Source organism: Limanda limanda, chromosome 1 (assembly GCF_963576545.1).
Source record: "Limanda limanda chromosome 1, fLimLim1.1, whole genome shotgun sequence".
NCBI lineage: Eukaryota > Metazoa > Chordata > Actinopteri > Pleuronectiformes > Pleuronectidae > Limanda > Limanda limanda.
Genome location: NC_083636.1, coordinates 3164186 through 3304822, shown reverse-complemented (window position 1 = coordinate 3304822; position 140637 = coordinate 3164186). Strand labels below are relative to the sequence as shown.

The window sequence follows — 140637 nt, the reverse complement described above, 5'->3', positions numbered from 1 at the left end:
AGTTGGATCATGGATCTCGACGTGGGGGTTGAGGTCCAACGAGAGGTCACACACATTCCACGAGCGGCTGCCAGATAACGAGGAGGAATAAAACATGCAAGATCTTTTAAACTACATTATTAATATTACGCTCAGCTTCGGAACATATGTACGAGAAGTTGAACAAATGAGGATCAGTGGTTCGACGTCAGGATTCAGTCTCTGCTCTGGATCTGGTGCTGTGACGTTTCCTTCCTCTCGTGTGTTATTCAGGGGTTTTTTCTGTGAGTGTTAAAATTCTGAAAAGTTAAAAAGCCCAAAGTCTGAGGTAATGACATCATCGAGTTACGTTTACATGACGCACAGCGAGCAGCTTGTTGGACACGCCCCCTACAGAGCAGGTGAAGCCAGAGCGACGTGTTTTCTGAGCATGTGAACATCTTAAAGTAATAACTCTAAATAAGATTATCAACCTGAAAATGTCTCCTTCCACATCAGGTGGTGGATTTGTTCAAGACACCTGTGCAACATTCCTTCTCACTCACACCGATCGAAACACATTTGAGAATAAGTTTTGGATCCTATTTTCATATTTTCGGTTTCTACTCTTGAAGATTTGGAATCACTTCCCCAAACACGTAGGAGTGAAAGTAATAAAAAAGCTGCTGCAGTGTTTCCATCCTCTTAAATCTAAACCCATCGTGTTAATGTGGTTAAATCATTTGAGAATTTGACCTCCCACATTTTTTCTCTGTGGCCATAACTCGACGTCTTCTCGAGAAAACAAAAGTGCACAAAATGTTACAGAAAGTTTCGTTTCCCTTCCTCTGACCAGAGATCAGCTGTTTGGACCTGAACCTCAGCTCTGTGGTCTGGAGACATTTTCCATCTCTGTCATGTTTCTGACGTTCAAACCACCCGGACTGAAGCTCTGGAGAAACACTCTTTACTTTAGTTTTTTAATAGTTTTTCTGACTTTGTGAACCTTGGGAATATTCTCTGTTTTCACAGCAGACACATATTCACTTGTAATGCTAATTACAAGTGAATATGTGGTGAATCACATGATTTATAATTTATTTATAATTTGATTTGATTTGATAGGAGATTAAAAAAGCTGTTTTTAATTTGAAGTTAGTCTTTTTTTTAATTGGTTTTATTAATTGTATTGTTTCATATTTTCTTTTTCTAGAAATATGAATATTCTTGTTGATTTCTTCTGAAATATATTTTTTTTTCATTATTATTATTTATGCATCCACTTTATGATTTTTTGGGGGGTGAAAGGTTTCACTTGGCACCTAAAGGCTCCATATGAATACGGATTCTACGGATTTAAGATTGATTCCTAAGTGATATATAGTATTTTTTTAAGTGAATCAATCTCAAAATTTAAACACTGATTTAATTATGCGAATCCAGTTTCCTGCAAAACCTTTTACCCAGAATGCATCAGTCTGTCCAAACGGCCCCATAGAGAGACATTCATTACACGTTTTGTATTTATCGATGCAGCTAATGTGGTCTCAGTCATAATTAGTCATTTCTGACGGAGGACAAGTCGCGGTGGGTCGAGCGCTCGGACGCCGCTGAGCCTTCACTCACATTCCTGCTTCATCCTGTCATGTTGCCGTGTTTGTCCAACTAATACGATTGAGCTCGTGTGCACCGGGCCTCAGTCCTGACTGGCATCTCAACTGATACACACACCAACACATGGAATTTACCATTTTCCATTGTATTCAGCCCCTGGAAGTCGTTTTCAGACAGTTGGAAGGACTGAAACCCCCCAGAAACCAGAGAGGATGCTGGGTAGTAGGGATGGGGATTCAGTTACAAATCGCGATTCTTGTGAATGATTTTAATTTTAGCACAAGAATCGAAACATACCCAAGCACTAGCTTTGCATCGCCTACATGCAAACAACAATAGCCTCCTTTTTGTTTAATTCAAAGTTTATATTTTAAGTAAAATTTTATCCATTCTATTTAATTTATCTTTTATTTATTGTTTAAAAGTAGCCTAAGTGGCTTACATTTCTTAATCTGTCAGTTTGTGTGCAGTTGACAGGAGCTATACAATAATAGGGCACATTTTTATTTATTTTCTCTATTGGCTGCCCGGCAGTCATTAAGTTAATGTTAATATTTGAAATAAAACTTGTAAAGCTCTAAGTGAATTTGACTGTGTTGTATTTGAACGTATAATTCAACATTTTTCCATGGTCCAGTATTTAAAAAAAAAGATAACCAAAAGAAAACGCAGGAAATCGTAATATCGAATCGCAATACTTACAGAATCGCAATACATATCGGGATAGTATCGTATCGGGAGGTGCCTGCCGATTCCAGTCCCCACTCCCGTCCCTATTCACGTCCCGACTCCAGTTTCCAGTCCCTACTCAGAAACCAGAGAGGATGCTGGGTAGTGGCGTCCGACTCGCTAGAGTCAGATGCAAAGCGTGTTTTCTACACTTGGAGCTTCCAGCAGCGGAGAGAAGAAGAAGAAACAGGGATGTGGGTATAAAGCTTTTTGAAATATTACTCTAAGTGGAATGAATTCCTGCCTGCTGAGCTCCTGGACTTCACAGGTGTTACTGTGAAAATACCATCTGGCTCATTAATTGGAAGCTTTTCCAGACGATTACTGATACTACCCCCCCCCGAAGCGCGGCCCACTCTCTGCGCACGCACGTCGAGTTTCACAAATAAGACGCCACCGGGCCTGACCATCGATTCTCAACAGTTCAAGGTGGTTTACACACGTTCAAGAGAACTCACCGGAGGAAGAGAAGAGGAAAACGTCCGGGCAGAGAAACAAATTAAAGTGCTCGGACTTCCCAGACAGTGAACAACTATTATTTTAATTAAGTTCACGTCCACAAAGGTCTCGCCGCTCTCGCTGGAAATGAGTTTTTTATGCACCGTAAAAACTAATCGACACAAAAACACAACGATGTTATTTTTGGAACATGAAAATTAGGCGGCAGATAATTGAAAACGCTAAAGGTGATATTCAGACACGTTGAGGAAGTGTGACGTCGTCAGTTTCCTTGTGTAGAAGCTTTAACTCTTCGTTGCTCAGAACTCGTTTTACTTTCTAAGTATGAATTATGATTCATAATTCAAGTTTTCTGCACGTGAAGTTCAGCTGAAGGATTCTTTAGTTTCACTTCAGTCCTGAACTTGGAACTTGGTCGCTGAGAGAGTTCTGCCCTCGGCCCCTGACACTCGGGGGGGGCATTGGTTCCCTGCACCTCTCACCCCATCACTTAACCCTGACCCCCCCCCTGAACAGACACACACTGTTGTGATTTTTTTTCACATAGTTTACAAAATGGATCCATGTCTGTGTTGTTTTCGGGATAAAAGAAGAAGCTGTGAACATTCTTAGGATCCATAAATCTTCCATAACTTCAGTAGAAGAATCAGCTGTGACTCATGAACTTCAGGAGTTCACACTTTTGAAAACATAAATCAATTCAAACTTTTTCGAAAAAAGTGACATAAGCTGACAAATTGTTCGTTTTACGATGAATAAGGCTTCATTCATACTGAAGCTTTTGGGTTAAAACATTTTAAACAATCACCATCTGCTTTTGTGCAGTGCAGGATGTGACGCACACGCAAATCAGATGTGTGTCTGTCGTCTGTTTGAGGTTGTGTTTGTAGGATCAGCAGTTTTGGGCTTGGGAGAAAACAGGAAGATTCTGATACAAAGCTCCACCCAGAGTTTTTCAAAATAAAACAGCTGCATTTTACAACTTCCCAGTTCAAAACTGGCACATTTTATTTTCTTTAACTTTGTTGATGCAGCCTCAAGAAAAGAAGCTGAGATATTGGTAATTTCGCAACTTTACAGTTCAAAGCTCAAGTTTTCTATTACACACTTTATTAAATTTTTTTATAAAACCACCACAACCACCACATTTACATCTGGTGAAACTACTGTTATTTTTGACTAGTTGTTCTTCGCGGTTTCCACAAAATATCTGAGGCAAATATCTGGTTTCCACTCCGAGCATCACTCAGAGGAAACTGTCGGGTCCCAGATAAAATCTCACTTCCTCTCTCAGATCAGATTCAGGGTTTTTTGGAGCCTTGTTGAGAAAATGACTGATAGAAAGTGGACGGAGCGTTCGGCTAATCGATGAGATCAATCCTCCAGATCCCAGATCATCATCGTCTCGGTCCTGCACCATGAGCGATGGTCACGCCGGTGATTGGATTCACTCGGAGACACAACAGGGACACAAACAATGAGACGGTAACACACAACGGTTACACACAGTGAGCGGTGGCTTTAGACAAACTGGTATTTATCCTGAGAGGTGAAGTGAAGCAGGCGGCGCTTCAGAGGCGTTTTATTGAATTTGTCAGGCTGCTTCCTTCCCTGCACCCCCAAACCTTTCCTCTGTCTGTTCTATCCATCACACACACACACACACACACACACACACACACACACACACACACACACACGCAGGCACACACACAAACAAACTCAAAATGATGGGTCTCTCCCTGCACCCCAGGGCTCGCTCGACCCCTGCACCAGATTAAATCTGACACTTGACAGGAGGGAGAAAATACTGTGGGTGAGGACCAGAGGGGGGGGGGGGGGGGGGGGGTGAGGATGGGGGGGTGAGGGAGGTGAGCTGGACGGTGCGTTTTTGGAGTGACAGACTAATTAGGGCTTTCCTGCTTGAAGCTTTATTTTCATATTTACTCCAGAGCATCAGAGGAGGCCTGAACGGCACTGAGAGGAAAGCAGCTTGGATTACTACGTACACACACACACACACACACACACACACACACACACACACACACACACACACACACACACACACACACACACACACACACACAGTGAAGACCTGCAAAGATAAGATTGACACTTGTGTTTTAAACCAAGACAACTGGAGATGATCAAACTGGCAAAGAATGGCGCCCTCTGCTGGTGGAGATGGAAGAGGAACATCATCAGTGATCCAGAGGTGATGACCATATTAAGCAAATATTTATTATTATTTTGGGAATCCTCTGAACATATATGAATGATAAAATGCAAAGATTGTAAAGTAAATTTGTGTACAGCTGCTGCTATTTAGCCTCAAATCACTAATTCTTTGCTCACTCAATGTTGTCGGTTCTTAGTTTCTGATTTCTCTCTCTTTTGTGTGTCGCAAATTCAACACAAACACCAGGATGTGTTTGTTTTGGACTATTTTCAGGTGTGGATTGACACACACATGTTGTTCTTTAGTGAGTATTAGCAGCAGAGGGGTGTGGTGTGTGTGGGATTAACGTGAGATCAGTGGCGGTGGAGGATCGTGTTGCTCACTGTTGTGTTGTTTGGTGTCATTCTGTGGTGTGTGTTAACAATCAGAGGAATATAGAACATGCGCTCATCATAAACACAGTGTTTTTGTGGATTATTAGCTCCAGGGAGGAGGTTGTGTTGTCATTGCTTTGTTTGTTTGTCAGGAGGATTACGCAAAAGATTTCTATGATATTTTTAGAAGTATTGTTTTTGTCACTTCCCTCTGAAAGGCCTTAAAGGGAGGAGCTCGAGAATGTGTCCAGTCATGTTGAGATTTGTGAATCTATAGAAATAGAATTTAAACATTTTGAATTTGGCAAATACACAAAACTGAAGACACAACGTCCTTCACAGAAGAAACAACGTTGTCTTGATGTTTCCTTCACTTCCTCTTCCTGTCCCACTGACCATTAAAGGTCGTCTGACTCTTACTCGCCTCTTGCTCACAAACCCTCGACAACCTATGAGTTTGTATTTCTTTCTAATTACAGGAAACTGTGCAGTAGCTCTATATGTTTGATAGATCGCTCTTGTCACCTCACCCCCCCGGTGCAGTTGTAAAAGCTCTGCAGGCAGTCGCCCCCCCGCCAGGATTTAATTTCCACATTTCTTTGAACGTGGACGTGAGGACACATTGAAAATATTCGTCCGTGCACGCTGACGCACACGCAGATGTAACACAATCCCACACGGAGGCAAAAGAACAACACGCATCACACGAGACGGTATATCACTCCACAACCACGCTGTGTATTGTGTGTGTTGTGTGTATTGTGTGTACTGTACGTGATGCAGTGTAGCTGCAGCTGGGGAGGAAGCGGTGGTGAGTGACCGACAGTGCAGAGCTGAGATGAGGTCATTTGAATAGTATATCACACAGAAAGTACCCCCCCCCCCCCCCCCCCCCGGGTGGGCACGAGCAGACGGAGGTGGTATCGCAGGAAGATTGAATGTACGACATGTTACTCGACCGTGAATCATGAGACGTCCACTTCCTGTGTTGTAGTTTGTGACGGATCTCTCCCCGAGGAGAGAATCACGGCCTCCGACAGTTCAGCTTTTCTCCGGTGATTTCCTGCCTCTGGAAATTAGGCCTCGATGAGTCCGTTTATCATCTCGATACAAGCGTCATGTTCTCTATTTATAGATCCAGGGCCGGAGGAGGAGGAGGAGGACAACGAGAGCCAATGCTGCCAACAACAATAATAACAGCAACAACAACAACAACTGCAATCGTATACTTAGATCATCGTGATATCATTAGAGAAGATTAGAAAGTTAGAAAACAAGAGACATCGACCTTTGTCTTGATCGAAACATAATTTCTTCTTGTGTCTAAAACTGTATTTATCTGTATTTATTTTAATCGTTTCATTTCCCTCACAAATACATTATTAATGAAGACTCAAATAAATCAAGAATAAAAACTCTGACGCAGCAACAAGTACGTGAGTAAGTCGGAGCTAGGCCTGGGCGATAAAACGATAAAGATAATTATCGCAAAAATAACTTTTCCTCCATAGAAATATAAGACATGTGGATAGAACTCGTTCATTCATGTTTTAACAGACAACACAAACAGCCAATGAGAATGAGAGTAGGGCTGAGCCAATCACGTGGTCCTTTTTAGAGGAAAATGACAAGAAACCATCTTTTAGAAAAATTAATTTAATGTCTACGTAGACTTGGAGGAGGCCATGTTTGTGAGCCATACTGCAGCCAGCCACCAGGGGGCGATCAAACTGCTTCGGCTTCACTTGTCATGCAAAGCACATGAACCAAGACGAATTTGAAACATTTCCACCTGATGCTGGCAACAGAGAAACATTTAAATGGGTGTGAGTGGGAGATTCCACCAGCAGGTGGTGCTAAATGAAAAGTCAGGGGATTATCAAAGTCTCTGGAATTGATCCTCGGGGGGGGGCAGCTGTTCAATTTCCTCCAAATTCAATAATTAATCGAGACGATTCGGTCCAGACGAAACATTTCTGCTGCACCAGACCAAACAGTGGCTCCTCTGACAGAGTGAGGGGGGGGGGGGGCGACCCTGCAGCCGCGATGCTCAGCACGTACAGAACAGGAACACGTGTGATAACATCTACAAAGCCGGCACTTTTATTTATTTCTCCTAACATGACACCGCTGTTATGAATTATGCAGAAGGGCCATAAACACTGTGGGAGAACCGGGTGTTTGGAGTCCTGGTGATAAACCCGGTGGAGGAAAGAACATTACTCACACACGTATGATTTCCTCAAACGCCGACCTGGGGAAATGTGACGTGAATCTCTCGAGCTTTTCTCTCTCTCTCGAGCTGCTTTATGGTTAATGATGAGATTTCTCAGGCGCTCAAATTATACATTGCTTCAGTTAAACAAGGGTTTTTTCTTTCTCTCAGGGAACATGTTTCACGAGGAATCATTAAAATCCCGCGACAAACTCTCCGGAGAGGTGAACACCGGTAGCGTGAAACACGGCCGTGCTAGTTTGACTCTTTGTGGAGCTAACACTTAGCGTGATGTTTATTTGACAAGGCCGTCACTCCAGCAGGAACCTCGGCTCCAACCTGTAAACACACGTCACCTGCAGTTTAAACAACGTCTCAACTCCAGCTCCTTTTTTTTAATCTGAGAACAAACCTTCCATTTCATTCCCCCTCAGTGGATCCATAAAACAGCAGGGGAAGAGTTTATTTTGAAAAGGACAAGTAGGGAAACATCTTTGAAAGGACTCTGACCTTCGGCCTCTTGTTGACTTTAGATTAAACGAGGTGGCATCTAAACGCCTCGGAGACCAGCGGCGCTGCGTCAGAATGTCGGTGGGAAAATGTGAAGCGGGAAGTGAGAAGTGATGAGGGGTCGCGGCCGGGTCACGACACCAGGCGTGGGGTCGAGTGAGTGAGCGGACCCCCGGGGGTCTCTGCTCATAAATGAACCTCCTCCACCAAACTATATATTTTGTGTGAGCACCTCAACACTTCTGTTCCATAACACGTTCATCCATCCAGCTTGTGGACGTCTGAGAAGGAGAAACGTCACCGAGAGGAAATGCTGGAAAATCCCGAGACCAGACGATGTTGAAGCTGGAAGTTGAGTTATGATATCTAAGAAATATTACATTTGTTTTATATTATCTCTCCGGCTGAGCGAGACTCAAAGTTAAGTTCATAAAGATTCAGATGAAGTTCACATTCATAGTTCATCATTTAGAATAAGAGTCTCGCTCATATCTTCATAAATAACGTTCACATTAATAAGCAACATATTGAAGTTATGTCTTAACGCTGATGTTTTATCACTATTAGTTTAGTTTTCGTCCATAACTCTCGTAAAGCCACTTAATCCAATATCTGTATCTCACCATGAAGCAACTCCAAGGTGCATTACCGCCCCCTAGTGGTGAACTTCTTCTCTCAGTTTACTGGTGACCTCTCTGACTTTGCTCTGCTTCTCCTTATTAGATTAAAATGTGGCACAGATGATGTTCCGATGTTTTGCAATGCACTGATAGAGGTTTCTGCTACAGCTGTGTGATTTCAAAACAGAAAATCATTTTTAAAAATTGGGCGTCTATCAAAACTTTATTTTTTTACGATGCTGTAAAACGTGATTCGTTCAGTTTACTGTTCCCCAAAAAGATGATCAGGTTCATGAACAGTGATCATTAAAAGTGTTCATGTACACCGCTGACCTCAGAGGTATTGGAACTCAAGGGGGTCCCACAAGGTTCGGTTCTGGGACCACTTTTATTAACCATATACATATACACACATAAACAGGCCTGGCTGCAATATTCCAAATTCCACACCCACCAATAACAAAACTTTTAACTAACAGTTTTGGCAACCTCGACAGTTTCTCTATGAATATAATAAAAAACTTAAAATCACTGTGAAATGACTATAGATTGTGAATCAGTAATATCTGAACATTCACAGCAACAATACCGTGATCATTTTGTTCACTATAATCCCTAAATACAGAATTTGAAAACTGTTTCATCTCTAGCAGATGTAAAGCTTTAAATAACACATTATTAGATAAGAACAAAATTATCCTTCGTAAATGCTCCTGTGGGTTCGAAGGTCGGAGCCAAATAAACACAAGTTATTAAAGTTGAAACACATGAACAGAATTTAAACTAATGAAATGTTTGATGGTTTCCACTGAGCAGAGACAATAACACGTTAGCATGAAATATATATATCGGGATAAGTCGTGTGTTTAGCGTGAAAGTCTGTAAGTCATCAGTCCGGCTCCATTTCAACTGATACTGGTCGACTCGGTTTGATTCCACATCAACAACACCCCGTCCCTTCTGTCCTGATACGAGCTGTGATCTTCTTCTTCTTTGCCCCCCCCGACATGTTATTCCCTCTCTCTTGGTATTTCCCCTCCTCAGTATCTGTGTCGCCTCTTCCTGCCGTGAACTAACTCAAAACATGTCCGCCTGTGATCCAGCACCGGGCCAAACCGTTATTTATTCATTAAACAGGGCGTGCGTTCTGGCTGGGGAGCAGAAACCCGGCGGTTCCTGGTCGGGATCCGGTGTCGGGTCGTCCCGAGACTCTGGAGGAGAAGCTCCAGGTCACCGGGAGAGAGAGAGGGAGGAATTCAGGAGAGGAAAAAATAATGTGTCCATGCGAATGTCAGTCAAGTGTGTCAGCTGATGAGAAAACATGTTTTTCTGTTAAGTCCAGACATAATAAACATGATTAAAGGCCCATAAACAGTCTGAGGACGACGGGTGGAGAGAGATGAGAAAAACTTGAGTCTAACTTTAGAACTTTTGGAAATAAAAAAACAGAAAAGATCAACTTTTATTCTGCATAAACAGACACGACTGAGCCTGAGGTAAAAACCATGGCTGCACATTATGATATATCTGCTGCTAATCAGGAATATTAGATTAAATGGATTTTCCAGCTGGTTTTTACTACTTGCAAGAGAAAAAACTCCAGAGACGATTCTGGCAAAATTGTATATATATATCAATCAAAGATGATGTTTTTCTACTGTTATATAACAAATAGAAGCTCATTCACTCGGCTCATTCCTCCACAAAAGGCCCAACAGTCACTTTGATTCAATCCAGCTGCACCAAATTTCACTCACTCATAGATATTAGCTCCTAAATATGCCTGATTTTTCATCAGGATCCATAAATTATTCCCTGGGAAATGAAAGAAAATGTAAAAACCCACAACTCACAATGTTAAAAAAGTGACATTAAAGAATTACTGCACCGTGGTACATCTTTCATGTATCTGTTCTTTACTTTCAGGTACTTTTACTCCTCTAAATTTATCAGCAAATATCTGAACTTTCTACTCATTCATTGAGCCAATCAGAACAAGCAGGTGACATTAGACCCCGCCTCCTGCAGCAGCAGCATCATAAACAACAAATTAGTCTCCATCTTCTGTTCGTTTACAGTTTCTTTTACAGCACAAGTCGAGTGTTTCTCGGTGTTTAAGGTCCCGATGACATTTTGGCTCATCTCCATCATCATCTGTCTTCACATGGAGGAGGACAAACTAACAAGCCGACAGCTGAGGTCAGCGTGATCTTCCTCTTCTGAAAATTACATGAAGAGTCTGTTTGTAGAGATTTAAACACAGGAGAGGTCGAACTGAGACTCAGAGCCGAACCACGATGATGTAGCAGATTGTAAAGTACTTTTACTTTTAACCCCTTGTAGACGAATGTCGCGAATTCTGCTCAAACCCCATTCGGGTCTTTTTATCCCACTAATGCCCGATGGTGCAAATACTACACATACCATGAAGGTATTGGAAGTACTCTGCCGCCATCTAGTGGTCGAACTGGAGAATACACACTAGCCCCTTGGTACTGTGCAGCAAAGTTATTTTGAGATATTAAGCTGTATTTTAAATACTGTGATGATGGAACAGCAATGATTGTACAGAAACATATGTTGTTATTAAAATTCAAGCAAAAGCAGCATCAGTATAATAATCTACATACCAGAGACTGGAAAATTTGTTAAATTACGTTTATGCCCCATTATGCCTAATGTTGCTAATTTGCCTCATACCTTAATTTTATATCTATTGTATATGCTATATTGAAATTAACAATCTCCACTTAATTTAGAATCTGTATGACAGCCAAAAACACAAAAACTATTTTTTTTTATATAATTGGAAATTAATTCAGGCAATAAGGGGAAAATACTTTTGTGTGTATTTTAAAACACCATTGACTGACTGATGCTAAACGTGCTGCCGATGAGGAAACTGTCCACTGAGCCTGAGACGAGTGAATTAAATTGACTGAACCTCAGTGACCTCCTCTCAACTTCCTCGGGTGTAATGAGCCTCAGCCGGTTTCTCTGAGTCGAGCCGCAAATCAAATCAGCCGCTGATGCTGATGATGATGATAGGGATCATAATCAAAGGTGATGATGATGACATTGTCTCTGATGACTCGGCAGTAATGGCCACGATCACAGAAGTGATGGAGCGACGCTGAGAGGTTGAACTAAGTAGCTCGGCTGAGGGATGGGAGGAGTCTAAGCTCTTATATATCTTAAATATAAATACATCCCGATCAGTTGTAGTAGAATTTGCTGTTTTTATAGAAATACATTTGATGTTTGACTGTTTTAGTCTTTAAACGTCCTTGAATATGACCATGAAAAGATGGTGAAAACTAAACTCCTCCCCTTTATTTACTCATCTTTACAGAACAGCAACAAGCATTTTTAACCCTTTCAGAGAATAACCTCCGCCCCCCCCCCGATGCTGCTGGTCCAGATTGATTCTCTAATAAAGAACGAGCAGCAGCGCCGGGTACTTTGGGTAATTGTGGTATTTGTCTCCCTCACCAGCAGCTTCTGTCTTCTAATTGGACAGAGTTATCAGACACTGAGCAGCGGGGGGGGGGGGCGGTGATCCATATCCTTCTCACAGCGAGAACCAGGAGTCGTTAAGAGACATTAAACGCATCACACACACACACACATCAGTTCATGCACATCCTCGAAAACACACACATTCAGTGTGTCGGCTCAGATTGATGCTGAGAGTTTCCAGATCTGCACGTAGAGATTCATCCACACCTGGAATTCAGATCATTGGAATGAGCGAAACACAACCAGACTCACTAATATCAGAAATAACAACAACTGGCAAGGTACACAAACGTTTATTTAGCAGCTAAACTTTTTATTTGAAGCTAAACTTGTATTTTTCAAGTGGCCTTAATCAGCTGAAGAAACGCTGCGTCCCTGAAACACAAGAGAAGACGACTTTTGACTCGTGAGACAATTAACAAAAACACAAAATAACAACTGGGTTTTTCTGCTCCGGAGGTCGTGGTCAGTGTGAAGGAAACACACACACACACAGACACACACACACACACACACTTTAGATGTGTCATCGCTGACGAGCTTTGTGGTCGAGATTGAATGACGCAGTTTTAATATGTTTGTAAAACACGAAGTGCTAAATCTTTACAGGCTCCGGTTGAAGGAATGTAAACCGCAAATGAGACCTTTTCCGTAAAAACTTATTATTGCAATAAAACAGGAGTGAAAACTTAATTCCACCTTTGCTCTTCTGAGAAACTCGACCACAAGTGGCTGAACGTCTGGGAAACGACAGAGCCGGGATTCACTGACTCAGGATCAGTGTTGTTCTTTGAAACAGACGACAAGCGGATCTGAAAACGTCCCAGAAGAACGATTCTAAACTTCATCAAATACAGAGAGTCAAATACTGAGGAAGGAGACAAAGATGGAGGAGGAGGAGGAGGAGGAGGAGGAGGAGGAGGAGGAGGAGGAGGAGGAGGAGGAGGAGGAGGAGGAGGAGGAGGAGGAGGAGGAGGAGGAGGAGGAGGAGGAGAAAGAGGAGGAGGAGGAGGAGGAGGACACTACCTTGTTGGACAACTTGTGATGAAAGACTTGAACTAATGTGCGAATGTCCTGTGTAATAATTGATGACCCCCTGCAGCTGTGCAAATACCAGAGCAACATTCCTCACTGTACATGACGCTGCTGTGATGACAGATCAGCGCTGGATAATTCATCCGAGGGTTCTAAAATATGCAATTACTACCCAGTTGCTCCGGATTCATCTGTCTCGCTGCTCAGCCGCTCCCTGACACGAGGAGGAAGCAGAACCTGATGGTTCATCGTATGTTGTTGGTGATTGTTGACAAATATTTAATACACAACAAGAGGACGTGGTGGAAAGTTGCGGTTATTTACAAGATTCAAGATTCAAGATTTTTATTATCAAATGCACAACAATAACATGAAGCAGTTGCTGGTAATGAAAAGCTTGAGTCACAGGCTCTCTTCTAGCAATGCTCAATAATTACAACCAAAAAAGTAAAATAGAAATAGTATAAAATAGAATAAAATTTAGACGCAAATTCACAAAATTGGATCTCGCCTTCTTTATGGGGGAACGCAGCAGGAGATTGTTCGGGTCAGACGAGGGGCGGAGCCTGGGTGGAGCGGCCGGAGGCGTGACATGGTGTATAAATTCTGCTGTAGATCAGCGTTGTTGTTTAGCCGTGTTGTTTACACGTTACTTTTTATGGTTGTGCGTCAGTTAGGCTTCACAGAAAATGCATTAAAGATGTAATCAAATCTAATTAAAAACTGTACTATGCAACAAAATAAATGAAATAAAACATGTTTCCCTTGTAGTTACACCCCTGGCCAGTAGGGGGTGCTTCGACCCTTATCCCCAAAAGCTCATGAGTTCAAGAAAACATCTGGATCTGCTGACTCGGACGTTTTCGTTCCCACTTCCAGCCTCTGAGGAAGATCTCAGGGAAAGCATCTGAACCTTAGTGCAGCTTTTCACAAGTTAGAAGAATTCCTCCCACAGTGACGAGCCAAGCGTTCCGTCTTGACCTCTGACCTCATGACGAGCCCGGTGGGGGGGGGCGGGGGTGTAGGAACTATTTCCAAAACACAATCAATCCATCCTGGAATAAAGAAGAATCCTTTCCCTGCAGACTCCTGACGTCCAGCTCCCTTAATGTCTCATTATTCTGTCAACACAAACCTCTGGGCTCCTTCCATCGGCTGAGATACGACCGCGGTTTCATTCCCGTCGGTCGGTCACGACTCCAGCCGCGATATTAAAAGCCAAATATCTCTTTTTGGAACAAAATTCCAAGAGGGGACGTGAAAAAAGATCCTCCTGCTTTGTAATAAGCAGAGATTATTAATCAACGTGTTTGCCAGAAGAACAGATTCCTCCTCTGCTCCCTCCTCCCACAGGAATCCTCAAGAGATGCTTTTCGAAACACACAAATTATGAAATGTGAAAGCAACCGATCAAATCCGCTCTCGTTGACCTGCCTTTGTCCCAGTTTATGGTTTTCAGACACTTAATCTTCTCTTTCTTTCACATGTTTGCTGTCGACTTGTCCGTCTTTATTGCATGATTCAGTGTGGTTCTGTTTTTTATTACCGTCCCGTATGGAAAATTAAACCCAGGATGCAAGAGTTTGTGAAAATAACCAGAACTTATTATCGTCATTATGTGTAAATGGCTCCAAAGAGCATGAGTCAAAAGGAAAAGTTACAGTCGTAAATTTATGTTTTTATAGGAAAAGAAAGGATGCACATTAACTAGTTTTATTATACATCCTACTTGTGTCTGTCATGTGATCTTGCAGCAGCTCAACAAATCTTCGGTCTCTGGCCCCAAAAACAAGTTTGCTATAGATGATAAAATAATAATTATGATGGAGCAAAATGCAGAAATTGTTGACGCAGTTAAAGACAAACAAAGTCAATATCAGCAGGATTTACTCAAGCTATAAACTGTGAATAAAAATGGACTTCCAGCCTCCAGGTGTGGAAAGTGAAGCCAATGTGGAAGTGCCTGAAACCTGTATTCTATCACATGACCAGCAGGGGGCGACTTCACTGGTCGTTTCTATAGAAGTCTATGAGAAAATTACACTACTTTTCACTTTATAACGTCAATAAATAAATAAGTTTATGTCTAAATCTTAAGTTTCAAGTCTTCTTCAATACAACTGATGTTCATTTAGTAAATTATGATCCATAAATCCTGTCTGTCTCTATATCTCACTTCCCAGGGTCAGAAGTTTACAGACGGACGTAAAGACACTTATCGGAGATTCGATGGATTCTGTAAAAGTTGCTCCGACCTTTCAGAGAGTCGTAGGACAAACACGTCCGAGTTTATTTCCTCCTGTAAAACTCGCTCGGCAGCAGATGAAACCTGCTCCTTTCGTGTCCATTACCGCATTATTCCCCGGTTATGTCTCTGCCAGTGTTATAACTTTAATTACGACTGTCGCTCACGCCAGCGCCGAATCGTAATTGAGTCGTAGGAAATTAGCTAAAGGCTAATTTGTGTGATTATGCGTGGATTCGGGGGGAATTACGCGGCTAAATGATGGCGGCTGCGTGGCAGGTAAAGAATGAGCCGAGGGGAAATTGTTTCAGGAGCTCGACCGAGGTGCAGCGACGCCGCCGCGGTCGATAATGTGTCCGTCATGCCCGCGGATCAGCGCCATCCTGCCCGAACCTCGTAAATCCAGCAGTTGACTTTCATGGTTTATTAGCTGAGGAGAAAACACGGCTCTGGGAGAAAGCATCTGCTCGCCACGTGAAGCCGCTCGGAGGTCGTCAGCAAACACACTCGGATGTTCAGCACGTGTAAACAAGACGAGAATCTACCGGAGCATTTGAGCCGCTGCACCGGGAACAACAGACTTAATAGATAGATAGATGATAGATAGATAGATAGATAGATAGATAGATAGATAGATAGATAGATAGATAGATAGATAGATAGATAGATAGATAGATAGATAGATAGATAGATAGATAGATAGATAGATAGATAGATAGATAGATAGATAGATAGATAGATAGATAGATAGATAGATAGATAGATAGATAGATAGATAGATAGATAGATAGATAGATAGATAGATAGATAGATGATAGACAGACAGACAGACAGACAGACAGACAGACAGACAGACAGACAGACAGACGATAGATAGACAGACAGACAGACAGACAGACAGACAGACAGACAGACAGACAGACGATAGATAGATAGATAGATAGATAGATAGATAGATAGATAGATAGATAGATAGATAGATAGATAGATAGATAGATAGATAGATAGATAGATAGATAGATAGATAGATAGATAGATAGATAGATAGATAGATAGATAGATAGATAGATAGATAGATAGATAGATAGATAGATAGATAGATAGATAGATAGATAGATAGATAGATAGATAGATAGATAGATAGATAGATAGATGATAGACAGACAGACAGACAGACAGACAGACAGACAGACAGACAGACAGACAGACAGACAGACAGACAGACAGACAGACAGACAGACAGATAGATAGATAGATAGATAGATAGATAGATAGATAGATAGATAGATAGATAGATAGATAGATAGATAGATAGATAGATAGATAGATAGATAGATAGATAGATAGATAGATAGATAGATAGATAGATAGATAGATAGATAGATAGATGATAGATAGATAGATAGATAGATAGATAGATAGATGATAGACAGACAGACAGACAGACAGACAGACAGACAGACAGACAGACAGACAGACAGACAGACAGACAGACAGACAGACAGACAGACGATAGATAGATAGATAGATAGATAGATAGATAGATAGATAGATAGATAGATAGATAGATAGATAGATAGATAGATAGATAGATAGATAGATAGATAGATAGATAGATAGATAGATAGATAGATAGATAGATAGATAGATAGATAGATAGATAGATAGATAGATAGATAGATAGATAGATAGATAGATAGATAGATAGATAGATAGATAGATAGATAGATAGATAGATGATAGACAGACAGACAGACAGACAGACAGACAGACAGACAGACAGACGATAGATAGACAGACAGACAGACAGACAGACAGACAGACAGACAGACAGACAGACAGACAGACAGACAGACGATAGATAGATAGATAGATAGATAGATAGATAGATAGATAGATAGATAGATAGATAGATAGATAGATAGATAGATAGATAGATAGATAGATAGATAGATAGATAGATAGATAGATAGATAGATAGATAGATAGATAGATAGATAGATAGATAGATAGATAGATGATAGATAGATAGATAGATAGATGATAGATAGATAGATAGATAGATAGATAGATAGATAGATAGATAGATAGATAGATAGATAGATAGATAGATAGATAGATAGATAGATAGATAGATAGATAGATAGATAGATGGATAGATAGATAGATAGATAGATAGATAGATAGATAGATAGATAGATAGATAGATAGATGATAGACAGACAGACAGACAGACAGACAGACAGACAGACAGACAGACAGACAGACAGACAGACAGACAGACAGACAGACAGACAGACAGACAGACAGACGATAGATAGATAGATAGATAGATAGATAGATAGATAGATAGATAGATAGATAGATAGATAGATAGATAGATAGATAGATAGATAGATAGATAGATAGATAGATAGATAGATAGATAGATAGATAGATAGATAGATAGATAGATAGATAGATAGATAGATAGATAGATAGATAGATAGATAGATAGATAGATAGATAGATAGATAGATAGATAGATAGATAGATAGATAGATGATAGACAGACAGACAGACAGACAGACAGACAGACAGACAGACAGACAGACAGACGATAGATAGACAGACAGACAGACAGACAGACAGACAGACAGACAGACAGACAGACAGACAGACAGACAGACGATAGATAGATAGATAGATAGATAGATAGATAGATAGATAGATAGATAGATAGATAGATAGATAGATAGATAGATAGATAGATAGATAGATAGATAGATAGATAGATAGATAGATAGATAGATAGATAGATAGATAGATAGATAGATAGATAGATAGATAGATAGATAGATAGATAGATAGATAGATAGATAGATAGATAGATAGATAGATAGATAGATAGATAGATAGATAGATAGATAGATAGATAGATAGATAGATAGATAGATGATAGACAGACAGACAGACAGACAGACAGACAGACAGACAGACAGACAGACAGACAGACAGACAGACAGACAGACAGACAGACAGACAGACAGACAGACAGACAGACAGACAGACAGACAGACAGACAGACAGACAGACAGACAGACAGACAGACAGACAGACAGACAGACAGACAGACAGACAGACAGACAGACAGACAGACAGACGATAGATAGACAGACAGACAGACAGACAGACAGACAGACAGACGATAGATAGATAGATAGATAGATAGATAGATAGATAGATAGATAGATAGATAGATAGATAGATAGATAGATAGATAGATAGATAGATAGATAGATAGATAGATAGATAGATAGATAGATAGATAGATAGATAGATAGATAGATAGATAGATAGATAGATAGATAGATAGATAGATAGATAGATAGATAGATAGATAGATAGATAGATAGATAGATAGATAGATAGATAGATAGATAGATAGATAGATAGATAGATAGATAGATAGATAGATGGATACTTTATTAATCCAGAGGGAAATTTAGATCATCCAGTAGCTTAAACACTTAAACACCTCACTGACATACAAACATAACTCACATACGGAGAACATATTTACAGATACAGGAATGGAATGGAATGATGTGATTGTGTCAGTGTCCAGTAGGGTGTTATGGTCTTCAACCTGATGGTTTTAAATGTGTTTAAGAATCTGTTTAATAATCTGTGTTTCTAATGACTTTAACCTTAACTCTGTTCTATTCAAATGTTCCAATATCAGAATCACAATCAGAATCAGAAGTATTTTATTGCCAAGTACGTTTACACATACAAGGAATTTGCTCTGGTTATTGGTGCATACAATGAACATAGAAACATAAAAATGCAATAAATACAACATACATAGGAGAGCAATAAAAAATAGGAAACCAGTATATATTTACTCACTGTTTACTCACGGTTTGTATAAGTCATAACAGTGGGACAAAGAACCAGAAATAGGACTTTTCTATATTATCATCTATTTACCATGAGGGTGTGTGAGTGTGTTTAAGAGACTTCTGAGGAAGGAGCTCTACTGACGAACATTCAAGTCAACTCGTACTTTTAATTTCATCCTAATATGAAACATAAATATATACAAAACTTTGTCCTACAGGCTTTGAGGCATCACACAGAAACAATATTGTTGAATACATAATTTGACATGTAACCATCTGAGTGTTTCTCTTCAACTCTCCTTCTAGTTCCTCCAGATTTGTGTCTATATTTTCTTCTGATTCGGTCTCTTGTGTTTTTCACTTCTCTCTCCCTCCTCTACACACTCTGTCTCCCCCCCCCCCCTGTCTCCGTCCCCGGGTGCACACACAACAGACGACTGGAAGTCATTTCAGAAAGAAATTAACACAGGAGTCGACTTTACTCTAATACTCCCACACAGCAAATTGGATCCGTGCGCTTCACTGACTCTGGGTATCAGAGAGCTGCAGGACACAAACCTTCCTGCAGCAAGAGAGACAGAGACAGACTCCAGAGAGGGACACACTGCTGAAGACACACAGAATCCAGAGGGACACACTGCTGAAGACACACAGAATCTAGAGGGACACGCTGCTGAAGACACACAGGATCTAGAGGGACACACTGCTGGAGACACAAGGCCAGAGACATGTGGACACCTGATCTGTAACTGGGCTGTCGTTCATCTTAATCCAGAGACACCAGATTGTAATCTGCTGCTGTGATGGACGACGACCCCACTCTGAATTAATAAAGAGGATCAATAAAGTATCCATCCATCTATTATCTATCTCTTCTATTAGATTATCTATCAATCTATCAATCTATCAATCTATCAATCTATCAATCTATCAATCTATCAATCTATCTGTCCATCTGCTTCCACTCATCTGTTTTCACTCTTTCCACCAGATGTTGTATTGTAGCTGCAGATGTCTTTAAACAACATTCAAATTATGATTTAAAATAAAAGAACTAACAATTTAGTAGCACTTAAATGGACTTAAAGCATTTTGTAGTTTTGCTCTATTTTTGAAGAAATTGTATTTTCTTGATTCTTGTTGTTCTTGGTTTGTTCCCTCGGGGTTGAATGCATTTATTGTAAGTCGCTTTGGATAAAAGCGTCAGCTAAATGAAATGTAATGTAATGTAATGTAACAACAAATCCATATGATGCAGAAGCGCTTTGTGACCACTAGGTGGGGCTGTCGTGCTGTTCTCTTCAGATTCAGTGGAGCAGAGTGATGACGCCTGAGAGGAAGATAAGAACCTGCAGTTCCATCGTGACACCGCAAGGGGGCGTGAGAGGACTGGAGCGCTTATTTAACAACAGTGACTTTCAAAGTAAATCTAACAGTTGTTGAAATATAAAATAAAACAGCAATCAATAAAATAAATCTAATGTATATCTAGATAACTATGAATTTGTTAAACACATTTATTGTGATATTAATTTGTCATAAATGGATAAAAATCCAAATGAAAAGTCTGTTGAAAGTTTAATTGACTCCGAGGATTTGTATTATTTTGTACTAGTATTTACTCCTTTGTACGTTATTATTCCTCTATATAGCAATTAATATACCTTAAACAATAATAGCAAATTATTATCTTTGCACCTCCCGTCCGTATGGAGACCTGAAATTATTGAAAAAATCAATATATTTGATTCTTATTCATATTGTTCATCTTTAATATTAATGCATTGTATGATGAAGAGCCTTACACATGATGAAGAGTATCAAAGGGACTTCTTTAAATCATCTTTCATCAATATAAACTAGTAAAATAAATTTGTATCTGTTTTCTATTTATATTTGTACACAGAACATGGAGAGAAGTTTAGTTTTGTGCTTTAGATGAATCATGTTTTTAAGTTTTATCTGTGCGGTGTATTTCAGAATAAGTACAGCAATTTGCAAATAGGAACTAGAGTTTCTCCTTTTATTTTGAAATGACGGAACATGACCTTTAATCTTGGAGTTTGATCTTAATCCTGCATTGATTTATCTCATTGATTTGTTCCATTCCATCATTGATTGAGTCTTGTCATCGGCGGACGAGAAACCGGACGAACGCAAAGTCAAATTTCCAATTCTTTATTAAAAAACAAAGTCATTCGATTATAAAGAAAGTTTTAATTAATGTCTCACAAATCAATTTCCTGTCTGACGAGTTCGAGAGCGTCCGACAACTTGAGAGGAAACAAACTCAACTTTAACTTGACTTCCTGCTCCTTCCTGTTGTCGTTCTCCACTAGCTCTAATCAATCCTCCTTCCTGTGGTCGTCCAGAAACTCGCTGCGCCCTCCTTCCTGTCCGGCTAATTGAGGAACTGTGTTAATGACTTAATGAAACCTCAGCAGCCAATCACAGGCCGGCGCTGATCTGTCTCCGGGTAGATCTACTTCCTGGATCTGATCTGAGTGAGTGATTCCTGAGCAGCTGACGAGCCGGCTCCATATGGCAGAGCTCCGGGTTTCCTTTGTGTCCTGATTGATGTGACTCACGTTCACTTTAAAGGTTTCCTCCTTCACTTTAAACCCCCCCGACCCCCCCGACCTGCTCCCCCCCCGACCTGCTCCTCCTCTCTCCTCCGGCCTCCTCCTCCCCTGCAGCTGATCTGCTGCAGGGTGGATGGGGAGTCAGCTCCACGTGGATCTGGCAAAGTGTGCCTTTCGTTTTGTATACATCACACCCCCCCACCACCCCACCACCCCACCCGCCCCCCCCATGCACACTCACAGCTCCAGACTTTGTTTTGTGGTGAAAGGAGTTTCGTCTCAAATGTCCCGTGCAGCCGCAGCAGCTGCTCCTGGACCTTCCACCATTCTTCTGCACAAAGGAGCGCAGAGGGCCGGGGGTCTCCCTGCACCTTTGTGCCGCCCCCCCCCCCCCCGTCCACCCCTCCTCTGGTTCTTCTGCTCTTTGTGCCCATTGATGAGGGTGTAGAAGTGCTGGCTGGAGCTTTTGTCTGGGTTCTGTTATTTGTGAGGGTGATCGGGCAGGGGGGGGTGCAGGACAAGCACATTTAGCCATCTGATCTGTTTCTACAGCACACATGGAGGTTGTTGTGGTTTTGTTTGGCGACTAAAACGACGATAATCTGCTAAAAATATCTTTTAAAAACTCGCCCAGAACCCAAAGTCCTGAGAGATGATTGTGTTTAACTTCAACGTCCAGTAAAAAGTTTGTGAGCGGACATAACATCATAAGTTTTATTTATTTTTCTTCTGTCGAGCCACAGGTTCCAAGAATAACTTTTATGCTTCAGATTAGAATTTGTCTATATGGATATCACAACACAAACACACAACACACACTCAGTGTTGCTGGAGTGTCTGAACGAGCCCCTTGAGGCCCCGGCTCTGAATGGAGAGGCAGGCCGGTGTTTTGGCAACAGCTGGCCATGGGTGCATGTGTGTGTGTGTCTGTGTGTGTGTCTGTGTGTGTGTCTGTGTGTGTCTGTGTGTGTGTCTGTGTGTGTGTCTGTGTGTGTGTGTCTGTGTGTGAGTTGTCTACTCTGAGTCTGCTTTGTCCGTACAAGCTGCAGCACTGAGTGTAAACAGATGCAAGTACCTGATCATCACACTATTTATTTATTTACAGTCCAGATAGAATCTGAGGCACTTTCACTTCAAACCGACGACTCATCATCTTGTAAATAAACAAACGTCCGATGCAACTGAGAAAAGAAAAAAGTGTTTGAATGTGTAAAGACTCGTTTAGTTCAAAGTTCCGTCGACCAATCAGAGAGAAGCAGCTTCGGGTCCGTTAGTTTGATTAATGATTAGATTCATCAGGAGCTGAATCAGCTCTGAGTGAGACGGAGATTAACATCAACAGCTGATGACTGAGGGAATGGACGTGTGTGTGTCTGTGTGTGTGTGTGTGTGTGTGTGTGTGTGTGTGTGTGTGTGTGTGTGTGTGTGTGTGTGTGTGTGTGTGTGTGTTGACCTGCAGAATAACAGCAGCAGGCTTATGTTAATTAAGGAGGACGATATTGGTATAGTTAAATAAGTATATTAGCATAGTTATCAGACAGCGACTCAGCCGAGGTTAACGGCTGAAACTCTTCAGCTCGGTTTCATCTTTAAAAACTGATCCGACAAATAATTTCCCCCCAAAAAATGTCAAATCATTCAAGAGATTCCTCCAATATAAATTTATAAAATGCAGTTTGAATGAATGAATGTTTTCACTTCACTCTCCTACTCGTTAAACTTATTCTGAGACTCTGAGAATTATATTAACTCACTGACTGTAATTTATTGATAGTTTGATCAAATGTGTCATTTAAAGATAAATTCATGTGTAAACAAAGAAATAAAAATAGATTAATTTAGACCTACAGGCAGTAGGAGGCTGCATATTTCCAAGGCAACCTGCTTAATCAAAACAACAACAAACTAAAAAGTCATCCTCACACACACACACACACACACACACACACACACGCACACCCACACTTTCTGCCTGCAGCCCATCATCACCATCTGCTGCAGCTCTGCGCCCCACAGAAAAGACTTTGTGAGTAGGAGGAGGAGGAGGAGGAGCAGGAGGCTTTTACTTTGAAAGGACACTTGAGAAGCAGCATGTGCTGCAGCGACCCGCTCTGTGTGAGCAGGTTGAGGTCGAGGCCGTCAGGGTTCAGGGTGACAGAGTTCAGACACAGAAGAATATGAATAGTGTATTTTTAATAAGAAACTAAGTATTTTCTCTTTTCTGTTGTTGTGAGTATCTGAAGCCTTCATGACCTGTGGAGGTTTCCTCGGGTTTGTTTCTGAACTTTGCACAGAGTTCCTAGCTTCTGCTCATCTTCAGAAAGTAACGTGACGCTAAAGCAAAATGCAATATGCACATAAAAGGTACGACTGGAATATCTCAGTTACACTCGTACGCAAGTACATGAACAATAACGCTCACAGTGCATTTGAGTGCGTTTTGTCAAACAGCAGTGGGCCTTAGGCTAGCTGTTTCCCCCTGTTTCCAGTCTCTATGCTAAGCTAAGCTACAGTATAACTCTTACCTCTTGTTGAGGGTTAAGAACAGTAGCTTGTTGAGCCCTATGAGGCAATCTGTGATTTGTGAATATGAACTAAACAAATAAAGTTTGAGTGATTGACTCCAGCTGTCAACATGAGAGAGATTTCATGATGCTGCTTGTGATGCGAGAGGTTTCAGCTCCGCTCGTGTTTCTGCTGCAGGGGGGATTGTTGCTCTTAGTCCGGATTTGGTTGTGAATGGATGAATGACAGCCGGCTTGTGCCGGGCCGAGGGCGCCCCCCCACCCCTCCTCCTCCTCCTCCTCCTCCTCCTCCTCCTCCATCCACTCCTCTCTCCAGCTCCCTTTCTCCTCGTCATTAAATTGCCCAGCAGATGGAGCGAGTGCAGGGATGGTTGCCGTGGAGATTTAAAGGGATGATTACGTTTCAGCTGTTTCTACCTTTCCTTTTCCTTTCTTTCTTTTCATCTCCTCCGACACGAAGGTTTTGTGTGTTTGTGCAACAAAGGAAAGTAGAACAGAACCAAACAGACTGGATCAGTGTCTCTGCTCCGTCTTCAGTCTGTGAGGCGTTAATGTTTAATTCTGTAAAAATGCTGCAATGTAAGCATCATATCAAACTACAAAGGAGGTGAAAGTGTGTGTGTGTGTCTCTGTGTGTGTGTGTGTGTCAGAGGAGGGGGGTGCAGCAGCTGTTGGCTACACAATGGATGGCAGTGACGTGCGACACACAGTGACTATAGAGTTTGAATCCACAGACACAAAAGCCTCTTAAAGCTTCTGAATCACAAAACCTCGGAGTGTGCCAGGAGCAAGAGATCAACTTCTTCACTCGGCAGCTTCACTTCGCTCGATGCTTCTTGACTTTTTTGAAAACACTTCACGTTCACAATCACAGTCACACATGAGTCTGGAAAAACCAACAACTTCCTGTGCATCAGCTGAATCTGACCAGAAAACACAACTTGACCAAAATGCTGCAGATTGTTCACGTCTCTGCAGTTATTTAGGAACTGATGTGTTTACTTTGCTGTGTTAGCATGATGCTATGCTACAGTGCATGGTGCAGTCACCTGGTTTGTGTGCATGCAACTGCAGGTATTTGATCGTCCAAATACACAGAAACACCCTACACTTGGATTTACTTTGTGCAGGAAACCCTCTTTGACTGAATGAGCAAACTGTCTGCAGCTGCTGTCGATACAGAATAAACCTTCTGATCATTTAAAGGAATCGTTCTTACAGGGAAAATGTGTTTTCTTCTTGAAGGTTACAATGCTCCTGCTCATGCATGTGCACTAAACATGCAGCGACGGCCTGAAAGTGGTCAGCTGGGCTACAAGAATAACACTGGTTTAAGATGAAGGAAAATAGCATCGGATAGAGTGATTTGTTTCTTACAGCCTGAGACATGAATGACAACTTCCCAAAGTCCGAGGTGCACGACTACAGGGAAATGTCTGAGGAGATTCTGATCATAAGGGAGAATATGTTGTTAAAGATGAGTGAGTTCAGGCAGCAGGTCACAGAGGTCAGGTCGCCTCCGTGTCGCAGGACCTCTGAGTCGACTTATGAAAGTCACCATATCGTTAAAATCCAGTTTTCAGAGTTCAAATCAGAATCAGAGCTGAAAACATGTTGCACACAAGCAGGTAGAGAAAAGAGAACGAGCTCAGAAGGTCAAAAGGTCAAATCAGGAGCGGGTTCACCAAAGTAAAAGTCCATTCGGGACTTCAGGCAAGAAGAAGAAAAGAAAAGGTCAAAAAACAGGCGAAGAGCAAAATTTGCTTCAAATATTTTATTTGTAGGTTTTCATCCAACAACAGATTCAGGTTTTCAGTGAACAAGTCATTTAATTTGACAAAGTGAAAACAACAGAGCTGAAGTGAAACCTTCAGGAAGTAGTTTATCTTTAGTTTTAACTTTCAGTTTTCAAGATTCAAGATCAAATTCACACAATTTTTCATTTTAACACTTTTTCATTTTTGTTGTCATTGTTAAATCTCCAAAGTGAAACCTTTAGAGAAAAGACATTTTCATCTTATTTTTTATGTTTATCTTTTTTTAAATCATTGTTAAATTTTCTAAAGTAAAAACCTTTAGATCCTTTTTCATAACTCTTTTTTATAGAATATTTTCATGTTATCGTTAAATTTCTAAAGTGAAACCTTTAGATGCTTTTCCCCAGAAACTTTTTTTTTAATAAATATTTTTTTGTCATTGTTTAATTTTCTAAAGTAAAAACCTTTAGATCCATTTTTCATAACTATTTTTTATAGAATATTTTCATGTCATCGTTAAATTTCTAAAGTGAAACCTTTAGATGCTTTTCCCAAAATTTTTTTTTTTAAATCATTGTTAAATTTTCTAAAGCAAAAACCTTTAGATCCTTTTTTTAAAGACTTTTTTTTTTAGAATATTTCCATGTTATCGTTACATTTCTAAAGTGAAACCTTTAGATGCATTTCCCCAAAACTTTTTTTTATAATATTTTTTTTTAAATCATTGTTAAATTTTCTAAAGTAAAAACCTTTAGATCCTTTTTCCCAAGACTTTTTTAAATAATATTTTCATGTCATCGTTAAATTTCTAAAGTGAAACCTTTAGAGAATTAAGACCATTCTGGAAAGTGGGAAACATTTGCGCTGATTGCAGCTGATGTCGTGCTGCTCAGCGAAGAGGACGCTTCTAAAAAAGTCTCTTTTTCAAAAGGCCTCTTCCTCCGCACCGCTTCTTCTCCTGCTGCGCATGCGTGTCAACGTGCGACGTTTGCTCTGTGGAACCACAGGACGCAGAACTCGCTTCTCCTTCCTCTCCAAACCTCATCCGCACAAAGAATGAGGGTCGCGAGTCGCCTCTTGTGGCATGCCCGACCTCGTTCACATAAAGAAGGAGAGTCATCTGGGCATGGACGGGACAAGAGGCGACGGGTCACGGGGGCCCCTCCGCGGGGCCGGCGCCGTGCTGCCTGGACGGGAATCCTCCTCAGGAGTATCCAGGGATGAGCAGAAACAGGGTCATCCTCATCGGGATGAGTATTTCAGATAAGAAGCTTCACAGCCTGTGAGCAGGAGAGCAGCCGGAGCTCAGCGGCCGGGGAGGCTGACCTCCGGGAGGCGGACCTCCGGGACCCAGTCGTTCAGCCGCCGGCTCTCCTCACAGAACAGGTGCAGCTTCTCCAGAGCAGGGTCCTCCCAGGAGCCCTCAGCCGGGTTCTGTTCACACAGGAGGAGGAAGAGGAGGGTTAGTGTCAGATGTCTCACACACACACACACACACATGTGGAGCAGAGGAGTGAAGGAGGAGGAGGATGGATGGAGGTCTGGGTACATACCGTGATGAGGACGCAGTGCGCGTCTTCCAGCTGCTCCGCCTTGTCTCCAACCAGCTCGGCCAGGCGCTGCACGTCGCTCACACGCACGATGCTGATGTCGTTGTCGAAGCAGAAGGACTGGATGAGGGTGAAGTGGATCTGCAGAGCGATGTCACACTCGAACTGCTCGTCCGTGGCCAGCACGCAGAAGGACACGCTGTCCGGGTCACTGTGGGACAAAGAGAAGACACTTCCTGTTAGCTGCGGCTCTCAGATCCTGATCAAGTAGACTCATATAAACATAAATATACACTTAAATAAAGTCCTGTTCCAGTCCTGTTCACTTACTCAGTCATGATCTTAGCGCTCTCGTAGACTCCGGCCGTGACTCGGTTCTCGCTCCCGGCGCAGAGCAGAGCTTCCTTCAGGGATTTTCCAGGAGACTCCATGTTTGTATCTCACAGTTGAGCTGAGGTGGTCAGGATGTTCAGAGAAGGTTTGTTTGTGCTGCTTCCTGGAGTGTGCCAAGCATTTATACTGCCGGCCCGGCACACGCTCACTCCCCGATTGGCTGGTCGGGGCAACAATGGCCACAACAGGCCTGCAGCCACCCCCCCACCCTCAGGGACGCGTGCCTATAGAAAGTCTTAGAAAGTCGGGGGCAGCTTGAGATGAAAGGCTCAGATGTAGAAAGTCTCTGACCTTTGAAGGATTCTTTGAGCGTACAGGAATAATGAAACCACACAGGAGGAGCAGGCGTTCAAGTGCTGGAAGGTCTGAGTGAATCAGAAGTGAAGATGGAGGAATAAACACTGAGGTTTACAGCTTAGAGGGACCTTTTTACATATCTATATCCATATATATCTATATCTATATATGTATAGATACCAAAACGGGGAGTAGGCTGAAGTTAAAGCTTATTATTCCTACTTTCTACACACAGAATTACTTTAATAGCAACTATGTAAGTTCTGAAACTTCGGTGAGTCAGTCGAAAACGTTTGATTTCTTCAAAACATCTCAGTTTTCTATTATTTTAAACATTAATTGAACTTTTAATGTGAGCTTCATGTTTTAGTTCCTGGTCCTTCACCATTAAGACATGTTATGATGTTATGCTGACTTTCTATGTTTTAAATGCTTTAGCAGCACAATTTATAACGAACAACAAGGAAATTGCAGAAGTAAAATACTTACATGCTTCTCGACCAGTCCTTCCTTGTGCGAAAAGTGAGCAAAAATGGCGGAACACCTGGTGGAAGTACGGCTCAGTACGGTGTCAATAGAGGGACAATCTTCAATAAACGGAGAGTCTTTTGCGTTTTATTCTATAGTGTTCACACAATGAAAAGCTGTTGGGTAAACCTGCCATAAAGCATTATTGAGTTCAAACACGACAACTGACTCAATTAAACTGAGCAAACCGCACTTGTTTAGTAAATCCGATGAAAGGGGATTCTTTTAACCCAACTATAGGGAGATTTCATTGTTTTGAGTGCACATTTCTGACCATCCTCACACATTACTGTATGTGTTACTCTATATAATGTTTATTACACATGATATCTAGAGGAGACTAGTGCCTGTCTAGTTCCACAGATGCTCCCTTCTCTCTCTGAGCTGAACCCAAGGTCAGGTTGTAGATAAAGGACCAACCAGCAGGATATTGTAGTGTCTTCACTCAGGGACGTTCATATCTGACTCACAGGCTCCAGACACAGAGACACCAGCTCAGGAGGACAGAGTGTGATTCAGGAATAAACACAAGTGGCCTTCGGTCGTTCTTCACTGGGAGCTTAAAATCTGATCTTAATCCAAACCTCCAACCACTGAACCTTTGAACATTTGAACATTTGCACTGACTGTTACTTTTTTTTTCACAACTGTATATCCCGCCTATAGTGTATTCATATTTATATATATTTATATTTTTATCCTGCTCATAGTGTATTCATCGTCCTTATATCTATATCTTACAATTCCTGTTAATACTGTAATATTGCATATATATTTCTTATAGTACAGATCTATTTATTTACATTTTCACTTTAATATGCTCATTACTCTGCACTTTTACTGCCTTTTTTGCACTTCTGGTTTGATGCTAAACTGCATTTCGTTGTATAAGTACTTGTACTGTGCAATGACAATAAAGTTGAATCTAATCTAAGAATACTGATGATCTTCTTTCTTGTGTGTATATCATCTGATTATCCCTGGACTGTGATTTATATACATCACAGTATTTGAACCTGAAGTTATAAATACATGTTTATTAAAAGCTTGTAAAGATCCTGAAAAACCTCTGAGGACTTTTGCAGATCTCCTGATTTCCAGCTCCTGAGACCTCCAATAAAAACTGTCAGATGACATTTGTAAAATACAGAAACTTTCTATACTAATACTCTGTAGTGCACCCCCACTAACCTTTTCAGGACTTTTATTTGACTCCACTCTCTGAACTCTGTGTCTTGTAGATTGTGGCACGCGTCGCTGATTTGCATAAAGCCGGAACTCAGTGGAGGCGCGTGGCATCTGGATGATGCGTGCGCGCTTTATCGCCCTGTCTGCATCTATATGTCTCCATGGCAACCTGGAGAGATACCGTCTGTCCCCCGGGGACAAGCTGGGGACAAAGGACGCGAGGCAGCACCTGCTGGGCGCAGTGACCGCACCTTTCCATTCCGCTGCTCAAAGGATTTATCAGATTATCAGACTGATCCAGATCGGAGAGCACAAGTTTATTTTTGCAGATTTATTACTCAGAACAACTCAAACAACACTGTTCTATATCTATATCCTCGACTATCTTCTCCCAAGGTTGTTTTAGAATATACATCCAATTTAGGTTTATAGGGTTTTTGCAGCTTTATAACTCAGAAAAACTTAAAACAACACTTTTCTATATCTATATCCTCGACTATCTTCTCCAAACCCTGTTATATCACATTTAGGTTTATAGGGTTTTTGCAGCTTTGTGGCTCAGGAAACTTATTTAAAGAAGGAAGATATAATATTTTTTACTACTGTATATCCCGCCTATAGTGTATTCATATTTATATATATTTATATTTTTGTCCTGCTCATAGTGTATTCAACGTCCTTATATCTTACAATTCCTGTTAATACTGTAATATTCCATATATATTTCTCACTGTACAGATCTATTCATTTACATTTTCACTTTAATATGCTCATTACTCTGCACTTTTACTGCCTTTTTGCAGATTTATGACTCAGAAAAACTTAAACAACACTTTTCTATATTTATATCCTCGACTATCTTCTCCAAACCCCGTTATATCACATTTAGGTTTATAGGGTTTTTGCAGCTTTGTGGCTCAGAAAACGTATTTAATGAAGAAGAAGATATAACAAACAGCACATTTCCATAAGTGCTATTTTCTCCTGATCGCATTAGAAGCTTTAAATCCGAAGTGCTTCTGAGCTTCAGACACTTTCCTCCTCAGATGTTCGGATCTGAGCCGCAGGTCTGACCAGCAACACCTGTCGCGTGCGGCTTCCGCCTGGCAGATGTGCTCCAGAGACAATGGGTCCGTATCGATTTGCACGCGCCTGCCCTGTGGCCATGCAAGCTGATCCTTCCTCCAACAGCCCAGAGAGAGAGTCTCCCTCCATCAGCTGGATCCATCACCTCCTGCTCCTCCTCCTCCTCCTCCTCCTCCTCCTCCTCCTCCTCCTCCTCCTCCTCCTCCTCCTCCTCCTCCTCCTGCTCCTCTGATCCTTCCTCAAACAGCCCAGAGAGTGAGTGTCCCTCCATCCTCTATTGTATTGTCAAATACTTATATTTATACCTCTACTATATATCATATATTATATCATACTCTCTGTATATTCTTTGTATATATAAGTCTATATACACATATTTATACATGTTATTATTATTATTATATTACTATTATTATTATATATACTGTTGCTGCCATTATTACTATATACTGTATTATATTGGTATAATTACTATCATATATAAATATATATTATGTTATATTATATACTATATATACTGTACTATTTTTATATACTGGCTAACAATAACATTACCATCATATCATCAGTACTATTACCATCATCTTGCCACTGCACCTTATCTACCTATTTATCTTGTGTTTCTGTTTTTATTCTTTCTACCTCAATATTTTTTAATTTTATTGTATTGTATTTTATTGTATTCAAATATACCGGCTGCTATGACGACTTAATTTCCCTTCGGCGATGAATAAAGTAATCTATCTATCTATCTATCTATCTATCTATCTATCTATCTATCTATCTATCTATCTATCTATCTATCTATCTATCTATCTATCTATCTATCTATCTATCTATCTATCTATCTATCTATCTATCTATCTATCTATCTATCTATCTATCTATCTATCTATCTATCTATCTATCTATCTATCTATCTATCTATCTATCTATCTATCTATCTATCTATCTATCTATCTATCTATCAGCTGGATCCATCACCTCCTCCTCCTCCTCCTCCTCCTCCTCCTCCTCCTCCTCCTCCTCCTCCTCCTCCTCCTCCTCCTCCTCCTCCTCCTCCTCCTCCTCCTCCTCTGAAATGAGTGTGTTGCTGCAACAAGCGAGCAGATAAGAAAACTAAAAACACACACACACGTTGTGTTTCCATACACGTGTTTACATCTCCAACTGAGAGTGATGTGGATCTGCCGCCGGCGCGAGTCTGCAGATAAGAAAGTTTAGAATCATAATTTCTCCTCTTTGCCATTCAAATTTAATCAAAACTCAGACAACAGGCTGGCGGATGTGGAGACGTGTGGACAAAGGAGCGTCGCACCCTGGGGTCGGGGTTGACCTGGGTTTAGGAGAGATGGGGGGGGTGAGGTCCCTCCCTTCATAGCTTCAGTCCTCCATCTGCCGTTCGACCCTCCCGTGGAACAATAGCGCTGAATCAATCACCGCCAACCTGTGTCTCCTGCACGCCCCCCCCCCCTCCTGTGGCAGCAGGCCTGACCTGGTGTGTGTCGGATTATCACGAAGCTAAAGAATAAGCAGATAAGCACGAGCTGCTGGACAGAAACTGCTACGTCACTGGAAGAGACGCGTGCGTAAAAGTGTGGGTTGGTTGTGCGTAAAAGTGACCAGGAGGAAAGTGGCCAGAAAAACACTATGGGTTTATAAAAAAGCTGCAAATAAACACATTATACTAAACTTAAATATACATAAAATGACATGCACGCGTTATGTTGGTGATAGATTTCTTCATGAGTGGAAATTACGCGTGCGTAAAAGTTGGGTTGTGCGTAAAAGTGAACCAGGAGGAAAGTCTCCAGAAAAACACTGTGGGTTCATAAAAAAGCTGCAAATAAACACATTATATTAAACTTGATTATGCATAAAAGCACATGCACATGTTATACTTGTGACAGATTAATTCATGAGTGGACATGAGGCGTGCGTAAAAGTTGGGTTGAGCGTAAAAGTGAACCAGGAGGAAAGTTGTCAGAAAAACACTGTGGGTTTATAAAAAGCTGCAAATAAGCACATAATACTAAAGTTAATACTAAATAAAAACACATGCACATGTTAGACTGGTGACAGATTGCTTCATGAGAGAAAATTACTTGTGCGTAAAAGTTTGGTTGTGCGTAAAGTGATTGGGATTCAACGGAAAGTTGTGCAGAAATTGTTTATTTACAGCTTCACGTAAACTCATTCCACTGAATACCAAACAAATACACACACACTACTGGGGGTGAACGTGCTCGATGAGTGGAAACGATCCACGCGTAAAAGCTTCTCCACGATTTGGAAAATAGCAGAAAGTGGCAGGAAAGCATTTGTTGAATTTCTGAAGCGAATCTCAGACAAAAAAAAACAAAACAAAAGTTGACAAGTTGTCGTGCAGAGTTCAGCTCGTGTGGCCCCTGAAGTCCCCAGAGTAAATAAATAAGAACCGGAGGAGCAGTGGGGGGGGGGTGGGGGGGTGGGGTGGGGGGGTGTTCTGGACAGCTGATGAGCACGTGGTACGCGCGCGCACAGCGTTCTGGCACGCGCTGCTCATTTGCATATGTATGGAGGAGCGCGTGATAATAGAAGCTTCTGTGCGCACAATGGAGGTCGTTTTATGGCCCAGTCCTCCTCGAGTCCACAGATGGCATCATCCACCTGCCTTTCTCCCTGCTGCTCGGGGAGGAGGGGTGTGTGTGTGTCTGTGTGTGTGTGTGTGTGTGTGTGTGTGTGTGTGTGTGTGTGTGTGTGGAGGGGAGAGGGGGTGCTGCAGGCTTCCCACTTTCTCCATGTTGTTGCTAAAATAATGTTCTTAAAGTCTGAAATGCAAGAATCATCACTGGAAGTTTGTTTATTTGTCTCTAAACTTTGTTGTGGTCCAAAAAATTGGCATGTTTGCACTTTTGTAGTTCATCATACATGTGCATGTGCAACGTAAAGAGACTTTTGTGTTTCTAAATAAACCTGCAGATAAACACACTTGATTGCAACGTGCAGTTTTACGTGTATGGTCCTTAAAGTCTGAAATGCAAGAATCATGAATGGAAGTTTGTTTATTTGTCTCTAAACTTTGTTGTGGTCCAAAAAATTGGCATGTTTGCACTTTTGTAGTTCATCATACATGTGCATGTGCAACGTGCAAAGACTTGTGTGTTTCTTTATAAACCTGCAGATAAACACACTTGATTTTAAACATGTAGTTTTACGTGTAAGGTCCTTAAAGTCTGAAATGCAAGAATCATGAATGGAAGTTTGTTTATTTGTTTCTAAACTTTGTTGTGGTCCAACAAATTGGCATGTTTGCACTTTTGTGGTTCATGATAAACGTGCATATGAAATGTAAAGACACTTTTGTGTTTCTTTATAAACCTGCAGATAAACACACTTGTTTTCAAACGTGCAGTTTTGCGTGTAGATTCCCCAGTTGTGTTTCTGAGTCATTTGCGTTAAAGTTCTTGCAAAGTGCACGAACTTGTTTTGTTTTTGTAAGAAGTTATTTTTAGTGTTGAGGCCAGCAGGCTGCATGCGTGCGCTCAGAGGGGGGGGGGGGGGTCGGGAGGGGGGGTGAGTGGCACGATGACCCCCATCAATCTGCCACGAGCCGGAGTGTGACAATGGCATTATCATACCAATACACCATTCAGCCTCTCAGCCAATCAGGAGGCAGCGCTTTCACTGCTCCGCACGAGCTGCAGGGTATAAAGAGAGGGAGGCAGCCGCTCTCCCACTCACTCACTCCTCTCCTGCAGACTCTCAGCTCTCAGATCCATCTCTCTCTGAACTTCTATCTCCCTGTGCGGAATAAACTTCATCCTCCTCTTCATCATCATGACTCTCGAGGAGGTTCTGATCCAGAAACCCGCTGCCCGGGCCCCGTGCACCGGCCAGGCCCTGGAGGAGGTGCTGCTGTCGGCCAAGGACAACCAGTCCCTCACCGTGGGCGTGTACGAGTGCGCTAAAGTCATGAACCTGTAAGTATGAGACTCAGCTGGAGAGAGAAAGTTCATTATTCTGCAGATTCTGGTTCTTTATTGTTTGTGTTTTTGGATGAAATCTGACGAGCTTCTCTTCCTCCTTGTGTTTCCACAGAGACCCGGACAGCGTGTCCTTCTGCGTGCTGGCCACGGACGAGCAGTTCGAGTGTGACATCGCTCTGCAGATCCACTTCACCCTCATCCAGTCCTTCTGCTTCGACAACGACATCAGCATCGTGCGTGTGAGCGACGTGCAGCGCCTGGCCGAGCTGGTTGGAGACAAGGCGGAGCAGCTGGAAGACGCGCACTGCGTCCTCATCACGGTATGTACCCTGACCTCCATCCATCCTCCTCCTCCTTCACTCCTCTGCTCCACATGTGTGTGTATGTGTGTGTGTGAGACATCTGACACTAACCCTCCTCTTCCTCCTCCTGTGTGAACAGAACCCGGCTGAGGGCTCCTGGGAGGACCCTGCTCTGGAGAAGCTGCACCTGTTCTGTGAGGAGAGCCGGCGGCTGAACGACTGGGTCCCGGAGGTCCGCCTCCCGGAGGTCAGCCTCCCCGGCCGCTGAGCTCCGGCTGCTCTCCTGCTCACAGGCTGTGAAGCTTCTTATCTGAAATACTCATCCCGATGAGGATGACCCTGTTTCTGCTCATCCCTGGATACTCCTGAGGAGGATTCCCGTCCAGGCAGCACGGCGCCGGCCCCGCGGAGGGGCCCCCGTGACCCGTCGCCTCTTGTCCCGTCCATGCCCAGATGACTCTCCTTCTTTATGTGAACGAGGTCGGGCATGCCACAAGAGGCGACTCGCGACCCTCATTCTTTGTGCGGATGAGGTTTGGAGAGGAAGGAGAAGCGAGTTCTGCGTCCTGTGGTTCCACAGAGCAAACGTCGCACGTTGACACGCATGCGCAGCAGGAGAAGAAGCGGTGCGGAGGAAGAGGCCTTTTGAAAAAGAGACTTTTTTAGAAGCGTCCTCTTCGCTGAGCAGCACGACATCAGCTGCAATCAGCGCAAATGTTTCCCACTTTCCAGAATGGTCTTAATTCTCTAAAGGTTTCACTTTAGAAATTTAACGATGACATGAAAATCCTATTTTAAAAAAGTCTTGGGAAAAGGATCTAAAGGTTTTTACTTTAGAAAATTTAACAATGATTTAAAAAAATATATTATAAAAAAAGTTTTTGGGGAAATGCATCTAAAGGTTTCACTTTAGAAATGTAACGATAACATGGAAATATTCTAAAAAAAAAAGTCTTTAAAAAAAGGATCTAAAGGTTTTTACTTTAGAGAATTTAACAATGATTTAAAAAAAATATTATAAAAAAAGTTTTTGGGAAAAGCATCTAAAGGTTTCACTTTAGAAATTTAACGATGACATGAAAATATTCTAAAAAAAAGAATTATGAAAAACGGATCTAAAGGTTTTTACTTTAGAAAATTAAACAATGACAAAAAAATATTTATTAAAAAAAAAGTTTCTGGGGAAAAGCATCTAAAGGTTTCACTTTAGATTTTTTAACAATGATTTAAAAAAAGATAAACATAAAAAACAAGAATACAATGTCTTTTCTCTTAAGGTTTCACTTTGGAAAATGGATGAATTAAAGTAAATGTACAAGATGATGTCATGAATGCTTCATGTTAGAGAAACAGAAGAATCTGCTCCTCTTGCTGGAAACTAATTTAATATTGTGAACACAAGTTGTTACAAGTTTGTGTGAAATGATGAATAAAAAAAACAACAAATCATATTCTCGGTCGTTATGTGTTTATTTACTTTCTCTCCTGAACAACACGCGTCATCAGGGAGTTGTGTGATTGGATGAAGTTTCACGCGCGCGCGGCTGTCATCTGCTCACCGAATGAAGCCCCGCCCTCTCCCGCCCCCCCACAGCTCATTTGCATATGTATGGAGCGGATCACAATGGCTCCGCTCCGGGCCTGTCAGCTCCAGCGGTCCGCACAGAGAGGCCTTTGTCCGGGCTGCAGATGTCTCCGCAGCCACGCCATCTGCCGCTGGGGGGGGGGGACCAGGGCCGGGAGGAGGTGTCCGTGGGTCTCCAGTGCCTGGGGGGGGCACCCGGGCCTGGGTCTGACTGGTTTGGGCCGGTTGTGGAGGGTCCGAGTATCATCTGGTGTCCTGCCAGCTGCTGTCGGGACTATTGTTTGCTGGCAGGCACTTGGTGAAACTTTGGTAAACAGGCCACAGAGAGGGGGGGGGGGGGCGGTCAGCATCAGCAGCTGCTCTGTAGCTCAACAATGAAAACCTGCGTCACACACACACACACACACACACACACACACACACACACACACATCAGCCTTTCAACACATTAATTCTCCTTTCAGAGACTAAACGAGTCTTTTCAAACTCACACAACTGGTTTCACTGGGTCCAAGTTTTCTCTTTTCCTTTGTCACAATTTCCAAAACCCTGCGTGCACACAAGGAAAGATGCACAAAATGCACGTGCACAAATATAATATTTTGCATGAAAGAGTTTATGCATTAAAGACAACGAACATAACTTGTTGTTTTTTGGTTCATATCAGTGTAAAGTCTGCACGGTTTCAATGGGTTTCAATGGGTCCAAGTTTTCTCTTTTCCTTTGTCTTCTGCACATTTTCCAAAACCCTGCGTGCACACAAGGAAAGATGCACAAAATGCATGTGCACAAATGTTATATTTTGCATGAAAGTGTTTATGCATTAAAGACAATGAACCTAACTTGTTGTTTTTTGTTTCATATCAGTGTAAAGTCTGCACGGTTTCAATTGGTGTACGTTTTCTCTTTTCCTTTGTCATCTGCACAATTTCCAAAACCCTGCGTGCACACAAGTAAAGATGCACAAAATGCATGTGCACAAATGTTATATTTTGCATGAAAGAGTTTATGCATTAAAGACAATAGAGATGACTTGTTGTTTTTTGTTTCATATCACTGTAAAGTCTGCACGGTTTCAATGGGTTTCAATTGGTTTCATTTGGTCCAAGTTTTCTCTTTTCCTTTGTCATCTGCACAATTTCCAAAACCCTGCGTGAACAAAAGGTAAGGTGCACAAAATGCACTTGCACACACATAATATTTTGCATGAAAGGGTTTATGCATTAAAGACAATGAACATATCTTGTTGTTTTTTTGTTTCCTATCAGTGTAAAGTCTGCACGGCTGCAGGAACCTGAACAAGTCATCAGACGACTCCATGAAGCCAGTTTTGTTCCCTGAAATAAGAATGAAAGAAGAATGACGTGGTGAAAAGCCAGATCTCTGCGGCTCAGAGGGGAGAGCGGGTCAGCCACTAATCAGAGGGTCAACGGTTCAATCCCTGGTTCCTTCGATCCCCGTGTCAAAGAGTCCTCGGGCCACATAGAGAAAGTGCTGCAGGTGAATGCACGTATGTGACTTGCAAAAACGTTAGAGCACTTATCAAATCTGGAAAAGCTCTTTAGAAAACATTCTCAACCTCAGGGTCAGGACCCAGATTTACTTATAATTTTTTAATCTTCTGATTCTTTCGACCTCGTTAGGCCTGAAAAGTAAAATCAGTCTTTAGTGAAACTGCAGACGACTCAGACGCTGAACCTGAGAGGTTTCCAGCAGCTTGGCTTTATTTTGAAGGGATCACAAGCCATAAAAAGTTTTAAATCACTTTAAAATGATAGAATTACAAAATGTACAGTGTTGCTTTTGCCAGAAAATGTATAAGAAGAACATTTTGTACAGACGTTTTCATGTCATCAGGCACTTTCACAGACTGGAAGAAGAAAGACAACTTTTATACAAAAGGATTTGACGGTAAAAACTACACAGTCTCTTACACAATGAATATAAACAATATATATAATATTTAAAAAAAAAGTCCCCATGTGAACTTGTTGGTATAAAAGAATCTGTATCAAAAGAGTTTCTCTAGCCGTTGCTATGACAGCACGCAGAGCTTGGAGGTGTGTCTGAGGCTCCTGTAGGCCCCCAGCCCCTCCCTCTTCGGGTCCCTCACCATGCCTCGCACCACGGGGGGGCAGTCGCAGCCCCGGCGCTTCTGTGCTCGGTGCAGCAGGATCCGGTAAACCCCGGTGACTGGGCTGCGGCTGTCCGTGGGCCGACAGCTCCTCGGATGCACGGAGGTGAAGCCGAGCTCCTCCAGCGAGCTCCTGATCTCCTCCTCCGCCTCCTCCTCCAGGTCGCCGTACTCCGAGCCCAGAAAGCTCTGCAGGGAACTCACCGGCTCCTGGCGCACCAGCGACCAGGGGAACTCCACGGGCAGCAGCCAATCACAGCCCAGCATCTGGTCCACGGCGTAGCGGTCTTCAGGGGCTCGCTTCAGGATGCCCTTGATGAGCTTCTGGCAGGGCCCGGCCACCCAGGGCGGGAGGGTGAAGGCCCCGGCGATGATGCAGCGCCGCAGCTTGCCCATGGTTTCGGCGCGGAACGGCATGGTGCCGGTCACCATGAAGAACAGCAGGACCCCCATGGCCCACACGTCCACCGGAGGGCCCAGGTAGGACTCGTCCTTGAAGAGCTCCGGGGCAGCGTAGGGCGGCGAGCCACAGAAGGTGTCCAGGGCGTCGGAGCGGTTTGAAACCCGCGTGCTGAACCCGAAGTCGGCCACCTTCACGCAGCTGCTGGTGGTGAACAGAACGTTCTCGGCCTTCAGGTCTCGGTGGATGATGTTGATGTCGTGCTGCAGAGAGAAAACACAGGATTTAGTATGTCTTAGTATTGAACAGATCTGAGACCGTAGATGATCTGTGAGCTTTGTTTGGATTTGGTTTGTCAGAACTAGTGTTGCAAAGGGGCGGAAACTCTCCGGTAAATTTCCGGAAACTATACGGAAACTTTCCGGGAAGTTAAGCTCGGGAATTTTGAAAAAAAAAACAAAACACGCAAATTAAACGCTGAGCAATAAAAACATCATTCAAAACTCTGCACGTTGAGTTTCAACCCTCCACTGTGCATTCTTCCATCACATGCACAGATAACTCCCAGCATGCTTCACTCTACAGCAGGGCTACTGAGGCCTGCTGTAGTGTGCAGGACTAGTCAGGTAAGTTTCCATGATATTACTGGGGAAAATATATGAGCATGCTGATTGAGGATTGTTCATCTGTTCATCTAGCCTATTTCCATTCATTTATCCATCAATTGTAAAACATGTTTACAGACGATTCCAATTGTTTGGCTAACTATTTATATCTCTGGCATTGCATTAGCGTTTTTTTACAAACTTTTTTCTCATCTTATTCTACAGAACAATGCCACGTGCACTCTCTCATGTGTGGAGACATTTCACCTCATCCAATGTAGAAGGAAAGGCTGTGTACATTTGCAAATACTGTGCAAAGACCTTTGTTAAGAATGCCACAACGATGCAGAAGCATATAGTCAAGTGCCCAAAGTTTCCTCAGGGCTCAAATCAGCCTATGACAAAACAAAATGTTTATATTTATGTCTGTATATGACAAGGTAAATACAGTTAGTATAAATTACACACAACATTTCCAGTTTATTCCCATTAATTCCCGTATATTCCCGTATATTCCCGTTAATTCCCGTTAATTCCCATGGAAAGTTTCCAACTTTGAATATTCCCGGAATTTTGCAACCCTAGTCAGAACTGCTAACCATGTATTTGATGGCAGAGAGGATCTGGGCGAAGATGATCTTGCTGGTGTTGTCGATACATTTCCCCTCGTTGCAGATCTTGTTGTGGAGGTCTCCTCCTCCTGCGTACTCCAGCACCAGGTACAGGCGGCTGGGCGTCTCCACCACCTCGTACAGACGCACCACGTTGGGGTGCTGCAGGAACTCCATGCTGCTGATCTCCTTGGAGAGCAGCCGCTGGGCCTGAGCGTCCAGACGCGTCTTATCCAGGACCTTCAGGGCCACTTTGTCTACGAGATGAAGATGAGGACAAGGAGGTCTTATTACCATGTGGTTGCAGAAGGAAAGGATCACAGGCTAAAGTCATGTGACTCCTACAGGTGTGATGAACAGGTGGATCGTTGTTTTACCTTTAGCCAGAGCGTGGAACGCCATCTTGACCCTGGAGAAGGTCCCGCACCCGATCTCCCCCCGGACCTTGTAGAAGCCCACCCTGCGGCCTATGGTCAGCTCCTTGATGGTCTTCTTGTCCTTGCACATGTCCGTGGTGAGCTTCTGCAGGGGGGTGCGTGGCGGGGGGGTCTCGGCCTCCTCATCCTCGGACTCTGCGAAGGAGCTGTCTGTCAGGCTGTACTGGCAGTGGTGGAACTTGGGGCTCGCCACCTGGTACTGGCCTCCATGCATCTCTGTAGCAGGCTGGAGATTCACAGACAGGATACATGTCTCAAAACATAAACAATACTAACAGACACATGAACGAGCTCTAAATACGACTTTTTCTATGTCTCATCCCTCAAGGTCGACAAATTAAATAAATAATCGGCCCCTTACACACCTGGCATCAACATGTGGTTTTTGTGATCCGATTACAAATGAACGGCCCTGAATTCTCTCTCTCTCTCTCTCTCTCTCTCTCTCTCTCTCTCTCTCTCTCTCTCTCTCTCTCTCTCTCTCTCTCTCTAGAGCTGCAGGATTCAGACATTTTTCAGAAATTTCGTTCACCCGGCTTTAAGAATGTGGACATTAACACATATATTATATTTTATTATATATTATACTGTATTACATCGCATATTGCAATTTGACACTGTTCACTGTTTTGCTTTTTGCATTTTGAATTTCACTTTTTACTTTACTTTTTATATCTTTTGTCTTTTATATATTTTTATATAGATATGTTTATGTCTAAATAAATGCTGCCTTGTATAAATATTAGAAAAAGTGAGTAAATAAGAAGTAAATAGTGAGTAAATATATATTGTTTTTTTATTTATTATTATTGTTTTTATTATGTGTGGTGTATTTATTGTGTTTTTATGTTTCTATGTTCATTGTATGCACCAATAACCAGAGCAAATTCCAGGTAGGTGTAAACCTACTTGGCAATAAATACCTTCTGATTCTGATTCTGACACATGAAACCCAGATCAGATCACAGAACCCACATGTTAATACCTGGTGTTCCCTGCAGACCTGCAAGTGGAAATTGCTGCAATAAGACCAAAGAAATTGGACATAATATAAACCTAATGTAAAAGACAAGGTGCTCATCTTCTTACCAAGTTCCCAAGTTGTTGCTCTGCATCAAAACAAGTCCATGGCGTCCATCACAAGCAGCCGAGCTGAGGAGGAAACATGCTTCTTTGGGCCCAACAGGAGCCTCAACAGTTACTCTTCTTCACCCATGCTGAGGTCTGACTCGATCTCATCCCACTGAGCCGACGGCTGCCATCGCTGCTGTTCCTCCTCGGTGCACCGGTGGGAACAGCGGAGTGGAGGGGGCACGCTAACAGTCGAGTGAACAGCCTGGACGAGCTTCCCTGGCGTCACTCTCAGCCGCTCACCTCTCTCTGTCTTTCACCCTCTCCTCCTCACTGAGGAACCAGGGATTAAGATGGTGTCATGAACTCTAATCCTGTTGTAATGTAAGACCGTCCCAATCCCTTCAAACACTTAACATCAGGCCAGGGAGGTCGAAACAAGGCTGGAAACACTCAGCAGAAGACGAATGTGTGCACGTATTAGTATCTACTGTACATATGACAGTATGCATTGGATCGCAGGAGCAGGAGAACAAACCCGTGTGAGAGACATGTCTCTGTTGTGCAGCTACGCTTGATCTCCTGGCTTTCTTGAAGATGAAATCTTATGCAACAGCATTAGGGCAATGTTCCCATCGAGATTAGCTGAGCACAGCAGATCAAGAGATTACAAGCAGGAGGTCAACACTTCAGCAGGTGGAGCGTCTTCCTTCAGGTGTGTTTGTCCCTGTGAGCCACAGTGGACGGGAGGGACCATCGAGAAGACATCAAGATGTGAATAAGAGCACAACTTTTCTTTCGTGTCATCATATAAATCAGTCAATCTAGACGTCAAAACGAGTTTTAAACCCCAGAGAACAACTAAACACTCGTCCTTGAAACCACTAGTTTAATATCTCCTCTTATACATGTGCATCCCTGCTTTTATATTGAATTCAGTTAAATAAAAATGTCCATTTCCCCATACTTTCATCCAATAAGCACGACTGATACTTAAGCTTTTCACATCCAGATCTATATTTCTATAAATGTCACTCAGACTTTCTGACTTATCAACCACTTGTTTCTGCTTCTCAAACAAACAAGTTTAAATAATATCATTTTAACACCGTACAGGAAGCGACTGCAGTAAATATAGTACAGCACCATAACAAAAACATACGTCTTGTTTTTATGCATTAGTTCAATTTCTCCTGAAGAGGTGCAGGTAGAGTACATTTTATTTCATGCTCAGCTAAGCTAAGCTAACCAACTGCTTGCATAGCTTCATTATGAGCATATGAACATGACAGTGATATTAAACATATCATCTAACTCTGAAAACAAAGCCAGTAAATCTTAAAATGAAGATTTATCTTTATAAATGAATGTGAAAAAAGCCTCAATATCAACTTCACATTGCTCCAGTTTAATAAACTATCAAATATCAACACAGGCTTTTAGAGTTCAGCTCAAAACAATAAAGTTGGAGTATCACTGTTCAGAATGACAACAACACCATGCATGTTCTTAAATAATAAATATATGTATGTAAATAACTAATACAATACAATACATACTCTGATCATTGTATAGATTGTCCACATCAGTGACAGAAGACTATGACTTTGAGGAACCTGAGTCAGCGTTAAATGATTTGTTTTCCTTTAATTGAAAGAAGACAAATAGGTTTATTTCCTAGAACGATCCTGGACTTCTAACTACTCTCTGATTGCTTCCTCTGCGTCGCCTCCCTGCTGCCGTCCTATTGGATTAAAGCTTTAAACTGTTTGAAAGTGTTCTCTGCACACGGCTCACCTGTGAAACTGCAGCTCTAGTGAGGGATGACTGTGCATCAGAAGCAGTGGGACCTCTACACTTTGTGCTTTCAAAATGAAACTAATGAACCATAAAGTCTGAACTGGTTGAGTTACTTGTGTCTCCAGTGAGTCTGGAGCTTGTTAACGTCGCTGGCCTTGACACAATCTAGATCTTCCTCCTCTTCAGGCGGCTGTCTGAGCGCTGGCTCTCCTCCAGCTCCTTGATTCTCTGACGCAGGAACCCAATCTCCTTGTTCTTCTCCTCTTGGATGAACTGCAGCTTCTGAGGACAGGAAGGAAGGTTTATAAACAAGTGTGACACTGATGACCTGCTCTACATTACCCACTGAGCTTAAATCGTTTAGTCAGTGATTCTCGTTAATATCGGGCTTCTAAACGATTCACAATAATTGTACGAGAGAAAAACAGTAACTTCCCATCTGGGTTATTTTATTTATTTCACAACACTACAGGGAGCGAGGATTCTGGGAATGAATCTGTTGCTGCGAAGAGGGAAACTCTCAGGAGGAGATATTCAGAAAACCCTGATGTGACGTCACAGGTCAGGGCTCATCTGAAGTTTACATTCAAAAGACAAATCATACAAACTGAACCATGAAATATGTTTCTGCTGGAGCACGACTGATAAAAAAAACTGATAGCGATTTACTGGCTGATATCTAACATGGATATTTAAAAATATGGCCATGATTCCTAAAATCTTATCAAACCCTTGTGACAAAGAAATGCAGTTGAAGCTTGATATTTTAATATTTTACCACAAACTTTATAATAAATAACTATAAGAAAAAAGAAAAAAGAACTACAACCAATTATATAGAACTTTTATTATGTAAAATATAAACATAAATCTTTTTTTCATTGTGTATACGCGGATAAAATCTTTCATAATGTAAGATGTATATTGGCCCACTGATAACTCAGTGAAGCTCTAGTTTCTGCCCAGTGAGACCTTGGCTCCCACTTCAGTGTGTTTACTTGTTAATTAAGCTCTATAATGAAGAAGCGGGGGGGAGGAGGATGTATAAACGAGTGTGTGCGGCCGCTCACCCTCTTGAAGACGCTCTGAGGAAGGAGGCTGGATCCTTGCTGCTGCTGCTGCTGCTGCTGCTGCTCCTTCCACTGAGCCGAGCTCTGAACTCGGGCTAACTTCGCACCAAACTGACAAAACACACACAGCAAAACGTCAAATACACGTAGGACTCGAGGCATCGTCTGAGAAGAGACGAGAGCCTCCTGCAGACACACTCTTGACCTCTTCAACCCCTTCAGATTATCTATGTTATTACATATTGGACTTGATGAGGAGAAAATAACTTTAGAAACTAGTCGATGTAACTCTGTCTACATATTCTTACACTCATAGTATATTATATTATCTATTGTATAGTCAAATACTTACATTTATACCTCTACTATATATCATATATTATATCATACTCTCTGTATATTCTTTGTACATATAAGTCTATATACACATATTTAAACATGTGTAAATGTTATAATTATTATTATTATTATATTTACTATTATTATGATATATACTGTTGCTGCCATATTACTATATACTGCTATTATATTGGTATAATTACTATCATATATAAATATATATTATGTTATATTATATACTATATATACTGTACTATTTTTATATACTGTCTAACAATAACATTACCATCATATCATCAGTACTATTACCATCATCTTGCCACTGCACCTTATCTACCTATTTATCTTGTGTTTCTGTTTTTATTCTTTCTACCTCAATATTTTTTATTTTATTCTATTGTATTGTATTTTATTGTATTCAAATATACCGGCTGCTATGACGACTTAATTTCCCTTCGGGGATGAATAAAGTAATCTATCTATCTATCTAAGTAAAATTAAGCTTCTTCTTCTGTTCACCTCCATCTGTAACTTGAGGAGCTCGCTCTGCCTCTCTCGCTCCTGATCCTTCAGCCTCTTCTTCATCTCCTCCAGATGCAGATCCTTCTTCTCCAGAAGTTTCTTCACTTCAGCATCTTTGGCTTCAACTGTCACAACAAAAGGCACCAGACGACTTAAGGTTAATCATAAGAATACTTTATTTTTATTGTATTACCTCCATCGAGGAAGTTATGTTTTCATCACTATTTTATTGAAACTCATGTTGAGGTGAAGCTTTCAGGAATTATTGTTATGTTTTTGATTAATGTTTGACTGAACAAATAGAGTTGAATTAAATGTGAACTGTGCTTATGAGTAGTATTCAGATGTCAGTGTGTTTTCCTTGTTGTCAAAAGCTGGTCTCTTTGTGTCATTGTTTGTCTTTGGATTTGAAACATTGAGACATTGAACCTTGGATCTGGACTCTGAGGGATTTGTTCTGAGCTCTTACCCTGACTGGAACCCTCCCTCTGGGCGAGCTCCGCCTCCCTCCTGCTCTTCTGTCTTACAGCCTCTAGCTCCCTCTTGTGTCTCTCGTCCTTTGTGACCATGACACCGAGCAGCTGCTGGACCTCAGCTTCTCCATCCTGAGGACACACAGACCACATCACTCACCGATGCTGCAGCTGCTGAACACTTAACTTAACTTGACAAAGCGAAGGAAACGTTGGGTCTTCACTCTTCACCTCCACTGTTCTCTCGTTCTGTCGCTTCAGGTCGACCACGTCCCTCTTCAGTCTCTGGTTCTCCACTGAAACATAAACAATATTCACAAGACTATTTGAATCTACCCTCCTCTTAAAAATGTGTGCGTTCATCTGGTGTGTTTTTAATTGACCTCTGAGGTTGCACTGCTCCTGCAGAGTCTGCTGCAAACTGTTCACTGTGAGCAGAAGGCTGTCTCTCTCTGCAACACAACAAGCAACACAATGAACAAGGACACAAGGCTGTCACACAAACACTGAACTCTGGAGAATCTCTGGATATAGAGCGTGGAGGAGATATATGTGAGAATGCAAACGTCCAAATGAGAGGCTGATGACAGTTGTTTCTGAGAATTGATGTATATTTTATTATTATATAATTTCAGGGTTGTTATGGAGTGAATGTGTCCTTTAAAATTCACCTGCATGACCATATATTTGAGGTGTGATTACTTAACAATATATCAGCCCTTTTTGTAAATGTTAACACTTTTAGGATTTGATTTTCTGAAGGAAACCAAACTTCAGACTTTATCTTTCCTCCATGCACCAGGGACGTTCTGTCGTTTGGCCAAATCACCAGCAGAGGGAGCCAAACTAACACCAAGTTCTTTAAATCTTCTCTACCAGCCAGAATAAAGTTATTCAGTTAGTTTCTAATGTAAATAAAGATCAGTCACCTTCAGTCAGACTTTTCTCTTTGGTCTGGTAGAAGTTAACGAGTCTGGTGGCGTCGTCCAGCTCGACCTCCAGCAGCTGGTTCCTGCCACTGACCTGTGAGGTGGTCTGTGGATCAACAGCAACAGACAGTGGACATGTCTGTGTTTATTCTTTATTCTTTATTATGGACAAACAGTGTAAAGGAAACAGATTCTAATGCATCTGTACATGACATTAAACTAAATATCTCATGGGTTTGAAATGGCCTCACTTTGGATTCAAGATATATTAACGTGGCATTTTATACATGTTCAGACATGTTATTTATTAATAAACTTAACAATTAATCTAATTTAAAGAAATAACCACAAGTCTTAGTTTAATACTGAGTTCAATATAGTTAGTAGATGGATAGATATCTAGATAGAGAGGTATACAGGTAAATAGATAGATGGATAGATAGATAGATAGATAGATAGATAGATAGATAGATAGATAGATAGATAGATAGATAGATAGATAGATAGATAGATAGATAGATAGATAGATAGATAGATAGATAGATAGATAGATAGATATACAGGTAAATCTATTTATCTAAGATAGAAATGTTTAAATTAATAGAAAATAGAGAGGGAAGTATCATTAGCAACATGAAGTAGCTTTGATATTTTCAGATGATTTAAATAATTACAGAACTAATTACCAGTAATACAACTAATCATCTTTAAGCTTTAATTAACTTTCTTCTTTTCAATACATGTAACAGTCACATTAGATTAGCCACTGATGAGCTAGTTAGCAAGTTACTCTTAGCTAGCCTACAGGCTAAGCTAGCTAACAGGTTAAGCTAGCTAACAGGCTAAGCTAGCGAACAGGCTAAGCTAGCTAACAGGTTAAGCTAGCTAACAGGCGAAGCTACCTAACAGGCTAAGCTAGCGACCAGGCTAAGCTAGCTAACAGGCTAAGCTAGCTAACAGGCTAACTAGCTTACCTGCTCCAGTTGAGCGAACTCCTCCATCAAGTCGTCGAGATGAAAACAGTTTAACTTCTTCATGGTGTTTGTCCAACAAAGAGCAACTTACTGAAGAAAACAGTGATGAACACTCGACTTTCAATAAAGATACGTGAGATTCCTCTGTGGATGCTAACTGCTAACTGACTAATGGACGAGGCTAATGTTAGCTGACATTTAGCTGCAGGAGCTCGTTCACAGCAACGCTCAGAAAAACTATTATAATAAAGATTTAAAATGAAATATTATATTTACTCTTCAGTGCCAGTTTATTATGCAGCCTCAATAGATGATAGTTATGTTTCACCAAATAATTAAACTGAACATTTAATAGTAGTTATGTTGAAAAATATGATTATATATATTATATTATAATATATTACATTGTTATTAAAGTAGTAGGCCAAAGTAAAATCTAATCCAAAATAATAATTGTTATTATTAAATATTTAAAGTAAGTGGAGACATGAAACTATCTGAGATTAACGACACGACACAAGAGCAAAAGTATGAAAGTTCTTTATTTGACACTTTTTAAACAGCTAAAATGTAAAAACTGTCAAATTCAATACTGACGATAATGTACCCAAAGAATTTAATGTACATGAAGATTCACATTTAGCTAGAAACAAACACAAAAAAATAGTCCATGCATTAGAAAAATATACTGTCTGAAGTACTCCTACTACGTACTGTTACTTCCCCAGAAGACGAAAGATCAAATACCTTTCACTGTCAGCTCGGGACACGTTTCAGTCTATGAAGAAATGAATATGTAACAGCAATAAAATACTACAAGTATTTTAATACGTCATGCTCCAGTTGATCATTTATGCTCTGTCCTACTTCCCCTGTCTCCAACAACAAGATAAGAACGAGTATTAAACAAGCAATGGCTGACTCATTAGTTTAGTGACATTGTTGTTAAAGCCGGAGAAGCTATGAAAACATTAGTAAAACCATAAATTCAGTTTGATTCAGATGAGATGATTCATTGTTTCCAGACATTTTCTCCCAGAGTGTGTTTATACACAGAACCGGATTTTATCATGCAGAAAGTTATTGATATGTACAAAGTTTTGAGAATAAAACATTTAGTGCTCTACTAGTCAACATTATATATTATAAAATGTAATGAAATGAGGAAGGTGTCAACGGGGAATTATCATCATATCATTTTTTTGTGTTTTTAAGTTCACAGGAGCAAACGGCAGATGGAAATTTAGAGAAGTTGGTGAAGGAAGAGGAACGTTTAGCAGCCGAGGGTCAATTTCCACCAAAAGTATCTGGAACTTTCACCGTAACATAAAAACCAGTGGGTAAATAGGCAAATTAGCAAAGTAGCCTGCACCCCCACCAGCAAGGACTTTTTGGGGGAGTTAAATAATTCCCTTAGACCCTGGTCCCCGTGATGGAAAGGCTAGAAAAGTTCCCAGCTCCTGGGGAAACGCACCTTAAACAGCCAGATATCTTTCTCAGGAGTTGGTGGAGCCCAAACCTGAGCTAAAAGAAAAGTGAAGATTGGATTTACATTCAGCATTTGGGCAGAAACACAACTCTAAACAACTGAATTGCAGGTTTTGTCTGCTGGACTTTGAATTGCAGCCCGATCTGGTTGTAGCCAAAAGAACATGAACGTGTCGGGTCCTTGGGGATCGTTCAGTTCTCTCGTGGCCAGGATTGATCATTGATCATTTTTTGCAGCTTCCACGAACCCAGGTTCTAAAGTAGTAGAGTTGAGGTCCTGATCTGAGGAGTCCGATTGTTGAATTATTGGGCAGCTTGTGTTATTTCCTTTTCCACAACCGCAGCTAAACACATTCTTGTGTTCTATTCGTCGCTTATAGCAAACCTGTGGACTTCCCGGCCCTGTCGGGGGTGCAGTGGGGAGGTCGGGGGAGGACAGCCTCATATGCCCCCCCCCCCCCTACTATTTTAGGAGAGCTGACATTCAAAACACAGCCTCGGGAAAATCAATCTCCAAGACTGTTCCGAAGCGTTTCTGCCTTTGATTGACGAGTCTTTACTTTGCACAGGCCGCCGCCCCCGCCGCCGCCGCTGACCTACGGCGTGACGCTTCCCAAAAGGTCAGGGGTCAGGTAGCCGTCCGGGGTGGGCATGGGCTTCGGGATGATAATCTGTGGGAGAGGCGTGGAGTTGGACGTCAGTAGAAGGCTGTTCTGTCCGTCCACGCCCTCGACCACGGTGTAGACGGGAGCGGCGGGCAGCGGTGACGTGGCGGTGGCGTTTGTTTCGTAGTACGGCGACGGCACCGGGTGGCGTCGCTCGCTCGGATCCACATCGGACAGACCGGGGCTCATTTTCCCGGCTTTCAGCTCGGAGGTGTAGCCGCCGTTATCCGCGTCCACCAGCAGCAGCCGGAAGTCGTTCCTCTCCTTCTCCTTCTTCACCACAAAGTCTTTCTCTGGGTCTTTGCTGGTGGTCGTCTCCAGGTCCGTCGGCTCCTCGGGCGCCAGCAGCACTTTGCCGGACGACCTCACCTCGGTCACCTGCGTGTACAGACCGGGAGCTGCCATCGGCGGCTCGGCGGCAGTCGGGCTGCTTGGCTCGGGGGCGTCTTCCTTCCCGAGGGTCTGGCTCGGGACGAGAGGATTGAACGGCGACACGTCCGAGTCGATGGGGAGATCCGGGTCGCAGCAGCTGGCGCGGCCCGAGTCGTCGTCCCTGAAGCCGATGGAGAGCGGCGAGCAGCTGGAGAACAGCGAGCGCTCCACCAGGAAGTCCGTGTCCAGCTCCGTGAGTCTGTCGGTCTGCTCCTCCATGTCCAGGTCGATGAACTCCACCCAGGGGTCGCTGTTGTACAGCTCCGGCCGCAGATGGGGGGGGCCGCCCAGGATGGACGCCAGCTCTCTCATCTTTCCTTTCTGTGAGATTAATCAAAAATCAGCTGATGAGTCGGGTCAGAAGCTTCTCTTTCTACATTCAGGCTACAGCCACAGTTTTACGGTTTTGTCTGAAAATGCATCGACTCTGCTACAGAGACGCCAGATACAGATTTGGAGAATAGAGCCTTGTGACACTCAAACATCATTATTTGCGGGTGAATACCTTCAGGAGCTCAGGATCAATTCCTCGGATTTTCGGTCCAGGGACAGGAGGCAGAAGAATAAATATCAACCTTAGGAGAGCAAAAAGAAAAAAACACGAATAAAGAACATTCAGACTATTTCACGCTTTTGAATGATACAGACACTGAGACAGATTTTCAAGGTCACCGCCCACACAGACACCAACTGAACGCACTCTTTTCTCTGAGCCTTTTCAAAGCATAAAAAACCTTGCTGGTTGATACTTTACTTACTTCTCCTGCTGTGATATGACAACTATCATCAGGATGGCCAGTAAACACAAGGCGCCAAAGATGAGCAAAGCCACGACTGGGAATCTGGACACTGAGAAAGATAAGAAACACACAAATTCACTCATATTCAATATAATAACATAGAAAGATAATGGAATGGTTTTTATTCAATGAGTGTGTGACTCATAAAGGAAAAGATGAAACAGTGACACTTTCATTTATCATAACATGAAGACTTTGCAGTGAGAGTCGAAGCCTGATTGGCGACTTTAGGCCGTTGTGCTATTACAGCCCAGGGGCCTCATTTATAAAAGAGTGCGTAGGATTCATACTAAAAGTGTACGTACGTACGAAATCCGGAAATGGCGTACGCAAAAGATAATTCCGATTTATAAAACCGTGCGCACGTACACCTGAACGCAATGTTCGCTTTAAAAATCACAGTCCACTTGGAAACGTTCGTACGTGGATCTGCCTCCAGATCCGCCCTCCACACGCCCACTTTCCACCATAAATGGTCAACGCAAAGCACGGCGTGAATATTAAATGATGCTGCTGACCAATGGGTTTCCACCGTGAGTCCTGACGGAGTCACCACCTCACGTCTGTGTCGCCGTTTTCCCGTCTCCCCAAAACGGTCGTAAGGGAGGGTCTAAGTTTGCGTAGAAATACGCACATTTTACCGTCAAGTTTTTTTTTATAAATCCCAACGTTGGCGTGAGAAGTGGCGTACGCACGTTTCAGGCCCGTTTTGTGCGTACGCAACGGTTATAAATGAGGCCCCAGGTTCCTAATTCATGACCTATACTGCAGCCAGCCACCAGGGGGCGATCAAAATGCGACACACACACAGCACCAGCCAGTGTGTAAACGTAGTAATGAATGTTTACCTCTGGATGGGATATGGACAAATACAGAGTCGCTGAATTCTCCGAAGTCTTTCCCTCCGAGCATCTTGCACCGGACTCGAACCGTGTGGTTGACGTTGGTCTTGAGTCCGTACAGCGAGCGGTGCGTGCTCCTCACGAGCTCCGACTGCCGGGAGGAAAACAGGAATCAACACATCAGCACGGTTTTTTAAAACTCAACTCCACCAGGAGCTTGAAATTTAACACAGCGGGAAATCAAACGGAGAAGAAGCTCACCGTCTCCCACCGGTCGGAGTTGACGTTGCAGTGCTGGACCTCGTACTGAAGCCTCATCCATCCCATCTCCACGTCGGCCGACTCCGGAGCCTTCCAGCTCACCATGATGTCATAGTGCGTCCCGGTGGAGCTCACGTTGAGCAGCGTCCAGTTCAGGTTCGACACCGGATCCGGTTGAACTGCGGAGAGGAAAAGGTTCATCATCAGAAGCTAAACATCACCTTAGTTTTCAATACATGTTCAGGAAACTACATCGACAACTACATGGTAAAAGGTGATTGGACAGCTGTGTGTCCCATTATTACCCGAGCACTGACCTGCCAGGTGAGGCCCTATTGAAATTGTAAGGATTATTATTATTATTATTCAGGCAAATTAATTTAGGGCTTTAACATGCTCAAAATTCTTACCAAAATTTGCAAAAAAGTGGTGAAAATGTATGTATTCTGGAGGAATTTTCAATTTTTACACTATTATTCTTGTTTTTTTGTTATTATTCTTCTCATCTCCATGGTGACAGCCGAGCGGCAAACCCACCGATGTCTTCCACGAAGAACAGCTTCTCGTCGTAGAGGACGGCTCGGTCGGCCGAGTGGAGCTGGACGTTGTAGATGGTCCAGACGCTCGTGTGGTTCTTGTTGAAGAAGCACTCGTGGGGCCGCTCGGGGGGGTAGTGAGGACACTCGCTCCAGTCCTTCGGGGAGTCCGGGGAGGGTCTGCGAGGGGGAGGCAAGACAACATGAGGACGGATACAAGATGGAAGGAGGAGCACTTCTCTCAGTCGGAAAATCGACTCGACAAAGCAGCTTGTGCATATTTCAGAGGAGTAAAAGAGAATATTTATACAGCTGTAGATTAAAACAGGTTGTATAATATGAATGAAAACAGAAGAACAGATCTACTTGTCATCCTCGATTTTTGGAGCTTTTAGAACATCTGTATTTTTGTTTGTGATTTCAATAGACCTGTCTAAAGGATAAAACGATGTATTTATATACATATAGTCTGCTGTATGATGTTAATGCAACGAATAATGTATTTTATGAGGAAATAATCCTGATGTCTATAATATACTTTTTATAGACAGAATTTAAAGACCAAATATTTGGTCTTTAAATTACTTGCCTGAAAATGCAGGTGACATACATGTACAATCTTAAATCAATGCTATAACCAAGCACTGTGTTTATCCAGAGCTCAACATTCTTCCTCTGCACCATAGACTTCGATTTAAGAACATAATAACTTTACCTGTAATCTCATTTTTCTCAGTAGTATTTGTTTTTGTCGTATGTGTAAAAACAGCTGTAAACTCATTAATAAGACTTCTTAAAAGGCCTTAAAACCAAAGAAAATACAAAAACTATAGATCAGATGAGGATTTGTTTGATGTATTTCATTGCATGTTTACACCCATGAATTATGTATCAGATTTCTGTTTTGCAGTTATCCTTTTCCTCCGTGCACATTGTTTAAAAAAAGCCTGAGAAGCTTGATTTCTTTGAGAGCACAGAGAAACCACATCATGTCTGGCAGAGTTTTCCCGGCCTCACTTTTTGTTCATGTAGAATAAGCGCAGGGCTCCCGGCTCCGAGAGGTTCTGGAAAGATCCGACATTCCATCTGCAGCGGAAAGTCTCCATGTCGCTGGAGACGCAGCCGGTGAAGTGGGGGGGGCGTCTCTCGGGGACGACTGCAGGGAGACAATAATTACACATCGGATTCTTTTTTTTTTTATTCCACAAACATCTGTTTCACTCTCTATGATTCGCCGCGGCCTGTCAGGGACACGGTGTAACCTAACCCCGGTGAGCTCCAGCCACAGGGCAAACAACCAGCCTTTTTTCCTGGAAGACATTTAACTGCTGGAGAGTTCGACGCCTCGGCTGTCGTGGAATCTGCTTTTGGCTTTTCCCCATACGCAGAAACGCTGGAGCACAGAGTGTTCCGCAGGGATCCTGTTTTACTGGCTGCAAGAACTCGCACTATGTGTTCACACAGCTTCAGGGACAGAGAGGAGTGTTGCAAAACTCAAAATTACTAATTTTATGAGAGTGCTGCAGAGAGTCGTACAGTGAAAACAAAGTTGCAAAGAATTTATGCAGCGTTGAGACGGATCAAGAAAAAAGCTGTGAAACCAAAAAAGGGATTTGACCTGAGGAATTTGTTTTTAGCTGTCAGAGAGGCGTGTTCTGTGTCATTTCCTTCTGCACATACAGTTCTCATCTACTCACTGCATTGTATCTGTACCATACCATGTTACAGAAGTAATGTAGAGTTCTTCTTTTCCTTGCTGCACTCCACTTTGATGCATGTGTTCCTGAACAAAGTCTTATTCATCAGGTCATTTCTTTAATATCCTAATTTATAAATAAAGTTATTGGCTCCATGCTTATGTTTTAACTGCTGCAGGATTACAAACTTTAAGGGTTGATTCACTCAAATGAACCAAAATAACATGAAAACTTTCTCCATTTCATCGATCTGTTTCCAAATAATATTCCTTCGATGTGCCTCTGATTAAAAGAGAGATCTTTGCAATGTGGTGATCACAGCATGGAGATGAATTACATTTAATAACAAAAAAGTTTAATTTATGCATTTATTTTATAATATATGCTGCTATCTGATCTGTTTCAGTCCCACGTATGAATATCAGTCTCCAGGGCTCCTCTCCAAACCAGAAGAGCCACTCCTCTGCAGCCTTCACTCCCACCAGCCCCGAGGTTAATACGCAGATAAATATGTAAGTTAAATGTGGACGAACTGGCTCTTTAACCAATAAGCTCCGGGAGGTTGTGATCAACACGTCAGGAGGAGCTACACAAACACACAAGGCCGAGCCGGCTGAGTACCAAGAAGTGTCGGGACACGACGGCTCCTCTGAAGCCGAGAGGAGGATGAATACCTCTGGCTCAGGGTGCTTCGGGGAAGGGGGGGGGGCGGCGTGTACAGGTTAAAAATAACCTGTTTACCATATCACTGAGCCCGAGTGAGATCTGTGCTGAGCTCAGGACGACGGGTAAAATCAATTTGACTCTTAGTTATGTGAAGCATTTGTGAGGCTCATTTCAACACGATGAATGAGGACATGAGGTCGGTTCGGAAAGAGCGACACGAGAAAACAGTTTGCAATAACTGATTTATTATCATTTATTATGGTTTGTGTGAAAGGGAAGATTTGACTTTTGCTTTCAAACTTGCATTTCCCACATGTCCACTGAGATCTGTGCTGGTTCAGGATCAGACATGAAGATTCATTCTTATCGTTTGGAAAACCAACGTGTAGATTGTGTAATAAATCTTGAGAGATTAGCCAACAACCTTGTTGCACATCTGGGTTATTCAGCCTCGTAAATCTATTGCAGGAAGATTTACAGTATAAATATATTTTTTACATGTTTTTTACGGTATTACAATTTGCTCCCTTTAGTATTTTTCCTGCTTTTAAGTCGATTTCTGTATTTCTACATCTGGATCTGAGTGTTTCTTCCACCACCGACTGACACAAAGAGCAACGAAGTAGAAAAGGAAAGTGTTTCTGCTCCGTGACTCTCGCACAGACTCACTTCCACACCCAGTGGGCTGTGAACATCTGGCTCCGGGGTCGTTAGAACACAACCCGCTCACCTTGCTTCTCCGTGCCTGTGTGTCAAAGTTAAGTGCTGCCGTGTTTGCTCAGCAGAGTTCAGCCCTGGTGTAAGTCAACATGTGAGCCGTGGACGTGCAGCTCTTTGTGAACACACTCATTAGAGCCGCGAAACACGCAGCCGCTGTCCAACGCTGTGATATCACTTTACAACGAGATGGGTTCTCATTACAGGCCTGGTCCCCCCGAGGCGGAGCGCCGGCCGAGCCAGTAAACATGTTGACGCTGTGATTTCTCTCTGAGCGCTGCCAACGCAAGGTCTATTTCAGGGTTCAAGAAAACATCCTCAGTGTGTTTTTTTTATGCCCAGATGTGTTTCCTCCTCAGCCACGACTTCCAGGGAAGCAGGAAATAGCAGTTCATTTCCTTTGAAGGTCCAACTCATAACTTCAGCAGTCGACCACCAACCGTCAGGTAGCGGCACAGCTGACTGTCTGGCTCTGTTCCTGATAATCAATGTGTGTTTCTCCTTTTATAGCCTCCATTAATCTGCACGGACGCTTCCATTAATGTGTTTCCTGTGAGCGCCCGGGCCTTGTTTACAGAGTCACATGTGCAGACATCAATCAGGGCGCTCTCGGGGGGGGAAACGCTCGGTCCTCTGCATTTATTCAAAGGCCGTTTCCTCCCTCATCCCTGATAACAGCTCCTCACTCGCCCAACCAGCCTCATTGTGTGAAACGTACATGGAGGGGAGGAAAACTGTCGTGTTGGCGAAAGCAAAGAGTCACAATAGTGGAGAAATGGAATCGCGTTAGGAACCGAGGTCGTGATCTCTGAACTGAGATGGTTTAAGATCTTCTGAAGCAGCTGCTCGATGCTGAGAGGACACTTCAGCCGAGCTCAAGAACCCGGACGTTTTTCCTGCCGACGCTGCCGGGGAGATTGAGGCAAATTAGCTGCTGACGTAAGAAGAAGAAGAAGCGATGGAAACAACAAGCTGCTCCCCCCCGCTCCACCAGGAGGGGGCAGTGCAGCACAAGACTAACACAACTTTACTGGTGTTGCTTTATAAATCTAGCAACACCAGTAAAGTGTTGTTCTCTCTCGAGGAAACAGATTTTTACAAGATTGAGCGACTGAAATAAAACGCTGCAGTGCTCGACTAATCAGGCTTCTTCAGCTCTGCAAGCCCCGCCCCCAAATGTTCCTGTACTTTGGCATAGTACTACCCCCCCGAGCAGGGACTTTCTGGGGGTTAAAAAAGGACCCTGGACCTTTATTTAGTTCCTGGAGAGTTCCCACTGTAGTATATATATATATACCTCACTACAAATGATCTCTTTATATTCTTCTTATATTAATAAACACTCTCTTATTCACAGTGTTATTGTTCATGATAGGATAAGGAACCTAGAGGGACCTACATTTTATTTTCTAAGCTTTTCTTTGCAGCTTGATCAGGGAACAAGGAACGACTCAGTCACTGAATCAGGAATCGTGCACAGATGTGAGACGTGTAGTTTAGCCCCTCTGTGTGAATCGTTGCCCCCCCTTTACGGCCCCTGATCTAGGAAAGTCCTCCGCCGCTGATCCAGATCCACTCCCACACCTCAATTCTTGCCTGGGTCACACGCCCCCCCCCCCCCGTCCTGCTCCTCTCCTACTTTTCGTGGAAATCTGTTCAATAGTTTTTGAGAAATCCTGTTGACCTGCACCTACAAATGCAAGTGAAAGTGCAACGTGGTCGTAGACGTGAAGCCAGGATCAGCTCAGACAGCCCGGGACCTCTGAAAAACACATTATCCCACGTCTGCATCATAATACAAATCTTGAACATATTCCATTAATTTGTTTTTCACCACAGGGAGAGACCCCTCACTGGCTGGACTCTGTGACGTGGGCTGCGCCTCAGAAATCTGCAGGTCGTTACAAGTTGGCAAACGTGCTGCCGTGTCTGCAGAGAGAAATTACACAAACACGGGCTCGCTGCTGGTTTCTGCTAACAAGCTGCTGACGCTCACGCCCATGTTCCTGCCACCGGCGGGAAAAAAACACACACACCTGTCAGAGGCTACAGGAGCCGAGAGGGAGCGAGACTCTCTCTGACTGAGAGTTATGTAAAGAGGCCGAGCGCAGGACGCCAGCGAGAGACCCCGATGGTCAGAGCTCGTTTGAATCTGTGGATAAAACAAAGCTCATGTATGCAAATACATCGTCCGTCCATTGGCACCGAGGCGGTCCGGGCTGTGAAGGAGGGGGGGGGCGCGCACAAACAGCTCGGCATTGTTCGGCGGTGAAGTGCTCTCTGAATTCCTGGGAAGCCACTTCACTGGAAATCTGCTGGCCGCTGTGTGTGGCTCTGTCTCTGTGGAGAGTTCCGCTGTTGTGCAACACTTTTCATAATCATCCGACTGCCAAAGCGGCACCGCGGCTATGCAGCCGCCGATGTTTTCTATTGAAGGTGGTAAACACGCTCCTGCAGCTCCATTAAAAACACATTCATCTCCATTTATTTGTTCCTCCTGGCAGTTTTTCTTTTTTTTTAAAAACAAACACATCGACAGGAATTAAGAATCTGATCGACTGAAGACTCGAGATGTCGCAGAAAGCATCTTAAACACCAAGAATAAAACATTGAAGCAAACAAATCAACACAATCAGTGTTTGCATGTCTACAAACGCTTTCAGCTTCAGGTGAAATGAGAGGAGCTGCTGCTAAATGCAGATTACTCCTGAACGTACCTTGAGTTGAAGCGGTGAAGAAGTGGAGGCAGAGGACGAGCACGCTGAGCCGAGCAGCCGGAGCCATGGTGCTGAGCTGTGGACCAAACATGTGCTGAATGTTAGTTTCTCCACATCTCGACCCGGGGAGGCCCTGCCCACTCCCACCTCGAAGCACAGACTCCACCGCTCAGATTCCCACTGAGGAGGAGATGGAGTAGAAAGAGTCACAGGACGGAAACCTGCTGCAGATACAAGCCCTGAAACGTTTTTTTCAATATTCCAGCTTCGGTTATTCTACCTGCCGACGTTCACCTGGATTCACGTGAACTCTGCTCCAGCTTTTGCAAATAATTAGCTGAATACTGGAAACCCGAACTCCTCAGGACAGAAGCCCAGGAAACCCTGTAACTGTTTAGTTTATCTTAACTGCTTAAATAAACTGGATAAGCTTCGGCTGCTCTTTACGACTTCAGGCTTCTGACTCACAGAGGATTTTACATTCGCTGGTTTGGAAATTGAACTCATTCCAAAAGTTTTCAAGGTTGAAGTGAATCTTCTCTTTAGGAATCTGACGCTCCCAGCTCCTCGTCTCATTAGTGGCCCGGTGGACCGTTAAAAATATAATAAAACAAAAACATCAAGGTTTTACCGTCTTCAGCAAACATGCAAAATTTATAAAAACACCAAAACATCTCTGTCATACGTAAATAATAGTGCATGAGGGTGCATGAGAGGGCACTGCATGCATATTGGTTGATCAACAACAATCCACAAGTACTTGAACCCGAGTCCCGACTGAAAAACAGCAGTTTACAAGTTGCAGTTTTTATACCAGTGGATTTTATAGATCTAGTAGTTTTTAATGGGAGGACACACAGTGGGTCACTTGTGCAACTGTTGTGTGTGTGTGTGTGTGTTTGTGCCTCTGACACACATACGACTGCAGCTACTTCCCACAGAGAACCTTTACTCCTCAGTAAGACAGTGAGGAAGTCTCCTGCTGATAACACCAACAGACTCAACCAGCCTCCGATAACACGGCTCTGTGGAGATAAGCAGGTGTGGACACTGGTAACAAAGGGCGACCCAAGGTCAGGACAAGACGCTGAGCACGAGTTCACACCACGAGTTTAAATTACGTTTTTAACACAACGTTTGTCACCTTTATTTTAAGTTTTAAACCCTTTGATTGGGGGAAATGTTCTGGATAATGAGGATAATATCCAGTAGCTTGTCACACGTTCAGTGTAAAGCACAGACTTACACATCTGCTGCTGCTCTAACGACCCTGGTGAAACATCTGTTTTCAATGTCACGCTCCTTGCTGATGGTTCGGAGAAGAAACCACAACAGTCACCGAACCCGGGGCCGAGAACTCAGTGTTTAAAAGAGACGTGTTTCACTCTGTACCAGCAGGAAAGTGAGGTAGGAACAAAGTGTGTCCACGGAGCTTATTGGGTCTCTACAGACTGTGTTTAATTTATCAATACATAGGTCAGTTAATCAATGTGTTTGTTAATTAATAACTTGTAAAAGGAAATTAAAATGTGAGTGTTGATTATTATTATGAATTAATATCAAGTCTTAGAACGTGTGAGTGAAGTGTTTAATTTATTGAGTTTTTTTCAACTCAAAAGTGTGAGAGAGAGAGAGAGATAGATAGATAGATAGATAGATAGATAGATAGATAGATAGATAGATAGATAGATAGATAGATAGATAGATAGAGAGAGAGAGAGAGAGAGAGAGAGAGAGAGAGAGAGAGAGAGAGAGAGAGAGATATCAATTAATAAATGGAAAATTCGACGGACGGACAGAAAGACACACAAATAAATAGATAGATAGATATACAGATAAATAGATAAAGACATATATACAGATAGATAGATAGATAGACAGATAAATAGATAAAGATAGATATACAGATAGATAGATAGATAGATAGATAGATAGATAGATAGATAGATAGATAGATAGATAGATAGATAGATAGATAGATAGATAGATAGATAGATAGATAGATATACAGATAACTAGATGGATATACAGATAGATAGATAGATAGATAGATAGATAGATAGATAGATAGATAGATAGATAGATAGATAGATAGATAGATAGATAGATAGATAGATAGATAGATAAATAGATAGATAGATAGATAGATAGATAGATAGATAGATAGATAGATAGATAGATAGATAGATAGATAGATAGATAGATAGATAGATAGCTATTGGAAAACGGAAATAATCTAATAAAGCAACTTAATTCCTTTAAAAATAAACTTAAGGTAAACTTCATTTCTTTTCCACCAGTGAAACTCTGCAGCTGCTTTCAGACGCTTCACAGTTTCTGCGTCTGTCTGAAATCAATACTGCACATGTGAACACAACAACAACACAACAACCCAACCAGTCTATAATCCACAGAGTGAGACACACACAGTGAATGTCCATGCAGCGGCGGACACACACATCTGGAGACAGAGGAGACACTCACCTGTGTGTGTGTGTGTGTGATTCTGAAGAAAAGCCCCAGTGAAGTCCACGCTGCGTGAACAACCTCCCGCACTGATCCGCTCACCAGGTTCCGGACTCTGTCGAAGAAACACGACGTGTCCGCATGTCTCCGAGGCTCAGAGGAGGGCGCCACCTACTGGCGAGTCCCTGCAGGACGGCTGACACAACAGAATCAGAATCAGAATTCTTTTATTTGCCAAGTATATTTGCACATACAGGAAATTTCCTTGGTGTCATTGGTGCACTTAACATAAAACAACAATATAAAAAAACAACAATGTATAATAAAATAGAATAAAATAGAATACAAATATATACAGTAACAGAGTTATGGACACGTGCGGTGCTAAGGTGTAGTTATTGGTGATAGTGCAACAGGATTAGAATAACAAAAATCATAATCACAATAATCATAATAACCACAATTAGTATTATTAAATTATTATAATTGTGATTATTACTGTTATTATTATATTATTATTTTATTATTATTTTATTAATTTATCATCTTCATCAAATAATTATTATTATTAATATAAATTATTATTATTATTAATATATAATAATGTGTCTGTCTGTGAAATATAATGGAGAACGAATACTATGCTCACGTCAGGTAACACAGCTGTGTAATATTTATTTATTATAAACCGTATCTACAGTAAGTGTGTCTGTTTCACTTGTGTTGAAAAGAGCAGATATATCTATTTAAAGATTCTACTGTGAAACTTTAAATAGAATTATTCTACTACATGATCTATTCTTTCGTTCACATGTGAAGGAACAGCGCCTCCATGCGGTCGGAGCAACGCACTCCAGCCTGTGGTGTCACATTTCAGTCAGTGTTCACACACTGGTACAAGGGAGTCTCGCCCACTCACAGGCTGTGTGCAAAGAGACACACACACACACACACACACACACACACACACACACACACACACACACACACACACACACACACATCCTGTTTATCTTTTAGGAACATGTAAACCTGCAGTGGTATTTAAAGCCACTTAGAAGCAGCAGCAACATTCTGTGAGTTGTAATTAAACAGTAATACAGTCCACTGCATTGAAATACATTGAAATGCCTGAATCGTGTCGACTCTTAAAAAAGTATCAATGTCAAACAACTGTGATGCAACCGAGTTCTGACCCCAAAGAAAAGCAGATTTCATCATCGTCAACCTTCATCTCCCTCAAAGTAAACAGGACAATGTTCTCCCTTACTGGAAATGAGACGGTGGTGCTGTGGGAATGAAGAGAAGTTGACTAACTTTTCTCGACTCGTTGGGGAATTCCTGAACTCTTCTTGTTGAGTAATCTCTTTATGACCCTATATATTTTTGTTCATGACCAGAAGAGAAGCCTGGACTGGGAGCGACACATCATGAAGGTGCTGTAAACCATGCAACACATGTATTCATCAGATTTAACGCAGTTAACTGATTATTTTTTTTAATGTTTCTCATGATTTATAAATAGTTTGAATTGAGAAAACCTCTTGTTTGTTTGCTCACAGTTCGATTTGGCTGCAGCTTCTTTGGCATCGTTCCTCTTCTTTCTGTCTCCAGCTTGGTACGTCAAATTACTAATTTTTAATGATTATATCTGTTCCTTTAATGGTATTTAATAACTACTTACATGTTTTATAGCTTGTGAACGTGCACTTGTCCGTTGTCTTATTCATAAATGTGTGCACCAGAGGGTGATTCAGTTTTAGAAAGTAACAAAGAGGAGGGTTCAATGAAATACATTTAATAACCTTTTTTTTTTTACTCAAACCCTTAACAATAAGCCTCATATCATCACATCAGCCACCATTATCTTAATATGGTCGATAATCTCATGCTAACATTTTATTTGCTGCTGTTAAGGCAACAACAAAATATAACATAAAGTTTTGAATGATGTCAATGTCTGTCTCTCTCAGCTGCCAGCAGTCTGTGAACTGCATATGGGGGTCTTACAGAGAGTGGTCCGAGTGTGACGGCTGCACCAGCACTAAGGTAAACATACACAGACACACACACACACACACACACACACACACAAACACACACACAATTATCAATTAGTAATATCGTCAATTTGAAAGGTTGATATATTGAATTTACGATTAAAAACACATCCAGCAGGTACAGCAACAGGATTAATTCATTCTGAGACATTTGTGTTCTCCTGATGGACATAAGTCCAATATTCACCCTCTTTTACTTCTGGTTTTCATCTCCACCAATTTAAGAGGAAAACATCTGGTTGTTTAGTGACTTAATGCAATGACGTGTTCAGGGAATCAGGCTCAGACTCACTGTCAAGTAACAGATGCTGAGGCCTAAATATAAGGAAGAATAGTTGACTGTAAGTAATGTCATACTGAAGAATAGCATGTATATCCGCTTCCTTCTCAGGTGCGTACTCGCCACGTGGAGGTGTACGCCCAGTTTGGGGGCGTGGCATGTTCAGGAGAAGCCGCTGAAACACAACCGTGTGTTCCGCAAAAAAGTTGTCCCCTGGAAACGGGCTGTGGAGAAAGGTTCCGCTGCACCTCTGGTTTGTTGCAACATATTAGAGAAATTTTTCACGATATCATGATAAGTCTCTGTTTTTGATCAAATAAAAGCTAAAATTCTACGACACATGTTTCATTTTGAGTCGAGGATAAATTCCCAGTTCTCAAGTTTGTAAACATTTAATCACTGAACATATGATTCGATAGAAGAAGTGACTGTCTGCCTCTTGTAATGTGTAATGAAGACTCATTACTGAACCAGGTCAGTGTATCAGTCGCACTCTGGTGTGTAACGGAGACTCCGACTGTGATGACAACCTGGATGAGAGAAACTGTGACCGAGACCAACCGTTCTCATGCGACCTCGACAAAACGCCTCCGAACTCTGACTACACAGGCAGAGGGTGAGTATGTGCAACTCCACCACCAGGGGGCTGTATCGTTACTGTAAGAACAAGGCTAATTGGTTAAAATTAGGGGTGTCAGGATACCAAAAATTCAGTAGTTGGTGCCAATTTTGATACTACGGTAAAAAAAAAGGATTTTCTAAGATTCAAAAAGTGCATTCTTTGGATGTTGTTAATGTCATATACGGTAGTTTAATGTGCTTGGGCATATACTGTGGGTTATACGGTAGTTGAGGACGCATGTGAGTGACGTATGTGAGTGACGCATTGTTGTAAGACACGTTATGCATTAAAGCGACCTTAGCATTGATTTACAGTTAATATGAATCATAACTCAACTTGAATTATTTAAACAAATCTGGATGACGGTCTTTCAGGTGCTTTGGTAAATTGGAAGTATTACCTCCCTTGGTCTGAAGACCACGGTAGCATCGTTTGCATAATGGCTTCTGCGGATTGATGATAACGCCACGGTCATCTGCCTCAAACGCAAAGTACTTCCATGCAGGACTCTTTGTGCCTTTTTTATCAACAAGTTGAGGTGGGACGACCGCTGCAGCCGCAGTTGCCATCTTGGTTTTCTGAACATGTAAACATCGACTGGCACAGCACCGATGCTAATGCTAAGTTGCTAACAGCTGCTGGCATCGGCGCTCACGGTGCCTACGGTGCTTTTAAAAAATGGGCATCGTCGGTTTTTTGTTATCTTAGTATCGAAAGGTATCGTAGGTATCGGTTCTCGTGACATCCCTTGCTAAAATAACCTCCTGTCGGTTTGCATTGTCGTGGTTCACAGGTACGACGTGTTGACGGGGAAACTGAGAGCAGGCGTGATCAACACTCGGAGCTTCGGAGGTCAGTGCAGGAAGGTGTTCAGCGGCGACCACAAAGTCTTTTACCGACTTCCGCAGAGCGTCCTCAGGTACAACTTCGAGGTGAGTTCAAGAAGAAGTTGACAAAAGTTGTGACTTGTTGACTTGACGATCCATTGAGCGGTCGGTGAGCATTTCAGTGGCGGACTGAGACTTTGCTTGTGCTGCAGGTGACAGTGGACAACGAAGACAGCGATGAATCCTACAACAGCTCCTGGTCGTACACTCAGCACATCCAGGGCAACTCCTTGTCTGCACATGACCGCCGCACCTTCCACAAAGAGCTCACTGAGCATAAGGTTCGAGAAAACCTCACCAATCCAATGCTTTGGTGTCGTGTAAAATACACTTTTACAGTTTATGAACCAGGACCTACTGTTATCCTCTGTCCAGGCGTACAGATTAATAGTCCTAAAGAATAAAGTGGAACTGGCCCAGTTTCAGAACTCCGCCCCTCAGTACCTCACTCTGTCCGAAGGCTTCTGGAAGGCCTTGTCCTCGCTGCCGTTCACATACGACAACTCCGCCTACCGCCAGCTGCTCCGGAAGTACGGCACGCACTACCTCTCCGAGGGCTCGCTCGGCGGCGAATACCAAGCCTTGTTGGAGTTAGACCGCCAGGCGTTCACCTCATCCAGTAAGATCTTCTTGAAATTAACCTTTTTCAAGTCGGTCTATAATTAAAAGGTGCAGTGTGTAGAATATCTTGTGAAGTTTCATGTTGCAGCTGAGTACCCCTCACCTCACACACACTGGACCTTTAAATACGTACATGAGGCTGTGATGGTGTAAAAGTGACATCAGCAGATCAGTTGTGTTAAACCCATTGTTCCTGCGTTGTTGTGTAAAGGTACGACAGATATCGAGTACAAGAGGTGTTGGACAAAGACGAAACGTCGTTGGTTCAAGAAGAAAAAGAAAACCACGTGTGAAACATTCATGAATTCTTTCACATCCCGCGACGGTAAGTGAACAACTCAGGTTTCCCTGGAACATCAAATAAAATCAGTCACAGCCTTGAGTCAAATTTACCTGCCACTACTTCCACAGGACGCAAAGTGAATAAAATGCCCATTAAAGTCAACATATTTGGAGGAGATCCGTCCTTCCTCGGCGCTCTGAGTATTCTGGATCTGGAAAAGCCAGAAGCTAACGGAGAGATCTATGATAACTGGGCCTCGTCAGTCAAAGACTTCCCTGACGTCATAAACCAGAAGGTACGACCTCGGTGGACTGGTTCATTTCTGGTCAGATCATGCGTCTCTGCTCACATCGAACATAACACACATGAACAAACTGTGAATTCTGCTCCAGCTGCGTCCTCTGCACGAGCTGGTGAAGGAGGTGCAGTGTGCAGGTCTGAAGAAGCTGCACCTGAAGCGAGCCACAGAGGAGTACCTGGCCGAGGAGCATCCCTGCCACTGCCGTCCCTGCCACAACAACGGCCAGCCGCTGCTGAGCGGCACCGTGTGTCGCTGCGTCTGCCGGCCGGGAACCTCGGGACCGGCCTGTGAGACTGGAGCTGTGATCGGAGAGCAACCAGGTACACGACAGGATGGCGCTCCATTTTATAACCTCTTTAAACTACTCGCCCTCTGCAGAGAGTTTAATCCAACGATTTAATCCAGATTTAAAGTTGGTGTAAACTAGATTAATCTATTAAATAAGAGTTAAAGGGTTTGAGTTAAATGTGATGTTACTGTGGCGTGGCGTCGTTATGACTGACCCGTCCACAAACAAGACCGAACATGATGAGTGAATCTCTGGTTCTTCTCTCAGGGGTGATCCATGGCGGCTGGAGCTGCTGGTCCTCCTGGGCGTCTTGTTCTGGAGGTCAAAGGTCAAGAACTCGCAGCTGCAACAATCCCGCTCCCAGCGGAGGTGGACACCACTGCACCGGACCGACAGAGGAGCAGAAGCCCTGTGAGGACCCAGACATCCAGTATTTACAGTGAGGACACAGACACACACACACACACACACACACACACACACACACACACACACACACACACACACACACACACACACACACACTTAAGCTCCTGTCTCCTTTAATTTGGTTCTAAAAAGTGATTAAAGCAAATAATTTCCTCTCAATCTGTTCTAATCTATCTGCCTTGGTCCCTTTAACGTTTTGGTTTTCTCTCTGTAAACTGTTTGTGTGCAGGACGATGGAGCCTCAGTGCTTCTCTCTCTCTCTGACGCCACCAGAGACCTGTGGTCCGCCTCCGAACCTGAGGAACGGATTCATCCAGGTGAGTCTGAAACATTCATGTTTGCAGGATTACATGTGTTTGTTTGTTCGCAGGATTACGAAACAATTTTTCTAATCTCTTTTGATTACTCAGAGAATAATTCACGGATCTTGATATAATGTTTACCGGTGTGGGCAATGACTTTGTGGAACCACACGGCCTCCTTCTCGGCCTACATGTGTGGACAAAACTTGAAACCACATGTCCGCATGTGCTGGATCGAGCCTCTCGATCTCAGTCTCCCAGGGTGCAACGTGTTCTCTTTGTTCTGAGAAGGTCAAAGAACTCAGTCTCCCAGGAGGCAACAGGTTGCTTTTGTTTCAGCAAAATCACGCATAAGTGTGAAAAGCCGGGCCTATATAAGACCAAGGTCTCCCCCAATTCTCTCTCTTCTCCACCGACACACCGATGAGGCAGACGGCCACCCTTCTCTCCTGCAACGCCAAGGAGAGGGCCGGGTTGCTCCAGCAACTCTTCTCTTCCCATCGAACAACCGGAGGTCAGAGGTGCAGTTTTCCAACTCATCACTTCAAGGAAACCTCCACACATCTCAAGCTTTTTCCAAACTCCTAGCAGCGACTCAATGTCCTGTAGGTAAGAACTAAGATTGAATAAGCAACTGAACTGCACAGCTCCACAGAACCACGGAAGAAGAGAGCACACAAGCCAGAAGACTTCACACAACCGGCAGGACGAACTGCTAACTGAACTACAGCAACTTTCTCCCTTTCTGAGGACTGGTAACATACTGGGCTTAATAATGATACAAGACTAAGCAAGACTGTTTATTTGATTCTGTGTGGAATTTATAAGTTTGATACGTGTTGTGTTATTGTAGTTACAAGCTAAATGAAAGTAAATGTGAGTTACGCTCTACACAGACTCCTCCATTATCTGATTAGCATTTACACAGACACGCATATCTCTACACCTACTTAACTACGTCCCCACTCCAGAAGGAGGCGGGGGAGCTGCTATCTTAGGGGTTCAACCACCATTTTGAAAGCATGCTGAAGAAGGTGTGAACTTTTGGTCAACGACCATTTTTGAGAGCCCCTCATTCAAACACACACACACACACACACACTCACATATACATCTTTGTTAGAAATGTTTTCTTTTAAAAATGTTCCTTCATTAATGTTGCATAAGTGAATTTTGCCAACCTCTACACTGTCAAGAACTCTATAAACCTTCACTGTTCATTATATAATCTTGAATAGTAAATATTGAGATTTCTAATTGAACTAGATCTAAATGAGACTGATCTTAATCAATAAATTGGCTATCTTTTCCCTTCTGTGAAGGGTGGTGCCCCGAGAGAACTTTAAACAAACTAAGGTTATGATTTAATATTAATATTTTAAATATTAATGTTTTATATTTTATTTTGATAACTAAATTTATTGAATGCCCAAAGGCACACAATCTTATGGTATCACTCCTAACCATAATTGCACAACACAAGACTTATATGTATGAGCGTGTTGTTGCAGATTCAAATAAAAATGTGGATCTAGAGAATTTGAAGTGGTTTCATAAGGGATCTTTAGTTTCATGGAATGTATACTTCTTTTCTGCAGTTAGTTCCTATGTTGTCTTTAGTCAACTTTAAGTTTTAATTTCAAGTTTTTAAAATGCAGCTACTGTTTTATTTCTCTCTTAGAATCCCAAAGACTTGTACAGGGTTGGAAACACGGTGGATTTCTCCTGCATCGAGGGATTTTACCTCAGTGGACACGCTGCCGCTCGGTGCAATGAAGACAAGACGTGGACGCAGGGGACGTGGGTTTGTATACGTAAGTGTTCCTTTTACGGACAATACATTTTTTTGTCTTATTGTTTGTCCTGCACACAGATTTAACTGAGGTGTCATCATCTCTTCTTGTCCCAGGATCCACGTGTCAGTTTCCACAACTCAGCGGGGACGTTGTGGGCACGCCCACCCAAGTGTCCTATCGGATTGGAGAGACAGTGTCCCTCCACTGTCCTGCGGGGGCGCTGCTGGACGCTGAGGTGTCAGAGGTCATGTGTAGTCCCAGTCTACAGTGGTCTCCGTCTCCTGCAGGCGTTCGTTGCAAAGCAGGTATGTTTATTCTTGGAATACATATATATACATTATGACTTGCAGCGTGGTTTCCCCGTCGCTGATTGAACCTGTTTCCTCCTCAGCGCCCACAGCTCCTACTCCTCCACCCGGCCTGAAGTGTAAACCCTGGGAGAAAGTAGGAACCACCGGGTGTGTGTGTAAGATGCCGTCTGAGTGCTCGTGAGTAGGACATTTGAGAAGCATTTCTAAGTTTTACTCTGGGAACTGTTGGGTCTGAGCCTTAAAAGCACAATAATAACTGAAACTATTATTTTGTCTTAATCCAGGACTTCCCTGCCATTGTGTGCCAGTTTTGTCTCGACTCAAACTCCGCGGTTGCTCAGCCTGTGTCAGCTCGGCGCTCTGCGGTGTATCGGACGCAGCTTCACGTTGAACACTGACACGGGCTGTCAATGGCCACAGCCGTCCTGCAGGGACTGTCCACCAGGGACCGCCTGTCACAGTGAGTCAGCTGGAGGATTTTAAAGGATAAATCTGGTCATTATTTTATAGTTGTGTATAAATAAATATGAGTTTTTGTATGTGACTGTATCAGTATTTTTTTTCCAATTCTAGGTTCAGCGAGAGAATGCGTTTGCCTGAACGTGTCAGATTGCCCCCGAGACTCCCCCCCCCTGTGCGTTAGCTCTGACGATGCCACGACGATGACCGAATGTGAGGTGGGCGCCAGGAGGTGTGCGGGGGAGCGGCTGAACGTGACCGGCATCGACTCTTGTCCAAACTAAAGATTGTTGTTTTATTCAATTTGCAGATTTAACAGGAAGCTGTTTCTTTCAGATGTGACTTAATTGTAAATAGAGGCTAACTATTTATTAATGTAAATAGATTTCTCTGTGATTCTGTGTTTTGTTTTTACATTTGTCACAGAGGAAAGATAATGTTAAAAAAATTGGTTAAAATGACAAATCTACGTTGTGTAAAGTTAATAAAACCCTTTTCAATCAACTCCCGTGATCCCGCGCTGCTTCAAGACATCATCAACTATAGGTTTTCTGTTACTGTTTTGATTGAGAGACCCCTAGTGGCCAAAGTTACATATTGTATATTTAACTGAATAAAGAAATCGCGGTTTAGTTTTCAGTTTTCTTTATTTTTTTGAATATTTCTCGGTCACATTAATGTAATTTCAGGGTTTGACAAATATTTGAAGGTGATACCCGAACAGTAAATAGATTATATACAGTGAGGAAGTGATGCAGGGGGGAGGTGACTTTTAATGATCAGTTGACATTTCAAGGAATGCCAAATATCTGTGTCGCTCTTCTGCCACTTTTTGAATCTTTTTGAACTCCGACCAACTACACAGCCTACCCCCGGCTCGTTAAAGTGCAAGCTTACCACCGGGCCCGTAGGCGAGTATCAATTCCACAAAAGGACCCCCACAAGGTTAAAATCCAGATCATTGTCTCTTAAACATCTCCACTATGACAAATTGACTAAACAAGCCGCACTGACAAGTCCCCATTATTTCGTTTTTGGAGTAGATCTGACAGGAGCTGATATCTGAACAGCTCGCCCCTACGTCCCTTATGGTCACACAGAACTTCTAATTGTTGTACATTTATCCCCAACAATACCGCCCCTGATGGCTCGGTGACCATAGGCCTCTCCACCTAACGCACCATGGCACACGATCAGATGCCTATTTTGATGATGATGATGATGATGATGATGATGATGATGATGATGATGATGATGATGATGATGATGATGATGATGATGATGATGACGGGTTTTCATTGGATGGGATGGAGGTTGGGGAGTAAATTGTTGCGTGTTCTTTTATCCCAAATATGAGAAGAGCCGGTCTCGGTTTGGTTCAATCAAGTATTTAATAAGAAGCAATGAAAAGGTATGAAAAGTTACAGCTAACCAATGGGCACCCAAAGCACAACCCCCGGCCCTCTAGCAGCACCGGGCAGTCACGAGTCGCACCGCATGGTCGGCGTTTGTAATATTTTATAACAGTAGATAGAACAGGACTGGTCAATAATGAAGGGGAGTCGAGACTTGGTTCTTCCTCGATGATGCGCAGGCGTAGTCCACCCTCTAGGCAATGGAATCAGGAAGTGACGAGCATCTCCTTTTCGCTCCTCCTCTGATCCCAGTTGCTGGGCAAAATCTTCACATAAACGAGCCTTGACTCGGCTGAAGCCTTGTGGGTCGATGTTGTTGTTCATTGGAGTAAAGAATATTGTTATCCCTGCTCTATCGGCTGGATATTCTGTTTGTGTAAACATTCTCACCCTCCAAACAAGACAACGCCACTCTAACTAACTTCAAGATAAACACCAAGCAGCAACGGTTATTAAGTAATTGTGTGAAGGCCATATATCTGGCCCAAACTGCTCCTGCCCCCACCCTCCTGCTTTTGTTTAGAGTTCAGTTATATTGCCATCTACACAGACACACACACACAGACAAGCTAACATTTAAAATCCCAACAGTTTCATAAGGAGAATGTTGAGCCTTGGTTCTAATTCTGTGAGTTGTATCTACACAGCAATACAGTCCCATGCATTGAAAAACATTGAAATGCAATTATAATAGATTGAAATACATTGAAATTCTGTCAGAATAGTTTTTTTTCAGACCTTTGCCTGAATCGTGTCGACTCTTAAAAAACGTATCAAAGACAAACAGCTGTGATGCAACCGAGTTCTGACCCTTCATCTCTCAAAGTAAACAGGACAATGTTCTCCTTTACTGGAAATGAGCAGGTGATGTTTTCGGTTGACTCCCTGTTCTTGACTCATTGGGGGATTCCTGAACTTCGAGCGACACATCATGAAGGTGCTGTAAACCAGGCAACACATGTATTCATCAGATTTAACTTGAATTATTTTTAAATGTTTCTCATGATTTAAAAATAATTTCAAATGAGAAAGCCTCTTGTGTGTTTTCTCACAGTTTGATTTGGCTGCAGTTTCTTTGGCATCGTTCCTCGTCTTTCTGTCTCCAGCTTGGTACGTCAAATTAGTTCTTTAATGATTATAAATATGCTTCTTTTGTTGTATTGAATAATAAATAACAATTTTTATTGCTTGTGAACTTGCACTTGTCCGTTGTCTTATTAATCAATGTGTGCACCAGAGGGTGATTCAGTTTAAGAAAGTAACAACAAAGAGGAGGGTTCAATAAATTACATTTAATAACCCTTAACAATAAGCCTCAGCCCATCATATCAGCCACCATTATCTTCATATGGTCGTTAATCTCATGCTAACATTTGATTTGCTAGAGGCAACAAAATATAACATAAAGTTTTTAATTATGTCAATGTCCGTCTCTCTCAGCTGCCAGCAGTCTGTGAACTGCAGATGGGGGTCTTACAGAGAGTGGTCCGAGTGTGACGGCTGCACCAGCACTAAGGTACAGACACACAGACACATTTCAATAATTTATTTGAATCCACCAATCATATTCGTACAAAAAGGATTCAAACATTTCTCAGAGGTTGAATACAGCTTAGTGACTCATGGGTACAAGATGCATCTCCTACGCCAAACTACCTATAGCAGCTGATACACTGCAGAACTTTGCTAGTTGTTTAGATTGTCTCTTACTAAGTCCTGCCAGTCGTAGTCCACTGACCCGAAAGTTTATGGACATGCCCCAGACTTCCAAATATCAATACTACCAGGTTACATGTATAGCCTAGGTCTCTCATTTTAGCAACAATGGGCTGGTATTTGGTCAACTTGTCAAGGAAGGCTATTTCCATATAGAGGTCATAGACACAGGCTACCTCAAGGACTGCTACCTCCCTTTTAACCCTGTCCAAGAAAACAACATCAGGGGTGTTAGGGATGTTACAGAACACATCATCAGAACTGTTAAACCAATCTGGCATCATACGGGAGAGTTTGTACATTGACACATTTGGGGGGAATACTCCCTTAACAGTACTAGAAATGAGGTCGACAATGTGGTCATGGCGTGCAGTATAGAGTCCTTTTACTTATTACAGCCATTAACAATATGAGCAATGGATTCTAAATGTTGGTTGGGATTAGAATGCATTATACAGTGTGGGTCATGATTATTAGGGTACCACAATGCAAGATTGTATTTACTTGGCAACACCTGTAGTCTGGCTTTAACAGTAAAGCAGAGGATGTCCTCTCCTACAGACGCATTCCTGTACATTGTATGAGAGACTCACACACACACACACACACACACACACACACACACTAACAATGATCAATTAGTAATATCGTCAATTTGAAAGGTTGATAGTCCAATATTCACCCTCTTTTACTTCTGGTTTTCATCTCCACCAACTTAAGAGGAAAACATCTGGTTGTTTAGTGACTTAATGCAATGACGTGTTCAGGGAATCAGGCTCAGACTCACTGTCAAGTTACAGATGCTGAAGCCGAAATATAAGGAACAACAGTTGACTGTAAGTAATGTCATACTGAAGAATAGCATGTCTCTCCGCTTCCTTCTCAGGTGCGTACTCGCCACCTGCAGGTGTACGCCCAGTTTGGGGGCGTGGCATGTTCAGGAGAAGCCACTGAAACACAACCGTGTGTTCCGCAAAAAAGTTGTCCCCTGGAAACGGGCTGTGGAGAAAGGTTCCGCTGCACCTCTGGTTTGTTGCAGCAACAGCAACTCTCAATATCATGATAACTTTCCGTTATGTTTCATTGTGAGTTGAGGTTAAATTCCCAGTTCTCAAGTGTATAAACATTTAATCACTGAACATATGATTCAATAGAAGAAGTGACTGTCTGTCTCTTGTAATGTATAATAAAGAGTTATTATTGAACCAGGTCAGTGTATCAGTCGCACTCTGGTGTGTAACGGAGACTCCGACTGTGATGACAACCTGGATGAGAGAAACTGTGACCGAGACCAACCGTTCTCATGCGACCTCGACAAAACGCCTCCGAACTCTGACTTCACAGGCAGAGGGTGAGTAGGTGCAACTCCACCACCAGGGGGCTGTATCGTTACTGTAAGAACAAGGCTAATTGGCTAAAATAACCTCCTGTCGGTTTGCATTGTCGTGGTTCACAGGTACGATGTGTTGACGGGGAAACTGAGAGCAGGCGTGATCAACACTCAGAGCTTTGGAGGTCAGTGCAGGAAGGTGTTCAGCGGCGACCACAAAGTCTTTTACCGACTTCCGCAGAGCGTCCTCAGGTACAACTTCGAGGTGAGTTCAAGGAGAAGTTGACAAAAGTTGTGAGTTGTTGACTTGACGATCCATTGAGCGGTCGGTGAGCATTTCAGTGGCGGACTGAGACTTTGTTTGTGCTGCAGGTGACAGTGGACAACGAAGACAGCGATGAATCCTACAACAGTGCCTGGTCGTACACTCAGCACAGCCAGACCTACTCCTGGTTAACAGACCAAAGCCGCACCTTCCACAAAGAGCTCACTGAGCATAAGGTTCGATAAAAACTCACAAATCCAATCATTTTGTGTCGTGTTAAATAAACTTTTACAGTTTATTAACCAGGACCTACTGTTCTCCTCTGTCCAGGCGTACAGATTAATAGTCCTGAAGAATAAAGTGGAACTGGCCCAGTTTCAGAACTCCGCCCCTCAGTACCTCACTCTGTCCGAAGGCTTCTGGAAGGCCTTGTCCTCGCTGTCGTTCACATACGACTACTCCGCCTACCGCCAGCTGCTCCGGAAGTACGGCACGCACTACCTCTCCGAGGGCTCGCTCGGCGGCGAACACCAAGCCTTGTTGGAGTTAGACCGCCAGGCCTTCACCTCATCCAGTAAGAACTTTTCAAATTAACCTTTTTAAGTCAGCATTATCAGTGGCGATTTTAGCCTGAAATTTCTGGTGGGGCAATTTTGTGTGACGTCATGTCACCGTCACAAAAACAGAGGTAGCTGATTATTATAAGCAGTAGGCCTATATAGACCAGTACAATATACCATGGGCTGCATTTTGAGTGCCAGCAGGGAGCAGAAATCCTATTTCAAATAGATTTCACATGCTTTAGCGCTCAGCGCGACACAAAGATGTTGCCTCTAATACAGCATTAAAGTAAAATGATTGCAACAAAGTAAAAAGATTAGACAGACACATAACTCAAATAACTTGCATAATTTATCAATTTATTATTATCAACATGAGGCGACAGGCACCAGCTTCATCTGCACAACACTTTGTGTTTTCCTCCCTTAACAAAAGAAGGCCTGCAACTGTTTAGAGTTGGCAGTCATTGCTAAGTGTCATGGATAATAGAGTTAATTTCTATATTCATTATATATTATATATTCAAATGAACACTTATTAGAACAATGTTTATCTTTTGCTTTCTGATTTAATACACTTTAGATAAGAACCCAGTGTTTTATTTTTCTTCTTTGCCATAAGAGACAGAACATGGTCAGCACAGCTGTGTCCTTCAGGCTCGTCCGTACCTAATAAAATGATAGGAAACATAAAAGTATGGCATTATTGTAGAGGAAGTGTTACTTATGAACAAAGTTTGTATCTTTATTTTCTGTGGATGTTCAACTACTGATTTTGAATATGGTTTTGGATTAAATTGTGCACTACCAAGACAATGCATGTACTGTATGGAGTTCTTCCACATTATTAGTATTGCATAGCTTATTCTCCAAACACACTCATCCTCATAAACTAACGCTTCTCTCTGCTGGGTGGACCGGATCATGTCGCTTCATGTCGGGTCAATAACTCCGTAGGCTACGGTCTTGTTAGCATCGCTATTACTGCTGCTAGCATGCCTGCGGGCTAGCCGAGCTAAGCTAACAACCAGGTACAGCAGGTACCTGCGAATCACTACTTACAGATAAATACAATATTAAACTTGACTAACCTCAGAAATGGGGGCTCACACGTCTTTAGCCTCTCTGTTCAAAACATATTATTCATCCGATGTGAGTGAACCTCTTCACAGACTCGGGTGGTGTTCACTGACGGGGGTAGCCTGTAAGCCTGTTAGCTCAGGTGACGCCGAACAGGAAACAGGCTGACGCTGGAGTCGAGTAGCTTGGGATTTCGTAGGGCCCATCTGAAAATGCCCACTCTCCCAATGTTAACTGTGGCCTGTGTGGTTCATGCTGATTGGTGTTCCCATGGCACACGTCTGACTCTTGCACCGTTGTGCCCAGAGCAGAGACGGATGGCAAGAGGCAAGCTTTTCACATAGCGAGCACACAGACAGAAACACAAACAAATCAAATTACTCCAAAACAAGACTATAATGCTTGTGAGTCAAGTTTATTCACACACACATTCACGGTACTTTGCATATAAAATAAAATCAAATATATTTTTGCCACAAAGTTCAGATGTTCAGCTTTCTGCACAACAGCGCCATCTGGTGGGGCAGTGCCCCAACGTTCCCCTAATGTAGAAACGCCACTGAGTATAATTAAAGGTGCAGTGTGTAGAATATCGTGTGTAGAGTTTCATGTTGAAGCTGAACACCCCTCACACACTGGACCTTTAAATACGTACTTGAGGCTGTGATGGTGTAACAGTGACATCAGCGAATCAGTTGTGTTAAACCCATTGTTCTTGCGTTGTTTGTGTAAAGGTACGACAGATATCGAGTACCAGAGGTGTTGGAAGAAGGTGAAAGGTTTTTGGTTTTGGAAGACAGTGACAATCAGATGTGAAACATTCATGAATTCTATCAAATCCAGAGACGGTAAGTGAACAACTCAGGTTTCCCTGGAAGATCAAATAAAATCAGTCACGGTCTTGAGTAAAATTTTCCTTCCACTACTTCCACAGGACGCAAAGTGAATAAAATGCCCATTAAAGTCAACATATTTGGAGGAGATCCGTCCTTCATCGGCGCTCTGAGTGTTCTGGATCTGGAAAAGCCAGAAGTTAACAGAGAGATCTATGATAACTGGGCCTCGTCAGTCAAAGACTTCCCTGACGTCATAAACCAGAAGGTACGACCTCGATGGACTGATTCATTTCTGGTCAGATCATGCGTCTCTGCTCACATCGAACATAACACTCGTGAACAAACTGTGAATTCTGCTCCAGCTGCGTCCTCTGCACGAGCTGGTGAAGGAGGTGCAGTGTGCAGGTCTGAAGAAGCTGCACCTGAAGCGGGCCACAGAGGAGTACCTGGCCGAGGAGCATCCCTGCCACTGCCGTCCCTGCCACAACAACGGCCAGCCGCTGCTGAGCGGCACCGTGTGTCGCTGCGTCTGCCGGCCGGGAACCTCGGGACCGGCCTGTGAGACTGGAGCTGTGACCGGAGAGCAACCAGGTACACGACAGGATGACGCTCCAGTTTATAACCTCTTTAAACTACTCACCCTCTGCAGAGAGTTTAATCCAACGATTTAATCCAGATTTAAAGTCGGTGTAAACTAGATTAATCTATTAAAAAAGAGTTAAAGGGTTTGAGTTAAATGTTATGTTACTGTGGCGTGGCGTCGTTATGACTGACCCGTCCACAAACAAGACCGAACATGATGAGTGAATCTCTGGTTCTTCTCTCAGGGGTGATCCATGGCGGCTGGAGCTGCTGGTCCTCCTGGGCGTCTTGTTCTGGAGGTCAAAGGTCAAGAACTCGCAGCTGCAACAATCCCGCTCCCAGCGGAGGTGGACACCACTGCACCGGACCGACAGAGGAGCAGAAGCCCTGTGAGGACCCAGACATCCAGTATTTACAGTGAGGACACAGACACACACACACACATGCACACACACATACTCAAGCTCCTGTCTCCTTTAATTTGGTTCTAAAAAGTGATAAGAGCAAATAATTTCCTCTCAATCTGTTCTAATCTGATCTGCCTCGGTTCCTGTAACGTTTTGGTTTTCTCTCTGTAAACTGTTTGTGTGCAGGACGATGGAGCCTCAGTGCTTCAATCTCTCTCTGACGCCACCAGAGACCTGTGGCCCGCCTCCGAACCTGAGGAACGGATTCATCCAGGTGAGTCTGAAACAGGTTCTTGCTCCTGCACTGCCTGGTCCTGTTCTATTTGGGTCTTAATCATATGTCGCAGGTGGGAGTTTTGTTCTTGCTCCGCTCAACATGCGGCTTGCACGGCCTCTGCATGTTCTTGGGCTTGCAGCTCGGCTCTCTGTTTGTGCAGGAGTGTCAGTTGACCCAGAACGTGGGATATTTTCAGTTGCGGGCCAGTGGGGTTGTAGAGGTGCATGGTCAGTTCTTCAATCTTAAGATCGCAGGTACTTAAATCATACTCACTCAACTCACTCACTGCATCATTGCAAATTTGTCAGGCTCGCGACAGTCTCTGACAAGATGTCTGGTCCTGAAGGAGCCTTTGCCCCATGGTGGTACTTGCTAATCATCTTCTGAGTGCGAAAAGGCACCTGGTGGACTGCTCAAGCTCGCTTAGATAAAAGCGGGTAAAACACTTAATTAACACTACACAACAAGATGCACAGGTGAGCTTCACCCTGTGTCTATATAGTAGCAATGAAGGATAGCTCGGTGGCTCAATCCTTAAGACGTAGTTGGTTAACAACTACTCTCCTCAAAACTAGTCTCTCAAATTGAGTTAGTCTCCTTAAGATCAAAAAGCATGCAGAAAATCTCCTATAAAAATTACTAACCGCTGAAACGTAGTCAGCAACCAACCACAGTTACACAAAATGTCTGCTTAGCAAAGGGAATTAAGAATAAAGAAAATTCATAGAGAAATCAGTTTCCAAAATTATTTCTCTCTTCAAATATTTATTATAGTTATTGTGCATTGAGATGAAACAACCACTGATATGCTATAAGCAACCAACCATGGATACACAAGGCACTAGTATACCTGCTTGGTAGAGGTGCATTGGGATGAAAAAAAAACATTTCAAAGAGAAATTAATTCCAAAATTATTTTTCTCTTTTTTCTTAAAAATGATTTATAATAATTGTGCATCGAGATGACACAACCACCGATTGCAATCTGCAGCCAACCACGGATACAACAAACGTTTGTGATCCGCTCCCTTTAGCTACTGGGTCATCTGGAGGGACCTGGAGAGGTCTTCTAGAAGTCTTCGGAGCAGGGGAAAAGCAGAGTTTTCTGTGAGCTCAGCTGTTTTTTCCACCTGAGAGGTCCCTACCTCCTTGAGGTGGGGCTAGGGGGTTCAGTTGGCCCTCAGCCAATGGAATGTTAGGGTTCAACTCTCAGGGAATGGCTAAAAACACAGTGGGGGTCCTCTTGAAGGACACTGAAGATGCTTCCCTCCCACCAGGGGAGGACTCCAGGCTGGCCTCCGAGTGAAAAACTCGTAGAACCGTTTCTTTGGAATGTCTTGTAGGCCTCAAGTATTTATGACCCATTGTGTGATGGTCAGCACACTGGGATCTCCCGCAACACAAGTTTTTAAAATGCAGCTACTGTTTTATTTCTCTCTTAGAATCCCAAAGACTTGTACAGGGTTGGAAACACGGTGGATTTCTCCTGCATCGAGGGATTTTACCTCAGTGGACACGCTGCCGCTCGGTGCAATGAAAACAAGACGTGGACGCAGGGGACGTGGGTTTGTATACGTAAGTGTTCCTTTTACGGACAATACATTTTTTTGTCTTATTGTTTGTCCTGCACACAGATTTCACTGAGGTGTCATCATCTCTTCTCGACCCAGGATCCACGTGTCGGTTCCCACAACTCAGTGGGGACGTTGTGGGCACGCCCACCCAAGTGTCCTATCGGATTGGAGAGACAGTGTCCCTCCACTGTCCTGCGGGGGCGCTGCTGGACGCTGAGGTGTCAGAGGTCATGTGTAGTCCCAGTCTGCAGTGGTCTCCGTCTCCTGCAGGCGTTCGTTGCAAAGCAGGTATGTTTATTCTTGGAATACATATATATACATTATGACTTGCAGCGTGGTTTCCCCTTCGCTGATTGAACCTGTTTCCTCCTCAGCGCCCACAGCTCCCACAGCTCCTACTCCTCCACCCGGCCTGAAGTGTAAACCCTGGGAGAAAGTAGGAACCACCGGGTGTGTGTGTAAGATGCCATCTGAGTGCAAGTGAGTGGGACATTTGAGAAGCATTTCTAAGTTTTACTCTGGGAACTGTTGGGTCTGAGCCTTAAAAGCACAATAATAACTGAAACTATTATTTTGTCTTAATCCAGGACTTCACTGCCGTTGTGTGCCCGATTTGTCTCGACTCAAACCCCCCGGTTGCTCAGCCTGTGTCAGCTCGGCGCTCTGCGATGTATCGGACGCAGCTTCACACTGAACACTGACACGGGCTGTCAATGGCCACAGCCGTCCTGCAGGGTCTGTCCACCAGGGACCGTCTGTCACAGTGAGTCAGCTGGAGGATTAATAATGAAGAATAAATCTGGTCATTATATAAAATTTGTGTATAAATAAATATGAGTTTGTGTATGTGACTGTATGAGTATTTGAAATCCATTTTTTTCCAATTCTAGGTTCAGCGAGAGAATGCGTTTGCCTGAACGTGTCAGATTGCCCCAGAGACTCCGCCCCCCTGTGCGTTAGCTCTGACGTTGCCACGACGATGACCGAATGTGAGGTGGGCGCCAGGAGGTGTGCGGGGGAGCGGCTGAACGTGACCGGCATCGACTCTTGTCCAAACTAAAAATTGTTGTTTGATTCAATTTGTAGATTAAACAGGAAGCTGTTTCTTTCAGATATGACTACATTGTAAATAGAGGTTAAAAAAATGAACGTAGTCCACCCTCTTGGCACTGGAATCAGGAAGTGACGAGCAGATCCGTTTCCCTCCTCCTCTGATAGTTGCTGGGCAAAATCTTCACATAAATAAGCCTTGACTCGGCTGAAGCCTTGTGGGTCGGTGTTGTTGTTCACAATTAATTCATGTAAATAGATTCCTCTGAGATTCTGTGAGGTTTTTATATTTGTCACAGAGGAGAGATAATGTTAAAAAATGAAGGTTAAAATGACAAATCTACTTTGTGTAAAGTTAATAAAACACTTTTCAAAATAAAATGTTGTTCACTTGGTTTTGCTAAAATGTGAAATATTTTATAAAGTTTTCATCCATCAGATCCTGAGCTGGCGGTTTTGCAAATCAACAGTTTCAAATTATCTTTATGTACAAAAAGTTCTTCTAAGAACAGCAAGACGTAAATATATATATATATATATATGTATCTAATCAATTTGTGACAAGAGTGGTGAAGACTTCAACTCCCATGATGATGACAATTCCCCATTATTTTGTTTTTGGAGTAGATCTGACAGGAGCTGATATCCGAACAGCTCGCCCCTACGTCCGTTATGGTCACACAGAACCAAATGGCCCTAGATCTCCTACTGGCAGAAAAGGGTGATATGAAGATCTTCTTGTACATTTAATAGATGGCTCGATGACCATAGGCCTCTCCACCTTACGCACCATGGCACACCATCAGATGCCTATTTTGATGATGATGATGAGGATGACGGGTTTTCATTGGATGGGATGGAGGTTGAGGAGTACGTGAATGATCCCCAGTAAGTGGTTCACACCATGAAATGGTGTGAAAGGAAGGATAAATTGTCACGTGTTCTTTTATCCTAAACGGGAGAAGAGCCGGTCTCGGTTTGGTTCAATCAAGTATTTAATAAGAAGCAATGAAAAGGTATGAAAAGTTACATCTAACTAATGGGCACCCAAAGCACAACCCCCGGCCCTCTAGCGGCACCGGACAGTCACGAGTCGCACCGCACGGTCGGCGTTTGTAATATTTTATAACAGTAGGTAGAACAGGACTGGTCAATAATGAAGGGAAGTCGAGACTTGGTTCTTCCTCGATGGTGCGCAGGCGTAGTCCACCCTCTTGGCACTGGAATCAGGAAGTGACGAGCATCTCCGTTTCGCTCCTCCTCTGATAGTTGCTGGGCAAAATCTTCACATAAACAAGCCTTGACTCGGCTAAAGCCTTGTGGGTCGGTGTTGTTGTTCATTGGAGTAAAGAATATTGTTTTCCCTGCTCTATTGGCTGGATGTTCTGTTTGTGTAAACATTTGCATCCTCCAAACAAAACAACGCCACTCTAACTAACTTCAAGATAAACACCAAGCAGCAACAGTTATTGTCATTGTGTGAAGGCCATATATCTGGCGCAAACTGCTCCTGCCCCCATCCTCCTGCTTTTGTTTAGAGTTCAGTTATATTGCCATCGTCACAGACACACACACACAGACAAGCTAAAATTTTAAATCCCAACAGTTTCATAAGGAGAATGTTGGGCCTTGGTTCTAATTCTGTGAGTTGTATCTACACAGCAATACAGTCCACTGCATAGAAATACATTGAAAAACATTGACACGCATTGAAATTCTGTCAGAATAGAGATTTTTCAGACCTTTGCCTGACTCGTGTAGACTCTTAAAAAACGTATCAAGGCCAAATTACTGTGATGCAACGGAGTTCTGACCCTTCATCTCTCAAAGTAAACAGGACAATGTTCTCCTTTACTGGAAATGAGCAGGTGGTGTTGTCGGTTGACTCCCTGTTCTTGACTCATTGGGGGATTCCTGAACTCCGAGCAACACATCATGAAGGTGCTGTAAACCATGCAACACATGTATTCATCAGATTTAATTAAATTATCTGATTATTTTTAAATGTTTCTTATGATTTAAAAATAGTTTAAATCAAGAAAACCTCTTGTGTGTTTGCTCACAGTTTTATTTGGCTGCAGCTTCTTTGGCATCGTTCCTCGTCTTTCTGTCTCCAGCTTGGTAAGTCAAATTATTTATTAGGGCCCGAGCACTGATCAAAGGTCAGGTGAGACCCTATTAAAATTGTAAGGAATATTATTATTCAGGCAGAAAGTTAGAAAGTGGTGAAAATGTACGTATTCTGAAGGAATTTTCAATGGGCGTCGCAAAATGGCTCAACGTTGCCCCCCGAGACCCCTGGAACGTGCTCACATTGACCGGTCTTCAAAAAATCAATATACAGGTAAATACGTAAAATCAAGAGAATTAATTCTCTTGATTTTACGTATTATATCAGCTCCTTTTATTGTATTTAATAATTACTTACACGTTTTATTGCTTGTGAACGTGCACTTGTCCGTTGTATTATTCATCAATGTGTGCACCAGAGGGTGATTCAGTTTTAGAAAGTAACAACAAAGAAGAAGGTTCAATAAAATACATTTAATAACCCTTTTTCTTACACTTGAACCCTTAACAATAAGCATCAGCCCATCACATCAGCCACCATTATCTTCATATGGTCGTTAATCTCATTCTAATCTAATCTGCCTCGGTTCTTGTAACGTTTTAGTTTTCTCTCTGTAAACTGTTTGTGTGCAGGACGATGGAGACCTGTGGTCCGCCTCCGAACCTGAGGAACGGATTCATCCAGGTGAGTCTGAAACATTCATGTTTGCAGGATAACGTGTGTTTGTTTTTTCGCAGGATTACGAAACAAACAACATTTTTCTAATTTCTCTCGATTACTCAGAGAATAATTCACGGATCTTGATATAATGTTTATGGGACTTATATGTATGAGCGTGTTGTTGCAGATTCAAATAAAAATGTGGATCTAGAGAATTTAAAGTGGTTTCATAAGAGATCAGAATCAGAATTCTTTTGAATTGCCAAGTATATATTCACATACAGGAAATTGCTTTGGTGTGGTTGGTGCACATAAATAACAATCAGACATTAAACAACAATATATATATATATATATATATAAATATATATAAAACAATATAAAACGAAACAATATATACAGTGAGAGAGTTATGGGTCAGTACAGTGCTAAGGTGCAGAGATTTTCTGGAATAGGCGGTGACCGTTAATATTCATTTACAAGGAAAACAGCTGTGTGTGTGTGTGTTGTTGTTTGTAAAAGAAAAGTAAAAGTAACTCTGGTGTAAAAGTAACTATGAATTTAAACTTCTTTTCTGCAGTTAGTTCCTATGTTATCTTTCGTCAACTTTAAGTTTTGATTTCAAGTTTTTAAAATGCAGCGACTGTTTTATTTCTCTCTTAGAATCCCAAAGACTTGTACAGGGTCGGATCCACGGTGGATTTTTCCTGCATTGAGGGATTTAAACTCAGTGGACACGCTGCCGCTCGGTGCAATGAAGACAAGACGTGGACGCAGGGGACGTGGGTTTGTATAAGTACGTGTTCCCTTTACGGACAATACATTTGATTGTCTTATTGTTTGTCCTGCACACAGATTTCACTGAGGTGTCGTCATCTCTTCTCGTCCCAGGATCCAGGTGTCTGTTCCCACAACTCAGCAGGGATGTTGTGGGCACGCCCACCAAAGTGTCCTATCGGATTGGAGAGACAGTGTCCCTCCACTGTCCTACGGGGTCGCTGCTGGACGCTGAGGTGTCAGAGGTCATGTGTAGTCCCCTTCTGCAGTGGTCTCCGTCTCCTGCAGGCATTCGTTGCAAAGCAGGTATGTTTATTCTTGGAATACATATATATTGTAACAGCCCCTGGCTTGTCTCAGCATGACACAGAGAGTTCTGTACTGATGTCACGGATCTTTATTTATTCAACACATCGTGACGCCGTAAAACACCGTAAAACTATAACGACAGTAAATACAACATAATTATTCAATAAAAGCTGTCGTGCAATAATGCTTTACCAGTGATACCATAAAGTTTTGTCCCTTTCTGCATTCAATACATTTGGTTATCAAAATAAAATATAAAATATAAAATCATAACTTTAATTGGTTAAAGTTACCTCGGGGCACCACCCTTCAAAGGAAGGGAAAGGATAGCCAATTTATTGATTGAGTCTCATAAAGTACTAACTACGAATTTGATTAACAATTAAATTAATAGCTATAATCAAATTTACCGTCTAGATCAGGGCTGGCAAACATTTTGACTCGCGGGCCACAAGGCACAGATCTGGCCAACGTTACAAAAGAATTTCTGCAGCACTCAAGGTTCCTAAGAGCACAGTGGCCTCCATAATCCTTAAATGGAAGAAGTTTGGAACGACCAGAACTCTTCCTAGACCTGGACGTCCAGCCAAACTGGGCAATCGTGGGAGAAGAGCCTTGGTGAGAGAGGTCAAGAAGAACCCAAAGATCACTGTGGCTGACCTCCAGAGATGCAGTAGGGAGATGGGAGAAAGTTCCACAAAGTGAACTATCACTGCAGCCCTCCACCAGCTGGGGCTTTATGGCAGAGTGGCCCGACGGAAGCCTCTCCTCAGTGCAAGACTATGAGAAATAAAATTCTCTGGTCTGATGAGACCAAGATTGAACATTTTGGCGTTAATTCTAAGCGGTATGTGTGGAGAAAACCACGCACTGCTCACAATATGGGGGTTGTTTTTCAGCTGCAGGGACAGGTCGACTGGTTGCAATTTAAGGACAGATGAATGCGACCAAGTTCAGAGATATCCTGTAAGAAAACCTCTTCTAGAGTGCTCTGGACCTCAGACTGGGCCGAAGGTTCACCTTCCAACAAGGCAATGACCCTAAGCACACAGCAAAAACAACAAAGGAGTGGTTCGGAACAACTCTGTGACCATTCTTGACTGTCCCAGCCAGAGCCCTGACCTAAACCCAATTGAGCATCTCTGGAGAGACCTGAACATGGCTGTCCACCAACGTTCACCATCCAGCCTGACGGAACTGGAGAGGATCTGCAAGGAAGACTGGCAGAGGATCCCCAAATCCAGGTGTGAAAAACTTGTTGCATCATTCCCAAGAAGACTCATGGCTGTACTAGCTCAAAAGGGTGCTTCTACTCAATACTGAGCAAAGGGTCTGAATACTTATGACCATGTGATAGTTCAGTTTTTCTTTTTTTACATTTCTGTTTTTTTTCTGTCAAGATGGGGTGCTGAGTGTACATTGATGAGAAATAAAAGAACTTTTTTGATTTTAGCAAATGGCTGCAATGAAACAGAATGAAAAATGGGGTCTGAATACTTTCCGTACCCACTGTGTTTATAAATGGCAGTGGCATGGCCACCCTGTACCTTGCACATGTTTAAATTAAAAACATGAATATATGAACCGTGTAATATTTGCACAAGATCAGGGTAGTTATTATTATACATGGCACTACGCCCAGTTTAATATAAAACACAATTTTAAACAATATATATAGTAGGGGTCCCTGCTCCATCTCTCCACCTGTTTGGGGGTCCTTGGCCTGAAAAATGTTGAAGACCCCTGGTGTAGAGGTTAGCAAAATAAACCCAACCCAAATAACAAATGAAACAATCTGCATAAACTGGCAGGCAGTGTTAATTTCGTTGACGATAACGATAACGAAAAATATTCGTTAACGCCCCTTTTCCCATGACTAAGACGAGACGAAGACGTAAAGAAATGGATCTTTGAAAATAAAAACTATGACGAAATCTATTTTAATTTTCGTTAACGAGACGAGACGAAACGAAAATGTTGGCGGTTGACTAAGTCACAACAATTTTTAAAAACATAATCGTATCAGGCCGTTATGAAGTACCCGGAGCGGCGAGTGTGTGTGTCTGTGTGTGTGTGCGTGTGTGTGTGTGTGTGCTGCCAGCGCACCGGTCCCGAGGCTCCGCCCCCGCGCACTCGCTCAGAGAGACAGAGATCAGAGCTCGTTCACTTGTAGCAGGCCGGTCACTGACTCCCCGGCTGCTTCTTAACTATGGAAACAGTGAAAACACAGAGTTCCTCTGGTCTCAGCTGCTCTGAGATCAGCGCCGCAGCTTCTGGATCAGAGCAGAAGCTGCAGCTGGTTTCTACCGAGCTTCAGTTTCCTCCTCCGGTCTGATCTGCTTTCACTTTCTGTTTTCACATTTCGCCAACGCCAACTAAAATATATAGGCTGCAGCTATATGTTTTTATTTATTTCAAAATAGGGTACTTCTTATTTCATACATTTCCCACAAATATGGGGATGACTCAAATAACCCTACATAGTTCTGCGTTTCATTTATTTCAAAGTAGGCCTACACTTGCCTGTGTATTTTCTTCTCCTCTTCATAAGCATTTGGTGTTTCCCTTTGTTGTAACAGGTAAAAATAAATAAAATGTCAACAGTTTTCTTTATTGTTGTTCTATAATTTCATAAATGCAATAATCTACAGATTAGTATAGTATAACTTTATATAACATTTTATCAGCTTTGTTATCAAATATGTTTTGCGGCTCCAGACAAATTTTATTTGGGGGAAGAGGGGGCAAAATGGCTCTTTTGATAGTAAAGGTTGGCGACCCCTGCTATAGACCTATAGGAGGGACATCTAATGGACAACCTAAGTACTGCAAGCTAGACTAGTATGCAGTTGTAGACACAACACAGGGGGTCCCTGGACCTAAGAAGGGAAGATAAGGAGTTTAATGGGGCTATCAAATGTGACTAAAACTAGACTAAAATGTAATTTGTTTTCGTCGACTAAAACTAGACTAAAATGTAATTTGTTTTCATCGACTAAAACTAGACTAAAATGTAATTTGTTTGCGTCGACTAAAACTAGACTAAAACTAAGAAGGATAAAAATGACTAAAACTAATTTGCATTTTCGTCAAAAGACTAAGACTAAGACTAAATCAAAAATAGCTGCCAAAATTAACACTGCTGGCAGGTTTAGCAGACAGTTACATAAATACAGTATGATTTGCAGCGTGGTTTCCCCGTCGCTGATTGAACCTGTTTCCTCCTCAGCGCCCACAGCTCCCACTCCTCCAGCCGGCCTGAAGTGTAAACCCTGGGAGAAAGTAGGAACCACCGGGTGTGTGTGTAAGATGCCATCCGAGTGCAAGTGAGTGGGACATTTGAGAATCATTTCTAAGTTTTACGTGGGGAACTGTTGGGTCTGAGCCTTAAAAGCACAATAATTAATGAAATTATTATTTTGTCTTAATCCAGGACTTCCCTGCCGTTGTGTGCCAGATTTGTCTCGACTCAAACTCCCCGGTTCATCAGCCTGTGTCAGCTCGGCGCTCTGCGGTGTATCGGACGCAGCTTCGCGCTGAACGCTGACACAGACTGTCGATGGCCACACCCGTCCTGCAGGGACTGTCCACCAGGGACCGTCTGTCACAGTGAGTCAGCTGGAGGATTAATAATGAAGGATAAATCTGGTCCCGATTGCCCCCGAGACTCCGCCCCCGTGTGCGTTAGCTCTGACGTTGCCACGACGATGACGGAATGTGAGGTGGGCGCCAGGAGGTGTGCGGGGGAGCGGCTGAACGTGACCGGCATCGACTCTTGTCCAAAGTAAAAAATTGTTGTTTTATTCAATTTGTAGATTAAACAGGAAGCTGTTTCTTTCAGATGTGACTTAATTGTAAATAGAGGCTAAAGATAATTCTAGCGATTCTGTGTTTGTTTTCATATTTGTCACAGAGGATAGATAATGTTAAAAAAAATTGGTAAAAATGACAAATCTACTTTGAGTAAAGTTAATAAAACACTTTTCAAAATAAAATGTTGTTCACTTTGTTTTTCTAAAATGTGAAATATTTTATGGAGTTTTCATCCACCAGATTTTGAGCCGGCGTTTTTTTGCAAATCAACAGTTTCAAATTATCTTTATTTTAAAAAAGTATATTACTAATAAGACTATTTGCCTTTGATTTCTATTCAAGTGTTGCTACTGGACCTTCTAAGAACAACTGGACGCAAATATGTATTTAATCAATTTGTGACAAAGGTGGTGAAGACATCAACTCCCATGATCCCGCGCTGCTTCAAGACATCATCAACTATAGGTTTTCTGTTATTGTTTTGATTGAGAGACCCCTAGTGGCCAAAGTTACATATTGTATATTTAACTGAATCAAGATATCGCGGTTTAGTTTTCAGTTTTCTTTATTTTTTGAATATTTCTCGGTCACATTAATGTAATTTCAGGGTTTGACAAATATTTGAAGGCAGATACCCGAGCAGTAAATAGATTATATACAGTGAGGAAGTGATGCAGGGGGAGGTTCATACTGTAAGAAATGCAATTATCATTACATGTGAAAAACGTTAAACAGAGAAACGATCTCCTCCTGTCGTCAAAAATGATTGGAGACACTTTTTTAAAATCGCTGTCCTGTCCTTACAAAGAACCATCCCGTCATCGAATCATCTGGACTCACACGCTCCTTCGCCGAGGATCTCAAACTCGTAGCTGGCACATTTGAGCGCGGCCATGGAGCAGAGGTCCAGAGCTCGAGTCCTCTGGCTCCTCGTCAGCTTCACACAGAACATGTGCTCGGTGGATCTGAGGCAGTCACGAGCTGCTCGACACTCACACTTCTTAAAGGCTGACGAGAGAAACCACAGGAGGACGTCAGGGAAAACCTTCTGATGTTCAAACCTCATCGCTGCTCAGAAAATATAACCGATGCAGTTTTAAAAAATTTACGTATGGAATTGTGACAGCTAGGTACAATGATGTTTTTATGATTTGATGTAATGATGTGGACATAAAATATTCAACATTACACTGAGGGTGAAAATCTGTTTTTAGAAGGTTAAATTGTCAAGTTTTATCATCATAACCACTTAGAATGATGCCTGTAAAATAAATAAATGTGATATTTTGAAGTATAAATCTAAAAACTCACCGGAACAAGTCTCCCACTCGTAGCAGGTGTCGAGACCACAGGGCTCCTGAGCCGAGCTCCTGGACGACATCTTGGCTCTGAACTGGGCCCACTCCAGTTTCCCCGAGTCCGACGCTTCACACTCGCCCTCGCTGACGAAGAAGAGCGGGTCGCCGTGGCAACGGCCGGCGTGGAAGGAGCAGAGGGACATCGACACGGTGACGCCGACGTCCAGGTTCAGGACGCAGAGACTTGCTTGTCGTGACCTGGACACACACGCACACACACACACAATCTAAATTATTATATATATACAGTATATTCGGTATATTATATATACAATATTTTTTTATCCTAATTCTCTTCTATTATTATTCTAATTATCTGTTAATCATTATTTCATGTTACTTTTATATTGTTCTATCTTTCACTGCATTTTTCTCAAGTGTCATTAGAGTAAAACTAATTTTAAATGAAATTATAGCTCAATATAAAGTTTAAGTGTATTTATATATATTAATAAGTTACTGCACATTTTTCTGAGGTAAGAAATTGTCATAATTGATTCTATCATTGCACCACTTTCTCTTTATTCATACTTGTTTTGGCCTTTTCCAGGATTATAAAACACTTTGGCTCAACTCCTGTTGTTTTTGAATGTGTTAAATATTATATATGTTATATTATAAGGGTAAATAAGATAGATGAAGTCTCACAGGCAGCTCTCCCGTTGGACGCAGACACATCGAGCGTCCTGTAGTTTCTGTCCTGGTCCACATTGACCGTCGGGGACAAACGGTTTCTCTACAAACAGGAGGATGGAAAAAAAATGTATTCATACAAATCATATCACACTTTGTATGAACCGTGAAGCAGGATGTCTCAGAGTTCAGTTGGTTTCTCATCATGTCTCCGTTACCGTCGGTGCAGCGCAGCTCAGCCGGTACCGGAGGCTCCCAGGTGAGACCGGTGCTGCACCGGTAGAAACCCCCCGGCCGCGGCAGCATGTTCTCCTCGATGCATCTCAAACCCACCGACTCCCCCACTCGGTACTGGTCTTTGTCCGGGAGCAGCGTCATCCCATCAGGGATCTCAGGAGGAAGACAGAGATTCTCTAAACGCACAGGAGGACAAGTTGGAACCTGAAATAAAGACGTGACGCCACCACCGACCACCGATGCTGGTGAAGCAAAACACTTACTGATGCATTTTCCTTTGGGTGGACTCCAGGTGCCGTCAGGGAGACAGCTGAAGAACTGGAAACCCTCCAGATCAAACCCAGAGAAGCACTGGAACTCCTCCTCCTCACCAAGGTCATAGTACTGCTTCGCTTTCTGTCCGACAGAGAAGAAGAAGAAGAATGAAAACCAACCACAGCAGCAACCTCTCCTCTTGTCATGCTTCTCCTCTGCTCATACTTCTATATTTCTGTCATTAATCCTTCATTCCTCACTGCTCGTTCCCTCTGAAATATCTCATGACAATTGTCTTCAAATGTACAATAGTTATAACTTAATGATTATTTCTCTTTACAACATCACAATTAAAAGATTAATTCAATCTTGTTTTGTTTTATTTTATTCAGTTTTACTCATATAAATTTGTATTTTTATTGTGATTTTGGAAGATTTCAGCCTGTGGTTATAGCTGGAAAGTGGTTTATAGTTTGTATATTGTATGAACAGGTTGTTCTTTACCCTGAGGAAGCTGCTCATACTTCTATATTTCTGTCATTAATCCTTCATTCCTCACTCCTGCTGTTCGACAATTGTCTTAAAATGTATAATAGTTATAACTTGATGACTAATTTGCTTTACAACATCACAATTAAAAGATTACTTCAACCTCTTTCTTTTATTTCATTTTATTCAGTTTTACTCATATTTTTCTGATTAAATATTTATTTTTATTGTAATTTTGGAAGATTTCAGCCTGTGGTTATTGCTGGAAAGTGGTTTATAATTTGTATATTGTATGAACAGGTTGTTCTTTACCCTGAGGAAGCTGCTCTCGGGCCTCGGTGGCCTCACGCAGCCCTGGACGCCAGGAGGCAGCTCGTCTCTCCAGCCCACAGTGAAGTCCTCGTCATTATCACACGTCCCCTGTCTGAACGAGACAATCCAAAGGGACAAGGACAAACTTTACATCTTTAATCAAGAGTTAAAGTGGAAGTTTGGCAGATTTCAGCCCCAGAGTTATTCCTGGAAAGTGAAAATGTGGGTTATAAATAAAAAGGGAAAGAAGATTGTGTTTGTTCCATCCTCCTGTGACAAAGTGATAATCATGTGATGAGTCTGAGGCACAGTGAGAAGTCGGGGGGGGGCAGTCGATCGCCTGCAGCTTTTCATCAGCAGCTCACTGCTGCTCCGACGCTTTCATGACTTCCTGCTGTATTTCACTTTCTCACCTGAGCCCAAAAGCTGCTGTGGCACAATAATGAACGTGACCTTTGTCCTTTCCACGAATATCACCACAAGCATCAAGTTCATACAACTTCAAATGTACAAGTATTGCAATATTTTCATTAATGGGGCACAAATACCATTGTGTTATTTTATCAACCAATCTCAAAGATTGCCATTTAAAAAATATTTTTCTTGTATTTTTCTTGTCTTTAAAATTAGGTCATTGTCATAATAAAAGTCCAATTGTTTTTTTGCAGGTAAAATGCTTTTATGTTGAAGCTGCAGGCAATTTTTTGGGATTTACATCATCAGAAACTTAATAGGTCAATTATCTGGAAATAAACATTGATGACTTTACTTTTGTTATATTTCAGTAACTTAATATGGAATCAAAGTTTCTGTTAAAGAGAACCTACGATTCAAAGATGCTGATGTGACACGGCTCCTCCTGCCTGGCGGCGCCGGGGCAGGGCTGACCTCCTCTGAGGGGGGCGGGGTTATCACACGCCCTCGTCCGGTGTCTCTTCATGGAGGCCGAGCAGCGACTCCACGGCCCCCAGCAGCTCCAGCGACCGTCCACCTCCTCTGTGGGAAGGACACAAGAAGCCACACATCAACAGGTTCATCAACAGGTTCATCAACAGCGACAGATTTTGAATAAGATTAAGATACATTTATTTGTCCCAAACACATGCACAGACACACTCATGCAAGGAGGGAAATGTAACCTCTGCTTTTAACCCATCTGGTGCAGGACACACAGAGCAGTGGGCAGCCATGTACGGCGCCCGGGGAGCAGATGTTGGGGGAGTAAGGTGCCTTGCTCAGGGGCACTAGACAGGGTAGGGAGAATCCTCTTGGATTTTTGGACAGATCAATCCAGGTTCGTCTTTTTGTTGTTTCTCGCTTGACTCAGGTTTTTCAAACTGGAACGATGGAGACAGTAATGTTTGGCTAGGTTTAAAAAGAAACAGCACCCCAAGGTTCTGCAGTTGCATCTGGGGACTTAAAAATGTACATTTGTGTTGTTTTCTTTAGTTTTTTCACCTTTTCTGCCCATAGTCCAAGTTTCTGCCACTAGTCCACCGAAGACACGCTCACATGACGCCTCAAGGCTGATATATGCTTCTCTGTTTTTACTGACACGGACAGAAACGGACAGAGAAACGCCCTCTCCGAGCGCCTGGGAGAGCTTTTCTTGCACCCCTGATTTTTCTAACTATCCGTGGGCATGGCGGAGAGCCTAGGGACAGCCCTTGGCTGTGATTGGTTTGCTAACGACAGCATTTCGGAACAACATCATTTCCGGACCTCAAACTTCCTGTTTATTCCCTGTATCACAACAAACCCAAACACAACTACGATTCTACGATTAATATGACAAGTGTGTTAAGCCAGCGGAGTGGTCCGGCTGACAGTGGCTGATTAGAGCACTGACAGCATGTGTGTACGGTCACATACGGTTATAACGAACTTTCATAACGGCGCTAGCGTACTAGCCACCATGCTAACTGCCGTGGTAACAGCGCAGAAACCCGCTGTCGTAGTCGTACCTGAAGTGTAATCAGGAGCCCGTCTCTCACAGCTGGTGCCGTAGGTGCCGGTCTGGCAAACACACTTGCACTCGGTGCCGGACAGAACGGGTCTGGCGTTGTTCGGACACGGCTCACACTTGCAGGTGTCGAACTCCCCGAGGTACTGCAGCAGGGCCTTCCTCAGGTTCCTCCTCTTCGTCGCAGCGCAGGCGATTCCACGAACCAGGTCTACGACGGGCAGCAGCTGGACCAACACATGCATGAGCACAGCGTCAGTGGTTGAATCAGATCTGGATATTGTGATTTTAAAGCTGGTTTCAATCGAGGAATCCTGCAGGTATGAGCTCTACGGAGTGACACTGCAGTCGTGATGACTTCCTTGCCTCTGTATTTTCTGTGTGCATTGCATTGTGGGTCTGTAGCCGCCAGCGATAGTGTGTCTGCCTTATTCTTACACAATGACAATAAGGTTCTTAACCCCTTGTAGACGAATGTCGCGAATTTGCCTCAAACCCCATTCCGGTCTTTTTATCCCGCCAATGCCTGATGGTGCAAATACTACACATAACATGAAGGTATTGGAAGCACTCTGCTGCCATCTAGTGGTCGGAGTGGAGAATACATACTTGGTACTGTGCAGCAAAGTTATTTTGAGGTATTAAGCTGTATTTGAAATACTGTGATGATGGAAAAGCAATGATTGTACAGAAACATATTTTGTTATTCAATTTCAAGCAAAAGCTGAATCAATACAATAATATACATACCAGAGACTGGAAAATTTGTTAAAGTACGGTTATGCCCCATTATGCCTAATGTCGCTAATTTGCCTCATACCTTAATCATATCTATTGTTTATGCTATATTGAAATTAACAATCTCCACTTAATTTAGCATCTGTATGACAGCCAAAAAAACAAATAATATTTTTTTTATATAATTGAAAATGAATTCAGGCAATAAGGGGTTAAATCTCAAATCAGTCTGAGAGCTGATTTCTGTTCTGCTGTCAACTGTATTTGGGTGAGGACGTTTGAGGGAAGAGCTCTGAGATTCAACCTTATATTCAACCACAGCAGGGTTGTCCAGGACCGACTTGGCCCAGGTCTTGTAGGAGGTTCGGTCCGGAGTTGGTCCTTGTCGGTCCCAGGCCAGAGCCGCTGCCTCCCGGGCTCGTCCTCCCTTCACCCGGGAGAAAGACTTCTCCGCCGCCTGGATGTACGAGCCTGCACCACAGACAGGAGGTGGGAAGGGATAAAAGGAAAGATAGTTGAGACGATAGAATCAGGATTCTCTGTGAGCCGTGAACAGCAGGATTCTCTAAACAGCTGCTGTGCGTCCTGCAGATGTTTGATGTGACCTTTGTATTTCTGAGTCATCGTGTTGCTGGAGCAGGGGGGGGCGATGCCGTGTTGGCTGTAGAGGACGGCGGTCCAGCTGGTCTCTCGGCTCAGGCAGCCTATCACGTGCTCTACTGTTACACCTGTCGGGGGGGGGAAAGATGGTTTAGATGTGGAAACACATTTTGTTCTTCCCACAGAAACAGTGGACACCTGTTGAATCATGGGAAAACAGCAACATGTGACTCGTCCCATTTGTGTCAAAACAAATCGGAGCGTAAAGTCTATTCATTTAAGGGCAGAAACAATTCTGTATTTTTTTAACACTGTGAAGAATCTATATTTACAAAACAATCATTGGGCTACTGCCACTCTATCTCTCCTCTCTCATCTGCTGGCTTTCATTATATCTGACTCGTGTTAACACTAACTTGGGGAAGACAGCTTTCTGTTGTAAGGCGCCCTACAGTTAGATAGATAGATAGATAGATAGATAGATAGATAGATAGATAGATAGATAGATAGATAGATAGATAGATAGATAGATAGATAGATAGATAGATAGATAGATAGATAGATAGATAGATAGATAGATAGATAGATAGATAGATAGATAGATAGATAGATAGATAGATAGATAGATAGATAGATAGATAGATAGATAGATAGATAGATAGATAGATAGATAGATAGATAGATAGATAGATAGATAGATAGATAGATAGATAGATAGATAGATAGATAGATAGATAGATAGATAGATAGATAGATAGATAACTTTATTCATCCCCGAAGGGAAATTAAGTCGTCATAGCAGCCGGTATATTTGAATACAATAAAATACAATACAATAGAATAAAATAAAAAATATTGAGGTAGAAAGAATACAAACAGAAACACAAGATAAATAGGTAGATAAGGTGCAGTGGCAAGATGATGGTAATAGTACTGATGATATGATGGTAATGTTATTGTTAGACAGTATATAAAAATAGTACAGTATATATAGTATATAATATAACATAATATATATATTTATATATGATAGTAATTATACCAATATAATAGCACTATATAGTAATAATGGCAGCAACAGTATATATAATAAAAATAGTTTATATAATAATAATATGTACACATGTATAAATATGTGTATATAGACTTATATATACAAAGAAAATACAAAGAGTATGATATAATATGATATGATATATAGTAGAGGTATAAATATAAGTATTTGACTATACAATAGATAATATACTATACTATGAGTGTAAGAATATGTAGACAGAGTGTGCAAAATACAATATTATTGTATAAAATTATATGTAATATCAATATGGTTTATATTAACACATATCACATATGATGTGAAGTAAGTGTATATGGAGCGGAGTGTTGTACAGGGTCCACAGAATGAGGTCCAAAAATCTTTAAGGTTGTGCTCATTTATTTCATTTAGGGAATTCTCGAATCTTATCTCATGTACAACTGACTTCTCCTGCAGTGATTCTAAATGTTAGTTGACTTAACCACAGTATTTTATTGAATCGTCAAAAATGATTGTTTATGACCTTTTCCCTTGTATTACTGTATATATATATATGCATATTTATTTCATTCTTATTTTTTCTTTTTTTTCTTTCAATGTATTAACTCTTCATTGTACCCTCTGCACCATTGTAAATGAGGGTCTTATTCCTCAATGTGTTTTCCGAGGCTTAAATAAATAATCAATCATTCACTGTTTGCATTCTGATCTTTGTCCACCAGGCTGTGCTCTCCTACCTGAACTGGTGAGCTCCTCTCTGCTGTACTGGTACAGCAGGTCGTAGTGGCCTCCCAGCGTCCCCGAGCTGTAGTAATGTGTCCCGAAGCGCTGGAAGATGTCCCTGTAGAGGGCGTAGTTGTACTGGAGAGGAAGAGCCTGAAGGAACTGGAGGAAAGGCAGCGAGAGGACGAGGTCGCCCGGTTCTTTCACCTTGAACCTGGACACCGGGAGGACCTGGTGCACCCGGAAAAACTTGGAGTCCTACAGAGAGAACGATAGGAAACTATTCATTCCTACATATCAATGTGGGGACCGTGGCTGAAACGGTCCATGTGAGGACATTTGATTAAACGAAGACAACGTCACTCTTCAAGATAATTGAGTGAATCAGGGGATAAGAGAAGTACGATCTTTTAAATTGTCACTTACCATTTTCTTTGAAGCCTCAAACGCCGGGTTGGACTTGCCCAGAGTGATGGATTCTGTGTGCAGCGGCTGTGGCTCAGTGCTGAAGTCCTGCAGCTCCCCGACCTTCAGGACCACAGAGACATGAGGACAACAAGGTTCACGAGAAGAGCAGCGACAGAAAAAACTGGGATTTTCACTACAATGTTTGTTAAGATGAGAAAGAATTGTGTTGGATATGAAAAACTGGGACAATAGCTGGACTTGGTGGGTTAAAACAATTATCTGGTTACAAATTTCAGTGACATTGTGAAACAAAACAAAATGTTCAGGCCCAATTTAATATTAGGAAGACACACACTTAATTTCCTTATTCCTACACAATGACAATAAGGTTCTTACATCTGGAATCAGTCTGAGAGCTGATTTCTGTTCTGGCGTCAACTGGAGTTTGTTCTGTTTTGCTAAATCACTTCTAAAGATGTAATTTCTGTGTGTTGAAATTTGTTTAATTAAAAAGAAAACGCACAACATGCACTACAATGCACTACCTTGATGTCGAACTTTTCAAAGTTGTGAGGGATTCGGTGGTAGAGCAGAGTGGTCGGAGGCCTCCTGATGACGCAGCTTCCTCCCATGAACATGTTGTCCAGCACGGCTCCTCTCGGCTCCTCGGCCAAAGCATCAAACCTGCAAACACACAATTCAAGGGGAATTCATACGCACTGCACAACTAGAAGGTCGCTGCTGGAGCTCAAACCCCACCAAGGCTCAACAGTTCCCTGGGGTGCAATCAAACTGCACCAGACTGACACACACACACTCATTTCAGACTTTTGAATACATGAAGTGTTACCTGGGAAAATGTGAAAGAACGTGACAAACATTTCCTGGATTTGCGCCTAAATTGAATGAGTTCTTTCTTGACCCTCATCACATCCTTCTGCCAAGTTTTGGGCAAATCTGTTCTGTAGTTTTTTGGTTATCTTGTTTACAAACAAACGGACAAAGGGGGAGAACAGAACCTCCTTGGCAGAAGTGACGTGATACAGATGTTATATCTCATCTTATGTGCAAAAAGAAGTTGCACAATTCCCAAGTGCAGGACGTTCTGATAACAAACAGCGGAGGGAAATTTACGACCCCGGCAGCAGGAATGTAAAACACTTCTCTTTAAATCTACAGCTGTAAACTCAGCGGTGACCTTTAACCTCCGAGCTTACCCATTGCCCACCAGGTCGGCCCCGGGCGCCACCACCTTCTCTACCGGGCACACGACGGAGGGCTCGGCACAGTCCCTCTCATCAGAGTTATCTCCACAGTCGTTCTGCCGGTTGCACGTCAGCGTGGAGTTGATGCAGCGTCCTGCAGCACAGAGAGGGTTTAGATTCTGGCTTTACTCCCTGAAGGAGAAGAAACACACGACTAGGGTTGCAAAATTCCAGGAATATTCAAAGTTGGAAACTTTCCATTAACGGGAATTGACGGGAATAAACTGGAAATGTTGTTGGTAATTTATACTAACTGTATTTACCTTGTCATATACAGACATAAATATAAACATTTTGTTGTGTCATAGGCTGGTTTGAGCCCTGAGGAAACTTTGGGCACTTGACTATATGCTTCTGCATCGTTGTGTCATTCTTAACATAGGTCTTTGCACAGTATTTGCAAATGTACACAGCCTTTCCTTCTACATTGGATGAGGTGAAATGTCTCCACACATGAGATAGTGCACGTGGCATTGTTCTGTAGAATAAGATGAGAAAAAAGTTTGTAAAAAAACACTAATGCAATGCCAGAGATATAAATAGTTAGCCAAACAATTGGAATCGTTTGTACTCATATTTTACAATTGATGGATAAATGAATGGAAATAGGCTAGATGAACAGATGAACAATCCTCAATCAGCATGCTAATATATTTTCCTCAGTAATATCATTGAAACTTACCTGACTAGTCCTTCACTCTACAGCAGGCCTCAGTAGCCCTGCTGTAGAGTGAAGCATGCTGGGAGTTATCTGTGCATGTGATGGAAGAATGCACAGTGGAGGGTTGAAACTCAACGTTCCATACATCTTTAAAATAGAGTTTTAAATTATGTTTCTATTGCTCAGCGTTTAATTTGTGTATTTTTTTTTCTTCAAAATTCACAAAATCCCCAAGCTTAACTTCCCATGGAAAGTTTCTGGAAAGTTTCCAGAAATTTACCGGGTACTTTCCGCCCCTTTGCCACCCTACACACGACTCACCGTTATCACACTTGAAGTCGCCTCTGCAGTCGACAGGCGCTAACTTGCACTCTGTGGAGGGGTGACAGGGCCGCTCCTCCGTCAGCTCCACGCCGCAGGCCGAGCCCCCGAACTGGGACGGCCTCTGGACGGAGCGGGTGCGTAACTACGGCAACAGCACGACAGGAAATGTATAAAACACACTGACGGATCAAAATCAGACACATTTAAGGGACTAAAATGTTGAATAAGATCTGGATATTGTGATTTTAAAGGTGGTTTCAATCGAGGAATCTCTCAGGGATGAGATGTACAGAGTGACACTGCAGGCGTGATGACTTCCTTGCCTCTGTGTTTTCGTTGTGCTTTGCATTGTGGGACTGTAGCCGTCGTGTGATAGTGTGTCTGCCGTGTGAGCTGTGAGTTTCTTGCCTGTTTCCTGGCGCAGGGCGAGCAGTCGGACCAGGGCTGGAACTGTGTCAGCAGGCAGTCGATGGGACAGGCCTGCTCGTTGCAGCCTCTCCTGTCGACCTTGTTACACAGCTGAGGGCAGCTGCTCTTCCAGTAGTAATCGTCAAACCGAAAGTTCCTGTCACAAAGGTGTGAAGGTCACTTTGACATGGAGCAGCTGTTGGGGGGGTCAGTTAAACAAAGTGACAGCTCTGTTTGAGAGACGAGCTGTTCGGTCTCACCTCAGTCTCTGCTGGGTTCCGTGGTTACAGGTCCGTGAGCAGCTGGACCACGAGCTCCAGGGATACCGGTCACAGGAGCAGGCGAGAGAGGCTGAGACGAAGCTGAGGAGCAGCAGCAGCACCAGGAACTGGCTGGAGGACGCCATCACACCCGGGGGGGTCCAGCCTAGTTTGACTTATCATGAAAAGAATTCAATATGATAATTGTTTTAACTGGGTTTTCATCATACTGATATTTAATTGTGCTTTGATAAACACTATTGGTGATCAACACCACAAACTGGATTAAAAATTAACATTTAAACATATAGATATTCTTCAACATGCACTGGGCAGTAATATGGCAACTTTTAGCATCTGATCTTTTCCAGTGGAAACATTTAGTATAGATTTTAGGTTTTAGGTTTCACCCAGAGATTTTTTACATTTATGGCATAATAAGGCATTTCATAAGGAAAATACTCACAAAAAATAAAGCAATAAAATACCATAAAGCGAATTGTTCTAACTGGAAATGTTAAATCTTAAGTTAGAGCAATAAAGACAAGATAAGACTTAAAATCCCAAACTAAATTATTGTGCCAGCTTGCACCAAGAATCAGTCGAAAGTAAAAAATATAAAGTGTATCAGAAATGAAAAAAAAAAAATAAGGTGCACATGGAGTAAATGCAGAATCAATAGAAATGAGATTAAATGTAAATTATGTGAAACAAACTAAAATTAAACTAAAATATAATTTATGCATCATTTCCTTTTCTAAAGATGATAAAACTCTGACTCACCACACACGGCGACGTCCTCTCCAGCAGAAATCCGAGCTGATAACTTCTCCTGTGTTTGTTTCGTGTTCACGCAGCTGAGACCCGTCGCTCACTCTGCAGATCTGACTCTTCCTCTTCTGAGGTGACTGAATATAAAACCTCCTCCAGAGTTTCCTCGGGGGCGTCCAGTCACGTTTGGAGTTAAATTGCACAATCTCAGAAACAGCAAGTTTTTTATTGATGATAATAATAGATACAGAACACAGTAATAAATAAAGTTCTTACATAACGCTCGTGTCCCTCGTTGTTTTACGGGAAGTAAGGAGCGCTGGAGTTTCCCAGCAGCAGAGACACGAACCAGATGTTGGATGTTTGAGACTCGACAGATACTGAGGAGAATGTTTTTTTCTTTCCACTCTTTTCTTTTGTTGTCGTCCAAGAATTTGCACAATCTGGAAATTTACTCAGTAAAAACATTGTTTTGATTCATGTTGTAAAACTGGTACAACAAGTACTTTAATTCAATTGTATTCATGACTTCTAAATAAGTGTTAATAAGTTAGAAATAAATGTAATTCACTTTTATATAATGTTTGTTGTTCAACATGACAAATCATTGTTTTACAAGGTATTTACATAACTATAGTGTAGTTATGCATATATTAATACACTTTATATACTTATTATACTCAAGATAAATGAATTCTGTTTATTTTAGTTAGTAAACATTGAGCTTAGTTGTGTGTATTTATGCTAAGCTAGGCTAATTGTGACCACTCTTACTCTGATGATATTTATATTCATCTTCTCATCTGATGCAAAAGGAAATATACATATATATATATATATATATATATATATATATATATATATATAAATTAAATGTTGACCAAATGTTTTTTAAAAGAAGACAACACAAGTTCTTATTTTAATATAAAACTTTATTCACATTATAAAATGTCCTAAGCTGTACATACTGGTTATTAGCTGTTGGGGGGGGGGGGGGGGGTTCTACACTGCAGGACACACTAACTACAAATGGCCTCGGACTCATAAACATGCTGAAACAAAGAATTGAGCAGCTTGGACATCACCACGGCAACTACATTAATTCAAAAGGAAAAACTCCACAAACACAGATTTACAAACTTCACTGCACCGACACTCAGGGGGAAATGGCTGCAGTTTAAATACCCCGATAAAGATCCTCTGATTTTATTTGAGGGAAGACGGCTAACGATGTGCAGCACATGACACCGAAAAGCCTCACTAGTGCCCCCTGGAGGCTGCGACCATTGTTGCAACCCACTGAACAAACCCCATTATGATAGTTTAGTCGTAAGGGATATTAAAGCTTGAAAAGTTAACTTTGTCCTGAATGTGGCAATAGAGAAATAGATCAAAAGGGTTCATCCTCTGGGGAGCTGATTTAAACATCACATCTGTGTCCTCTATACGTAATACTGTTGGGATTTAAATTTCATTTTGATATTTCCTGGGTTAAAGTAGAAGTTTATAGTTGCTGCTCATGAGTAACATTATCGTGTTCATCCTCTGGGGATCATGAAACAGTACACACAGGTGATTTCATAGTTTTTACGGTTTCTTCTCCTGGACGACAGTGTCGGTCAATGGGAAATTTAGACACGTTGCTACAGAAAAACATCTGGAGGACACGAAAACCATAACTCTGTCCCACACACATCTGGTCAGTACTCCGGTTGTAACTAACGCCGAGTTCACACGACACGACTCGCTAGCTCGACCTCGGGACTTTGCTCTCCGCCATGTTTGTTGATATAATTATCATATTATTAGTTTTCCTCATCTGGTTTTATGCTGTATTTTCAGTCATCACCCCGTTCTGCCCTCTAATTGGCTGCAGTTGTCACAGACTTCTTAAGATTATTTAGTTATTTAATTACTTATGAATTATATTTAACCTGCGTGAAATTAAGCCTGTGCCAGCTGATCTATTGAATCAGGTTCTCACTTGACGACTGCCAAATAAAATTTCCCTGTGATCTGGGGCTTTTGTCGGAAAGTTCAAAAATTTGTTGTCGACTGGAAAAATCCGGCTGAAGATGGCGTCGTGTGAACGAGACGTTAAAGTTCTCATCTGAACAACTGACCAACATCATCATGCACCACTGACACGATCGGGGGCGAAGAAACGAAGATGCTGACGACATTTTAAAAGTTGAAGTTTAGGCAAAGCTTTGAAACAGTTATTTTCTTATCTGCCATTATATGTTTATTATTTTACACATGTACTCTTTTCTACAGTGACATTATTGGTAATAACAGGTGCCGGTTATGTGTGGGCACCATAATACTTTTTGAGGAACATGGCGTTCACAGCTCGCAGGTCAGCAGAGACTCACCTGGAGGCAGCGTCTACCGAACAACGCTCAAAGGAAATACATCAGAAGGTTGTTCAGACTAAAACAGCTCACATCGTAAAACACTCAGACACGAAGGTGTGACACAGTGAGACACCTGAAAACTACAAATGCCTGTGCATAGCCGGAATATTTACATTTCTCATCTTTAGCTATAGAAAATAACGTACAACTGAGAGGTTTGGAGGAAAACTACAGTAACAAAAAGTAAAAGTTCCACAAGAGCCTGAACCCGAAACCCTGCTGTGCCTGTGACCCAGCGGGAGCTAGCGTTATCTCATCCGTTAATGTCCGTTAGCATACAAAGCTAGCGCAACAATAGCTGGGACCCAATTCAGGGGACTGGTCCTTCGGAGGACTCCGTAAACCGATTAGTCGAAAGAAGGACAAGCCGAAATGAGACGGTCTGGTCCACGGAGGATTTTCCTATTTACGTCTCCAGCTTGTCTTATCTTAGAGCGACTTCCAGCCACATAGGTCGCTAGCTTAATCACCCGATCCTGCGATAGGTCGGCCCGAGAAGTATCGACCCATCCTTTGTTGTTGTTGTCAAACGAAGCCTCTGAGGGACACGGCCGCGGAATTGGGTCACATGGTTTGTGATGTTTTTTGGGGGGAACATATTTGTAAATATCTACTTGAGATTTTTCCTAATAAAATACACGTGAAGTTAAGTTGCAGAGCTCGAGAACAAAATAAGGATCCAGTGAAAAACTGTAAATATCACGATGAATGGGACGGAATAAAATAGCAGATGGAAAAACAGATTGTAAATAAACGCAGAATAAAAATGAAAAGGTTAAGAAATGTCTTGACAGAATGAGAATCTACTCATTGGAGTGCTGCGGCTGTGGGACTCTCAGCCCGACACCATGCAGCAGAGTCCAGGGAAGCGTCTCTTCCTCGGTCGCACCAGCGGCTGCGGAGTCAGGTTCAACAAGCTGCTGTCGTCTGGAACAAGGATCAGAACGTCAGCTCGTTTTCATTCGTCACATCAATGATATGACGAACTTCATCCCGTCACGTACCTTGGTTTTTCAGTGGCAATGGCATCGTGTCCCTGAGTTTGCTGAGGAGGTTTCTCATCTCTCGCATGTCTCTGTGGAGATGAGGAATCAACAGAGACACAGATGTAGTTTGGAGGATTTGACTTCCTCAGGAGTTTAAACAGTTTATTTTAAAAAGCAGACGCGGTCCCTGTACCTCTCGATGTTCTCGATGTCGTTTCCCACCAGCCACTGCTCCTGAGGGAAGTCTATGGGCGAGGACGAGCGCTCCTCCAGGAACGGGACGTCCGAGCTCTCGTCCATCCTGAAGTCCAACTTCGGCTCCGACTCGGTTCCTTCAGGACGGATCAACACACAAACAAGCACATCTGTACAGCTGCGTATGAATGTACGAAGGGAAACTCTGCCACAAAAAACAGGTAGTTCTTCAAATCCATGCATCATCATCTGGGAATTAAAAGTCTTTTGTATCCCTGCAGAGTTTATATCCAAACCATCTAATCACCGATATCAACTGTAGATTTAATGTATTTTGATTGTATAGACGTTGGAAGTTTCAAAAATGTTTTAAAAACAAACAGAGACTAAGAGAAATTGATTTCAACAGCTAAATATTTTAGTTTGACCTATTTATTTATCACTGGTATTCTTAACGTATGCCCAAAGTGCGTTATTGTGACGTTACTTTTTCTGTGGAGCTGCAGCACCCCCAGCAGGCACATGGATTTCAGCATCTCCGTCACGAACATCTCCAGGCAGCACTGCAGCTGGATGAAGAGCCGGAGGATCTCAGGCTGGATCTCTCCGTCCTCTGGACTGCAGCAGGAGGAGGAGGAGGAGGAGGAGGAGGAGGAGGAGGAGGAGGAGGAGGAGGAGGAGGAGGAGGAGGAGGAGGAGGAGGAGGAGGAGGAGGAGGAAGAAAAGAGGTCAAAATGAAATCAGACAGTGTTTTTATTTTGAAGTTCAGGACAGAATTAACTTACACACACTTCATAACCCATCACAGTGTTTCTCATATGAAAAAACAACATTAAGCATTTATTGCAAACTTATATTCCCATTTAAATCTTTGTTATCCGATGTTTTTCCTGATTCTTGTCTTTGTTCTGTTTCTGTGTTTGCCTTCTGTTCTCAGGTCTCAACAGTCTCATGGGACATGATGATTAAATAAAGAATAAAGACTCAGTGTTCATCAGGTTAACAGGCTCTGGACGGCTGAAACATTTGAGGTCAAGATCATTTCACTCTAACGATCGACCGCTGGCTCTTTGGTTTCCTGTCTTCTCACCCTGAACCGGAGATGACGGTGAGGTCCTGGTGCGCTGCCCGGGCCATGGAGCATCCTTTGGAGCGAGTCAGTTGCATCTGAGAGCGAAGAGCCGGACAGTCGGCAGAAATCTCCCCGATGGATATGACCTGCTCCCGGTACAGAGCCACCAGGGTGTTGAACTCCTGGACAGTCTGCAGGGAGGAGACAAAACAAGATGCAGGACTCAGGGACACCAAATGGAACTTATAATAAAAATGTGCTTCCTGGCTTCATTTGGATCGGGAGAAGAACCAGTCTGTCTGCAGGAACCAGTGTCTCTGCAGGTAAAGAACCAGCAGGATAACAACCAATGTGTTTTTGCAGGAACCAGTGTCTCTTTGAAGTTTAAGAACCAGTATCTCTCTGCCAGAGAAGAATCTTAAATATGAACCAGTGTCTTTCTGAAGGTTAAGAACTAGCAGGATTAGAACCAGTGTCCCTTTGCAGGACAATAACAAGTCTCTCTGCAGGAACCAGTGTCTTTCTGCAGGAACCAGTTGCTCTGCAGGTAAAGAACCAGCAGGATAACAACCAGTGTGTATTTGTAGGATAAGAACATCTTTGTTTTTGCAGGAATCAGTGTCTCTCTGAAGGTTAAGAACCAGTGTCTGTCTGCAGGATAAATATGAACCAGTACCTGTCTGCAGGACAAGAACCAGTCTTTTTGCAGGAACCAGTTTTTCTGCAGGTAAAGAACCAGCAGGTTAACAACCAGTGTGTTTTTGTAGGATGAGAACCAGTGTGTTTTTGCAGGAATCAGTGTCTCTCTGAAGGTTAAGAGCCAGTATCTGTCTGCCAGAGAAGAACCAGTGTCTTTTTTTCTGCAGGATAAATATGAACCAGTGTCTCTCTGAAGGTTAAGAACCAGCAGGATAACAACCAGTGTGTCTCTGCAGGATAAGAACCAGTGTCCCTTTGCAGGACAATAACAAGTCTCTCTGCAGGGACCAGGGTCTCACTTCAGAAGAACCAGTGTATTTCTGCAGGAACCAGTTTCTCTCTGAAGGTTAAGAACCAGCAGGTTAACAACCAGTGTGTTTTTGTAGGATGAGAACCAGTGTGTTTTTGCAGGAATCAGTGTCTCTCTGAAGGTTAAGAACCAGTATCTGTCTGCCAGAGAAGAACCAGTGTCTTTTTTTCTGCAGGATAAACATGAACCAGTCTCTCTCTCTGAAGGTTAAGAACCAGCAGGATAAGAACCACTTTGCCTCTGCAGGATTAGAACCAGTGTCCCTTTGCAGGACAATAACCAGTCTCTCTGCAGGAACCAGTGTCTTTCTGAAGGAACCAGTTTCTCTGCAGGTAAAGAACCAGCAGGATAACAACCAGTGTGTATTTGTAGGATAAGAACCAGTATGTTTTTGCAGGAATCAGTGTCTCTCTGAAGGTTAAGAACCAGTACCTGTCTGCAGGATAAATATGAACCAGTACCTGTCTGCAGGACAAGAACCAGTCTTTTTGCAGGAACCAGTTTCTCTGCAGGTAAAGAACCAGCAGGTTAACAACCAGTGTGTATTTGTAGGATGAGAACCAGTGTGTTTAGCAGGAAGCAGTGTATCTCTGAAGGTTAAGAACCAGTATCTGTCTGCCAGAGAAGAACCAGTGTCTTTTTTTCTGCAGGATAAACGAACCAGTGTCTTTCTGCAGGATAAATATGAACCAGTGTCTCTCTGAAGGTTAAGAACCAGTGTCCCTTTGCAGGACATCAACAAGTCTCTCTGCAGGAACCAGTGTCTCACTTCAGAAGAACCAGTGTATTTCTGCAGGAACCAGTTTCTCTGCAGGTAAAGAACCAGCAGGATAACAACCAATGTTTTTTTGTAGGATGAGAACCAGTGTGTTTTTGCAGGAATCAGTGTCTCTCTGAAGGTTAAGAACCAGTATCTGTCTGCCAGAGAAGAACCAGTGTCTTTCTGCAGCATAAATATGAGCCAGTCTGTCTCTGAAGGTTAAGAACCAGCAGGATAACAACCAGTTTGCCTCTGCAGGATAAGAACCAGTGTCCCTTTGCAGGACAATAACCAGTCTCTCTGCAGGAACCAGTGTCTTTCTGAGGGAACCAGTTTCTCAGCAGGTAAAGAACCAGCAGGATAACAACCAGTGTCTCTCTGCAGGAGAAGAACCAGTGTCTTTCTGTGGGATAAATATGAACCAGTGTCTTTCTGCAGGATAAATATGAACCAGTGTCTTTCTGAAGGTTAAGAACCAGTATCTGTCTGCCATAGAAGAACCAGTGTCTTTCTGCAGCATAAATATGAGCCAGTCTGTCTCTGAAGGTTAAGAACCAGCAGGATAACAACCAGTTTGCATCTGCAGGAGAAGAACCAGTTTCTTTCTACAGGATAAATTTGAACCAATGTCTTTCTGAAGGTTAAGAACCAGCAGGATAACAACTAGTGTCTTTCTGCAGGAGCCAGTGTTGTCTAGCTGCAGGATGGGACCCAGTGCTTTGCTGCAGAGCTGCACACGGATCTCAGGCTGGGTTTGCTCTTGGTGCTGGAGGAGGATTGGGACTCACCATCCTGCTGCAATCCACGGCCTCCTCCCGGCTCTGCCTGCGCTCCGGCTCCGTCCTCTCGCCGCGGCTGCCGGGGAGGATGCTCCCTGCGGGTCGTGGGCGCTTCTTCCGCCCGTACGGTGCAGAACACATGCATGCACACGCACACACACGGACACACACACACACACACACACACAAACTCACACACTCACAGATGGACACGGATGCTGCGGTGTCCTCTATCTAACAGGAGGGAAGGAAAGCACCAGGATCGCAGCGGGGGGTCGGACGGATCTGTGGCCGATCAGAGCCGCTGCATCCCCGCAGAGAGGAGAGTCACCTTCAGCCCCTCCTGGAGGCCGAGAGAGGGATGGGCAGGCTCCTCCGGCTCACGTGTGCGGAGGATGCGGAGCGAGCCAACAGCAAAACAAGTCGTCACCCTCCTCCGACTCATCGTTAACTGTTTGAGAGCAGCTAGTGGTCCGCCCGCTGGAGCCCTGCGCCGTGCACGATGCCTCACTCACACACTGAGCTGCAGACTCACATGCATTCAACATCTGTGCTTCTCCTGCTGCAGAGGAGAACAGATTCAAGGAGATTATTGTTTTATTCCCTGAGATTCTAGATGCTGTGTGTGTGTGGATGAAGATGCATTCGTTTAATGTACCACCAGGGGGCAGGAGAAGTAAAAAAAACAAGCACTGTCACCTTTTATACACAGATACAAGTATTTGACCCCTTGTTTTCTGCATGAATTGGTCATAAAATGTCATCTGGTTTCCATCCAAGTCAAAACTATAGACAAACACATTGTGCTTGCACTGTGTACCCTGTACAACACTCCCCTCCATATACTGGAACACTTACTTCACATCATATGTGATATGTGTTAATATAAACCATATTGATATTATATATCATTTTATACAATAATATTGTATTTTGCACACTCTGTCTTCATATTCTTACACTCATAGTATATTATATTATCTATTGTATAGTCAAATACTTATATTTATACCTCTACTATATATCATATCATATTATATCATACTCTCTGTATATTCTTTGTATATATAAGTCTATATACACATATTTATACATGTGTACATGTTATTATTATTATATTTACTATTATTATTATATATACTGTTGCTGCCATTATTACTATATACTGCTATTATATTGGTATAATTACTATCATATACAAATATATATGATGTTATATTATATACTATATATACTGTACTATTTTTATATACTGCCTAACAATAACATTACCATCATATCATCAGTACTATTACCATCATCTTGCCACTGCACCTTATCTACCTATTTATCTTGTGTTTCTGTTTTTATTCTTTCTACCTCAATATTTTTTATTTTATTGTATTGTATTGTATTTTATTGTATTCAAATATACCGGCTGCTATGACGACTTAATTTCCCTTCGGGGATGAATAAAGTAATCTATCTATCTATCTATCTATCTATCTATCTATCTATCTATCTATCTATCTATCTATCTATCTATCTATCTATCTATCTATCTATCTATCTATCTATCTATCTATCTATCATCTATCTATCTATCTATCTATCTATCTATCTATCTATCTATCTATCTATCTATCTATCTATCTATCTATCTATCTATCTATCTATCTATCTTAAGCTAATAACACTCATAACATTCAGCTCGAGACCCTCAGCGTCCGGAGGTTGGTCAGGCCTTGGTGGACCGGGGTCGAGCAGGCTGTACCGGTGAGGATCTCTCCACAGGTTCACCTTCAGAAACCTTGTTACGAGTTTGACTTCCTCCAGTTTTATCGTGACCCTCTCTGGAGGGGCGATCGGTCAGGTGCTCGGTTCAGTACTGTCTTTGTTATTCGGTCTGAAATTTGGCAGCAAAACATAACTGTGTCCAGTGATTGTTTCTTCTTCTCTGTACTAGCCCTGTGCAGGCTGTTAACAAAAGAGAAACTATCTTATTGTGTGTGCATAGAACTTGTTTCCCTTTGCATTGTGTATCACTCCTGCTTCTGATGAGAGGTCCATGTTTATTGATATTTACAGAAAGTTTTAGTGTTTATTCTGAGATTTATTAATGTTCTTAGGCAGACACAAGAGGCACTTGTTTATTCTATTGTGTTGATTCTTTGATGTCTCTAAGTTCAGATGCACTAGTCCATTGCTATTTGAGATAGGGTTAGGGTTAAAATAAATACTATATAGTATTTATTTTTTTATCATTTTTTTTTCTCAAGGAACAGTACAACAGTTCCATTTTTTGTGCAACTGGTATATATGAATATAAATACCTGTTCCACCAAAAAAGACGTTATGGCGGAACGTAACAATAAAGGCCACAGGAAGTCGCCAATCTTCGATGTTACACGTTCGATCATATCAACTTTTATATGACGTCTTAGACCTACTATAAAAAGCACTTTGCATTTTTAATTTTGGTACTTGTACTTTTACTTTTGATACTGAATTTCAACACCAGATACTTTTGATACTTAAGTAAATTTAATATGAGCTACTTTAAGACTTTTACTCAAGTCATTTTCTGACGGGTGACTTTTACTTTTACCGAAGTCACTTTCAGGTAAGATATCTGTACTTTTACTCAAGTATGGCTTTCAAGTACTTTAAACACCACTGACAATTTGTGTGTTATTAAATAAAACAGATTGTGTGTCGTTCAATTTTGTAATTTAGATGAAGTTCAGATCATGTTTTAAGACAAATCTTTACAGAAATTCTACTAATTTCAAAGGATTTTCTTAAATATTTTATTTCTGGAGCTACGTCAGAAATTTTCATTGTTGTTATTCCTTCTCCAACACACCTTTGCTTTTGTGTCTCTATACAAAAACATCACTTTACCTCCTACTCTAGAATGTGCGTCCACGTCCCTGCTAGAACAAAAAGCTTTTGTCTAATTCTAGAGAGAAAACTGTGGTGAGCTTTTTCAGAAATGTAGAGAGAGAAGAGACCAAAAAAACAGGTTTATTCAGTTTGTTAAATAAAGTAAAATCTATTTAGACACTTTTATTATTCATAAATAATTTGTAATATTTATGTGGCTCAGTGTTTTTCATATTTCTATTGAACAATCCAGCAAACAGAACTCAAAAAGACTGTTTTAATCTCCTGGAGATTAAAATACTGAATCCAACACTTTATGTTCAAATCTAAAAAATTCACAGTTGCATAATTTCAAATGATTCACTTGATTGTCTTTGTCTTTTACTTTCAGTAAAGACGATGAACTCTTCACACAGTGTAAACGCTTCCATTTTCTTTTACATCAGGATTTATCGTTTCCTTCAACATAAACTCGATGTGTCTTTCTCAAAGTCTGAAAATCTCTTCAGAGAGAAATGAAGATTGATAAACCTTCACTGCAAACTCTCAATCGTCCTCGGCTCGTCAAAAGAAGAAAAAGTACACGAGGAAGCCGAGGAGCAGGAACGCCAGGATCCAGTTGACGGACGTGATGTAGTCGAGGAAGAGGCCGAGGTCGAAGAGCCGCATGTCGGTGAAGTTCAGAGCGTCCAGCGAGAAGCCGCCGTGGGCGAAGTGCCAGCGTCCCCTCGCCGCGGCAACGTGTCTCCGATACCCTGAAGTTAAATGGATAAAACTATAGTTACTCAAAAAGATATTTGCATCATATTGTGTGTGTGTGTGTGTGTGTGTTTTCAAGTGATATAATTAATCAGAGACTCAGTGGCTGAAAGTTGTGGAAGTTCAAGGTTACAAATATTAAAACAACCATCATCAAGCTTTTTAATTTTCAAGTTTAAAAAATGACTAAAATCTTGCGCTGCCAACTTATATAAACATGATAATTTTAAGGTTTGAAGTTCTGTTCTTCCAAAGATACAAGTCCAAATACCTGGTAATAGGACTTTAAGCAGCAACATGTTGTATAATGTCATAAAATGTAAATGATGAAATGTGTAGTGTCGACACTTTATCTCACATCATGTAAAGGAAGTTAATGAATAATGGATTTGATGATTCAATACTTTCTCTCATCATGGTCACTACTGATGATCCAGAGTCTTCAATGTTTTCCAGACTTTAACGGTTTCTTACCCCAGAAGCTACGGAAGCACTTGCGACCGCTGGGCAGAGGCCACTTAGCACACGGAGCCTTCTTGAAGTTCAGCTGGCGAGCGTTGTGAGCTTTAGGGAAGAAGGTCTTCACCGTCTGGTTGAGCTCTGAGGAGGAACAAGCACAGTGAGGAACACAGCACATCCTCACGTCGGAGATATCAGGAGGTCAAGTTCTGAGTCCTGGAGGTCGCCCACCTTCGTGTGAGTCGGTGTGCGAGATGAGGGTGCGGCAGAGGGGGCAGGGCGTGGTCGTGTGTCGGTTCTTGGCGAGCGTGCGGAGACACGGCTCACAGAAGACGTGGGCGCACGGCTGGCAGCTGTACGGGCTGAGGAAGACGTCCAGACACACGGCGCAGGTCAGTCCCTCCCGGTCCCCCTCCTCGCTGTCCACCAGGGACCGGCTCAAACTCTCGGCCTGAACGCAAACACATATTATACTACTTTAATAAATTCAGATAATTAAACGTTAGACAGAAACCTTGAGGATGGACAATGACTGTGGACTATAGTGGATCCCATCCTGATGCTGGATCGTGATCTTGCTGCTGACCAGAGACATGATTGCAGCAGGACTGCTTCACTTATAGTATTGAAAAATGTTTACCCTCATCGATGCTGCTAAAAACTTTAATCCCGATCATGTTTTCCAAAACTTGACATCTATTGCACTTGTGTCCGTCCTGGGAGACGGATCCTCACATGTGTCTCTCTGAGGTTCCTACATATTTTTACCTGTTAAAAAAGTCTCACCATGTTAAAGCCCTATGAGACGAATTGTGATTTGTGAATATGGGCTATACAAATAAAACTTGAATGATTGAATGATTGATTGACCCCTGACCCTGAGGATGACCCCTGACCTTCTCCTGCTTACGGTGCAGCCAGCGCTCTCTCCTCCTCTGTTTCCGGCGCAGACCCTTCAGACGGTTCTTCTCTGTTCTTCTCCGGCGGATCGAGGCCGGGGAGGCGGAGGAGGCTCGAAGCTACGAAGGCAACACACATGCACACACAGACACACACACACACAGACACACACACACACACAGACACACACACACACAGACAAACAATAGTTTAAGACATTTACTTCCCATAACAAAGAATGTTGGACACAACAAACAATACGTTTCTTTCAGCTCGACCATCAGTGAAACTAGAACCAGTTAGTTTGAGCCGAGTGCGATAGAGGGAAAGGTCAAAGGTCATTCAAAACTAAAGGTTCAGCCTCTGGGGAACTTCAGCGTCAACAAAGAATTGAATGGAAATGTGCCCTTTCAATTTTGACACAATGACAATTATGGCCTGATGTATGTCCTGAAGAAAAAGGTCAGAGGGTCAAGTAACGACATCCATCCTCTGGGGAGCATGAACATCAACACAAACACGCTCAACCAATCACGAGTCAATCGTGTTTCTAGTTAAGATGAAAGATTCATGTATTTAACGTGCAATTCTGCGTGTTCATGTCCGATTTGCTAACATGGATGAGACAGGGTTTATGACCTGTACTGCAGCCAGCCACCAGGGGGCGATCCAGATATTTTAGCTTAACTTTTAGGAGCGGTCCTGTCCATCAGATTTTTAAATTCACTACATTTATGACCTCACCTCCGTTTCCTCGTCCCGCTCCGCCACACTGTCGGAGGCGGTGCTTCCTCTGAGGAGAAGCGTTGAGTCAGAAGCGTCTTCGTGGACGGACGTGGTCGCCACAGACGTCTCCAGCGTGTCCACAGCTGGCAGCGGCGGTTGATCCAGGAGCATCCGCCTCCCTCCAGGTGAACTGAAGGCATCAGTGTCTCCTGAGGCTTCGCCGTCCTGACGTGTGGGACACGAGACCCGTGACCACGTGGACTCATCATCCGGCCCCGCCCACGTCAAACCGGCCGCAGACCTGTCCATGAGGCTCGCAGGGCAAAAACAAGACGACCTGAAGGTGGCGCCATCCTCCAAACTGCACCTCCTCCTGTGAGAGATGCAGTACAGAGGACTGAAGGGAAACGACTGGTTTCCACTCGGGGAACTCGACGCCTCGGCAGGGAGCTGGAAACTGTCCGTCCCGCTAAACGTCTCCTCGCTGTTCTCGGCGCCGTCCGTCGGCGGATCGGCGCGTCCCTTCTCAGGCCTCGTCCTCCTCGGCTGGACGATGAGGACGTGGTGCTTGTGGTCACGATCCACGCGGCTCTTGTTGAGGTGGACGGTGGCGTCCTGGCCACAGGGACACTTCGTGCGGTTGATGAAGTTGAAGCCACCGAGACGAGCGGAGCAGTGCTGACAGTTCAGTTTCCCCACCGTCCACTGGGCCTGGACAGAAACCACAGATACATGAAGCACGACTATATCTAATATATGTATTTAAATTCATTGTTATATCCTTCGAATGTCACAAAAATGTCTGTCGAACAAAACAGAAATGAGAAATGTTAAGAGAGGTTATTTTAAACTTGCTACATAAATATACTTTGACGTGACCGAATTTTTTATAGGCTTAAGAATATGGAATTTTCCAGATGTGTATGACAAAAGAAAACTATTATTCTAATCTTGATTCCCCGTGTGCCAGTGAACACATTCAAGATTCAAGATTCAAGATTTTTATTATCAAATGCACAACAATAACATTAAGCAGTCTCTGGCAATGAAATGCTTGAGTCACAGGCTCTCTTCTAGCAATGCTCAATAATTACAACCAAAAAAATAAAATAGAAATAGTATAAAATAGAATAAAATAGAGTATATCAAAAATGTAAAATAGAAAATAAAATGTATATATCTAAAAATATATATATACAGCTCAAGAGAAAAATAGAAAAACAATAGTTCAATTGTGTGCAATAGTGCAAATCAGGGTTTCCCCCAGTGCTTTATAGGCCTGGCGGGCCCCCAGGCTTTTCTCCCTCCCCGCCAGGCTAAGCGTCGCTTGTTTATTTATTTAAAAACACCGTAAGAAATTGTGCCTCTTCGGAGGGTCGCTGAATAACATAACGCACCGCTGTCGTCATCACCGGGCGTCTCGACCGGAACCATTTCAAAATAAAATCCTCTGACATGTTTATTTTACAATTTATTTTACAATTTATTTTACTTTTAAATGTGACCAGAAATGGCTTGTTTTTTTAGATTCACTTAGATTTTACTTGAAAACGAATTGGTAATATTTATTTTTATTTGATTTATTATTTTTTTGTGTTTGTAAAGTGTATTATGTAATGTTAATAAGTATTGTTAAAGGGACTCTTACCTTTGTTGCATTTTTACACTTTTTGTGGATAAGGTTAAATTGGTATTAATAAGGTAATGACACTCTAAAATGCAAGACAGACCCACCAGGAGTAAAAACAAACAATTATTTCACTCTCATAATATTTAGTGAAAACTTCAACCAATAAAATTCTTCGGACCGAAGGACCTTATTGGCCGACAGACCTGTCTGTTTGCTGCATGGACATGCAGGTTTTCCGTCTGCTTCTTGTGGCGCATTCGGGCCCGTCATCAAGGCATGTGAATGTAAATGTATATAACTTACCGAATCCATTGCTTTGGTAAACAAAAACTCACGTGCGTGCGCGGAGGCAGTAGGTTGAAAGTCTGCTTGTAAATAAAGTTTCTTCAAAAAAACACCGCGGATGGGAACGAGGGGGTGGGGCATTGGAGGAAGGCGGGATGATTTGAATGTGCTGTAATTCTCAAATGCAACAAAAGGTAAGAGTCCCGTTAATGAATGTCTTAAAATAACACATAACTGTCATAATTTAAAAATTCCTTTCAACTTTCCGTACAACAACGGCCGGCCGTCGGTTGGCTTCTCTAGCGGCCCTACCACCAGGCTTAGCAAGTTTTCAGGGGGAAACCCTGCACATGCAAATATGCCAGGGTGCTGGTTTAGTGGAGTTAATCAATCTGACCCTGGAGGACCTCCCCCTCTGAGCTGAGACACTCACCTGGTGAACCGAGGTCAGGATCCAGTCCGGCAGCGAGTCCACGTCCACGTGCCAGATGCTGCAAATAGCAGCCGAGCTCTCGTCTGTCGCCTCCTCCTGTTTCACCGCGACACACACACACTCACTGAGGTTTCTCTGGACTTTATATATAACTTGAACAGACGCTGGTTATCTCCAGGTCACAGGGATGTCCTCAGACAAACTGATTAATCAACTCCATAAGGTTAGTGACTATGGGTCAAACACTGTCAGCACAGAGAATAAACATCTAAATGACTTTAAAGTTGAAATTTAAGTGAGTTTAAAGCTGAAATAATTTAAATTAAAAAGTATTTTCACCCACCGTGGTTAAACACGCTGAGTCGATGACACCTTTGCGACACCTCCTGCAGCGGAGCATGGTTCCTTCTCCTCAGACTCATCAACAGCAGGTTTCCGGTCCGGCTCTGATGATGGAGACAATAAAACAAAGTAATTTTTAAACTTATCTGGATGAAAGCTCCCAGAGAACTGAAGAATTAACTCTCAGTTCTTTTAATTCACTGCTCTCCTGTTGAACAAGTCCTTCTATTAAATCAAACTATTCCTAATTTCTTACACTGCCCTCGTTTCTTTCACTCCTTTATTTCTTTATCTATTGTTTTCATTCTCAATTCAACTCTTGTATTGTCTTATGTTGCTTTTACAATTTGTCACAGTTGCTTTTTCTAAAGCACTTCGACCAGAACAGGAAAAACCTGAACCCGGACTCGTTTGGTTGAGAAACACTTAAACAGTTTAGTTACATACATATGTAAAAGTCTGTGGCGTGTAAAAAATGCAGCTTTGTGTTGTCACTGATAAAAACTTTGAGATCTGTACTCTAAACTTTTCGCTTTGGCTTCAACGACAAACTTTGTGGTTGACTTGAGATCGGAATCCACCAAAGATCACGTCAAACAAAAAAACACACATTGAATCAGACAATCTGAATAAACACAAACCTAGAATCAAACAATCCAAGATTAAATCACATCATAGGTCCAACCCATGATTGTTCAATATGCTTTTTGTTAAGACTTTTAAATTAGATTATTGTCACGTGTTTTATACATAATTTAACTCCTTTAATTGTGCGTTGGTCTAATTATTAATAATTACTCTCAAGTATCTGATTTCAGTTGTTGTTTTTAGTGTAAATCTAGTTTTATTAGAATAAACCTGAGTCTGAGGTGTGAGTTTAAAAATGTGTCGAATCTGCAGCTGGAGAAGAAACCAGAATAAAACCGGTGTTAGCTTCTTTAGCTTCGTTAGCTTCGACAACAACAACAAGCTTCTTCCTGTCGGTTAACCGATAAGAAAACGTGCTGTCGAGTCGAGTCGAGTCTGCTCTTGTTGCCCGGATGTTAACTCACCTTCCGGTCAAGTCTGCGAAGTTTGAGAAGCGAAACAACGAAGAAAAGCTGCGTCAAAAAAAACACTGAACACACAAAGTTAAACAAGGCTGCCACTTCACAGGAGGGCGTGACGTCAGAGCCGGGGAGCTACGGAAAGTGGGGAAGGTCAAAACACCTGCCGCGTTTCCGCGCTGACAAAATAAAAGAGACAGATCATCAAGTTGATAAATAAATAAAATAGATTAAAATATAATAAATAAAATAAAGAGACAGATCATCAGAATTATAAATAAATAAAATAGATTAAAATATTATAAATAAAATAAAGAGACAGATCATCAGGATGAGAAATAAATAAAATAGATTAAAATATAATAAATAAAATAAAGAGACAGATCATCAGGATGAGAAATAAATAAAATAGATTAAAATATAATAAATAAAATAAAGAGACAGATCATCAGGATGATAAATAAATAAAATAGATTAAAATATAATAAATAAAATAAAGAGACAGATCATCAGGATGATAAATAAATATAAATAGATTAAAATATAATAAATAAAATAAAGAGACAGATTATCAGGTTGATGGATAAATGAAATTAAAGTTAAATATATTAATGAGAAGGATCATCAGGATGATAAATAAATAACTAAATTAGTATTCAATTAATCAAAGAGCCAATTCATCAGGAGGTTAAATAAAATAGAATCAAATCCAATTACAATTAATTAATTAAATAGGATGATCAGAATAATAAATAAAATACAAATTAAATTGAATTAAAATAAAGTGCAGGATAATCATGAGGCTAATGAAAATAAAATGTTATATTTGATTTATTTACATTACGATGTTCTGACCTGTGTTTGTAATGTTCAACCTCCTGCTCTGGCCTTAATTTACCCAAGATTTAAATTAAAAAACAATTCAACTACAGCTCTATGTGTAGTGTTGACCTTAAGATGTCTATGCAGGGTGGGGCCTTTTGTTTTTAAAGCTCATCCACATTTTCAGTCACCTTTCCCCTTTTCTCAGAGGTGGAACTACCTGTGTGTTGTTATTTTCTTACACGAAGACGTTGTGTGTCAGTCTCATTTATTTATTCGTTGAACAGTGATGGATTGTTAACGGATCTGACGCCTGGTGGCAGTGTCTCACCTCCAGCACCAGCCCGCTGCAGGTGCTGGAGAAATGAACACCGAACGTTCCTGTAATTACAGTGATCAAATGTTAAATAATATATTAACTGTTCCTGGTTTCCTTTAGCCTGAGTGACGTGTTTTTAATTTTCCAATTAGTGGCCTACAGGCTGTTTTATCAGGGTATTTAAATATATAGACTAGATCCATTTTGTTGTGTTAAAATAAATAAGTTATTAGGTTTCATTAAGCCAAATAGACAAACAGGTTAGTTTACTAATATTAAAGACAGGTTCGTGTTATTTGAGTGAAAGCTGCATTAGAAACTACATTTTTATTTAATCTCCAAAATGGAAGAAAAGGGAAATAAAAGCAAAACAGACTCAAACAGTGTTAAAGTTTATTAAAGTTTACTGAGCGTCCATCTCGATCCTCGGGTCCGAGCTGCACTTCGGACCCACTCGTGTCAGACTCGCTCTCATCCCTCACGGTCAAGTGACGCGTTTTCCATCACCGGTATAAAAGCTCAGCATCATTCTCCAGCAGCAGCTCCAGTCTGCTTCACCATGCGCCCCTCAGAGAGCCAAGGGGCCGCCGTGCGCGCCGGGCTCTCCAGCCACTAACCCGAGCTCCTCACCGTGCACAGCAGCCATGGAGAACATCTCCACAGCCTGGTCCCTCCTGGAGAACTCCTCCATCGGAGCCCTGGAGCCCGAGGAGGAGGAGGAGGAGGTGAAGCTGAGCTACCAGGTGCTCGTCTCCTTCGTGCTGGCCGCGCTCATCCTGTGCGCAATCTTCGGGAACGCGTGCGTCGTGGCCGCCATCGCCTTGGAGCGATCCCTGCAGAACGTGGCCAACTACCTGATCGGATCCCTGGCCGTCACCGACCTGATGGTGTCGGTGCTGGTGCTGCCCATGGCGGCTCTGTACCAGGTGCTGAACCGCTGGACCCTCGGGCAGGTGCCGTGCGACATCTTCATCTCCCTGGACATGCTGTGCTGCACCTCGTCCATCCTGCACCTGTGCGCCATCGCCCTGGACCGCTACTGGGCCATCACGGAGCCCATCGAGTACATGAAGAAGCGGACCCCGAGGAGAGCCGCGGTCCTCATCAGCGTCACCTGGATCGTGGGCTTCTCCATCTCTGTGCCACCCATGCTGATCATGAGCTCCCAGCCCAGGAGCACGCCGGGACCGGAGAGGACGAGCAGCGCCACCAAGCACTGCGAGATCCGCCAGGACCCCTGGTACACCATCTACTCCACCTTCGGGGCTTTTTACATCCCTCTGACCCTCATGCTGGTTTTGTACGGGCGGATATTCAAAGCGGCCAGGTTCCGGATCAGGAAGACCGTGCGTAAAAGCGAGAAGAAGAAAGTAACGGACTCGTGCCTGGCCGTGTCCCCGGCGCAGGCCCGGAGCTGGAAGAGGAGCGTGGAGCCGCGGCCGCTGCCCAGCTTCAACGGGGCCGTGAAGCACCCGGAGGACGGGGAGTCCCTGGAGATCATCGAGGTCCACAGCAGCTCCAAGAGCAACCTGCCGCTGCCGGACACCCCGGGCACCGTGCCACTGTTCGAGAGCCGGCACGAGAAGGCCACCGAGGCCAAGCGCAAGATCGCCATGGCCCGGGAGCGCAAGACGGTGAAGACCCTGGGCATCATCATGGGCACCTTCATCCTCTGCTGGCTGCCCTTCTTCATCGTGGCCCTGGTGAAGCCCTTCTGCCCGGACGCGTGCTACATGCCCCGGTGGCTGGAGGACGTCATCAACTGGCTGGGCTACTCCAACTCGCTGCTCAACCCCATCATCTACGCGTACTTCAACAAGGACTTCCAGAGCGCGTTCAAGAAGATCATCAAGTGTCATTTCTGCAGACCGTGATGTTTTGTCCACTGAGGTGAAAGGTCAACTTCAGACTCTTAACGTGGCGCCAAAAAGAGATTGTTCTGAACGATGAGTCCATAAAGATTATTCTGTGATAGTCACCATCCTTCATAACTATAGGACCTTCCCTCCCAGAGGTGTGTGCAGCCTGCAGGTAGAGAACCAGCTGTGGTCGTCTGATTGTAGCTCCATGTTCTGTCGTGTTCAATAAACACATCGTTTTTAATGATTGTTCTGAAGTCGTGATTTAAGCATTTTTTAAATTCAACAAACTGATTAAAAACTAACATTTCAGCCTCTGGAGGGTGAGAACTTTCTGTTTAAATTGACTTTATTTGAACATGTCCCTTTTTAAATAACAGATTAATATATATACATATTAAAATATATTTTTAGTAGTAATTTGTGGTAGTTACATCTGTTCTCTACGCTATAAAAACTACCAACTTCAGTCTACAACTTCTTAAACTCAAAAAACAAATAGTGCATTTGTAGAAATGGGACAAATTCCAACTAATAAATCCAAATGCTCTTTTAGACACGACACCAAGGGGTGATTCTACATTTTTAAAAAGCTGCTCCACACGGCTGTTAGTCCTAAATCTGCACAAATTCTATATGAACACAATTGTCACTCTACAACTATATGAAGGCAAATGGAAATTATGTCAGGAATCATATGACATAATATGTCACTGAAGTTCAACCACTTGAAGGTGTGCAGCTTCTAGTTTTTTTTGTTTCCTGTGTGAATGTGACCCAGAAAATCATTATTTGATCTGCAAAAAAAATCTTCAAACCAAATCTTCATGCATCATGGTTTAAATTCACAAAAAAAATCCCTTTAAATCTAATTTAAGAGCCCAAAGAAAGAAAGAAAGGTGTTTTTAATAATATTTTATGATATCAAAGTCATGGAGCTTCAGTGTAGAATTGTAGTGAAATAATATTTGGGTTCGCGTGTGTGATCCTTTAGAGCTGGGGAAAGGATTTTGATGAGATTTTGATCAAATTATCAAGAGAAAATCTTTGTCTTCAGGGATTTCAATATTTCTGAAATAGAATTTATCTCAAAGTCTTTGACAGATCTGATCCGAGTGTCACCGCCCTGAGCTCCAGACTCTCGTCCTCCTCTCGCTCCTCGAACTTGTTTCTGCTGAAAGAGACACAGGGATCGTCTGAGAGGTTGTGGGCGAGCGGAAAGATAGATGGACAGAGAGAGAGAGGGACAGAGAGACAGATGGACAGACTCAGAGAGGAGAAGAGAGGAGAAGAAGCACACACGTTCGTCACTGTTGCAGGATCAGTGACACAAAGGTTGTCGGGGGGGTGCTGCTCTCCCTCCGTCCCTCACGGCTTCGTAACATCTAAGTCCATCTTTAAAAGGCGCTGAAAGGGCCACACAGATGCAGGCTGGAGAGCTGGTCGTCATAGCGACATAGGGGGGGGATACAAACTCCGGGGGCCGAGGGGCAATTATCTGATCAAAGGGGGCCGCGGCCACACAGGAATACAGAGGTGCGTGTGAGGGGCCCACAGCTGGCAGCCCTCAGACAATGAGCTGCTGTGTTCTACCTACTTACCTTCCTTCCCTCCTTCCTTCCTTCCTTCCTTCCTTCCTTCTTTCCTTCCTTCCTTCCTTCCTTCCTTCCTTCCTTCCTTCCTTCCTTCCTTCCTTCCTTCCTTCCTTCCTTCCTTCCTTCCTTCCTTCCTTCCTTCCTTCCTTCCTTCCTTCCTTCCTTCCTTCCTTCCTTCCTTCCTTCCTTCCTTCCTTCCTTCCTTCCTTCCCTTCTTCCACCTTTACTTATAAAGTTTACTCTTACATTCTCCCTCGTTACCTTCCTACCTACCTACCTACCTACCTACCTACCTACCTACCTACCTACCTACCTTCCTTCCTTCCTTCTTTCTTTCTTTCCTTCCTTCCTTCCTTCCTTCCTTCCTTCCTTCCTTCCTTCCTTCCTTCCTTCCTTCCTTCCTTCCTTCCTTCCTTCCTTCCTTCCTTCCTTCCTTCCTTCCTTCCTTCCTTCCTTCCTTCCTTCCTTCCTTCCTTCCTTCCTTCCTTCCTTCCTTCCTTCCTTCCTTCCTTCCTTCCTTCCTTCCTTCCTTCCTTCCTTCCCACTGTATCCTTCCTTCCTTCCACTTTTACTTATAGAGTTTGCTCTAACATTCTCCTTTGTCGCACTTTCCACCTCAACAATCAAATTATTTATTATTTATAACATTATAAATTAACTTTCATCTTCTGTGTTTTCTGGAGGACGCAGGTTCAGTCTGATGATGTCACAGCGAAGTCATCTGGGTTACCTCAGCGTGGAAGTTGAGCAGGAAGCCTTCGTTTCAACCTGGGAGGAAGCAGAGAGAGAGGGAAGGGAAACGTTAGGTTAGTGAGCTGCATTAATGCAAAAGTCTCAATTCTTCCTCCAAAGCAGCTAATGTGCAAATTATAATTTACATTATATTTAAAAATCTGACCTTTCCTGTGAAAAGAAGAAACACTCTCTCTCTTTGTAAAACGTCACGTGTGTTGAACTCTGCTGCTGTGACTCAACAAGTCGAGACGAGAGCAGGAAGATAAGATGTAATAAAACTTTGCTTTAAACATGTTGTATAATAAAGTATTAATGAGTATTGAACGTATCTGACTCAAACCTCTAAGCAGAATTAAAATCCATCATTAAAAAAAGAGAAACAGTGTTTAGGTAACTCATCAGTTTTTTCATGTTGTGTTAATTTCAAATCCAAACTTCTCCTCCAGTTTGTCACCATGTTATCATCTTCTCTCACATCGAGACAAAAATAAAAAACACTCAAGTTCGTATTGATGCATTTTCCTCCTCAACACTCTTGTTATTCCGTCTCCTCAGAAGCAGACACCAGGAGGATTTGTCCGTCAGACTTACCACCGTCGTTTTGACAGGACTCATTTCAAAAATATAATTTCTAAGTAAACAACGGCTTAAGTAAAAACACGACTCGCTGACAAAAGCATCGAGAATCTTCCCCGAGAAAAGTCGTATTCCGTGCAGTCACTCGACAACATGCAGGTGCTTGTGTTCACTCCAGGTTTGTTGACCGAGCTTCCTCTGAGCCGGCTGCCGAGTGCACTTGGCTGTAAACCAGCCGGCGCCTTGGAGCAGGCGAGGAGTGCGGATTGAAACTCCATCCATACGCTCTTGAACTGTTCAGTCATGTTCCCCCCCGCGGAGCGCCCCGTGGCGTTCTACTGTCAAAGGAATTATGTTCCGGCCTCGCACAACCTCGAGGGGAACAAACCCCTCCGCGTCTTTGGGGATTTCTGCTCGGAGCTGTTGCTGGGGACGAGTTTAGAGGAAAACAGCAGAACAGGAGGTGATTTAGATGGAAACTTCTCTCTGTGTGTATTTAAAGACCAAAAGAAACGCATTGATGTTTTGGCCCGACTGAAGAAACCGTTATTCTCGTCTTAAAGATAAATGACGTGCAACTGCACATCTGTCAACACGATCATCCTCCAGTTGCTACGTTAAGAACAACCGAGGTTCACTTGTGTTTACTCAAAAGATGATTTCACGTAGTTCTTATCCCACAGATTCAGGTTCCTGATAAGTTTGGTTTTAATTAATTATTAGTTAGAAGAATTGTATATAAGTTATCATGTTTTGAATGTACTGCAACATGCCTTGCAAAAAACCACAAACAGTCTTGCCCTCTAACTGAACTTCTCTTTCCGGCTCTAACTGTGCTCTGATTGAACTTCTCTTTTCCAGCTCTTAAGCAGAAGTATCTGAGACAGTGAAACGCGCCTCTGAAAGATGTGACGATTAAGCTATGTCTAGTATGCAAATGTAACCCCACCAATAACTTGTATCTGAGCTTTCGAATAAATATGCTGTGCATGGGAAGTACCGTCGAAGTTGGCTGCGGCCCACTCAGAGGTCCGGACTTCCCTTGCAAGTAAAAACCAAGTACTTGTTTATGTGTGGTGTTTGATTCGGTGACTTCTTGCAGCATTTGATATATGTCTGCGGGTGAAATTCCCTCGACATTATTTGATGATATTAAAAACAGGGGTCAAAAGACATGATTGACAGCTGAAGATGAAGTGTCGCTGAATCTCCCGATCTCTACTGCGAAGACTCCGAATCAGCCAATGTTCGGATTCCGGGATATTTCGGCTAAATTTTTGGAATAGTTGGAGGAAGGGAGACGCGTCCTCCATCTTGGCATCAGGGCTAGTTTGTGTATGTGTGTTTGTCTGTGAGAGAGTCTGTGTGTGTGTGTGTGTGTGTGTGTGTGTGTGTGTGTGTGTGTGTGTGTGTGTGTGTGTGTGTGTGTGTGTGTGTGTGTGTCCCTCCTGAACCTGCAGCAGGTCTCACTTTGTCTGGTTTCAGTCACTTTAAGTGCGACATCAAACGCTGAGTCATGGTTTGTTGTCTTGTCGTCTCATTGTCTCTCCGCAGGTTTTCCTCCTCATCCTCATCCTCTTCTTCTTCACGTGCTCCTCTCAGTAAGATGAAAGTTAACACAACGGCTTCATCACTTCGCAGAGGATTTATGATTGTATTATTATTTAAATAAGATCCCAGAAGGATTTGAATGATGAATTACTCACAAGTATTTTAGACAGAACAAGAAGAAGTGGGAAAAGATTTATGAGGAAATTCTAATAACGTGGGAGAAGTCGTGAGACTAATATTATGTGTTCAGAGAAAGATGAGATTTTTCGAGGGAGATAAAACCATTTTTAGAGTCCTACTCTACGAGCTGAAGTTTAATGTAAACATGGAGCACTTTCCCTTCCTGACTTTACTTTATCTCATTTAACTGTCTCTGCAGTATTTAGTTACTTTCCTGCTCTTAGATCCAGTTTAGCTTTGTTCCATGAGGAGATTGAATTAACAGGCTTTTAGTGACGAGACTCAAGACAAAGAAAAGCCTGAAGAGTCGAGTCACACAAGGTCTCGGTTTCCACTCTGCAAAAGAACAAAACATGAATCCGCCATCGAACAAACAACTTCCCTCATGAATTTCAAACTTGTTATTGAGTCATAAATGAGACCTGTTGTGCAAACATGGTTAAATATAAAACTAGACTTCATCTTAACAGCTTGTTTGGGCGCAGGTGGACGTTAAGGTCACAAAATACAACTAAATGAACCTCTCCTGTATCTTCTCCAGTCTAATAGACCTCTCGATGCTATTTACCGACACAGAACGAGCATCAGGAGAAATTACGGGTTCATTACGTTGCCCAAGGACACTTGGGAGGACTGGAGGAGCAGGGGATCAAACCACCGACCTCACAATTAGCGGACGACCCGCTCCGCCTCCTGAGCCACGGCCTCACAGCTCATTTGTGCAGAAGCCGACTGACTCTTCTGTCCATGTTTCAGTTATCATCTTACTGAGGTGTTGAATTTAAACAATTGAAGATTCACGTCTGAAATTTAGACTCTTGTTTGAATTAAACAGAATCTGGAGTGAAGCCCGATACAGAGAGCGACACACAGAGGAAACAGAGAGGATCATGGGAAACAGGGAGGAGTCGCTGCCACGGAAAACCAGCTCAGGAAGTGGAAACAATGAACTCAGATACAACGACACTGAGAATAAATGCCAACTTTTATTCTGTGGCATAAAGCATCACACTGTGGTTAGGATAAATAAATTATATTTTTTAATAAACAAAAAGTTTAAAGGTGGAAAGCAAATATTCTGCACGGTGTAAGTCCACAATATATTTATATATATATATATATATATTAATCTTTTTTTTATATAGCCAGGGGAATAACAAAGGTTTTAAAGTCTCAAATTCATATTTCATAGATCACTCAAATGTACGAGTTAAGACTTGCAGACTTGTATTACTTCCCATATTATGTCTTCAATAGTTGTACAGGTGTACGTAAGCAACTGGATTATGGTTTTATCCAATTCATTTATAAATAAACTTGCTGTTGGAGTAAATTCCCCAACAGGGAAAATGTTGGTGAAGCATTTAAATGTAAGAAAAGCAACAGAAAAGGTTAAAGGTAAAAATTGTAAATCCAATCAATGAGCAACAAAAAGATGCTGATGATAATTGTGAGGTCAAGAGATTGTGAGGCTCTGATTGGATGATGAGCTCTGATGAACTTGACAGGAAAAGGCCAGCATCCTTTCTTCTGGTTGATCTTTACCTCCAGGTTTCAGAAAACGAGGTTGTGAGTATACGTAAATATTGTTGAGGGAAAGATTTGTCCGCTGTGTCCTGGTCACACAGCGTTTCCTCCAGACTTCATCAGGTTCGATCCCCGAACTCGTGCATCCCTGAAATGATCTGAACATCAGATAGACAGCATACAGAATGTACACTCATCATCATGTCCTGTCCATCACGACTAGGGTTGCAAAGGGGCGGAAAGTTTCCGGTAATTTTCAGGAAACGTTCCGGTAATTTTGAAAAAAAACAAAACTACGCAAAATAAACGCTGAGCAATAAAAACATCATTCATAACTCTATTTTAAAGATGTATGAAACGTTGAGTTTCAACCCTCCACTGAGCATTCTTCCATCACATGCACAGATAACTCCCAGCATGCTTCACTCTACAGCAGGGCTATTGAGGCCTGCTGTAGAGTGCAGGACTAGTCAGGTAAGTTTCGATGATATTACTGGGGAAAATATATTAGCATGCTGATTGAGGATTGTTCATCTGTTCATCTAGACTATTTCCATTCATTTATCCATCAAGTGTAAAATATGTTTACAGACGATTCCAATTGTTTGGCTAACTATTTATATCTCTGGCATTGCATTAGTGTTTTTTTACAAACTTTTTTCTCATCTTATTCTACAGAACAATGCCACGTGCACTCGCTCATGTGTGGAGACATTTCACCTCATCCAATGTAGAAGGAAAGGCTGTGTACATTTGCAAATACTGTGCAAAGACCTATGTTAAGAATGACACAACGATGCAGAAGCATATAGTCAAGTGCCCAAAGTTTCCTCAGGACTCAAATCAGCCTATGACAAAACAAAATGTTTATATTTATGTCTGTATATGAAAAGGTAAATACAGTTAGTATAAATTACCAACAACATTTCCAGTTTATTCCCGTTAATTCCGGCATATTCCCGTTTATTCCCGTTAATTCCCGTATATTCCCGTTAATTCCCATTAATTCCTGTTAATTCCCATGGAAAGTTTCCAACTTTGAATATTCCCAGAATTTTGCAACCCTAATCACGACACTTCATGTGTCTCCACTCAGGATCCACGTCGGCGCTCAGAGAGACGAGTGTTCGAACAGGATGACCTTGGACCCGCTGGAGAGGTTGGAGAGGCTGGAGAGCCGGGACGCCCGGAAGGCTCCGATCCGAGAGTAGACGTCTGCGTCCGAGCAGGCGCCCCACGACAGGTGAGGGCTGGGGGGGGTGGTGTGGATCACCGGCAGGTGGAGGAGGATGGCCGGGACCGGAGGTGTCGCTGGGGGAGATGGTGGATGGAGGGCGGGAGGTGGAGGCAGCGGCAGCGGGGGGGGAGGTGGACTAGCTACAGGCGGCAGAGGGACGATGGCAACAGGTGTCACTGTGATGACAGTCTGGACCCTCGGGTCAGCGTCAGGGACGGTTTTGACCTTGGGCGGCAGGTCCTGACCCGGTGGTGCCGGGTGTGTGAGGGTGTAGGTGGCTGTGCGGTAGAAGCCCTGGTACTCCAGAGCGTTCCTCGCCCTCGCCACGCTCAGCCTGCACAACACAACACAGAGCAAACGGGACACAGGTCAAAAGAGTATTGATAGAAGCAGTGCTACTCTTCAAGATGCGGCTATCAGAACTTACTTCTCTATCACATATGGAGAAAACCCGATACAGTTTGACAAACAATCTTAAACAATTCTACAAGATCTGGCAGCCGTTCTTAGACCACCTTGATCAATTTGTTGGAGATGTAGAGCAGCTATGAGACTCACAATAGGCCACTCACCTCTTTTTTTGATGTATTTTGTGTACTAGTGATGCATCAATATTTCATTGTCTTGAGTTGTACGCCCTGTTTATTAGTTTTGTCTGTTTGTTTTTTGTACTGTTTTTATGCCTTTATTGGATTTTATTTCAAATGACTCTTTTTTCTTTCTTTCTCTTTTCCTTTCATTTTGGCATCATTTCTTACTTACTCCTAGTATTTGTCTGTTTGTACTTAACTACCTGAAAAAAAACTAATAAACATATTGAACAAAAAAAACTAAAAGAGTATGGATTATAAGCAGGGGAAGAGAATCTGGCTGAAATTCCTCCACATCTTAAAGAGACATCCTTTTCATTATTTATTAATTTATTTTTTGATATTCTATTTTATTCTATTTTATACTATTATTTTTATTTTATTTTTTTGGTTGAAATTACTGAGCATTGCTTAAAGAGAGCCTGTGAGAGCATTTCATTGCCAGCGACTGCTTCATGTTATCTCTGTGCATTTGACAATAAAAATCTTGAATCTTGAATCTTGAATCTTGAATCTTGAATCTTGAATCTTGAATCTTGAATCTTGAATCTTGAATCTTGAATCTTGAATCTTGAATCTTGAATCTTGAATCTTGAATCTTGAATCTTGAATCTTGAATCTTGAATCTTGAATCTTGAATCTTGAATCTTGAATCTTGAATCTTGAATCTTGAATCTTGAATCCTGAACCCACCTGTGTCTGACCTGCAGGAGTCTGTAGAGCAGCAGCAGGATCACGGCTCCGGCCAGAGTCAGCAGCAGCACGGCCACCCGCGTGTCCAAGCTCCAGCAGGACCTCCCAGCAGCTCCCAGGGGGCTGCAGGTCCGGGGGGGCGGCGGTGTCTGAGGCTGGGGGGGGCCCTCCATCTCCTGTCTGGGGTTGATGAAGGCTCGGACCAGGATGGTGTCCTGCAGGATCGGCTGGGGTGGGATCTGCAGAGGGGTCCTACCAGTGACCTGATGACCAATCTGCATCCCTGTGGGTCGGGGGGGCGGAGCTCTGCTTGATGGTGATGAATCAGTTCCTCATGTTGAAGAGAGAGCAGGTGTCTCCAAGGAGGAAACTTCAGGAGGCTCTGGAAGAAAAACTTCTCAGTTACTGCACGTTTCAAGATGAGGATCATAACATCTAATCATTTTTAAATCTGTCTTTTACATGAATTAGGTTGAATACAGATGTTTTAATTTACAAATACAGTGAAAAATGATGTTATTCTCTGACAGAGCAACTAAACACCAGCTGAAAATCTCTATCTCTTCAATTTATCACCTTGTTTCAGTGGATTTACTCGGAGGTTTGTGGGAACTTGATGACATAATTCAAAGCCACACCCATCAGTGTTGTCATAACAACTTGCAAACACAGAGGGCAACAAAACTCAGCTTTTCAGCCTGAGGTTGAGTTGCTCTTTAATATCGAAAAACACATGGTTAAAAATATAAACTTTTGACTTTGATAACAGTAAATTCGAGTAAAATTCATTTGCAGTTGTGTCTGTTTCTCCTCTACAAATTTTAATTCAAATTTCACTTTCTTTTTGGGACAAAACTCTTATCAAATAGTTAAACTTTGCTCTAAAACACTTCTAGTTGACCAAAACTTTACATAGAGTTCTGCAGTAAATAAGTTAATATTAAGATGTGTTTACAAAAAATCAAAACGAGTGGAATACAAAGTACGTTAAAAAGCCAATCATAAGAAAACCTTACTGTATTAAAACTGCAATTAAATTTAAAAATATTTACAAGAAAAATGTTCAACTTACGTCATTTGAATTTGATCGTGTCAAAAACTTAATAGATCGAATAAAAACCCAACCCAACAAGAAGAGCCCATGTTAAGACTGAGCCGCTCTCCAGGACCCGGTGTGGATTCCTGAGGAAGCCGGTGAAAACAGCAGGAAACAGAGTGTTTCCCTACCACACAATACAGGAATATGATTGGAGAGCACTTCCTATCACCATGGATACAGGAAACTGGTCAAGGATGTCTTTTTTTTTCCCGCAGGGGTCTGAGTAAAACACACACATGCACATACACACTGACTCAGAGAGGCTGTAAGTAATACTGATAAAATAGAAGTTAAAAGCTTAAGATGCAAGAAGGAAAACAACAGTAGCTGCAGCCACATATCCAGCGTCTGACCTTAATATCAGAACTTTATCGGGACAGAAACAAAAGATAATTTGCACCATAACAGTTTCCTGGTGAGATGGAGAAGCCGTGTCTCTGCCACCGGCTGTGCCAGCACGGGTCAGCAGATGCGGCGAGATGGTGGCAGCAGTGAAAGGCTGGCGGCTATCTGATGGAGCCGGTATTCAGGGGACGAATAAATGACACTCGGCCACAGAAAGGGTCTCGCGCTGGTCCAGCTCCCATTTATCTGTCTAATAAGTTTTGACGCCGGGCCAAAGCCGAACGGGAGGAAACTCTTTTGCTCAATCTCCCGTCTGGCTCCCTCACAATCCTGCCATGTTGACGAGGACGCTCATATTAAAAAGATCTGTTATCAGGGGCCCAATGGTGGTTCAGGGTGAGGTGATCCACCCTCACGTCTTTCCTCGGTGGGATTCAGGAGCTGCACTTAAATGTCTTCATTCTCATATCTGCAATTAGTTGATTATATTCTTAATGTTGGATTATTGATGCCACATTACACAAACTGTAAGAAGAGAAAAAACTCCACAAAACGTCTAGACACGATTTCCTGGGAGTTCATGTCTGATAACAGCTCATCATTAATTACAGTGTTAAGATCTAACGTGATATCGGTGATGATGAGAGTGAAATTGATGATGTTGGTGATGAGGGTAGTTTTCAGAATGATGATGATGATAATGAAGGGGATGAAGATGTTGGAAGAGGAAAAACAGTGATGATGAGGACGACTACGATTTGATGTAGATGAGAACAACAGATCGGATAAACTCAAGATGATGAAGACGAGGATGATGTGAAGAAGTATGATGATGACGATGAGACTGAAGAAGAGGAGGGTGATGTGATGACAACCTTGAGGATGATGACCTTACAGATGATGATGAAGATGATGAGGAGAATGATGATGTGTGGAGGCTGAGAGAATCCTCCAGTTAATGATGACAGAAAATGTAAATCTATTCACCAGCTCTTAATGTGAAGAGCTAATGTTTCCATCGGCTGACGGACAGGACGACTGAGTGAAGGAGAAGTTGTGTGATTGGCCGGTGAAGGACCGGGGGGGCTGCTGAGTGTTGGAATCACAATCCTCTGCATCCAGCCGCCCTCAAGACGGGTTGAGTGAGAGGGAGGAATCTCAGTGAATCATCTGCGAACGGTGAAATAGAAAGATTGAGATTATTGTTTTGTAAATACCAGAGATCGCCCCCTTGTGGCTGCCTGTCGGGTCATGGACCAAACTACAAGGTCACATCAAATCATTTTGTATCTCAAAGACAGTTTCTGTGATTTTAGTTTTTTCTTTTTTACCCTTTGACCAGTTATTTGACGATCAGTAGCGATGTTCCGATTTATGGTCAGAAGCACAAGATGGCGGCATCCATCTCCGGTATATTGGCTTCATTTTTGTACAGCGAGAAAAAGAAATCACATTATTTATTTCCCATCATCTCTGTCTCTCTTGCATGCGTCACCTGAAATGCATGAATCTATTAAAATATGCAGTTTATATTAAAATGGGCGTAATTCAGCGTAGGCCGTCCCTGACCTCTCCTGCAAAGTTTCTGTGAGTGATGAGGACCTCATCTGTGCAATCAGACATAAGAGGTTAACACGACTTCACCGGTCACTGACCAGCATTTATGTAAATGTCACACAATCCGAAAATAACATCCACCCGAGCAACCTCCACCACGGCAGCACCAAGCGCTGGGTTTTAATTAACCATAATAAAAAGGAGAAATAGAGAAAGTGTCTGTGGAAGGAAATGATTCAGTGAAGGATGAATTTGTTCATATCAGGAAATGTAACTGCAGCTCCGACAGCTCAAGTGGTTTGTTAACGCTGATCTGAACGACAGCATCAGGAGAACAGCTGGAGGTTGAAGCTCCGTGTGAATTTAGAATATTGAGTTGATTTGGGTTGAGAGCTCAGAACTCAAATTATTCAAAAGCACAAAAAGGATTATTTATTCTTTGCTCTGCTTACAGACATGTTCTGTGTCGGCCAGTGGCGACAGGGGAGACAAACAGGAAGTGGAGTTTTGGGGGGGGGGGGGTGACAAACAGGAATGAAACCAGGGCCTCGCCGCGGAGGCGACTGGAACCCATGTGGTGCTCACTCCAAACATCAGCGAGTCCCGAGGTGCCCAAGGATTTCTACCAACTCGTCTCTCAGTGCGAATATCACCAGAGCAACTTCACACAGCTGAGAGATTTATAATAACCACTAAACAAAGATCTTTTTCTTATTCTTATAAATAACAATCTTCTGTGATACAATATATCGTAATGTATAACTTCACAAGGTATAAGTGGATATTGTTCTAAATTATTATTAAGCCATTTCAAATTTGATGTTGAAACAAATCATTAATTATGATAACACTTGTATATCACATGAATTGATGCAACTGTTAAAATGATAGACTCATCAATACACTACAAGTTGTGTTCACTCTCAGATGATCTCCAAGTCTTAACTGTCCCTTAAATCCAATCAAGCCCACTAATAGAAATCAGTTCCTGGGATCCGCACCACAATGTAATGAGTTCTCCTGACATTAGTCACGTCCTTCCACCAAGTTTCATTGGATCTGTTCAGAAGTTGTGTTGTCGTTTAACGTTTGTGTAACATCTGGTGTCCAGGTGTTGACGAGCAGGTCCAGTGAGGAACCAGGAGGATCCACATCCTGCACGTGTCAGCGTTTCCGGGACTGAACTCTGACCCCGATGCGTCAAAGACTCAAACTCTCATTTCAAAAGTGAACAAGAGCACTAATTGCCCTAATTGTTTAATTGATTGCTTCACTGATGTGCTGATGCGTTAACGAGCGGACGCCTCTCAGAGTCGCTCTGACACCTCGTCTGTCAGTCAGCCTCCTGGTGGCTGTCTCCTCCCACATGTGCGTCCGCGGCCTCGGGCCCGGCGCTGTCAGATCAGATTTCCACGGCAGACAGCACGAGGTCATCAGACAACGACCCTCTGCCGGGGCCCCCCCCCGGTGGCTCAGCCGTCCACACTCATCCCCAGTCAGCTGGCGTCCGGCGCTCCCCAGCCGTCAGGGCGGAGTCTCCCAGCACCGGGGCCAAGTCTTCTCTCCTGTCTGCGTAAACAACACTAAATATCTGCATCTAAAAGCAGAAGGAGAAGAGAAGACAGAAGAGAGAAGAGAGAGAGTCTAACGAGCAGGAGTCTTATATAATTCTGTAACTCAGACATCCACACGACAGAGAAGTGTCCTCTGATCCCCGCCCCCCCCCCCCCCCCCATGAGAGACACCTCAAGAACAAACAGTCTTAATAGAGGATGAAATGTGAGACGTTTAAGACTCTTGATGGAAATAATCAGAGGACTTGAGCAGAAGAGTGTTTCTGATGTTTACGTGTTTCTGTGTCACAGATACAGAAATGAGGAACTTACCCTGAATGTGGTGCAAACACCCAAATATCACAAATATCTCAACGATCCATACAAACACGTGAAGGAGTCACTGATCATCGCGCTTAAAAAAATGAAAAAGATTCAAAATAAAACCATTCGATTGGAGGAATGAAGTCATGTTCCTTCCGTTCACAGTAAGAACAGAGAACTAGAAGCCTCAAACCTCAAAGTCTCTCCATGTCAAAGCAGTGGTTATTTTACAGAATAAAACAATGCAGTAAAGATGTGTATTTATGTTTATTAATTCATTTTTTTTAAAAGTACAGGCATTACACACCAACCATCTCTATCGGTCGGGCTCTGATCGATAATTCCATCCCAAGAGCCACAGTTTAGTGGCATCAGATCTAATTTTAGGCTTCAGACCAATCCTCCTTTAAATAATTTAAATATCATTTAACATTTTAAATTGTGCAGACAAACATAATCGTTGCTTGGCCTCAGCTGCTGCTTCACGTTTGGCCCCAAAAAATCTATGAGAAGTGCTATGACTTTTTTCCTTTTGTTAAAGCTCAGTGAGATCTTTAATAATTTTGAAGAGTAAAGTATGAAAACAAAGCAAACGAGCATTTAAACAGCTTCTGATAAATTCCACGTGCGAAGCTTTATTTCCATAGCTCGTTAGACACCTGAAACCTTCGTGATCTGCATATTACAGAAGTGCTCGTGCCTCCTGGTTCAAAGTGGACGTTAGTGTCGGACCTGGTTTGTCCCGGAGGTGGAGACGAGATGTGGGTTAAGAACTTTCATTAGTCCCGAACCCAATGCTTAATAAATGTGTCACACGAATCCGGAGATGGTTCAACTCAACCGCATCATTTCCAGGCTTATTTCCATATTCATGTCCGTGAGGTAGAGGTCAGAGTTTGAGTCATTGTCATTGGGAAGGAATAGATTTTATGTGTGTGAGTTGTTTCTGGTGGATTTCTCTGTTTCGAACATATCACCCTGATCGTTTGGAAATCCTTTCACATGAGTGACAGCAGAGGAATCCAGTGCTAAAGAGAAAGGAAACAACTCTGCAGTTAAAATCCTTCAGTCTAATCCTTTAAGCAGCATCACAAACCCACGGAGGTGTGTGTGTTACCGAGGGCAACGGGAGGAAACTGTGATTCTGTCTGAGAGCAAAGAGACTCAGTTTGTATCCCGGGTGTAGAAGTGAGACATGCGCCTCCTCCTCCACTTCCTCTAATGAGGGTTTTACACAGGGAGGAAGTGAGCTGTTGGAATATTGGAATAAACACAATTAAAGATCCTCACATCCTCTAAGTGAGAGTTTGGGGGGGAAACTGATGTTGTCATTATTGGAGTAATGATACAGTGAAATGCGTCATGTCGCTTTATTCGCTCTGAAATGTGTCCCGTGGGTAGAATAGGTTATTTTCTTAGGTAGTGTTTCTGTAGAAGAGGAGATAAGCTGTAAACGAAGGAATCTAGAATCACAGTTTTCATGTTAAGAACCTTCTAGACTTTAATATTTTGGTTCAGACTAAACAGACAAAATGATTTCTCCCAATTAAACGAACATCCACTTCCAGATGTCTCCACCCGCTGCAAATGATCCCTAGTTCGTGATCTAATAAGATCATTAAAGTTCTGGACGGCGGGCGGAGTTCCTTTATCTGACGGAACTGAAGATGGCCAAACTCCAAATGGATGATGGGAGTTTAGATGGAAACGAATGTGAGACTCTATCAGTCGGTCGCTCACCTCCAGGGGGGGGGGGAGGAATCGCAGATAGATCAGAAATGACCCAGACACAATTTCATTCGACATTGAGTTCTCTCTGTCCAAATGCCCTTTGCGTAACTGTGTGTGTGTGTGTGTGTGTGTGTGTGTGTGTGTGTGTGTGTCAGATAGGGGGTGTCAAAGGGCACAGATGATGACCCCACCCCCCCACCCCCACCCAAGGCCCAGGAGCGTTCATGCAAAGGACATGTAAAGGTCTTTAACCGAGGTTACACGGGATCACGTACAATAGTAACTAACTTAAGGACTTGTCTAAAAGTGATGCTTCATTGCTGCTTTGTTCTATGTTGATCGTGCACAAGGACACACACACACAACACACACACAACACACACACACACACACACCCAGCTGCAATAACCTTAATTTATTAGTTTTCTATGTTAATGTAATTTTCTGCTGCTATTACTGTTTTTATGCAGCTTTTACTGATTTCACACTCTTTTTAATTTACGTGCTCATATTATTCTGGATCTTTAGATTTGTATTCATCTATCTTTGACTGGAGAGAGAAGCTTCTTACATTTCCATTATTATGATGCCAAAGATCTTTTCAATCCAGTTTCCCAGTCTCCTTCAACTCAATCAAATTGCACCAATTTTCCTACACTCGCAGAAATCAGTCGCCCAAATGTTCCTGATTCTGTTCGTCAAGATTCATGAATTATTCCCTGAGGAAATTGGTGATGAATTTAGCTATTTCGCAATGTGAAAGAAAGTTAAAAATGAATCCTGTCTCTTCCTTCGTTTCATGGTCATTTGCTCGGTAGTTGTTGTGTAACAGACAAACACGTAACCTGGACGGCGGTAAAAACCAATAACCGTCTCCAACAATATTCAAGTATGTTTTCATGGTGAATCCGAACGTCGTCTGGATCCTGAAGCAAACGTTCCTGCAGCTCTTATCCAAACAAACGTCCCGAGTTATTAATATTAATTGCTGAGACGATTTGAAAAACGCGTTGCGCTCCGTCGCAGGAGAATCACAGAAACTGATCAAAGTCACTTTCAGCAGCTTCACTGTAGCTGCTCAACCAGATGATGAAATACTCAAAACATACAGTCTCCTCACTGAGTTCCCGATCAAACACCAGATTCCAAATTTGGAGAAAAGATGTCCGAGTATTTCAGTAACATAAACCAAGACGAGTGTTGTTCTGTATTTGTGTCCCAGCTCAGGAGTTCAAGTCTGTGTCTCTGTGTAAACTATGAACAATTTATTGTACACAGTGTTTTGTCCAACCTGCTCTTTCACGACGTGGTTTCCATCCAGGCAGCGTTTCTGAAATCTTAAATTACGCTGCTTGTCCTGTGAGAAGTGGACTCACGCCGACGAGAACACACGGACAAATACAAGAAGTCGTATGCTTTTAGTCGCCATGGTTACAGTGGATGGTGGAAAACATGTGGAAAACAGACGTTTCCCTTTAGAATTTGGGTCATGTGGTCAAGATAATGGTCATACCGGGGGAGAAATGTAGGACTGTACATGGCAAACGCATTGATTTATGATTATTTAGCCACAAAGGAGTTGAAAACATGACGACAAAAACATGATTGAAAGAAAAAAGAGTGGAAGACTCGAGGGAACAGCGAAGAGAGTGTTTTTATAAGAAGTCCTAAAAACGTACATACTGTATTTATACATTGTCTTTAAATAACACAAAGATATGGTTGCTGTTAAAAGGTTGGTGTTCGTCTTAAATAGTGACAAGAAGTACAAAATAGGTTATAATAAATAGTGAAAGGCTTGAACAATGAATTGAACATCGCTATGGCCACCTGAACAGCTAATATTCAGTAATGAAAAGGGATGTGCACAACCAGCCTGCTTCTTAAGTGGAAACAAACACTTCTATACGTCGATTTGAGATTAATAAGCTCAAATAGAGAAAGAGAGGAGGGCTTCAGACCCTGAAGAAACTGGCTTGTTAGTCCTCTAGTGATCCTGAATTTCTCTGATATACAGGATGTGATGTGAGAGAGCGGACGAGTCTCAGTTCTCTCCAAACTCCATGGGATTCCATCATTTCCATGGATTTAAGTTCCAGTTCACGACCCTGGAATAATCGTGTCTTCTTATTTTTTTTTGCCACCAGTAATTATTGAGGTCAAAGTATAAATATGCAAGGATGGGAAATTGATATGCACAGTGATACAGCTTTAATCATCTCCTCTCTTTTATCATAACCAGAGCAAACCAGCCAAATGAAGCTAAGATATTACCTGAAATTACAAAATAAAACTGGTTGCAGAATAGTTCACACACCCTGCCTCCTCTATGTTAGTGGATGGGACCACAACCAGGTGACAGCCGTTATAGATAAAGTGTAAAACAACCCTTTCCTGTCACATGTTCTACGATGATCTTCTAAAATATCACTGCTGCTCTGAATATCAAATGTAACGACGGTTATTTGAAATGTCGAAAGAGAAGAAAATGAGATCAGCCCACGTTTGGTGACACTGAGCCGCAAAGTGCTGCGATACATCCAACATTAATCTGTGTGTGCGCACGCCACTCAGCACTCAGCGCTCTGCTCCGACGCCGCCCGGGGACATCACCTCCACGAGGATCAACATGGCAGATGGGCTCGTTGAGAGCGAAGCGTGGTCATCAGGCGGCGTCTCACCCACGAGGCCGCTGATCGCCGCAATCAGCAGAAGAAGGAAGAAGGGGACTTGAGACGGCAGCTCATCAGCTCTGATAAGGTCTTTTGTGTCACCTCTGATTGAGTTGGAATACTTAGACGATGCAGTGTAATGACAATCCATCTCCGGCCGGGGCCTGGGTGTGTGTTGTCTGAGGATCACGTTGTGTTCATGTGTGTGCGGGGGGGGGGGGGGGGGGGGGGGGGGCGAGCCGGGATGAGGAGAGGACGTGAGGAGTGTTTCTGTGCCGGGAAATGTAAACAAGGCGCGTCTGCTGGTTTCTTCAAGGGAGAAATTCAATCTACAGTCACACAATCGGACACGATGTGAATTCAAGACAAGTGAGAAAGTAGAAGCCACACTTTGAAAAGCACGTTTACATTATGGACGTTGTGCCGAGGCTGAAATTAGAAGTGAATTACAGTGACTCCACCGAAGAGGAAATATAGTTTGTGGTGTTTTAACGACAATTACCAGGGAACCTTCTGGGGGATTTATACATTTCTGTTCTCACGTTTCTTTCGGGGCCCGGTTTCGAATTCTACTTTAGAATCGATCACACATCTTCAGTCGTGTAATGATCCAGGAGAGGTGCTCACTGTCAGCTTGACCTAGTTCACGCCCTCTCGACCAATCAGCAGGAAGCCAATGATGCTGGCGAGCAGAATTCTCTTGAGCTAACAATCAGGACATTGAAGTATTTTACCAAAGTAACAAACAGAGTTCACGTTGTCTGTTGACTTTGTACGATGCAACTGACAGGTTCACCCTCAGAGTTCACTTTGTCTCGAAGGTCCCGACTGGACAGGATTTAATTCTTAATATCTCACAATGTTTCAATCTCAACCAGACTTGCTTTTTAAAGTCAAAAAAGCCAAAAAGCTTCTCACATGTGAGTAGTTCCGGGTATTTCATTTTCTAAAACAGCAAATTGAGAATGTTTTTCGTTTCAGACTGCTGCAAAATTAAGCAAAACGATGGCAAATTATGTTTGGAGAGAATCTGACAAAGTGCTTTTAGGACAATTTTCTGAAGTGAATAAGTGACGGCTGCCTTTCATGTTCCTGCTTCATTTCACCGATCCACGAAGAGCGGATGCAATTTGCTTCAGATTCGTCTGATGCGTTACTCGTCTGTACATTTGGAATTCAAACCGGTCGTTACAGGTCACTTTTTCCCAGAACATCTCCTCTAAACTCCTTTTTCTACGATCAGAAGTAACGGAGGCATCTTCACTGAAAGACAAACTGCTTTTGGCAATAGAATCACACTGTACAATTCAAAGTCTGTAGGTTAAAGAACTGTGATCCACAAGAATAAAGACATATTGACGTTTGAAGTCCACTTAATGGACGTCAGGACCTCTGGGACCTCGATGAGAGCCCCGGTGGTGGTCCTCATCAGTCACCTTGATTACCAGC

General features: G+C 42.5%; 13 protein-coding genes across 16 annotated transcripts; 5 read left to right on the top strand and 8 right to left on the bottom strand.

Moving 5' to 3' along the window:
* Positions 1–27343: 27343 nt before the first annotated feature.
* Positions 27344–28189, bottom strand: LOC133008731 (growth arrest and DNA damage-inducible protein GADD45 gamma-like). Its single transcript, XM_061076011.1, has 3 exons — positions 28089–28189; positions 27762–27969; positions 27344–27642 (listed from the first exon to the last, which is right to left on the bottom strand). Exons 1-3 carry the CDS (start codon positions 28187–28189, stop codon positions 27514–27516), a joined length of 438 nt encoding a protein of 145 aa, XP_060931994.1. The 3' UTR covers positions 27344–27513.
* A 6880-nt stretch (positions 28190–35069) lies between these two features.
* gadd45gb.1 (growth arrest and DNA-damage-inducible, gamma b, tandem duplicate 1) lies at positions 35070–35958 on the top strand. The gene is made up of 3 exons (XM_061075815.1): positions 35070–35212; positions 35331–35538; positions 35660–35958. The coding sequence occupies exons 1-3, from the start codon at positions 35070–35072 to the stop codon at positions 35786–35788; spliced, it is 480 nt and encodes a 159-aa protein (XP_060931798.1). The 3' UTR covers positions 35789–35958.
* A 3182-nt stretch (positions 35959–39140) lies between these two features.
* On the bottom strand, positions 39141–41506 carry nim1kb (NIM1 serine/threonine protein kinase). The gene is made up of 3 exons (XM_061079770.1): positions 41233–41506; positions 40844–41112; positions 39141–39902 (listed from the first exon to the last, which is right to left on the bottom strand). The coding sequence occupies exons 1-3, from the start codon at positions 41504–41506 to the stop codon at positions 39141–39143; spliced, it is 1305 nt and encodes a 434-aa protein (XP_060935753.1).
* Positions 41507–43750: 2244 nt separating this feature from the next.
* Positions 43751–48587, bottom strand: LOC133011570 (coiled-coil domain-containing protein 152-like). Its single transcript, XM_061079330.1, has 8 exons — positions 48471–48587; positions 47497–47602; positions 46951–47019; positions 46799–46863; positions 46564–46699; positions 46092–46219; positions 45234–45344; positions 43751–44445 (listed from the first exon to the last, which is right to left on the bottom strand). Exons 1-8 carry the CDS (start codon positions 48531–48533, stop codon positions 44329–44331), a joined length of 795 nt encoding a protein of 264 aa, XP_060935313.1. The 5' UTR covers positions 48534–48587; the 3' UTR covers positions 43751–44328.
* A 407-nt stretch (positions 48588–48994) lies between these two features.
* Positions 48995–61888, bottom strand: ghrb (growth hormone receptor b). Of its 3 annotated transcripts, none has more exons than XM_061085657.1 (9): positions 61776–61888; positions 59292–59471; positions 54512–54650; positions 53496–53674; positions 52959–53137; positions 52704–52848; positions 51814–51904; positions 51561–51630; positions 48995–51376 (listed from the first exon to the last, which is right to left on the bottom strand). In XM_061085657.1, the coding sequence occupies exons 2-9, from the start codon at positions 59380–59382 to the stop codon at positions 50555–50557; spliced, it is 1716 nt and encodes a 571-aa protein (XP_060941640.1). In that variant the 5' UTR covers positions 59383–59471; positions 61776–61888; the 3' UTR covers positions 48995–50554. The 3 variants fall into 3 exon arrangements, with proteins under 3 accessions (XP_060941640.1, XP_060941720.1, XP_060941797.1); XM_061085737.1 differs by having other exon boundaries at positions 59292–59367; XM_061085814.1 differs by having other exon boundaries at positions 59292–59372; positions 61779–61888.
* A 1121-nt stretch (positions 61889–63009) lies between these two features.
* On the top strand, positions 63010–71029 carry c7b (complement component 7b). Its single transcript, XM_061080812.1, has 18 exons — positions 63010–63193; positions 63320–63375; positions 63731–63806; positions 64209–64350; positions 64572–64713; positions 65513–65651; positions 65759–65887; positions 65982–66225; positions 66439–66552; positions 66639–66805; positions 66903–67131; positions 67368–67539; positions 67759–67846; positions 69513–69645; positions 69741–69932; positions 70019–70115; positions 70223–70398; positions 70512–71029. Exons 1-18 carry the CDS (start codon positions 63128–63130, stop codon positions 70679–70681), a joined length of 2532 nt encoding a protein of 843 aa, XP_060936795.1. The 5' UTR covers positions 63010–63127; the 3' UTR covers positions 70682–71029.
* Positions 71030–72269: 1240 nt separating this feature from the next.
* LOC133013776 (complement component C7-like) lies at positions 72270–81870 on the top strand. Of its 2 annotated transcripts, none has more exons than XM_061080832.1 (18): positions 72270–72749; positions 72867–72922; positions 73253–73328; positions 74415–74556; positions 74738–74879; positions 74985–75123; positions 75231–75359; positions 75454–75697; positions 77498–77611; positions 77698–77864; positions 77962–78190; positions 78427–78598; positions 78775–78862; positions 80308–80440; positions 80536–80727; positions 80823–80919; positions 81027–81202; positions 81330–81870. In XM_061080832.1, the coding sequence occupies exons 1-18, from the start codon at positions 72744–72746 to the stop codon at positions 81497–81499; spliced, it is 2472 nt and encodes an 823-aa protein (XP_060936815.1). In that variant the 5' UTR covers positions 72270–72743; the 3' UTR covers positions 81500–81870. The 2 variants fall into 2 exon arrangements, with proteins under 2 accessions (XP_060936815.1, XP_060936807.1); XM_061080824.1 differs by having other exon boundaries at positions 80814–80919.
* Positions 81871–83341: 1471 nt separating this feature from the next.
* On the top strand, positions 83342–89301 carry LOC133013794 (complement component C7-like). The gene is made up of 7 exons (XM_061080843.1): positions 83342–83430; positions 83555–83610; positions 84193–84244; positions 84884–85016; positions 85112–85303; positions 88536–88632; positions 88740–89301. Exons 1-7 carry the CDS (start codon positions 83425–83427, stop codon positions 89092–89094), a joined length of 891 nt encoding a protein of 296 aa, XP_060936826.1. The 5' UTR covers positions 83342–83424; the 3' UTR covers positions 89095–89301.
* Positions 89302–89666: 365 nt separating this feature from the next.
* c6 (complement component 6) lies at positions 89667–100935 on the bottom strand. Its single transcript, XM_061080867.1, has 17 exons — positions 100790–100935; positions 100530–100686; positions 100119–100263; positions 99089–99230; positions 98417–98555; positions 97890–97991; positions 97478–97721; positions 95710–95832; positions 95409–95575; positions 94368–94593; positions 93231–93399; positions 92404–92515; positions 91611–91743; positions 91329–91523; positions 91126–91213; positions 90431–90675; positions 89667–90127 (listed from the first exon to the last, which is right to left on the bottom strand). The coding sequence occupies exons 1-17, from the start codon at positions 100933–100935 to the stop codon at positions 89946–89948; spliced, it is 2715 nt and encodes a 904-aa protein (XP_060936850.1). The 3' UTR covers positions 89667–89945.
* A 3877-nt stretch (positions 100936–104812) lies between these two features.
* LOC133013803 (regulator of G-protein signaling 7-binding protein B-like) lies at positions 104813–108919 on the bottom strand. The gene is made up of 6 exons (XM_061080854.1): positions 108788–108919; positions 106249–106421; positions 105646–105776; positions 105157–105295; positions 104982–105052; positions 104813–104904 (listed from the first exon to the last, which is right to left on the bottom strand). The coding sequence occupies exons 1-6, from the start codon at positions 108917–108919 to the stop codon at positions 104813–104815; spliced, it is 738 nt and encodes a 245-aa protein (XP_060936837.1).
* Positions 108920–111862: 2943 nt separating this feature from the next.
* Positions 111863–118313, bottom strand: rnf180b (ring finger protein 180b). Its single transcript, XM_061077295.1, has 8 exons — positions 118230–118313; positions 117179–117281; positions 116836–116931; positions 114506–115198; positions 113758–113880; positions 113093–113312; positions 112877–113002; positions 111863–112398 (listed from the first exon to the last, which is right to left on the bottom strand). The coding sequence occupies exons 2-8, from the start codon at positions 117233–117235 to the stop codon at positions 112208–112210; spliced, it is 1506 nt and encodes a 501-aa protein (XP_060933278.1). The 5' UTR covers positions 117236–117281; positions 118230–118313; the 3' UTR covers positions 111863–112207.
* A 1695-nt stretch (positions 118314–120008) lies between these two features.
* Positions 120009–121238, top strand: htr1ab (5-hydroxytryptamine (serotonin) receptor 1A b). Its single transcript, XM_061075680.1, has one exon. It carries the CDS (start codon positions 120009–120011, stop codon positions 121236–121238), a length of 1230 nt encoding a protein of 409 aa, XP_060931663.1.
* Positions 121239–128309: 7071 nt separating this feature from the next.
* On the bottom strand, positions 128310–131042 carry LOC133006676 (protein tonB2). Its single transcript, XM_061075682.1, has 3 exons — positions 130980–131042; positions 129908–130289; positions 128310–128958 (listed from the first exon to the last, which is right to left on the bottom strand). The coding sequence occupies exons 2-3, from the start codon at positions 130186–130188 to the stop codon at positions 128499–128501; spliced, it is 741 nt and encodes a 246-aa protein (XP_060931665.1). The 5' UTR covers positions 130189–130289; positions 130980–131042; the 3' UTR covers positions 128310–128498.
* Positions 131043–140637: the final 9595 nt, after the last annotated feature.

What these genes read in the sequence shown, in the direction of transcription:
- LOC133008731 (XM_061076011.1), bottom strand. Translation starts at nt 28,189, where the DNA reads ATGGAGTCTCCTGGAAAATCCCTGAAGGAAGCTCTGCTCTGCGCCGGG. An exon ending in AGCGCTAAGATCATGACTGA is followed by an intron (nt 27,970 to 28,088) that starts GTAAGTGAACAG and finishes TTTGTCCCACAG; the next exon opens with TGACCCGGACAGCGTGTCCT. An exon ending in CGCACTGCGTCCTCATCACG is followed by an intron (nt 27,643 to 27,761) that starts GTATGTACCCAG and finishes CTGTGTGAACAG; the next exon opens with AACCCGGCTGAGGGCTCCTG.
- LOC133013803 (XM_061080854.1), bottom strand. Translation starts at nt 108,919, where the DNA reads ATGTGTTCTGCACCGTACGGGCGGAAGAAGCGCCCACGACCCGCAGGG. An exon ending in CCGTGGATTGCAGCAGGATG is followed by an intron (nt 106,422 to 108,787) that starts GTGAGTCCCAAT and finishes TCCTCCCTGCAG; the next exon opens with ACTGTCCAGGAGTTCAACAC. An exon ending in GACATCGAGAACATCGAGAG is followed by an intron (nt 105,053 to 105,156) that starts GTACAGGGACCG and finishes TCATCTCCACAG; the next exon opens with AGACATGCGAGAGATGAGAA.
- c7b (XM_061080812.1), top strand. Translation starts at nt 63,128, where the DNA reads ATGACCCTATATATTTTTGTTCATGACCAGAAGAGAAGCCTGGACTGG. An exon ending in TCTGACTACACAGGCAGAGG is followed by an intron (nt 64,714 to 65,512) that starts GTGAGTATGTGC and finishes CGTGGTTCACAG; the next exon opens with GTACGACGTGTTGACGGGGA. An exon ending in CCAGACATCCAGTATTTACA is followed by an intron (nt 67,540 to 67,758) that starts GTGAGGACACAG and finishes GTTTGTGTGCAG; the next exon opens with GACGATGGAGCCTCAGTGCT.
- rnf180b (XM_061077295.1), bottom strand. Translation starts at nt 117,235, where the DNA reads ATGCTCCGCTGCAGGAGGTGTCGCAAAGGTGTCATCGACTCAGCGTGT. An exon ending in TCCTGACCTCGGTTCACCAG is followed by an intron (nt 115,199 to 116,835) that starts GTGAGTGTCTCA and finishes GTTTCTGTCCAG; the next exon opens with GCCCAGTGGACGGTGGGGAA. An exon ending in GTGCTTCCGTAGCTTCTGGG is followed by an intron (nt 112,399 to 112,876) that starts GTAAGAAACCGT and finishes ATTTAACTTCAG; the next exon opens with GGTATCGGAGACACGTTGCC.
- ghrb (XM_061085657.1), bottom strand. Translation starts at nt 59,382, where the DNA reads ATGTTTGGTCCACAGCTCAGCACCATGGCTCCGGCTGCTCGGCTCAGC. An exon ending in GTTCTTCGTGGAAGACATCG is followed by an intron (nt 53,138 to 53,495) that starts GTGGGTTTGCCG and finishes TCCTCTCCGCAG; the next exon opens with TTCAACCGGATCCGGTGTCG. An exon ending in TGTCCATATCCCATCCAGAG is followed by an intron (nt 51,905 to 52,703) that starts GTAAACATTCAT and finishes TATCTTTCTCAG; the next exon opens with TGTCCAGATTCCCAGTCGTG.
- LOC133013794 (XM_061080843.1), top strand. An exon ending in TGAGGAACGGATTCATCCAG is followed by an intron (nt 84,245 to 84,883) that starts GTGAGTCTGAAA and finishes TTTCTCTCTTAG; the next exon opens with AATCCCAAAGACTTGTACAG. An exon ending in AGGCATTCGTTGCAAAGCAG is followed by an intron (nt 85,304 to 88,535) that starts GTATGTTTATTC and finishes TTTCCTCCTCAG; the next exon opens with CGCCCACAGCTCCCACTCCT.
- LOC133011570 (XM_061079330.1), bottom strand. Translation starts at nt 48,533, where the DNA reads ATGAAGAAGTTAAACTGTTTTCATCTCGACGACTTGATGGAGGAGTTC. An exon ending in GGAGCAGTGCAACCTCAGAG is followed by an intron (nt 46,864 to 46,950) that starts GTCAATTAAAAA and finishes TTTATGTTTCAG; the next exon opens with TGGAGAACCAGAGACTGAAG. An exon ending in AGAACGAGAGAACAGTGGAG is followed by an intron (nt 46,700 to 46,798) that starts GTGAAGAGTGAA and finishes GTGTGTCCTCAG; the next exon opens with GATGGAGAAGCTGAGGTCCA.
- htr1ab (XM_061075680.1), top strand. Translation starts at nt 120,009, where the DNA reads ATGGAGAACATCTCCACAGCCTGGTCCCTCCTGGAGAACTCCTCCATC.
- LOC133013776 (XM_061080824.1), top strand. An exon ending in ACGGCTGCACCAGCACTAAG is followed by an intron (nt 73,329 to 74,414) that starts GTACAGACACAC and finishes CTTCCTTCTCAG; the next exon opens with GTGCGTACTCGCCACCTGCA. An exon ending in AAGAGCTCACTGAGCATAAG is followed by an intron (nt 75,360 to 75,453) that starts GTTCGATAAAAA and finishes TCCTCTGTCCAG; the next exon opens with GCGTACAGATTAATAGTCCT.
- c6 (XM_061080867.1), bottom strand. Translation starts at nt 100,935, where the DNA reads ATGGCGTCCTCCAGCCAGTTCCTGGTGCTGCTGCTGCTCCTCAGCTTC. An exon ending in CCGAGAGCAGCTTCCTCAGG is followed by an intron (nt 91,744 to 92,403) that starts GTAAAGAACAAC and finishes TCTGTCGGACAG; the next exon opens with AAAGCGAAGCAGTACTATGA. An exon ending in CGAGTGGGAGACTTGTTCCG is followed by an intron (nt 90,128 to 90,430) that starts GTGAGTTTTTAG and finishes TTCTCTCGTCAG; the next exon opens with CCTTTAAGAAGTGTGAGTGT.
- nim1kb (XM_061079770.1), bottom strand. Translation starts at nt 41,506, where the DNA reads ATGCATGGAGGCCAGTACCAGGTGGCGAGCCCCAAGTTCCACCACTGC. An exon ending in GTTCCACGCTCTGGCTAAAG is followed by an intron (nt 41,113 to 41,232) that starts GTAAAACAACGA and finishes TTCATCTCGTAG; the next exon opens with ACAAAGTGGCCCTGAAGGTC. An exon ending in TCTCTGCCATCAAATACATG is followed by an intron (nt 39,903 to 40,843) that starts GTTAGCAGTTCT and finishes TTCTCTCTGCAG; the next exon opens with CACGACATCAACATCATCCA.
- gadd45gb.1 (XM_061075815.1), top strand. Translation starts at nt 35,070, where the DNA reads ATGACTCTCGAGGAGGTTCTGATCCAGAAACCCGCTGCCCGGGCCCCG. An exon ending in TGCGCTAAAGTCATGAACCT is followed by an intron (nt 35,213 to 35,330) that starts GTAAGTATGAGA and finishes GTGTTTCCACAG; the next exon opens with AGACCCGGACAGCGTGTCCT. An exon ending in CGCACTGCGTCCTCATCACG is followed by an intron (nt 35,539 to 35,659) that starts GTATGTACCCTG and finishes CTGTGTGAACAG; the next exon opens with AACCCGGCTGAGGGCTCCTG.
- LOC133006676 (XM_061075682.1), bottom strand. Translation starts at nt 130,188, where the DNA reads ATGCAGATTGGTCATCAGGTCACTGGTAGGACCCCTCTGCAGATCCCA. An exon ending in CTCCTGCAGGTCAGACACAG is followed by an intron (nt 128,959 to 129,907) that starts GTGGGTTCAGGA and finishes TGTGTTGTGCAG; the next exon opens with GCTGAGCGTGGCGAGGGCGA.